We start from the raw sequence: 144,179 nt of genomic DNA on the forward strand, positions 1-144,179 counted from the left end.
GATACCCTAAAGATATCAACTGAACGTGTATATCATATCATTCAGCAATATTTGGGTATGAGAAAGCTCTGTGCAAAATGGATGCATCGCGAGCTCACTTTTGACCAAAAACAACGACGAATTGATGATTCGGAGCAATGTTTGAAGATGATCAAGTATTCTCGAAATTTGACCCCAGCGACTATTTCCTGTTCTCAGATCTCAAAAGAATGCTCGCTGGGGAGAAATTTTCGTCGAATGAAGAGGTGATCGCTAAAACTGAGGCCTATTTTGAAGCAAAGGACAAATCGTACTACAAAAATGGTGTCGAAAAGTTGGAGGGTCGCTATAATCAGAGTATCACCCTTGAAGGGAATTATGTTGAATAAAAAAAACTAATTTTGAGAAAAAATGTGTTTTACTATGATAAACCGGGGACTTTTCAATTGACCTGTTAATATCTGATGTTTCACTAATAATGTTATCAATATTATGTCGAAAATACTCCAGTAGGTTCGATTTTTCCTTGCTGTAGTTGGTTAGAAAGGATATCTAGCATATGTGGGATATCGGACGGAAAAAAATTAACCAAAAATTAAAGATCCCTTAATGAGAACTTAAGATGGACTTTTCATGAAGCTTTTTATTAATATCCTCATAAAAATTATGAACAATACGTGAGATATCGACGCGAACAGGTAGTTAACGGTAATTAAGTGGACCCAAGTCTGAACAGTATGACAGTTTTATCAATTGCCAATTCCACTGATATACTGCTATCTTGACGTCGAATCACATGAAAATGTTCACGTGTTAATAACATGTTTTATATAAAATGAATTTTCAAATTACTATAAACACAAATCGAGCTCAGATCACAAAAATGTTCTGAATGTGTTTATGTTCAATAATGGCATGTTTCTAATAAAATAATCAGATAGTGCCTGATCACTTAAATATAATAAACATAAATAAATTAATAAAACCAATAAACCATTTAGGTATTGTAAGAAAACACTATTTTCGTAATAACCATTTTAATTTTCATTTGTTAAAGACATAGTTCCACTCTCAAGAGTATTATCATTCCTCATTCGGTACTAGATATGGTATTGGTTGTATCAAAACTGGAGTAAGAGCCACAACCATCTTTTTCCAGAATCTGTTTTTCATTAGTCTGAAACAGTTACATTACTGCATTATTGCAACAGGTTTAAATATGAATTAGTCAGTTGTTAAGATATTGATCACCTTATGACTTTCTAATTCGCACAAAAATGGACAGAAGAACAAATTGATGAAGCCTACTATGCGAATCAGCCAAGGAAATCCGAAAAGTTCAACACCCTGGCCTCCTAACAGTGGTCCGAAGGAATAAGCCACTGCCACAGCTGCTTGTTGAAAGGCATACACCGGTCCATAATGGCAACATCCATTATCATCCACGAAATTGGCTAAGAGAGGTACTATTGAAGCATCTACTGCACCTAAAATGTATATATTGCCATTAAATATTAAGTAATATCTATTTCATTATTTTTATTTTAGGAGTATAAAATAGAAATCGCCCTTTTCAAATTTTAAAGCTTTATTAAACAAAATCAGTTAGCAGTGTTGGCTTTAGACGAAGAAAATTCAAGGATATTGACATCAATATAAAATGGAGAGTTTAGATCGGAACATTTCTACAGGAACTTCAAATTTCTACATAATTTTCCATAAATATAACAGATGGGGCAAAAACCATTTTACCATTTTAATTGCGCGCCTTCTTGGTTATGTGACGTTTAGCTCAGTTTCGCCTTAACCATTGTGTTGTATAGACATCCAAATTTTATTATGGATAAATATAAACCACAAGAGCGAGCAGGAATAATGACAATATCTATTGAAAACAATCTTTCCATTATTGCCACTCAGCGAAAATTGTGTCAAAACACATTGTGATATGATACAGAATTAAACAACAATTCGATAAATGGAAAGAAGTGATCCTGAGATATAATAATTCCACTTTTTTGGGACTTCATGAAATATGGGTATTCGCCATTGTATTGAATTACGAGCCAACAGAGGTTATATTAATTTTACGTCTATTTATGTGTTACTTACATTCTTATTATTAACCATTCATCAATATATGCGCTGGAAAACGTTTATAATATTCATATAACTTAATTTATAAGTTATTTAACCTACCGACCTATAAGTTTATTACCAATAATCTCGAAAGTTTTCGAGAAATTATACATAAAAAAACTAAATTATATAATAGAAAAAAGAAAAATTATTCCAGAACATCAGTTTGGCTTTCGCAATAAGCATGGGACTATAGAACAAGTGCATAGACTTGTAAACCAAATAAACGCTGACCTAAATGCCAAAAGATATTGTTCGGCTGCTTTCCTAGACATATCTCAGGTTTTTGACAAAGTATGGCATACGGGCTTACAGGTTAAACTAAAGAAACTTCTCCCTCATCCGGACTATCAGCTACTAAAATCGTATCTCACTGACAGACATTTTATTGTAAATCAAGGCGATGAACATACCGAATTAAATCCCATATATTCAGGAGTTCCGCAAGGTAGTGTACTGGGTCCAGTACTGTAACTTCTGTATACGGCTGATCTGCCCACCACAAAAATAACTACTGTGGCAACATATGCAGACGATACAGCAATCTTAGCATCCCATGAAGATCCAGTCACAGCATCAATAAACCTACAAACCCACCTGGAGCAAATACAATTATGGTTGAAGACATGGCGCATTAAAGCCAATGAATCAAAATCCACGCATATAACGTTTACCCTGCGTAGAAGAACATGTCCACCAGTAAATATCAATCATCGTCAACTCCCCCAAGCAGAGCATGTTAAATATCTTGGTATGCATTTAGATCGACGCCTAACCTGGAAGAAGCACATACTCTCTAAACGGAAACAACTAGGACTAAAATTATATCAAATGTATTGGCTCATTGGGCGCAAATCCAAGTTATCATTAGATAACAAGGTATTGCTGTATGGGGTTCAACTATGGGGTACCGCTAGCAAATCTAATATATCCATCATTCGGCGGTTCCAAAATAAGGTGTTGCGTGCCATTGTTGATGCTCCGTACTATATTTCAAATAAAGTGATACAACGCGATATTCCTCTAGAACCTATAACGAGTGTAATCCAACGTGTTTGTGTGAAGTACTTCGAAAGAGTGTCAGTGCATCCCAATGTACTCGCTAATCAGCTAAATATGCGACGTGATAGTGAAGTGCGTAGACTAAAACGTTTAACACCACCTGATCTGATTACTGGACATATGTAGAGTTTAGAATAAGCATTAGAATAAGACTAATTAATTAAGATAATATTTTATACAGAAGATTGCTTAATGAAGTGATTTTCTACATGCCATGTATATATAATATAAACAGAAGAAATACTTATTGCCAATAGGGCAGATTGTGGACTCACGAAGAGTAATAAAAAAAAATAAGTTATTTATAACTTTAATTTTAAAATTTAAAATACAAAAAAGTTCCTTCCCCATTTTATAATTAATTTTTTTTTTTGTTAAGTCAGAGTAGTGCAAACTGCATACTGTACATGAAAATCTTCTAAATTATAAAATTAATTATAATGTAAATGTGACATACCGACACCCAGTCCCAATCCAAAATGAGGTATTCCTAACTGAGACATGGTACTCGCCATCGGTAATGAGCAGCAAGACAAGCCTGTAAGTACCATGGCAATGATAGAAATACGCCATGGTCGGACAGGAAGTAACCCTAGAAACAACTGTTATTATCCAAACATAGTAATAATGACTTTCCATACCTGCGAAGTGAGAACCAATAAAATATCCAATACTGTCAGGAATAAACACAGCTCCTAATTGCCACTTGGATGGCGGAGGCGACATATGAGCCAGTAACCACATAGGCACGCACGGTTCTAAGATGGCCATGGACGACGTACTGACGCATATGGCTAATCCCGATAGAATTATAGCCTTGTCCTTTAGCAGAATCATCCAGCTACGGTAAGATGACTCGAGGGTATTCAGGGATTCTTCCTCTTCGGTCTCAATCGGTAGAGTTACCTGAAGAACTGATTAACTGGAATATTATTTTTTTGTAAATACAGAAGAAAATAACATAGTTGACTTTCTTAAGACTCCGTTTCAAATGGATCTGTCACATGAGAAATTTACTGTTATGGAAGTAAATACATAAAGAAATAAAGAAGAAAAAGCTCCTGGTTTTGACCTAATATATTAACTGGAAGAATCTTAAGAGAGATATCAGGAAACTGCATCAAATTCACAACATTCATATTTAATACCGTGCTAAGACTTAATTACTTTCCTAGTACTTGGAAAGTGTCTCAAAATGATTCTTAAACCTAGGAAAAAATCAGAAGATCTCTCTTCTTATAGTCCTATAAGCCTGTTACCTGTGATCTCTAAACAATTCGAAAAACTATTCATTAGGAGACTTGAAATAATCTCAGAGGAGAGAAAGACCATTCCTCATTCAAGACCATCAATTTGGCTTCCGTAATAAACACGAAACAATAGAACAAATACATAGAATAGTCAACCAAATTAAAAAAAAAACTTAAACGATAAAAAATATTACTCCGCTGTATTTCTCGATATTTCTCAGGCCTTCGACAAGGTGTGGCACACTGAACTGCATGTTAAATTGAAAAAGCTTTTGCCCCATACGCACTTTCAGCTGCTGAAATCGTACCTCACAGACAGACATTCTATGGTCAAACAAGGTGACGAATACACTGATTTACATCCAATAAATTCGAGTGTTTCACAGGGCAGTGTTCTTGGCCAATTGTTATATCTATTGTATACAGCTGACTTACCGACCTCAAGAAACACTACTGTTGCAACATATGCTCACGATACAGCGGTTTGATCACCATACGAGGATACAATACAAGCCACAAGAAACCTCGAACTTAATCTTAACAAAGTCGAATTGTGATTGAAAATGTTGCGTATCAAAGCAAATGAGATAAAATCCAGGTGTGTCACATTGACCCCTTGTAGAAGAACATGCCACTCAGTAAAATTAAATAATCATAAACTTCCGCAAGCAGACATTGTTAAATATCTGCAATTGGAATGCATTTGGATCGACGTTTGACATGGAAAAAACATATAGTGACAAAACGCAAACAGCTTGGGGTTAAACTAAACCAAATGTATTGGCTGATAGGGCCTAAATCTAAATTATCATTATATAAGATATTTGAACTTATGGTATTGAACTGTGGGGTACTATTAGCAAATCTAAATTAGATATCCTCAAGAGGTTCCATAATAATAGTGTTGCGAGTCATCGTCAACACCCCATATGACGTGTCCAACAAACTGATTCAGCGCGATATCCCCTTATAACCCATAACTAGTGTGATTCGGAGTATTAGTGCGAAATACTCTGAAAGACTATTAGTACATCCCAATGCACTCTCCAAAGAGTTAAATGTGCGTAATAACAGTGAAGTGCGTAGACTCAAACGCAAACTACCATACGAACTGATTAATGGAGTGCGACACATGGAGTGCGATTTAATAATCTCTACAATTAGCTAGAATAGTTATTAGAATAAGTTAGGAAGGACTTTAAAATTAGTTAGAATAGTGTCTAGAATAAGATGTAGATTATAAGTTGTACAGTAGATCACTTACTGAAGTGATTCTACATGTCAGGACGATTATATTATATAGTTGAAATCATATAATAATACTTATTGCCCACGGACAGATTGTCGACGTTCTAGAAGATTAATAAAAAAAATTTCGCAAATATATTGTTGTATCGAAACCTCAAACCAAAGACAAATATTGTTTTTTTGGTCAATTATTAAAAATGATTTTTTTATGGATCAAAATTACTTTAATCAAGTAATTTGTTCATAATTTTAATAAGTTCAAGTTATCCGTTCATATCAAGTTCACAAACAAAAAAAGTGTGTATCAATAAATATAGTATCACATTTAAATCATAAAATTAAGAAGAGAGAATTTGATATACAACAATTATATATATTGACACAGATTAAGTGTTTGCTAACCAAAGTTGCATCTGTCTGAACAATCACACACAGGAACTTCCAGTTCAACCTCGCAACAGTGTATCCTTTACAATTCTTGCAACATGCAAGAAAATTACTTTAAGACTTTGTTGATCATTATTTTCGCAACTTTTTTAATTCCAATTAACACGTTCATTGGATTTATGGCCGTTGCAAAACTATATAGCCCTAAGTATTCCTCTTCAATGTCGATATCTTCTCAGCAAATTAATTATTCACTTTGAAATAGTCGCAGTTGCTCTGCTATTCGTCATCAATCACACTACACATTACACCATAGAAAAAGCTTTTTTGTCTTTCAAACAATAACCAAAAGTTTTCATCCAATAAGCCAACAATGCATTAGCTTGTTGATGACAAAACTGACAATTAAGATATGACGGAGCAGCCATAAGTTTCTAAATGTGTTTAATTATTTAATAAAAGTGTTGACGACAACTTTCTTCCAAATCATACAAAAAAAGTGATGAATGTCAAAAATTACATATTGAGAATTCTATGTTTAACTAGCGCCTAAACACACTGAATAACTCAATGATACTAAATGGAAAACTGTTATTTTATGTAGAGAAAATTCAAAACTGAATTTAACACTTCGTTTTCCAGTTTTTTTTTACTTAAATTGATACTTCGAATTTTCAACTATATAATATTTTTATTGATAAAAGTTACTTAAAAAACTGAAAATTATGAAAATATTTTAATCAAATAAATGGCAGTTAAGAGTCTTAGTGTGTAACGTTAATATTTGATTACTGTTACCAACCGAGTGTTTACTAACGGGATTTCCATTAATTTTTAATATGATAGTATATGTGATAAAAACATTTTTAACAAAAAATTGGACCGACATCAAAAAATAAATAAGGACCTCACTAAAAAGTAAACAATAATCAAACTTACAGTTTTAATTTAAAAAAAAACATATTAAAATAAAATATGTCCATAATAATCGTTGTAATAACTAAATAAAAACAAACAGAAACTTTATTTAACCTATCTACTACACGTATTTTATATTCTAAAATATACACACAATTTAGCTTAACACCCAGCTAAACCTATTTATCTATTTACAATATTATTTTAACTACTACCAACTAATTACCTTGAAATCGGTGTCGAGCAACAAATTAAACAGATTTGTTTTGTTCGTGATTTAATTTTGTGTATATGTCACAAAATTATATTATTAATTTGGTATTCTTTGGGTATACTGTTCCGTCAACCTGTATACTGAATACAGCTTCAAACTGACTGACTTTTACACTTATTTCAGATAAAAATATGCCTTCGAAATTTGAGCGTTTCCCTCGATTACCAACCGCTCCCCCACCCCCCTCTTCCCCCCGTCAGATCCTGATTTCGTTCTAATGGGACCACCTCGGGAGTGCACTTTTTCGAATAAAAAGCGGTCTATAATTGATGAAGAAATCGGCGAATATACATTAATATATATGTAAATATATATATATATATATATATATATATATATATATATATATATATATATTATTATAATTAAAAAAAAAAAATATATATATATATATATATATATATAATTAAAAATATAAAAAATATATGTATAAAAAGCTTTTCTCTCTATATAGTTCTCATTACCGTGTATTATCAAAGTATAAATAACAGGTCATCTACAGCTGAAATAATTGACCAATTTTGCGAAACAGTTTACTATACATTAAAGGCTTAAATAAATCTCATAGAGTTTCAGATAATAAGTTTATATATATAAGTTATAACAAACGAGTCGAAGACGCAGATTCCTATGCCTCATTTATGTCTGTCAAATAAGGGCTTTTGCCACGATGTTGACCGTTTGGTCAGAAATATGATAATCACTATCAAAAAAATAAGGTTTAAAATCTTAAACAGCAAACTGTTGTGGACAAATTTAGTGAAAAATGAACTTCATTTAAGAAAAAAGAAGTATTTGTTTTTTTTTAATATGGGGCTATGCCGTGTTATAAAGCTTATTTATTGGGAAATAGAAGCTCTCTCAATGACAAAAAAGTACTGCCATTTATTGATTACAAGATTATTTTTGTTTATAGCAAATGTAATTAAAAAATATGCCGTCTCAAGCTAAAACATGTTCATTGTTTACAATATGCTCATGTATACACTCTATTTTTAATGCTATTATATACTTACTAATGCTAATGAGAACGAATGATGAAATAAACAAAAATGGAGCTGTTTTCCCAAAAAGCTGATAGGTAGTGCCACCCAACGGATAGCCTATAAGTACTCCAAGAGCTATCCCACCGAACGCCAAGGGCATCAATCGATTTCTTGCCTCTTTTGGTACGGACTTGGCCAATATACACATTCCACTCACTGCTATTGCTGCTGATGAGCTTCCATGTAAGGCTCGAGCCAACACCAACAATCCATAGGTATCGCCGTAAGCAAACACTGCAATAACAAAAAATGTTGTTGTCATATCTTTATAGATCACCAAAACAAACTTACATAGAGCTGCCAAAAGCATATTGCAAGAACCTAACAACAATGGTAAAGTATAATTATACGCTTCTATTAAATATCCAACCAAGGGGGTGAAAGCCAACTGAACGAAAGCCTTGGAGGCCAACAGTGCTCCCAGAGGACCGTTGTCATTCTCTAGAGCTTCGTACTTTCTCTGCAGAGGACTCAACGATTCGGGACCGAAGCTATTGACTTCTGACGTCGACTTAGTTATGATGGTGTTGGAGAAAAGATAATCAGGGATTATTGGCACTGAAATATAAAAATACTAATAGATTATCAAAGGTGTGTTACAACAGTGTATTTCTCAGAGCTTGCAACGTGTGGTGGAACATTATCATGCAAGAACACTTATACTCTCTAACCCTTGTTACTCGTTATTACTAGTTTTTTTGCAACAATATGTAGTTAATTTTGATGAATTGACATAGATAGACATGTGTAGCAACAGTTTCATTTGATTTTATTAGCTAACACTTTTGCTGACAGATTTGAAGACACTCATGGCCATAAATTCAGCTTCCCTGTGGATGTATATGTCTCTAACTACCAAACTGCCCGAAAATGAAAATATTCATGGTCTGAGTCTTGCAGCTTGTTGTCTTGAAAAATTTTGTGATCGTCCAGCGTATTAGCAGTCATTGACATTAAAAACACTAATTTTAAATTGTTGAAACCAGAACCAAAAATTGGGATACGACAAAGCAGCATCATTATAAGTTTCTAAAAACGTTGGATGAGCTTCGACAGCATATTTCTTCACATTAAAGAACAAAAGTAACGAATGTCCAAAATGCAATTCTGACTGCTCTATGATCAGCGGCAGTACGCGCTAAATAACTCAATAATACTAATTGAAAGACTGCTATTTTATGTACAGAAATGTTAAAACCATGTATTTTGGCAGCTAGGTTAGGTTGTTTAATAGTTGATTATATTGATACTTGACATAATACGATGAATACATTATAATACATATATATTATGTATTACTGTAATCAAAAATGGTAAGATGTTAAAATTATAGTGTCCATCCCGAATTATTTCCGAGGATTAAAACTGAATCGAAGAACGCTTGAGAGACGACCGTCTTCAACAACCGGCATAAATGCTTTGTATCTCTTTATATCATTTTAACTGTTAACTATGGAAATTAATCTGATGAAGACCCTTTTGCATTTTATTTCATCTTTACTATTTACTCTCGATATGTATTAAATGTATATATATATATATATATATATATATATATATATATATATATATATATATATATATATATATCAATGTATCACACAAAAACAACCATAGTCAATTCAAAATAGCAGTGTACCCACGTGACCTGTCAAAATGTCGCAATATTGTCTCAGCAAATCTGAGTTTTTATACATTTTGACTCTGACATATAACAAAATTATAATCTAAATAAAATAATGAACCAAAAATGTTATGTATTAAAATTTATCTATTATAGATCTAATTCATTTATTATCGAAGGACTTAAAATTACAATTAATTATACAGCTACACACAATAATTTATATGTTAGAGTTGTTTTATTATATATAAATTGAACTTTTTTCCTGTACTAGTGTACAGTTCTAGACACGTTTTCCTATGAAGTGGTATCCCCCGAAGGCCTAATCCACTTAATTAGCAATTGTATATCTGAGTGATGTATTTTACTTTCATTAGAAAACATTTTATGGGTTACGCTTCATTTTCGTTTCCTTGTAAAGTCATTGTGATTCCTTAGTTTATCCTGTTACTACCTATATACATCTTTCTTGATAAAACTAAATTTAATCACTGCATTCTCCTTAATGCATTTGCCATATCTGCAAAACAGTTAGTATTATTTCTCTCCTCATACATTTTAACCAAACGTTCATGTATATTCTGAACAATAACACACATGCTCGTAAAGCTTTTACACTTATAATATAGTTTCCAACACTTAATTTATATTAATTGTATACTTACATTTAGTTTCTTCCTCTTTCATCACCCTATCTTGGTAATTGTCAGCATTGAATCTTAGACCAACATTCATAAAGTTTAATTCAATCACTGTCATTTTCAGAAACACTAATCAAGTTAATAACTAAGCTGTTTAATTCCAATCTATAGAAAACTTGATCAAGATTCTGCCATTTGTCCATTTCGTTGTCATTCCTTAATTGCAGCCTTTGATCATATTGTGCATTGTACATAACAATAATGGATGGTTCCTCCGAGTTCTTTAAAATCTGAATTTGAAACTACTGCAAATACAAGTTATAGTTCATTCTCCATGGCAGTCACTCTTGGACTTGGAAGAAAATACTAATTCTGCACCAGGAATAAAACAGTTTCCAGCATGAAGAACTATATGTCTCTAATGAATTATTAGTAAACGTTATGACTAACAAAACCTAGTCGATAGTTATTCCAAAGTTTACCTTTTTCCATCAACTTTTGTTGTCTTTACACTATATTTATTATCATCTTACCATTAGCAACCCAATGTAACATTCTGAAATATTCATGTCTCATTTAAATACATAAATTGATATATTCTTCCTTGATTTTGCTATATGTTTTTAGAAATTGTATTCTTTTAAAAGCAATCTCTGGAAGTCCATTAAACCCCTTCATGGGATATCTTTACAACACTTAAATCCTATATTACTCAACAGTGCATGAAAGGATGTTCTACATCCCTCAAATGGCTGTAGATGTTTTGGCTTTTTATGGATACTTTCCAGATTAACAATTTTCTCTGAAATAATTTTTTTAAATTATGTTTCGATTGAGGAAACTACTTACTGTTTTTATACATTTCGTATATTTGATCTCTGATACAGCTAACATAAAGCTGATCTTGATTCGTCACCTGTTTCGCATAAATAGGGTTTCTTTTTGGTGTACTTAAGATTATATTGTTTTTAATTTTTTGAGATATGTCAGTGACCGTGCCCGTACTAGTATTCAGTGCGGCTGCAACGCGCAAAATTATATTTTCAATAATAATCGGCCCGTTTTGAAATTTATTAAAATTAAGCGTTAAAACAACATTTGCCAGTTTATAACCCGTAATTATAATATTTTGAAGAATTTTGGCGATGTTTGACAAACGGCAACTTTTGCAGGCTCTTTCTGTTACATGTTCGAACTTTAACAGCATTCTATCTCTTTTTAAATAGAATAAAATGAGAAAGAAAATCTGTAAAACCAATTTACAACTTTCGACAGGCACATGTTGATCACGTGTGTCACTACTGTGAATTTGAATAGACTATATAACCTCTAATTCACTTACCCACCACTGTTAACAACACATTATCCAACAAAAACAATATATAAACATTAACAAATGTTACCACTTTTTTACTTATTAAGCGTTCCATGATGGCCCGAACACGTCCTTTCCTGCTCCTCCTGCGAACTGGCCAAGCCGCAAGGACCCAAACCGATATGGCATCTGTTTTACAGCGCAAAGCAATCGGATAACGCGGCAAACCGTATAATAAAATTATTGCAGAACGCCCGTTAAATCCATTATCGAACCTTTATCAGTCCCTAACAGGCAGACGTTCTGCTTCGATTGATCATTCCACTTCAATAGGCCGAATTGCTCGATTGGAGGAAATATCTTCTGCTTCATATATGTAGGTTACGTGTCACATATTTTTTGTTAATATGTAATATATTATCCAGTGTTTTTCTTGAAATATGATAGGAATAAACAATGACACAGAACGCCTATACTGGTTATAACTGATGTTCTATAAAGAATGTGAATTTATTTTAAGGGCTTTGCTACATGTGGCCAAATTTTAACTACATAGTATCTGACACTTACTGTATCTATGCCAAGAGCCGAATAACACGCCTGTTCTCAGCTACTTGTTGTGATTGAAGGTCAGTTTGATAGACCTAAGTTAAAATCCTTTTTCCAAGGCTTCTAATTTTGCTAACAAAGTGATTTTCAAGTCATTTTTAATCTAGTTCGAAAAAGGATGAGGATTTCTACGTCAATTGTGGGCCGATTTTCGATATTCTTTTTTTATTCGAAAGAGTGCACTTCCGAGGTGGCCCCATTGGAACCAAATCAGTATCTGTTGGGGGGAAGAAGGGTAAATCGAGAGAAACGTTCAAATTTCAAAGGCACGTACAAAATTTTCATATATTTTTAATTTAAAATAATCAGATATTTGGATACAACGTTATTACTGAGTTGATTTGACGAAAAATCGGAAGTCGTTCAGTCCAAAAACCCACTTAATTTGCTTTTTAAGCACTAACTATAGCATATAAGACCTTGTAGAAATGGATATAATAAAATATTTCCGGCAGGACAATCACTTTTTGTTGTTGTTTAGTTAGAACATGTGTCAAATAACCTAGGCTAGGTAGTTGACCCCGGGGCCTGAGGCGTTCCTTATTTTCAATCATTGTTTCTTTATTCCTATTTTTTCTCATACGGCCTGCAACTTTACTTGGCCTACCCATTGTAATTTTAAATAAAATAACTGCGTAATATATTGAATAAATATTTAACACTAAAAAGAGAAAAATAAATATTTTTAACAAAAAAGTCGAACCGACTTCACTAGAACCTATCTGCCACACGTATTTTATATTCTACTATATACACACAATTTAGCTTAATACGTACGTAAACTTATTTATCTATTCACAATATTATTTTAACTACTGCCAACTGACACTTTGAAGTCGGTGCCAAGCCCGCGAGCCATAGTATCTGGTACTTCTGTATCTATACCAAAAATCGATTAACACACCAATTATCAGCTCCTTGTTTTGATCGAAGGTCAGTTTGATAGACCTACGTTAAAATCCTTTTTCCAAGGCTTCTAATGTTGCCTAACTAATAATGTTAAAGTCAATTATCGTTAAGGATTGTAGAAGCTATATTGAGCACAATTTATTGAAATACAATCGGGTCCTATATTAAGATCTACTCTCAATAGTTATGGGTCCATTAGTCCATGACTAATCTTGTCTTGAATGTCCGGTGGCGGCTGATTTTAGCTCCCAAGAAGTAATTATGTAATCTCACTAAAATAAAATATTTTCTGTTACTTACCAAAAAGCAAATCGCACTTAGCATTCACGAATTCTTGTAATAAATGATAAAAAAAAAACTGTGATGGAAGTGCGAGCCACGGAAGTCACGTGGACCAGTGGAATAACCTACCGTCGGTAAGATACTGACTCACGCTATCGCTGTCGCTACTATTTATCTGAGCCACACGATCCTGTTCTGCAAGCTCCTTCAAACCTATACAAAACCTATACATATATACCTACACCTATACATCCATGTCTATACAAGTTTCGATTGACTAAAACTGCACATGCGCACTTGTTCTAATCTAGCCTGAGAGTTTTCATAACTACACGTCCTGTTCTATATACGTCTTGTTGTTTACCACAGATGTAGTTAGAAATAATTTTAGGTTAATTTTGTATTTACATTTTGTTGAGGTAATATATATAATGTTTCATAGGCAAAATTAGCGGCAGATAATGCGAAAATAAGTGTATAAGGCATGAATTATTAGTAAAATATTATCATTTTATAACAGTAATTTTGTAGATTGTTATAGAACAAAGCATATATTTTTATGTTAAATATTATGGAAACAGAACTTATTTAAGATGATAGTGAAGGTAAGAATGAAATATGGTCATATTTGTATACCTTTTCCGTATATTTGTTATTATACTTTTTATCTTTCTGATTTGACAGATATTTTAAAAGATATTTCCAATAAATACAAATACGAATGAAAAACAAATATACTAAGAAGGAATGCTAGAGTGTCAGTTGAAAAACTATTAGATTCGTTAGATGATCTGGTAGATATGATAATTTGGAAAAGGATTTTTAATATTAAGGATTTAAATATCCTATAGCAATTTTCAGAAATGCTATATTCAATTTAAAACATTAAAAGTATTCATTCTTAAAATATAATTTCATCTAATTAGTTAAAAATAACTGACTATTAATCACTTCGTCGAGTTTTTGAGTGATAAATCTTTCACTAATTAGAATGATCTAATTTGGCACTCAGAATCAATATTATTCTGATAAAAACTCTAAATTTTATAAACGCGGAATAATTGTTGTCACACCAACAACACAATAATCAAAACATATGTTTCAAATAGTGTTTATATAAAATAATGTTTTTATTTAATAAAGTGTGCGATATTAACTGCTTTGAACGATATCAGTATTGAGAAACGTCCGTTATCTTATTCGCGCTACTATTCTGGTGAAAGAACTCTTGGGAAATATTATTGTAAAGTGTTATTCGATGGTGTAAACATATCATGTGGAGAACGCTTAGCTATAATGTTGTTACCAAACGATTTTACGTAAGTTTTCCGAAAATATATGTTTTTATCCATTTTTAACACTAAATTCACAATGTTAACATTTAAAGTCGATTAATATTTCATTGTTCAGATACTAAAACAAGGTAAGCCTTTTGAAAAAACTAAACAAATGTATTTGCAAGCTCATATATTAAGTGCTTGCATATACTATGACAATTTTTACACTTAAACAAAGCTATATTGAGAAAAATTTGTAGAATATATATTAATCCAAGTATGTTCCATCATTCTCTACAAAATTGTTTGAAATCTCTAAAATTTCTAAAAGTATTTAACGGACTTAAGTAGCAGATTTCTTGAAATTGGTCAACAAAAGTATTGAATATCGAAGAAATTGGTTAGTTCTTTATATTAATACTTTGTTTGTTATTTTTACGTAAAGTATTATTTTTTACAAAAGTACACACGTAAGTGATCACTATTTATTAATAACAACAATATTGAAATTTCAAAATAGAAAGAGTCAACCAAGAAAAATACCCAATTAGAAATCATAAGAAAGTATAAGTTACAAAACGATCTACAAAAAATGATAAGCAAAAATATTCATAAATATTTACGCAGAAATTATTCAGAGAGATGGACACATACAGAATTTTGATTTATTTCCAAAATTAAATACTGAATGCAGCGAAAAGGACCTGTAGCATCCAAAATAAAAAATCTGACCAAACAAACGGCATGGATAAATAAAAATAATAATAAACAAAGAACCCAACTGAACGAAAAGGCAACAGAAAACTGTGAAGAGAACATACATGAATAGCGAAGCAAGAGTAAAATGAATAATATAACACACTAATTAACTAGAAGCTATTTTACAAAATTTTAAAATCTCACTGAAGAGTAAGAAAGCTGACGATTAAAAAAATACTAGCGATATGGAAAGAATAAGAAAGAAAAGTGACGACAGATGAAAGATAAAAAGTGTGGAACTAATATTGCTTAAAACATAATAAAAATAATGTAAAATAAAGCATGGGAAGAAAATAAACTCCTCAGAATTAACAAGTAGTATTTATTGTTCCGATACATAAAAGGCAAACAAAACGGACTGTAATAATTACAGACAGATACTACAGACAGATAATATGTAGTGCAGATCTATAGATACTTATGAACAAATAATAAAAATGCGTCTAAAGTCAGCGATAGATAACACCCACATAATCTCAAAATGTATTTTTAAAGTCCAAGGCAAATAACAGAAAATGTACAATCAAAAAAAAACGTATTTTAAGTTAAATTGTGGTCTATAGAAAAAGCATTTGACAAAATAAGAACACAGATGATGTAATTAAAGATAACACAAAGCCAAGCACCTTCAGAACACAAGCATAACCAAAGGTGGAAATCTAATTCCAAGTTCGATCATTGTATTATAAAGAACAAAAGTAAAACAAAAATTATGTTGATGTGAGAGTGAAAAGAAATAAATATCCATATTGAAAACGTAAACAGAGAACAAGTAAGTTCACTGATCAGTGAATAGAAATTGTAATTAGAGGAAGCCAGGAAAAGCGAATTAATAAGAACTAGAAAAATATGAATTTATATTTGGTTATGAATAGTCATTTATTAATAAAAAAGAAATATTAAGTGAAACAAAATGGAAGTATATAAAACGATATATGACGCTTGACTGCGAGAAAAGAGATACCAAAAAAGGCAAAAAAGGAAAACCAAGAAGCGAAAATTAAACATAGTGGATAAAGATGAATAGAATAAGAAACATAGATATTAGAAAAGACCTCAACATAGAAGCATTAGGAGAGTATATGAAAACGATACAAATTTAGTTGGTGATAACACTTACAAAAGAGACAAGACAGGTTAAGACCAAGGAGAATCCAGGTATGAAACAAAAATATAGAGCAAAAACAAGAAAGAATGAGCCTATTTTATACATAGAACATGACACTGAATATAATACGTCTAATCATCTTGATGATACAAAAGGTTTTCAACCTCACCTACTGAATAACTCCGACTTAGTAGATGATTAGCACTTAGCACACCGATGAAAATGGAACCAGCTGCGAAACGCCAAATTAAAATACCTGGTTTTTAAAATATATTTACTATATAAAATAGATCTTAAGGCTTGTCTTTTTACCTTTGTTCTGCAATTCTAGCACTGTATAACTTTCTTATTAATTGCTACATTACATATGCTTAGTACGATCTTAATTTACAAATTAATTTATTGCTACTGTTCTGTTATACTTGCTTTAACAACCAAGCAAAGCGAGTACGAGTTTAATTCATCAGTATATATTTCCAACATAAAAATAAACCTAAAATGCGTGTTATCCAGTAGCTGTATTTCTTTCACTTTGCTGTGGTTTAGCAAACTTATTTCATGTTTAAAAGAGAAATCTTGGAACGTTTCGTGTGTCCATTTGATTTCGAGATTATCGTGTAGCTCTTCATTCGTTGACAAGCATTGGTAATGAATTGTAGAACATTGTTTTGGGGGTATAGGATTACTAATTGGTTCAATGTTTTAGTGCAACTCCACATTTGAATCTCAAAGGTCCATATTGGCTTTATTATTGACCGATAAACCAATCTCCTTGATTTTAGGTCAAGTTGAGAGTATCTTCCGACTAACCTGTACAGTTGCTTGACCTTAAGTCTAATGCATTCTGCTTTTTGTCTAAGATGATGTTTCCAATTCAATCCACCATCGAGATATATTCCGAAATATTTATCTGAACGGTATAACTGCGGGATCATATTTCTCCGATTATTTGTAATAGTTATATCAATAAAGCGTTGAAAAGAGAAGGTTTTGGAAAATATCGAGCCAAAACAACACATAGTACATGAGAATAAAGTTCTTTAACTTCGTGGTACACAAAGAATCTTAATCAATCTATCTATTAAACATATCCAATATTAAAAAAAAAGAACCGAAACTAAGCAACCAATATTTTAATAAAAACAAACCATTGATAACTTAATTTTTGGTACCAGTAAATATCATTATTACTTTCTAGGCTACAAAGAAAACCATTGCCATACGAAGAGAAGACCAAAGCGTCTGGGAACGTCGAGCACCATTCTCTCCCAGCCACGTTCGTAAACTAGTCAAGAATGGCGTCAAAGTTATCGTGCAGCCGTCTAATCGCCGAGCCTACCCCATGCAGAACTACCTCAACGCCGGTGCCATCATCCAAGAGGATATATCCGAAGCCAATGTGATATTCGGCGTAAAACAGGTGCCTATCGACCAGCTCATTCCCAACAAGACCTACTGCCTCTTTTCGCACACTATCAAAGCCCAGGAAACGAATATGCCCCTGCTTGATGCTATCCTGGAAAAGCGAATCAGGCTCATTGATTACGAGAAACTAATGGATGAAAAAGGTTTTTTAAGTTTTTTTTTATTAGCATTAATTTGTTGTTTGTAATAACATTAACTTGTAAATTGTTATTGCTCTTAATGCTATAAAATAAAAAATTATAAATAAAAAAGCATTTGCCCAAAATAACAGGTCAATAGAAAAGTCCCCGGCCTACCATAGTGAAACACATTTTTTTGGCAAAATTATTTTTTTTATTCAACATAATTCCCTCCGACTTTTCGATACTATTTTTGTAGCAGGATTTCTCTTTTGCTTCAAAATAGGCCTCAGTTTCGGCGATGACCTCTTCATTCGACGAAAATTTCTTCCCAGCGAGCATTCTTTAGAGATCTGAGAACAGGAAATAGTCGCTGGAGGCCAGATCTGGAGACTACGGTAGATGAGGAAGCAATTCGAAGCCCAACTCATGGATTTTTTGCCATTGTTTTGACTGACTTGTGACACTGTGCATTTTCTTGATGAAGAGCACTTTCTTTTTCTTAAATGCGGCCATTTTTCGGCGATTTCGTCCTTCAAACGGTCCAATAACGCTATGTAATAGTCGCTGTTGATAGTCGTTCCTTTTACAAGGTAGTTAATGAAAATTATTCCATGTGCATCCCAAAATGCAAACGCCACAACTTTGCCAGTTGACTGTTGCGTTTTCCCACGCTTTGGAGCGGGTTCATCGTGTGTAGTCCACTCGGATGACTATCGATTAGACTTCGGAGTGTGATGGAGCCATGTTCCATCGATTGTCACATATCGACGCAAAGACTAGGGTTTGTTACGCTTGATCATCTTCAAAGACCCAATCATCAACTCGTCGTTGTTGTGAGCTCACGCGGCACCCACTTTACACAGAGCTTTATCATACCCAAATATTCGTGAATGATATGATGTACATGTTCAGTTGATATCTTTAAAGTGTCTGCTAATTTATTTAATTTCAATTTAGGGTCATCAATCATTTTGTGGATTTTTTAAATGTTTTCGTCGGTAACAACCTCTTTTGGGCTTCCACTGCGTTCACCATCTTCGGTGCTCATTTCACTACGTCTAAACGTAGCATACGAATCCTTAAGGGTTGATTTTCCTGGGGCAGAGTCCGGAAACTCAAGCCAAGTCTTTGCTTCAACTGTATTTTCCCTTCAAAAAACAACACGCGAAATTCCTTTTTATCCATTTTTTCCACAATAACAAAAGTTGCTTCACTCAAAATGTTATAATTCACAAACTAATGATCCGACAGATGTCAAATTGTACACGCATCTTTTGAGAATTAAACTAAAGAAAAAACTAAAAAACATGTGGATTTAATTCTAGTAGTAGTATTCACATCTATGTGTCAGGCCGAGGACTTTTCAAGTAAGTTGTTTCATTTTTTATTGTTTTTTCAGGTCAGAGGGTTGTCGCATTCGGTAAAATGGCCGGAATAGCCGGAACTGTCAATATTTTGCACGGTCTCGGTTTGAGGCTTTTGGCACTAGGTCATCACACGCCCTTTATGCACATAGGTCCAGCTCACAACTACAGAAACTCAAGCATGGCTAGACAAGCTGTTCGAGATGCCGGTTACGAGATCGCATTAGGTTTGATGCCCAAGTCCGTCGGACCGTTAACATTTGTCTTCACTGGATCGGGAAACGTCTCTCAAGGTGAGGCCATACACTTAAGAATTGTTTATTAGATCTGGAAACTAATTAGAAGCACAAATAGAAAATACTTTTGAATTTGAATTGAATACCATTATTTTCAGTCTTATGAGTTAAATCCACTAAAATTCCAACATTTGTTGCAAAGTGAAATATCTATGAGTCCAAAGATTCAACGAGTGCGATCTAATATGCTCTTCTAAAATTAAAAAACATGCTAACGAGGAATCCCTCTGACTGTTAATGAGCCATTTAGTGAAGATAAAACCACCACATGCTTCAAAAGACACGTTATTCATTTTTTAATTTAAAACACAAATGTTGGTCAATTGATAATGGATATATTTTCAATAATACATAATTTATTGTATTTTGATTAAACTACTTTTTCTACAAAAAAGAACTCAAATGAATTCTAATATTTGAACGAAATTTGATTTGCATTAAATTTTTAAAAGAATCGAAATTTGATGAACGAAACATATTTCACGATAAAGATTTAAAAAAAAAGAGAAAATTAATAGATATAAACAGAGATTGTGTAGAAAATATAATCATATTTTAACTGAAAATCATTTTTAAAAATCAATATAAAATCATTTTCACGTTTACCTACTACATAACATCAATTTAGATTGCATGTTGCCTCGAATGGTCAATATACATTATTATATATCAACAAACACAAAATCTCTGTATAATCGCCGTAACAGAAACTGTGTAAAAGCAAAACAATAAAACCCAATTGCAATCAACCAAGAAATTCATACTTAACGTTTTGAACAAATACCCTGACATTCAGTATGTTGCATAGGTTCGCAGGAAGTGTTCCAGGAAATGCCTCATGAGTACGTGGGACCAGACATGCTTCGTAAAGCTGCGGAACATGGAAGTTTAAACAAAGTATACGGTTGTGAGGTTCGCAGGAGACACTACTTGGAGAGGGCCGACGGAGGAGGTATGAGATTACATTTGAAATAATTAACAGTGTATTCAAAGCATGGCAAAACTTTGACTAAGGATGTGGAAAAAATATAATGATTAAACATATTTTTTGAAATAAATATCGAAATTTTTGTTGCCCAATATTTTTTCAAAATATCTTTAATATTAAGAATGCTGGAAATATATCGATATTTTTGTTTACCCATATTTTTCGATCCTTTTTGGAAAAATATCGATATATCGTATATCAAATCAGGTATCTATTGTATCTCTAACTATCTCTATTGATATAATATTTCTCATTGTTATTATTTTATGAGCAGTGATTATATGTAAACTCATTGTTCAATGATTTACTTTCGTTAACTTGTATTCTGCATATCTGGGTTCAGTAATTTATATTGTCCCTTGTCTGTTGTAATTTTGTCTCCAACAACACCGTAGTATTATCAGTATATATATATATATATATATATATATATATATATATATATATATATATATATATATATATATATATATATATATATATGATAAACATATGTGATACTGATATCACATGTGTATGATAAAGAACTGGTTCCAAAACAATTCCTTTTTGTACACCTGCTTTAGCTTCTTTTATCATAAAGTAAACTTCCTCTTGTTTCATTCTAAAGATATACTTATTAAATTCCATTTTAGGAAAGGCGTTTTATTTCCTTCTACCATATTTACTTTTACTCTCGTTATTTGGCTGGCCTGTTTGGTTATATGGATTCCAAATATGGGGTACCGCTATCAAATCTAATATATCCATCATTCAACGGTTCCAAAGTGCTGCGTGCCATTGTTGATGCTCTCTACTATCTTTCAAATGAAGTGATACAACGCGATATTCCTCTAGAGCCTATAACGAGTGTACTTCAACGTTTTTGTGTGAAGTACTTCGAAGGAGTGTCAGTGCATCCCAATGTACTCGCTATCAGCTAAATATGCAACGTGATAGTGAAGTGCGTAGACTAAAACGATTAACACCATTTGATTTGATTATTGGACATATGTAGACTTTATAATAAGCTTTAGAATAAGACTAATTAATTAACTCTTAAATCTCGTAGTTATACATTTTCATTACAGGTAACGATGCTTATAACTGATTTCAAGTTTCTCAAGTCTTTTTAATTTTGTTTCAATTGTTTCTTCATGTTTGGCCATTTTTTTCTAAGATCGTAAGATATTATTTATTGCATCTAATTTAGTTTCTTCTGTCCTAATTAATTGTTATTTGCCTTTTACTGTATATGAATAACTATTTCCAGTTGTGTTATTTTATTGTATTAAGACAATTTTAGGCGAAGTAAGAAAATTCTCTAAAATGTTTTCCATTTGTTCTGTTTTAAAGCCGTTTCCCTTCGCTTTTGAAGTTCTTCTCACTAACACACAACCTCGATAGGTTACTGAATAAATTTCTTCACCATTTACACATTTACCCTTTGCAAAGTGAGATGGCCTACATCTGGCCTTTCTGCGTAGCGGTTAAATATTTACTCACTATTCCATGTGACAGAAAATAGCTACGAATTGACTAAACATTTTATTTGGAACATCGCGTTTTATTACTCGCCAGGCAAAAAAGAAGAGTTTTATGTGATGTATTGTGATTGGCGATGAAAAACGGGTCTACTATCATAATATCCAAGCGCAGAATATCATGGATTATGTTCGAATACTCAGATGTAGCATAACTTGGTTGGCACAGGGTGTCGTCATGCTGAAGAAATTGTATTTTAATGTTATAAATTGATTAAAATACATGCAAGCGCCTATTAAATATAATTTTAAGCTCAAGGAAATCCGAATGCCTAAGAACCTAATCGATTTGTCTGTATTATAGGATTTGATGCTGCAGAGTACGAAGAACACCCGGAACGATATATATCAACATTCAGCAAGAAGATAGCCCCATACGCTTCTGTGATAGTGAACGGTATTTATTGGGCGGTGAACAGCCCCAAACTGTTGACGATACCAGACGCAAAACACCTATTGAGACCTGCTCACACACCCTGGCTACCAACCTCCGTCGGTACTACTCCAATAATTGTAATCCAATAGTGAGTATTTCATATTGATCATTGATTTCCAGGAGCACCAGCTTTGCCACATCGTACTCTGGCCATCTGTGATATATCCGCGGACCCGGGTGGTTCCATCGAGTTCATGAACGAATGCACCACTATCGACACTCCCTTTTGCCTGTACGACGCGGACAGAAACAAAGACACGAAAAGCTTCAAAGGTCCCGGAGTTTTAGTGTGCAGTATCGACAACATGCCCACTCAGATACCGAGAGAAAGTACCGATTTCTTCGGGGACCTCCTATTGCCGTTCATTTACGACATCATCAACTCTAACGCGGAAGAGCCTCTGGAAAAACACAACTTCAATCCCGTTGTACTTGGGGTAAATTCCTTGATTGAATTTTTCGTTTACTCTAAAATTACATCATTGTTTTCAGGCTATTATAGCTAGTAATGGACAGTTGACCACAAATTACGAATATATAAAGGAATTGCGAAAAACACACAGGTAAAATAAATAACATTTCAAATTTTTATTTTATAATTTGCATTAAATGTTTTTAATTACTAAACGACATAATCAGAAAAAACATACTTTAAAATACAATTTACAATTTCTTTGAAGATATGAAAATTTTCTCACATTATCCACAAGGGTAAATTTTAAATAAGAACCTCTGTAATAATTAACACGTTAATATTTAAACTTTTTTTTGTAGAGCAACCAATTAGTAATTTATTATAAACATATTATTATTTATACGAGGGCGGCCCGATAAGTACTTAGCCTCACCGCACGCGCCGCTACTATTGCAAGAGAAATTTACTATTGTGTAGTAAATTCTCGTAGGTGGTTTCTGCCAAAATTTCACTCGAATCAGACTCATAGGTTTATTTTAACCGCATGTGGTTTCGAACATGTGCTGTGATTTTAGAAAAATGGAAAAATAGCACTATCGGTGACTGATTCGATTCTTGTTTTTGTGGGGAAATGGGACAGCTAAATCATCATCATTGGAACGCTTAGATGCTATATACTTTGACTCTTCTCCATCGCTGTAGACCCTTATAAATTCATTAAACAAGTTTCAACCTGATCGCACATCGGTTTTTGATGAGCGATACACAGAAAAAGGCTACCACAAAGATGATAAAAACTAGCGTTGAGAACTACCGACTGAAAACAGTTGAAACAGTCGATAGTCGTAAAAGAGTCAAAACAATCGATAGTCAAAAAACTAGCGACTGAAAATAGTAATTACTATTTTCATTCAAATGCACGGTTCGATTGCTTTAATCAATTCGTGATGTCAGACGAAGATGAACAAACTCTTTCCTGTATACATTGTGAGAGAGGAAAGGACGGAGATAATTGGTTGGACCAGTTAATTTTATATGTGTTTATATTTTCCAGTGGTAGTATAAACGAGACGGAGATGTACATATTACAGAATACTATTAACATGCAATTAATAATTTCATTTTAAACAAAGTAGAGTTACTTTTATAACTGAATATTCTGAATAATGAACAAATATAGGCAATACAATAAAACTTAAACAAAACCTAAAAACTAAACATGTACAATAACTATAAATACTACATAAAAATTAAGCATATACCTAATCATAGAAAAAAATTCATGACATAATTATAAATGATCGAAAAATAACAACTATAGCTTCATTAAATAAAGTAAATACTTTATTTATTATTGAACGTAAATATTTTTAACAAAAATCGAGAGAGTAATCGAAATATTATCTATTTTTGTAAAGGTCGCGGCTAGGACAATAGAGCCAGAACATTAAAAATCAGTCGAATGAAACTAGTAAAATCAAATATAGTAACTAAAAGTGCACGATCACGAGACAGTCGATACTAAATAGTAACAAAATCAGTCAAACCTAAAATAGAAAACAGTCACCGGTAAAAAGTAGTAAAATCAGTCGAACCAAAAAGAGCGGCTGAACCAGTCGATAGTAAAAAGTAGCCAATTACTAAATAGCCGATAGTCGATTTCAGTCGATAGTTCCGTACACTAATAAAAAGCCAGGATCGAAGCTGCGCGAGATAATTGAGACAATAGGCATCTCAAAAGACCGCGTTGGTCATATCCTGCATTAAATTTTGGCACGAGAAAGAGAAAGAGAGACCGAGTAGTGTTTAATGCTGTTTAACCGCAACCCGAAGTAGTTTCTGCATCGTTTCGTGACGGTTGACGAAACATGGATCCATTTGTACATATCAGAGACCAAGGAACAGTCGAAACTCCTGCTCCGAAGAAAACGAAGGCTGTCTATCGGCTGAAAAGGTGATGGCCACCGTTTTCTGGGATTCACAAGGTATGATCTACATCGAACACCTAGAGAAAGGCAAAAAGGTCACAGGGCTGTACTATATTTCTCCGCCACGATCACACACCGACTCACACCTCCGCACTCGCCACGACCAAATTGGTCGAGATGGGCTACGAACTGCCCCAATCACCGCATTCTCCAGATTTGGCCCCGTGCGACTCCTTTTTGTTTCTGAACTTGAGGAGGTCATCGCCGCCACGGAAGTCCGCTTTGCAGACCTCGAGAAAACGTATTTTTCAAACGGGTTAAAGAACATTGGAGCATCTCTCCGTCGAGTGTATCGAGCTAAATGAAAACTATGTTGAGAAATAAATCGCAACTTTTCCAAAATGTTCGTTTTTCTTTTATAGGCTAAATATTTATCGGACTACCCCCGTATGTATAAGTGCGACACCTAACACGTCAGACGTCTCTTCATCTATTATTTGAAACAGGCTCTTTACGCCCACTTTGATTACTTGAACCAATTACTTATCAGCTATAATCATGTATTTCAATACGAGAATTTTATTTCAATACCGTATTAACACTAAAAATCACATCCATTGTCTTGTTTCGAATCATAGTATGTAAACACAAGTAGTTTAAGATATTAATTTTTATCAATTGCGTAATCAACACAATATTTAACAATGATTATAATTTCCCAAGCAGTCGTCATAAATCGTCAGAGATCAGCAACATGGAGAAGAACGTGCTGGTACTGGGCGCCGGCCGGGTGGCATCGCCGCTGATCGAATATTTGCACAGGGACAAATCCATCGGCATCACGGTGGCTTGTGAAAACGTCGAACTCGGCGAGAACTTGGCCGGTACATATCCGGGAGTGGAAAGCCAATACCTCAACGCGACGGACCCCAACAACTCACTGGAGAGTATAATAGCGAAGGCCGACGTCGTCGTTTCCATATTACCCGCCGACTTGCACTCCAAGATAGCTAGATTGTGTATCAATCAAAGGAAACACATGGTTACGGCGAGTTACATGAGTCAAGAGGTAAATATATTTATAGTGTATCTTTAGTTGCCTAACTGAAAGTTACAAAGTGACAACATACTAGTTTTCGAAATTCGACCTTAATCATTTAAATTATTAATGTCTCTTTTGTAAGAGTAATAATCATTGTATATATTAGATACGTCAATCTATAAGACGTCGTTGTTTGCGAGTACGTACATACGTTGTGAGGTAAATATATTTATCGTGTATCTTTAGTTGCCTAAATGAAATTCGTCCCTAATCAATTAAATTAATAATATTTATTTTGCAAGAGTAATAATCATTGTATATATTAGATATCTCAATCTATAAGACGTCGTTGTTTACGAGTACGTACATACGTTGTTATTATTTTGTATTGTTTTTGTCTTAATTTCCTGTAATATATTTCAAATTAAATGTCCAAAGGTACAGGTGAATAATTGCACAAACAGTTCTTATTTGCATGTTTCCTACCATCAGTTTTAATTTTTTTTTATTTGATATATATTGAATGTATTTACTATCTGCAATATTTGGTTGGTGCTTTGTGTATTTACCTACTGAATCAGAGATAGACTCACATCACCACTTTTTAAATATTTAGAGAATATTAATATTTTAGGCCGATATATAAATATTTTTATTTTTTATGAATTCTGATAGTGGGCTCAGAAAACTGATTGGGTGTTAGTTGAGGAATGGCGATTTGTCTATTTTTTGTAATAACAGCAACCTAAAGCTTAAAGATGGAACTTGTGTTACCTTAATGAGTTGCTTCCGAGGAAGACTTTGAAATGATTATACCGTGCTGGACCCCGTGCTTTTTGGTGTGTGAGCTTCTGTGTTATTGTTACGATCATATTTGGAGTGGCCCCCTCAGAAAGTCAAGTAAATAAACGGAACCTACGTTGGCCTACATCATTAGTGACGAATTTGAAATCGACGTGGTTGGCCGACTCGGCCACACGTTGACAAGATTTATAAATTATGCACTGTTGCAGCACGAATGCGAAGTTATGTCGCATCCAACCTACTCGTCAAACATTGCACCTTCTGATTAGTATTCGACTCGATACAATGTGACTTGGATATACGAAATTGGAAGTACGAGAATGAATCGATAATTGGATCGCGGCGAAACCAAAAGTGTTCTTTCGAAATGATATCGCCCTGTAGCCAGAAAGTTGAAAAATTGGAGAAAATGATGAACAATATTTTTATAAATATGTACTGTACAGATTTTTCTCAATAACTGAATCAGACTCATGGGAGCACCTAATAATATCTAAAATATGTTGATCAATTCAACAAAGTTTAAAATTCAAGGATATTTAGTGTTAATAGCAAACAAGAACCAATATCTGATTAATTTCCTTAATCCAGTGAAAGAATTTACTGTTCCATATTTACTGAATCTTGTACTACAGATTCAATATCAAAGACTAGAAATAAAAAATTTGTTGAAGCAGTTAAACCACTACAAACGACAAAAGTACAAATTAACTAAAAACTAAAAAATATATTTCGCTCAAACAAATATTGAACGAATATTTGGATGGAATAAGTTAATAAATATTATTTTAATAGCAATATCCATGAATGTTAAAAATATATCCGTACCAGGTGTACCGGAAAGTCATTACCGGGTCTTTTAACATATGTCGCTAGGTTTATGTATGCAATGTTACGATTTGACACATGAAAATATTTTGTGAAAGTAACACTGTCATAGATTTATACGTTTTTTTTGGAATTTATTAAAAGAAAAAGCCGCTAAAAGTCATCGTTTGCTGGTAAAAACTTAGGATTTCGAAAAGTGAAAAGTTGTAATTTCGATGTGCAAGACAAAGAACGTTCTAGTAAACCGGAAAAGTTTGAAGATGCGAAACTTCAAGAGTTATTGGATGAAAGCCCAACCCAGCAGAGGCGTTAAATGTGGCCCAAGAAAAGATTAGTGACCGAGTACGAACAATGGGGAAAATCCAAAAGATGGGAAGATGGGTTGCCATTGGAAAATTGTCTGTGAAAAGCTACTTCAAAGGTGTGATCGGAAGTCATTTCAGCATCGAATAGCGATGGGTGGTGAATGATGAAAGTGAATTTATTTTGAAAATTTAATTAATTAGACATTGAAGTTATTTTACACTACGTTAACGCGCCGTCTCATAAAACAAAATCACTCAAGGAAGCATTGAAAACACTTGGATGGGACATATTATCGCACCCGCCGTACTATTCAGACCGTGCCCCGTCCAACTATCAATTTTTCGCATGAATGAGACACGCGCTTACAAAAAAGTTAGAATACAGCTCGATGAATGGTTTTGCTCAAAGGGCAAACAGTTATTTTGGGATAGCATCCTTAAATTACCTGAAAGGTGGGTAAGATGTATATACTCAAATAAAGTACACCTGGTACCCCATATATGAAGATAAAACACATAGAGACAAAATAATATGAACACCATCCAACATAGTACAACTTATTAATTGCAATATTGCTTTCGTAAATAACGTCAGCATGTATTTTTATCTCAGTTTACATCCTAAGTCTCTTGAGTTATATTTCAGTGTATTATACACATTGTTCTACGAGGATTGAAACAAGCCATCGGTAAACTTTGACCAAAACGTTGAATTGTATTACGTTGCACGAGCGACAATATCCATGATAGTGACAGTAGAAAACGTGGTAAAACATTATCGACGAAGAGGAATAATGGGCGAAATCTAACGAACATTAAAATGGATTGAGGTTATACAACAAATAACTACCATGACAAAACCTGGACTACCTACTACTAACTACCTAGACGCTTAATGATTAGAAGAATGTGTTATGGTCCGACGAATCATAGCATGCGTTGTTTCCTACAAACGGTGGTGTTTATATATGGAGAAACCTAAAAGGTTTCATTATAATTTGGATGGTGAGATCGTGATATTCAGCTGATCCTCTCATTCACATCATTACCCGATTAGTGCGAATGAATAACTCGACATCCTCAATGATGAAGTGACTAGGACTAGCATATTACTGTCAAAACTGCTATATTCCAAGATGATAATGCGCCGATACATACAGAAAAAATAGTTCAATCTTAGTTTAAGGAACACCAGAATATCATCAAACGTCATCTTCCGTTACTAGCGCCATCGCCAGACCTCAACATAATTGGACCGTTATCGCTATCTTAAATATTATACATTTTGGTAAAAAAAATGTGTATTGTATGCATTGATGTCCATATCATTTTGTACTTCTCCTGTATAACAGATAAATCAACACACAACATACTAAGTTACGTTTTTTTTATAGATCAGAAATCTCAACGAAGCTGCTTGTAACGCCGGAGTGACCATATTGAACGAAATCGGTTTGGACCCGGGCATCGATCATTTGCTGGCATTAGAATGTATGCAGGAAATACAAAGCTTGGGAGGACGGATTACATCGTTCGAATCATTTTGTGGAGGACTGCCGGCGCCTGAGTTTAGTGACAATCCTTTGAGATACAAATTCTCTTGGTCTCCACGAGGCGCTCTACTGAACACGGTTTCTTCAGCAAGGTAACATTTAATTAGAAATATCGATATGATAATGTTTGGTTAGCCGGAGAACATCTGGTTGCAAGAGTGCAAAAAACATAGTTAAAATTAGTGTTGGGAACTATCGACTAAAATCTACTATCGACTTTTAGTAATTGACTGCTTTTTACTATCGACTGTTTCAGTCGCTATTTTTGGTTCGACTGATTTTACTACTTTTTACCAGTGACGGTTTCGGTCGACTGTTTTCAGTCGCTATTTACGGACCGACTTATTTTGTTACTATTTACTATCGACTATTTTAGTCGTGTACTTTTAGTTATATTTTAGAATCTACTAGTTCGACTGAATTTTAACGTTCTGGCCTTGTCGTCCTAGCTGCGACCTTGACAAAAATGTACCCAATTTATGCTTACATAGAATGTAACATATATAATTGTATAATTTTTTTGGTAGTAAATAACAATACATTGTATATTAATAGTGTAGCATTTTGGAACGATATTTTTCAAGATTCTTAATATAATAGGGTAAAAAGATTAAAATTGTGAATGATAAATAATAAAACACTCTCTCGATTTTTGTTAAAAAATATTTCCGTTCAAAAAATAAATAAAGCATTTACTTTATTTAAAAAAGCTCTAGTAGTTATTGTGCGATCATTTTTAAGTATGTCACCATCTTCCGATATTTAGGTACCTGAGCAAAGGCCAGATTGTGGAAATCAGCGAAGGCGGCGAACTAATGAGGGCAACCAAGAGCCTGGATTTTCTTCCCGGCTTCAACCTGGAGGGCTTCCCCAACAGAGACAGCACCCACTACGCTAAACTGTACGGAATCGAAGACGCAAACACGGTCCTCCGAGGCACACTACGTTATAACGGTTTCTCCCAGTCAGCTAGGATCCTACAGTTTCTCGGTAAGGCCCTCATTTGAACTCATTGGTGCATTATATTAGTATTAATGTAAAAAATAATCAAGGGTTTTATCTAATCCATTATTACTCATCCAAAGTGTTAGTGACATAAAAATAATTGTTAATCACATGACAAAATATCTGCATCATATAGTTTTAATTATTGGATACTTTCACGGAGTGTGTACATTTTATTTTAATTAAAATTAACTAATATTATCTTCTACGCCATAGGCTTATCGTACAAAACATACTGCTAATTAGTATAGTATCTTTTTGGGTATTGTTCATAAACTATCGATCTTTTCGCTTAACCCATTTCTTCCCAGTGTTGGTGTACGCAACACGAAGTTTAACTTCACAAAATGCATTCAAAATAAACTTATTATACACAAGTCACCATGCATGTGTTAAAAGACATTCACAAGCTCTCTGAAAAATAATAAATAGTGAAAGTGTGAAAAAAATAAATCATTGAAAACATGTTTGTTTCAATATTTTTCAATAATTTATTTCAAGTATCAAAATATATATTTTTCAACTCTTATGTGTATATTTCTGAATGTTATATATGATGAATTCACATTCATTATTTTATTCCTTACCCTATTTTCGGATTATAGAACATAGAAATGGTTTTATATAAAAATACTAACCACTGAAGAAATTATAGCTATTATTAATGAACTAAAGACAGCAAAAGCCATTTATGCACTCATCATACATCCTGACGTAAACGAACTTACTGATGAAGAAGAAATAGAAGATGGACGTATGATGGACAGTAGAGTGGTGGGCATATTTGAAATTAATTTTACTATAGACGACAAGACAGTACCTGAAACTACACAATATACTTCTAAAAAAAACAAAACAGAAAAAGAAGAAACCTAGAACAAAAGGGCTGAAGTTTGGTCTAACTTATACTGAGACTCCTAAAAACTGTAAAGTCAAATGTGTCGAAAAAATAAAGAATAATTTTGGGAATCTTACACCATCACAAATGTTTGAACTTTTTTTAGACAAACTAATTCTGAAAAAAATGTATTGTTATCATTATATTCTCTGGCTATCACTCTCTCCCTCAAACAAAATTTTACTGGAGATTAGATGAAGATGAAGTTATCCCTCTTGTATGCAAAACATTGTCACGAAACAGATTTGATGAAACAAAGATGTACATCCATCTTTCTGGTAATGATAAGTTGGATAAATCTGATCAAGTTTTCCAAGCTAAGAATTTTTTTTAATGAATTTAGTAAAGGGTTTATGCACTTTGGTGTAATTTTCCATAAGATATCAATTGATGAAGAGATGGTGCCATATTTTGCTCAGCTGGAGGATATGTGTATCAGTTTGATCCTGGAGATGGTGGAGCTTTACTAAAACTAATGTAAACCTAGGTTTAGGTGAAAGGGTTGTAAAAAACTTGTTGAAAATTGTTCCTGATCCTGAAAATCATACCATACTTCTTTACGAGCTGGTACAATTAAAAAAAAGTGGCTTCCTGTCCACTTCAAACAACAAAAGAAGCCTTAGCGAAAAAATCAAAAGGAATCTTTGATTATAGATTTGATTCTAACAACAAAGTATTCACTGTTAGGTGGCATGACAATTCTGTTGTAACAGTCGTTACCAACTTTGGTACCTTTGATCCAATAATGAATGTAAAGAGATACAACCGGAAGGAAAAGAAGCACAACATAACCTCAACCAAATGTTACTCACCAGTATATCAAACTATATAATCCGAATTAGAGGCAAAAAAATGGTGGTGGTCACTATTCTCCAATAGAATTGACAGTGCTATTGTAAATGCCTGGAAAATGTACCAACTGGCAACAGAAAGAAATAATTTATATTAATTTATATTATATAATAATACACAGCATACATGCAACCAACCCCGCAAAAGGGAAAAGTGTGATTTAAATCAAACAGACACAGGATCACATTAGCTGCAATTTATTGCCCTCCAAGATACAACCAGAAGAAGGAAAATTGTTTGAATGTCCTAAATAAACTAAAAGAAAAATTTTATAATAGCTGCGGCTATTGTATAATAGTGAACTAGAACGCAGACAAGAAACCCAAGCTGTGTGATCTTGTATAGTTGTGTACTAAAATGTACTAAATAGTAAAATACTGAAAAATGCTATTAATTTTTATTTTATGAAAAACTAAGCCAAGGCCAAAGAATCTTCTTAGACAATTGCCCAATTTTAAGTTATTATAGAAACAAATTGTAGGTTAGTCTGCAACGACGAGTAATAATATAACAGGTCAATTGAAAAGTCCCCGACCTACCATAGTAAAACACATTTTTTGGCAAAATTAGTTTTTCTTATTCAACATAATTCCCTTCAAGGGCGATACACTGATTATAGCCACCCTTCAACTTTTCGATACCATTTTTGTAGTACGATTTGACATTTCCTTCAAAATAGGCCACAGTTTCGTCGATCACCTCTTCAATCGACGAAAATTTCGTCCCAGCGAGCACTCTTTTGAGATCTGAGAACAGGAAATAGTCGCTGGGAGGCAGATCTGGAGAATACGGTGGATCAGAAAGCAATTAGAAGCTCGTCGTTTTCACTGACTTGTGACACGGTGTATTGTCTTGGTGAAGTAGCACTTTATTTTTCTTCAAATAAGGCCGTATTTCCGCGATATCGTCCTGCAAACGGTTCAATAACCCTATGTAATAGTCGCTGTTGATGGTCCTTCCTCTTTCAAGGTAGTCAATGAAAATTATTCCATGCGCATCCCAAAATACAGACCCCATAACTTAACCATAACCTTGCCAGCCGACTGTTGCGTTTTCCCCCGTTTTGGAGTAGGTTCCTCGTGTGCAGTTCACTTGTCCACCACTGCAGTCCAGGATGACTATCGATTGGACTTCGGAGTTAAATGATGGAGCCATGTTTCATCCACTGTCACAAATCGACGCAAAAACTCGGGTTTATTACGCTTGATCTTCTTGAAACACTGCTCCGAAACATCAACTCGTCGTTGTTTTTGGTCAAAAGTGAACTCGCGCTGTACTCACTTTGCACAGAGCTTTCTCATATCCAAATATTCATGAATGATATGATGTACACGTTCAGTTGATATCTTTATAATGTCTGCTATTTCATTCAATTTCAATTTACGATCATTCAAAGTCATTTTGTAGATTTTTTAATGTTTTCGTCGGTAACAACCTCTTTTGGGCGTCCACTGCGTTCACCGTTTCCGGTGCTCATTTCACCACCTTTAAACTTAGCATACCAATCCTTGATGCTTGATTTTCCTGGTGCAGTGTCCGGAAACTCGGCATCAAGCCAAATTTTTGCTTCAACTGTATTTTTTCCCTTCAAAAAGCAATATTTTATCGACACCCGAAATTCCTTTTTATCTATTTTTTCACAATAACAGAAGTTGCTTCACTCAAAATGCTATAATTCACAAACTAATGATCCGACAGCTGTCAAATTTGTACATGAATCTTTTGAGGGTTAGGGCTAACTAAAACACATATGAATTTAATTTTAGTAGTGCCATCTATGTGTCAGGCCGGGGACTTTTCAACTGACCTGTTATTAATGATTAGCAAAAAATAATGATTCCAAAATAAAATATTATATGTTATTATCGATGCCCAGTATTACGTTTCTAAAAATGATGATCACATGAAATGAATGAATGATGAAAGAATGTTAATTCACGCCAATGTACTTGGCAATCAAGTTTTACTTCGTGATGGCAGTGAAGTACGTCGACTAAAACGTGTACTACGATTCAATATGATTAATAAACATATACAGATTTTAGAATAAGATAGTTCATACAAGAAACCACTTAATGAAGTGGTCGTCATATCAGTCATCATAAAAAATATAGCCCTTCCAATAATACAACGTCATCAACACCCTCGAATGTATTATCAAAGTAATTCATAAAAACGTAAAATCTCTCTTAAATTCAGAGTCTTTTTCTTTCTCATTTTACTAATTAGAATTACTCTAGTTAAAAAGAGACAGAATGATCATATAATCAAATCGATCTATAAAACTAATTTTGTGTTGGTACTGGTCGGCACCGTTGTCATATGTCTATGTAAATATAATAAAACAACTCTAAACTACAAACCATTGTGGCTATTTAATTAACCGTAGTTTAAGTCCTTCAATAAATATGCATTAGATGTACGGTAGTGTTAAAATAAAATATATTTTATAACGTCATTCTTAATTGGTTATTTTATTTACATTCGTATTTTTTGTCAGAGTCAAAATAAACGAAAACTTAAGTTTGGTGCGGCAACGTTGCATTATACATTTTGATGACATGATTTGGCTATTTTATTGGAAGGACGATACTTATTGCCCACTGAATGGATTGTTCCACCACTAAGGGCAATCCAAATTTTTAATATTGATATCATTTAAGTCAATAAACAAATTGAGAATAGTAAAGACCCTTGAAACACGTGGATTACTTTTTCAATAAGGGGCAATATGTATTTTCTTATAATTTCCGTTATATAATATAACCATCCTGACATGAAGAAGATCATTTCAGTAAGTAATCTGCTGTACAAACTTATAATCTAAATATTATTCTAGATACTGTTCTCATAATTATTCATTTTTACTGACGGACAAGTCTTTCTACAAAGGGTGAATGTCACATGGGTAGATTTTGTCTCATTTGCTTTGTTACGCCATGTTTTCAATCACAATTCGACTTTATTTAAATAAAGTTGGAGATTTCTTATGGCTGATATTGGATCCACGTGTGATGATAAAACCGTTGTATCGTCAGCATATGTTCCAACAATAGTATTTCTTGAGGTCGGTAGGTCAGTTGTATACAATAGATATAACAATGGACCAAGGACACTGCCCTGCGGAATACCTGAATATATTGGATGTAAATCAGTGTATTCGTCATTATGTTTCACAACAAAATGCCTGTCTGTAAGGTATGATTTTAGTAGTTGAAAGGGCGTATGGCACAAAAGCTTTTTTAATTTAATCTGCAGTCCAGTGTGCCACACCTTGTCGAAGGCCTGAGAAATATCGAGAAATGTTACTTGTTTATTACAGAAGCCAAATTGATGGTCTGGAATAATATTTCTCTCTTCTGTGATTCTTTTCAGTTTCTTAAGGTACAGCTTATCAAAAACTTTAGAGATCACAGGTAACATGCTTATGAGACGATAGCAGGAGGCGTCTTCTGATTTTTTCCCTGGTTTAAGAATCATAATGATTTAAGACACTTTCCAAGTGCTAGGAAAGTAATTAGGTCTTAACATGCGATTAAATATAAACGTAATTAATTTGATACACTTCTCTGAGAGCTCTCTCTCTCTCTCAAGATTCTTCCAGTGTTTAAGTCAAAACCAGGAGCTTCTTAGCACTGATTTTTTATTTATTGTTTGATGGCAGATCCATTTGAAACGAAGTGTTAAGAAAGTAAACTATGTCGTTTACTTCTGTTGATATTTCAGACGAGTAGTTTAAAAAACATAAATTACACCTTTATACAATTATTCTTAACTCTAACACTATTCTCGTTAGGTTTACTAGACGTAGAGCCGCATCCATCATTACACTCCCAGGGACCTGAAATCACCTGGAGACAATTGGTTTGCATCTTACTCGGACTGGAAGATACCAACATCTTCTACGACAATCTCAGAATAAAAATTACGGAACGAACAGGCAGCGACCATGCCGTTGATGTTCTGGAAGACTTGGGGCTCTTAGAGGACCAACCTGTAATAAAATGCGGCTCTCCCCTCGACACCCTTACCCATTACCTGTCGATCAGATTGGCCCTGGGCAAAAATGAAAGGGACCTGGTCATCTTGAGGCACGATATAGGCATTAACTGGCCCGACAATAGAAAAGAAACCCGCGGGGTAAATTTTGTAGTGTACGGCGATGTGGACGGACACTCTGCCATGGCTAAAACTGTTGGATATCCAGCTGCTATCGCCACCAAGATGATACTGGACGGTAACCAACTCTTTCTCTGTATTGCAAAGACACTAGTACAATAATTTTCCGCATTTTCAGGTGAAATTCAGGAGAGAGGTAGTATTTTACCATTCGCGCCGGAAATATACCGACCAATACTGCAAAGATTGCGAGCTGAAGGTTTAAACAGCACAGAAACATCCAAATTTTGTTAAAATTAAAAGAAGTCATTGTAGGTTTAATCTTGTATTCCTGGTTGTCTGTATATAATATATTTTAATAATAAATTTTATAACTCTTATTAAATATTTATTAAAAACTAAATATCTCATTAACTTAATAAAACACTCAATGCTTGTTTCTACTAATCTATAGTACTAATAAGATTGATTAATTTTGTGTATTAAATGTATATTATATTCATATAATGTATATTTTAAACTAATCTGTAATAAATTCAAATAAAGCTGTATGTTTTTGTTGTCAAAATTACAATAAATGATATGTACAATAATTTAAGACGCCGAAATATTAGTATATTATTATGTTATTATTATAATTATATTATTAGACTTTATTAACTTTGAAATATTACGTATAAATAATATAATCGATGTTGTTTTACTGCAGTTCTATTAATAGAAAAGTTTTAAAAACTTCACATATTACTGATCTAATAGGGTATATTCAGTTGCCTACATTTTAGTAATTTTACTTCTTAAATATTTACTTCTCATTAAAAAACTGAATATTCTGAAACAGTTTCTAATTAAATTAAATAAATGTTAGTTATCATTAAATTATTAGTGATATGGCCCATGTTCGATCGATTAATTGGTTCGCAAAGACGATAGCTACCTCTTAAAAAACCCAACGTGAGTTTTTCAGACTTTCTAAATTGATATCTAATTAAAAAAAAATGTTTAAATTGGCTGCTCGGAGTAAATAAAACGCAATATTATAAGCGGTCGATACAGACTAGTGATAAACTAGGCAAATGATAAGAAAATATTCGTATTTACCAATTAAGCAAAAGGGCATTCAAAATATAATCAGGAAGGGGCTTCTTTATATTAATTTTTATGGATTTCAAAGTCGTGCAAAACAACCGCTATTCGGTTTGGATCGACCGATTTTTTTTAGAATAAATTTGACATTATCAAGTGCACAGGCAATATGGCGGAATCATCCTAGCACGAACTTCGCCTGGTGATCTTCGATCGGGTCTTTGTGTTTGTTCTGTTCGTTCAGAGCGACTTTCTACACCCCAAAGTCGAAAGTACGGGCCCACGCTAACCTAAACTCGGGAATAGATCAACAATTTAGGGAGTTTTCTATTTTTAATATGATTATTACACATAGTCGGGCGATTTGCATAGTGCGATAGGCGTAGGCAGACGGAAAACAGTTGTACAGTGTCGTTATAGGTGCGGGGAACCATGGAGAACTCGTCGGAAACCACCAGCAACCCCATATCGCAAGGGTGTGGCACGGACGCCTTTATTAATGTGCAAATCAGTCCCACGACGGGGGGCGAGTTCTATATCAGTGTAGACGCTAACGGTACCGTGGAAAACCTCAAGAAACAAATCTCTAAAAGACTGAAAGTACCCAGGGACAGGATATGTCTGTTGTTCAGAGATAAGTGGGTTTAGAAGCTAATATACAGTTACACAGCTATAATTATAATTGTGTGTTGTTTTTCCAGACAATTACAAGAAGGAAATTTGTATCAGCATGGAATCACGGACGGATCTAAAATTACCTTGCTGCCAAACGTCGAAGCAGGTCTTATTGTAAGTCCCCTTGTACCATGAGTAATCATTTAGCTATAATTAATATTCCAACAGACTCAGAGGCCGGAGATTGGAATAATGCAGGCATTGGAGTCCCTAAATGATTCTCAAGTGAACGAGTTCTTATGTGGGAAAGCTCCTCTTAATCTCAGCATGCGTTTAGGTGATCATATGATGCTGATACAATTACAATTAAGTACAGTTGCCTCCACCAATAAGTATGTTGTTTGAACCAACCTAGTACACCGTTAATTGATACTCATATTTTGTTTGAAGGCCACCAAACTGTGCACCTCTTATCCAGTCACCAGGACCTCCCAGTTTGCAACAAGCCAGCAAAAACCTGCAGCATTCCCTACGTAAACTCTCAGCTGATATCTTCGCAGGACGACAGCGAAGCAAGGGCAAAGGTAAGAAGTGAGACTTTCAAGTATAATTTTTTTAAAGGCTTTTCTTGTATATAAAACATGTGGATATCGATTTAATACGACGATCGAGTTCCTGTTGAGGTGTGTCGTGATGTTGGGTTCAAATGTAGTGCAATCGCTATACTCTGACGTCATCGTGAAACGAAAATTTGTGAACAATGTTGCCACATATACCCATCAAAATATTCGGAAGTGTACTTTATGTTCACATCATAGGAAACATTCCGTTCAATTTTTTGTTATACATTTCAAACGTGTCAGAAAATCATCGCTTGGCCGTCACATTCTTATCTGGCCAATAACAAAAAGTTTTTTCTTCGCGAATAATTTTTCAGATCGTTTCGTCAAACTTAGTTTTATTTCAAACCAAGAACAATAGTGAAGAGAATGCGGGTAGTCTAATTTTGTTTTTTTTTGTATGAGTGATATATATTGGTATAACCCAAATTTATATGGGCAAAATCAATATAATTCAATACAATGCAATTGTGTAATGTTTCATAACCTAATACAACTTCCAAATTGTGCCAAAGAGCTGGATAGTCAATTATATAAAGTGATGTAAATTAATATATGCGCAAAACTATATGTAACTACCCTTATATAATTTTTTAGTGTCTATATAAAATGTTATTCTAATATTAGATAAATTTTTGAAGAAATATGTATATAGTACACAAGAAATATTGATTATTGGTTTTTTACAGTGTAATAAACGAACAATATGAGCTAATATAAAAATAATATTATACATTAGATATGGTAAATAAAGCATATGACAATTTTTTGAGAACAATCTGAAAGTTATGCACTTCCTTGAAAGATGTGGGTTGAACCTCATCCCAACTAGATTTTTTTTAATATTGTGCCATTGAATTTTAGCAGTTGTCAAGGGTCTCAGGTAGTTTTAACCAAAATCAAATGATTATTTTATAGTACAAAAGGTTGCATAACAGTAACATATATTAGATAATACATATTTTTAATAAATTATGTTTCTATTTCTGCTATGCGCTCCTACATATATTTATTGTTTTTTTTTTTTTGTTTAGTTTGAATTATAATAAGGGTTACACTCCGGCGTTTCGCCCACATTCCCCTGGATCCGCATTTGTAGCCCTATGCCGCAACATCTAGAGTTGGAAGCGTTGGGATACTGAGAGCTTGGGTTTTGTTACTTGTCTTTAGGTTGTTATTCCTAAAAAATAACTTATACTTAATTAAAAATATTGGTCTTACTAGCTCGTTCTTGCATTTGTATAACACTGCAGTGTACATTGTATATTCATACTGTTAATTGTCTGATTTATTTTGGTAACTATTCCTATATAAGAATGTTCAATTTAGAATCATGTCATGTTTGATCATTCAGTTGGAGATATAAAACTGTACCAATTAACCATATTATATATCAATTGAATTTTCCGTTGACTTACTGATCAAGACTCAACTTTTTTAAATCATAGGTTAATTGATTATTTAGTATCTTAACTTCTTTTTTCTTTGTTCCTCAGTTTATTCAATCTTGTGTTTCTTTGTTCCAGTTTGAATATTTTTTTTATTTTTTATAATCACCGCTCGTTTCAAATCATATTTTTAATCCGAGAATCGCTAGAACTATAAGATTTGTTGGCAGTACAAATAAGACTCCGTCTATAAATTATTATTAAAATTATCTACGTTACAACAACATAACCTTGAACTATTAGCGATTTTGTATCAATACCATATGTTGTTTTGCTAAAATGTCGATTTTTGCCCCGAATAAATTTCATTTACAGGAGTTTTTGGTGCACTTCTTTAATTTGAACAAATTTGTTGCAAATGCGGATTAACTACTTGTAAAATCATGTAGTAAGAGTAACAAAAGATCCTTCAAGAGTTTAACAGCTCTTAAAAACGATAACTAGATAACCTAGTTATAATTACCAAAGAAGATGTACTTGAAAAATTAACAACATAAGAAACAAAACTTAAAAATACACTGGGAGAAAACAAAAATTTGGAAGCCAAGCATTAGAGGACATAGACAAGTTCAGATATGTTAAAAGTTATGGAGGAAACGAGACAGAGATAAAAAACAAAATTGTAATGACATGGCTTTGAAAATAAAATTATATACAACACATTAATAACGCAGCTGATATGGTCAGGACGCGTAAGAAGCAGAGAGAAAAATGTTAACAAATAAAATATAAACTTGATTGAAACTAATTCATTTCGAAGAATTTGGGAAGTTGCCTTAGAAGTTGTAAATACCCCTTTTTTAAATGTATCATTAATTAATTCCATTTAAAAATTGCAATGAAAAGATAGAATTTTATTATAGTTATATGCTATAAGTTTTTATCCATGAATTTACATCCAACAATACTTATTCATTGTCTTCAAACTTTTCTCCTCGGTAACATCAAAGTCACCTGTTTAAGACTACCTTGAAAAGGAAGGACCATGAACAGCGACTATTACTATTATATAACGTTATTGGACCGTCTGAAGGACGAAATCGCCGAAAAACGGCCGCATTTGAAGAAAAAGAAAGTGCTGCCTCGCCAATACAATGCACCGTGTCAAAAATCGGGCTTCGAATTACTTCCTCATCCACCGTATTCTCCGGATCCGGCCCCCAGCGACTATTTTCTGTTCTCAGATCTCAAAAGAATGCTCGCTGGGAAGACATTTTCGTCGAATGCCAAGGGCAAATCGTACTACAAAAGTGGTGTCGAAAATAATCAGTGTATCACCCTTGAAGGGAATTATGTATGCCGGGGACTTTTCAATTAACCTGTTACAAAAGAACAAAACATTTACATTTTTCAACAAAGTTAAACAATTTCCTTACATAAAAGTAAATGTAATTACGTCTCAACAAATATGTTGTACCAATTTATCACGATAAAACTTCAAATTTAAAAAATACTTTGATATTAAATTATGGATCCAACAAATCTCAAAAAATGCCAGTCAAAATCTTGACTTTGTCAATAGAAAACTGAAGGTCCATTAACAATTACCGATTTAATAGACTGCCGCTAGTGAAGTTTAACGAATCCCGGATGGCATCAGAAACTATTTCATTCGTATAAAGCGATCGCATGAGCTGCGATTTAGGTGCAAGAGTTTACATTTGGACGATATTATTTTTAAGAAATAAATTCCCACATTGTTTATTTTTTTTAATTAATAAACAGTTTTTCAATACACCTTCAAATATATATAAATTTCTTTGCCATCTTTGGATTTAAATTTGAAAATTTCTTGCCACGCATTTTTTTAAATGAATTACTCCATTAACAGAATGTATTATTGAATGAAATACTAACATGTATTTGTTTCAGCTTTGGGAGGAAGTAGACGCGAGAACGTGTACTCCGGCACCTTCAGTGGAGCCCTCAGCCCCACGCTCCAGGATTCGCGCGGCCGGCCTCGACGAGACGTGGCCACCATCGTCCATATCCTCAACGACCTCCTTTGTTCCGTGCCGGAGCTGCGTCGCGCCCAGGGTAACAAGAGCAGGGAGGAGACGGTCCCCGGGTCCGAGGATGCGTCCCCCCAGGCCAGCTTTGCCTCCTCGACGCCATGTTGCTCTACGTCGACGGCCCGCTGTCCGTCCACCAGACTGCCCGACGACCAGGAACAGAACTCAGTGACCCGCAACAAACTCGATCAGTTACGTTTAGTGATGGGCGAGCGTCGGGAACGGCGGAGACAGCGGAAACAGAAGCCTTACTCACTCCCTCCGGCCGACTCGCTTTGTCGACACTCGGACACCGACACGGTCACGGCGTAAGCCGAAGATCTCCTTCGTTGTTCTCCCGACGGCAAAAATACGGTTCGATTTTGGGCACCCATTCTGCAATATTTTTGGTTTGGATTCAATGATCTCAGTACTCTCGACAATATCGGTTTTACACCCACCTGATACAAGTAACATATGATTTGATCCTTGTGCAATGTTGAAAGGGAGATGTAGTTGTGCTGAACGCGCGAAAGGAGGTGTCTCTTCCCGAAAAGGAAGAACCAAGACTGAACCATGCCCCGTGACAGTTTGTGTGTACTGATAAACATATTGTTTCGTTTTCTTCCTAGGACCTAGTTTAATATGTGATTCCCTTGAGGTATAACCTCAAAACTTTACCGAAGCCGTCGTTAATTTATGTGCAATTTTTCCCTCAAAAATACCCTCCTCCCGATTCAGAAGAGATATTTCGTTCCTTGATTCGCAGGGGAGGGAATGGCACGGCATGTGAAATTAATTTAGAGGCGTTAACAATCTTTGAGGATCCAAATACGGAAGTCTAATAGAAGTGAGATCAATTAAATAAATATATTATTCATAAACATCAATTTAAGTAAAAATAATTTTATTTCCAAATTGTAATAATAAAAATTATAGACTAGTAATTATATCAAATGATAAGTTTAAATCAGGTTTTTTTAATGTTTCAACTACAAGGAAGAGCTTAAATAATAATGGAGAACCATGTTCTCAAGTATTTGTGTGTCGTAATAGGATCGACTGGTTAAGTTGGATCAAGAATTCTAATTCTAAGGTAGGATTATAACAGAAATGTTAGTAACGCCCTAAATGTGGAATTAAATGATATCTTATATGAAAAAAAAAGTTCTACGTATCATCCGCAATACCTGGAAAATTAAGTTTCTATTCTGAGGGCAAGTCAAAGGAAATCTAAGATGGATTATCTACATGTGCAATTAGGATTTTTTCTCCAAAATGTATTTCTAATGTCCAAGTATGTGACACTTATTTTTTTTTATACTTAATTAAGAAATAACTGAAATAAAATACCACAATCGGCGTCAATTTTGTAACCTTTTCAATCTTCTTAAAGCTACGCTTTCTGAATATGGAACCTTAAGGAACATCGTCTCAATAATTGTATTATTTTAAGTTTTATAGTAATTGTTATTCAGAATTATATTTGTAATATAAAATATATGGAGTGAAATTTAAAAATAACTCAGTTAATATTCTTATTTAATAAGCCATTCAATACCAAATGGTATAATTGTCAGTGTCGTGCTTTCCATCCCTCTCTAACTGCCCCTCCCCTATGTCCGAACGCGCACCTTTGGGGTTGTACCTCCGTTCGCCAAGTGGGATTTAGTTAATAAATACTCTTAAATTTGTAAGTATGATATAGTTTAAAACTAAACCAGATAGCATGTAAGTTTGTTTTTAGTTTGTAATTGTGGAGCAAGCCTCCAGAGAGGGCGGTCGATAGGGCTCGAAATTTATAAATTTAACGTCATTTTAGAGAGAAAGATTTCTTTCGTTTCGAAAAAGATCGAACGTTCGTTGTGATCCGATTCCCATTACTTTTTTTGTTCATTGTTTTTAATTATTACGTTTAATATAGTATTTTTAAAAGTTTGGCTGGTGTCTTTCGTTCTGCTTTAATGATTACCCTTAATCGTTTAACAATCTGCTCGGTGGTCAGTAGATAAATTATGACCAAATGATATACTATAGTCTGTGTACATTAATCATGTAGTAGTCGACGCGACAGTACGGTTCCCTTACTACTGTAATATACGCGAGTTCGAATCCCATCAAGGAATGGATGTATTAGATGCTTGCAGATATTTTGATCAGTCTAATAATACAAAATATTAATATAAAGAACGTAACATAACTGTTAAATTCGGTGGTTTTGACATTTCTCTATATAAAGTAAAGGCTACAGGGAACTAAACAAGACGATTAGTTAGTTGAGCCCACATTCACTTAATTTTTTTTTTATAACATCTTTATTAGATAAGTTCAATACAGTCTTAATTATAAATTCATTTACAATCAATATATATATATATATATATATATATATATATATATATATATATATATATATATATATATATATATATATATATAGTTCGTATGGTTTGGTTCGCTTCAATCTTCTGATATACTGCGCGTTGTCTAGTAGTTGTATTGCTTCCACGTTAGTATGATTTAGTAATCTTCTTTCGTGTTTCAAGGCGAAATCTTGGATAACTTCGCAAATCCATTTGATTTCCAGGTCATCGTGCAGGTCTTCGTTGGTTACGTAGTGATAGGAATTGGTAGTTAATCGAAGAATTTTGTTTTGACAGCGTTGGATGACTAGTTGATTTGAATTTTTAGTGCAACCCCATAGGTCCAAATTGGCTTTATAATTGTATTATAGATCAACCTCTTTGATTTTAGATCAAGTTGAGAGTATCTTCCGACTAACCAGTATAGTTGTTTTTTTTTGGTTCTAATGTGTTTTGCTTTTTGTCTAACAAGATGTTTCCAGTTTAATCTACCGTCAAGATGGACGCCGAGGTATTTAGCTGACTTAAATAAAATGAAAAACATTTCAATTTACTTTAGATATGTTTGACGTGTCCAAAAATTGGCTATGGTCTCTCGTTGGAAAACAATTACCACAATTAACGGCGCGTATACATTTATTTTAGGAGAATTAATGAAATTGAAAGTTTAAACTTTTATCAATAGATACTTATTACATTTGTCAAATATACTAATTTACCTTTCTTCTTCACTAAATAACTGCGACTAATATAAATAAAATCTTTTAACTGAGGTATTGAAAACAAAATAAAATGTACGTCAAATATGGTATATTTCAGTATCGAAATAACAGCATCGTTATATTCAATTATGTATATTCACATATTATCGATGTATTTCATTTGCATTTGCTTTTTCATACTCCAATGTGTTCTAAATGTACCTTGAATGTCTGGAATCTACTTTTGTAATTTTATAATTTCCATTTACTAGCATTATGTATTAATGCCTATTCCAAACATGTACAATAATGTGTGCAACAAAATTAGTAGTTCTCATTCCATTTTCTTTTTAAATACACATGCTTAGACTTCATATTTTTTAATAATCACTAGGAACAATGACACAGGCAAAATAATATTGATTTATACAGATTTAACATACTCTGCGAAAGAATGTTAGATAACTAGTTTAATTTTACATTCTCTGCCATTATGTGAACTTTTAAAATTACAATTTTAATTATACATATATAGCAATTTGCCTTCTCAGCTTCGCCATAACTTTTCAAGTATCCAACGTCGAAAGAAGTGACCAAAGTTAGTTAAATTGACATTCCAAAAAAATCGCCAGGCTATGACTTAATGACAGGACAACTGTCGCAAATACTACCAAGAAACGGCATTATAAAACTCAATCGGATCAATAAAACCAACTTTATCAGCATTATGTATGTTTCTCCACTAAAGCATGTCCAAGACTGTTAGAGGATAACAATTTTCATGACCCCAAAACCTGCAAAATTACCAAGCTAAAAAGGTATCTTCAGTTATATACTTATTCATAAGCTACAGAAAATGTTATTGAATTATTGAAATCTGACCCTACAGCCAGAATGTTTAGAGTCAAACAAGAGGAATCTTGTTTTACAATATAAGAAGCTAAAGCAAGTTTACCACAGGTGTATTAAGAACAAATTATTTACCTATTTTACATAAATGGAAAATATCACGATGGCTACATTTGCTGATGACTACGATTCTCGTTCAACAGACAAGTGACAATATAAATTATTGACTCCAAACCTGGAAAATAAAAATTAACGAAAGTAAATCTGTGCCTGTGCAGTTCACGTATAATCAGATCTCACAAGCGCCAATAACACTAAATAATATTATGATGATCCACCTGCACGACTTCGATGGAAGGAACATGTAAAAAAGAACTAGATTTAAAATATAGGAAAATGTATTGGTTAATCTAAAGAAAATCACATTTATCAGTACACAATAAATTGCTATTATACAAGCAAGTACTGAAACCTATATGGACATACTGAGTTCAATTATGGGGATGTTCTGCAAAGAGTAACATAAACAAAATACAAATTTTCCAGAACAGAGTCCACAAAAGTATTGTAGGTTGAGAGATTACTTACACCGAGACCTTCAGATACCGACTGCCACTCAGTGAATCAAGGAAACATGAGGGACATAATACATGTTTATGTCACTATCGAAATAATATGACTCTTAGATAACACAATATTAGGACATACTCAAAAGAATCAAACCTTTGATCTTGTGTAGTGTGTTGGGTGCATTTAATAGAAAAACAGCAATGTTAACACATAAACTTTATTACACCGAGGCTATGATAGGGCCGATGGGTCCTCCTAATAGATCAATTGAAAAGTCTCCAGCCTGACACATAGATGGCGCTACTAGAATATGTTTTTAGTTAGTCCTACCCCGCACAAGATGCGTGTATAAATTTGACAGCTGTCGGATCATTAGTTTGTGAATTATAGCATTTTGAGTGAAGTAACTTTTGTTATTATGAAAAAAAAATTAATAAAAAGGAATTTCGCGTGTTGAAGTGTGTTGAAGCAAAAACTTGGCTTGATGCCGAGTTTCCGGACATTGCCCCAGCAAAAATAATCCGCAAGGATTGGTTGGTATGCTAAGTTTAGACGGAGTGAAATGAACACCGAAGACGGTGAAAGCAGTGGACACCCAAAAGAGGTTGTTACCGACGAAAACATTTAAAAAACCTACAAATTCATTTTGAATGGCCATAAATTAAAACTGAATGAAATAGCAGACACTAAAGATATCAACTGAACGTGTACATCATATTATTCACGAATATTTAGGATGAGAAAGCTCGGTGCAAAGTGGGTGTTGCGCGAGCTCACTTTTGATCAAAAACAACGAAGAGTTGATGATTCGGAGCAGTGTTTGAAGATGATCAAGCGTAATAAACCCGAGTTTTTACGTCGATATGTGACAATGGATGAAACATGATTTCACTTCGAAGTTCAAACGACAGTCATCTGAGTGAACTGCCCACGATGAACCCGCTCCAAATCGTGGGAAAACGCAACAGCCGGTTGGCAAGGTTATGGTGTCTGTATTTTGGGATGCGCATGGAATAATTTTCATTGACTACCTTGAAAAAGGAAAGGAAGGATCATCAACAGCGACTATTAATAGCGTTATAGAACCGATTGAAGGCCGAAATCGCTGAAAAACTGTCGCATTTGAAGAAAAAGAAAGTGTTGCTTCACCAAGACAATGCACCGTGTCACAAATCAGTTAAAAAGGATGGCAAAAATTCATGAATTGGGCTTCAAATTGCTTCCTCATCCACCGTATTCGCCAGATCTGACCCCCAGCGACTATTTCCTGTTCTCAGGTCCAAAAAGAATGCTCGCTGGGAAGAAATTTTCGTCGAATGAAGAAGTGATCGCCGAAACTGAGGCCTATTTTGAAACAAAGGACAAATCGTACTACAAAAATGGTATCGAAAAGTTGGAGAGTCGCTATTATAATCAGTGTAGCACCCTTCAAGGAAATTATGTTGAATAAAAAAAATAATTTTGCCAATAAAATGTGTTTTACTATGGTAGGCCGGGGACTTTTCAGTTGACCTGTTATATACTTAGATTTAAGTTAATGTAAGGAGAAATGTTAGGTTATTCGAAAACAACTAGTAACAATATAATAAAAATATTAAACGTAAGTCGTCAAGCTTAAATTTCGTATTGTAGTCAATCACTCAATAAGCATTCTGTTATTTTTTCTTTACAATATTTTACATAGGAAATTTTATCATTAACTATTTTACACAATATATGTACTATAAGTATATAAGTAAAATCATTTTAAACTAATTAGATTATTAATCTACAAATACATTTTTAAATCCTTAAAAGTATACAAAACAACTATTGGGAATCATTGTGCTATTCCTCAATATCACGCTAGCAAAAAGGGCTTTAAGGTGTAACGTTTGAAAAACACGACTGAAAACATTTGAACTAGAAGTGTCGGCCGCCAAGAAAAATATCAATATTAAAAAAAATTGTAACTATTAGGAAAAATATCGATATTTTTAAGAAAAAAATAAAAATATTGATAGATCAGACCAAATGATATTCTCTAAATATTTTACAAAGTAGCGATATTTTTTTGGATGTTTTAATTTCCTTTTTACCAACTAGAGTTTATCTGACCTGGACCTTACTGTTTAACGTGGGGTCCGAACCACGGATCTCATCATTACATTACATCGCCTACCAACTGACATGACGGATTATTTTCCTTGTCGGAATTTGCACTCTTGCCTGAGGTCAATCTAAATGTTAAACAATTACCAACATGAATTTACGACCATGCCAATATTCGATCCCGCGACTATATCAACAACAGTAGTGTCCTGTCGTCTTTACCATTACGCCAACCAAGTCTGCTAGCGATATTTTTAACGAGCCTTTAAAATCAAGTTCCGATTTTAAAGGATTATTAAAAAAAAAGATATAAGGTTTCGGCATCCCTGTTTTGAATTTCTCATAAAATAAGGATGCAAGATTACCTTACTTTTATAGTGTCAGTAATAAAACCTTCAAGTCCAGATAAAGCCTCGTTGGTAATAAGGAGACAATATATAAAAATATATAATAAAAATACAACAAAATCTTACTAGAAAGCGTTCTTTACTGTTAAACCAAACAAAAACTGCGCTTGTGTTAACTTCGTTTTATTTTAAAATTTTACGTACATCTATATATACATACATATTAAAATTCTAACAACCATATTGTAAACTCAGAAGATCTATAGTTTTTGTTATACTGTTGGTCGATACTAGCACGGATTTCATTCCTAGTTGAAATACCTTCGTCAAAATGATCTTAGCGTACTCCTGCATCACTGGTACAAAATCCGAAATGCGATCGAGTAGAGTGTTGACGACGTCGCCATTCTGGTTGTCCAGGCACGACAGCACCGCGGGCAACGCTTCTGACGCGGCATTGGGATTGTGCTTCAGCCACCTCACTATTAAAACGAGTGCCAGAGATCGCACGGCGCCATTAGGTGCCACCATCAGTCCGTAAAGCGTCTGAGCGACACTTTCAAGTAACTGTGGACGTTTGTTCGTGATGTGATCGATTTCTTGCAACGCGCCCAAGCTGTCCGACGATTGCAGGGCGATTTTAAGTTTCTGCCAATGTTGTGGATATGTTTCTGCGGTAGGTGGATTCACGGAACCGACTAATAAATCGGAAGGCATATCCTGATCGGTCATGGGTAAGGATACACTGGAAAGGAGAGGTCTGACTCCTGGCTGATTAAATTGAATATCGCTGCAACAGAGTATCGATTGTTAGGATCAGTGTACTATATTAATAAATATATTTCGGCTTACTTTAGGATAGAACCATGATCTTGAAGGAACTTTGAACCTCCTTTCACGTCGTGTACCATCCAGTTTTGAATGAAAATAACAATTCTCTTAACCAGAATAACCATTTCCGATCTTTGACTATGAAATTGCAGTAACAAAAAGTAGGAATCTAGCAGTTCACATAGAGTAGCGTTCTGCTGAAAGATGTAGGGTTGAAGTAGCTCCATTAGGCCTAAAACTTGTCCAAACAACAGGAAATGGCCCCTACTTTTAAGTACACCCCAGTCATACTGAGCACGACCTTTCAGGCTACCCGCCAACATGGGAAGCTGTCTAAGTACCAACAGAGGATGGGTTGCCGTCAGTTTCCGAGAGCACAGTTCCAAATCCTGACTTTTACGCTGCCAGTCTTTGGTTCTAGGCGTCGATGATAAAGCACTTAACAAACAGTGGGAAATCTTGTCAAGGGCACTGGAACAGCTCATCTTCGAAATATCTAAAGCAACGTCCGGTTTAAATTCGATTTCGTTTTGGCCACAGAACGGCAAGGACATATAAATCATGATCATCATTTCTCTACTCTTCAGATCAGAGTCAGAATTCTTGAACAAGTCCTTTATTATTACCGGGGCATGATCTCCGATACATCGAAGCAGGAGTTCCAGTCGTAACTCCATTTTTTGTTTCCAATTATTAGGGTGAAGTTTGGATTCCTCCAGAATAAATTGTACGACAGTTTTGACCTAAAACAGGATACAGTTCCGTACTAATTCTTCTTATACTGGTTAGGTGTTGTGTGACTTACCTGGGTTTCGTCTAACATCAGAACATCTTCAAAATGATGATGCTTAGGCACGGCCTTATCACGACCTTGCCAAAGTTTCGGACTCTTGATTAAAGCTGTAAGAAAATCCAGCACAGCTACTGGACAGGCCATGGTTGTTTCACCTGACAGTAGGTATATTAGCAAATTATGTAGACTCTTCCAGCTGGCTCTTTGAAGAAGCAGCGACATCAGCAACGGTCGAAAATGTAGCTGGTTTCTCGAAAATAGCAAATTGACCTTAAATGAAAAATAATTGAATAAATTATCACTTTTAACAATTATGTTTTTACATAACACAATTGGCTGCTTATATGTATTTTGATCAAAGGTATCTATTGTTGAACATGTGATGTATCAATAAACGATCTACCCTAGCAAATTCGATAATTTTGACATTTCTGTATATAAAATAATAATTTGCATTTTCTCATTTATTATTTTAGAAACGATGATTGTTGTCCCATCATATTCCAACTGTCGGTTTTGGTTTCAACGATTTAAAAATGGGGAATTTTATGTCAATTACAAATAACGACTCGGAGAGCCAAAAAAGCTTCAAGAAAATAAATTGTAATACTTATTATATGAAAACCCTATTTAAACTCTTTAAAAAAACTTCCAGACAATTTAGCAGTTCATCAACCGTTTACGGGCATTTACATGCGATGGAAAAGGTCAAAAAATATTGAAAATAGTTACCACACAAATTAATTGAAAATGCCATTTCGAATCGATTTAAGAGATACAAAAGAGAAGGGACTGTAGAGCATGGAAATGACTTGGGGAAGTTCATTCTATTAAAATCAGATAGAAATATGAGTATATTATATTAGATGAATTCTGAGATAATTTAGGCAATGGTAATTAGCTATAATATATATTTATCCATATCTAAAAGATATAAAAGTTACAATACGAGTGTTGAAGTATGGGTAAATAAGGTTTAAAAATAGAAGTGAGAATTTCAACAAGGATGGGAATGCAGTTGAGAGATCGGACAAGGCATTCAGTTAATATGCTAAATTTGGGGTGCGTATAGATATATTATTGTGTGATTGCAAAGATAAAAGGATGCTTGCGAACTAGACTGTAACTTTGGTTTGTTATTGTAATATTGTTTAATTTTGTTTCTTCCTGTCAAGATTATGTTAAAATTAACTATGTTTATAAAAAATTCTTCTCTGAAATTTTAATGAGTTTCAAGAGAAATTTTAGATAAATTTGTGGATTCAAGATAATTCTCTCTATTTATATTATATTCTTCACATATATGTATGGTGTGCAAGAAGTGGCAACGACGAAAATTTAAAATCTTGTGCGCATACCAGGATCCTCCAAAATTAGACTCTTGTAAACTGCCCGTAATTATTATGTTGAATAATAACTGTGAGAGATTTTATGATATTTAAACGTTAAAAGCATTGATGACTCTTACCTGGGTTTTATGCTTGTCCAAGTTAGCAATCTCCAGTTCTAAGGCTGATAACCAATCCACTAACACACCGGTTTTTTCTATTTCACTTTTATCTTCCAAGAGAACCTTCCCTAGTTTTTCTCCAAGATTGTCAAGAGATTCTAACACAGCCTCCGACTTGACACTGGTAATGAGTTCCTCTTTCTGCACTATATCCACCACATCCACCTTGGGCACGCGACTTGGGCTCTCCTTCTGACAGAGCATCAAGTAGTGTTTCAAAACACGTGCGGTACAATTATCCGCCGGTATCATCTTCATCAACTGAGTCACGAAACTCTGCTTCTCGCTGTCCATAGAATCCTTAGAAAAGATCAGCGAGAACAAGGCAGAGAACGAATTATATTGTAGGATCGGCGGAAGAATGCGATCCAAGGGGATGGACTTGATGTAGTTGAATAGCAATTTTCTGGTATCTTTCTTCAAATTAATATATTTAATCAGGTTCAAGATTATCTTGTTCTTGTCGCCCGCGTAGCGAGAACTGAACAACCAATTCAGGTGTTCAACGATCATCTGATCATTGTATGACACCTTCTCCTTCGGACCTATCACCGGTAACTGCTTCTTAACGTCCACATCAATATCGAAATCGACCTCGTCTACAGGGTCTACATGCATCTCGATTGCCTTCACGAAAAACTCTCCCCCGACGGCACCACGTTTGTTCTGCACTTCCACGAGCTGTATCATATAAGTTTTGTCCAACACCGAGTCGACTACTAGCTTGTGGTCCAACATGGTGGCCTTATCCAGGGTGTTTAGCAATTTAGTGATGGATCCAGTGGGTATCCCGAAGGACTGGATGAACAAAACCAACTTTGGTGCTTCTAAATTATCGATTGCGGCCTCAACAAGCGTTAATACGTTCGATCTGATCATTCGAAGCTTCATCCAGTCAGGAAGGTACGACGTTGTCTCGGAGGTATCTGGCGAATATGCCCTGGGTTGCTCCATTTTGGTCGGGAACCAGGTGTTCAGGAGAATTTTAAACGGCTCAAAATTGTCGAGAGGCCCGTAGGTGAGCAGCACGATGGCGGCATGAATCACCAGAGGCTGCATGGCGCATTGTTCTCCGGTACCCCAGGAGACGATCACGTATTCGTTGTTGTAACTCTGATGTATGCTGTAGGACTCCTCTGCGTGCTCTTTAGCTTTCAACGTATAGATGCAGAAGATCTGAAGCAGATTCTTCAACGTCAAGTTGTTGGTACCGGGCAGGACGTAGGAGGCCACACTATGCCTCTCAATAATTACCGATGAAAGATCGGTAATGAGATCGTTGAGATCTGAAAAAGACTCGTAACATTCCTGGGTAGCTAAGAAATTAATGTAACTGGACACGATAGTGGGATTGGTTTCGATTTGCAACGCTTGCCTCAGGAATTGGACCAATAGGGGCTTTATCAAGGCGAAGTGGGTGAAGTGACTGATGTACTGCGACAGCCAGTTGATGTAATTATCGGAAGAAATGTCCATTTCATCGCTGGGTGCTAGGATCATTCCTAAACCCTTTGTTGCCTGCGCCCTACTGGCTCCATGATCGGACGTGAGTCTTCTAAACAAGTACTCCAGAACTTCACAAGCAGTTTGAGGATCAGGTCCGTTTACCACCGTCCTAAGATGCGCCAACAGTTGACCGTGCTTGGTCAGTTTCTCGGTCGGCGCGGTAGACAGAAGATACTCGCAGAGGCACTGAACCGGCAAATGCGACAGTACGCCCTCCGAATTATGAACTAGTTCCGCCAGCCACGGCATATGAGCGGTACCTGCACAAAAATTATTCAACAATTACCTTCGTCTACACACAACAACATACGAAACTTACCACCCTGTCTCGACATGATGTCCAGAAGAAAATCCGGATGTCTGGATTTGCAGAGGAGATGTCCGAGACGATGGGAATTATTCAACGCCTGCAGCTGGTCCAATACGTGAGGAGGAGGACGACGAGGATCACCCTGAGGATTTAATTCCATCAACTGCGGTAGCAACAGGCTGGTCTGTTCGTTGATCTCCGCCTTAGTACTAGCTGCAGCAAGGTGAGATTCGAATTCCAAAATCGTTTGTTTCTCGATCACCAGGATCTGTTGCTCCTTAGTTTGAAAGTCTTCTTCCAGGGATATCATCGTAGGCGGTGGGAATGAGAAATAACTAAAACAGTTATATTTATTTTGAGACTATCCAAATTATTACTAGGTGCGTGAAGAAGCAATCCACGTGTTTTCATAATTCCATTTAGGTTAAGGATATATAAATATATACATACAAATATATTTTTACGAGTTTAAAATAAGTCGAAAGCAACGGAAGCAGCACTTAAAATTATATATGCAATTGTTTAATTTTAGTATCCATTAATTTGCAAATTAAGAATGCAAGCAATGAAAGCATAGATTATAACCAAGCCAAGAAAATCGTTAAAAGCTATTCAGGCATATAGTTGTGAAACTATTTCGACATTATCCTTATCTGTATATCCACATATTGGTCAACGGATCCAGATAAGATCCCAGATCTGCCGTATATCTACATCATCAGACATATTTCAACCAATTATATGCAAATTCAAGAAAATTTAGGACTAAATTCAGATCATTCAGCGATAATGCGAAATGTAATTGATGTCTGATTAATAGAAAAATCGATTGTATGAATTTTAGAGTAACGTTGCAGGAAGAAATTAACCTGGGAGATCGGATATAAATTGTAGAATAACCGGATTTTGAAGTGGAGATGTTGATCAAAGATATTCGGCACTCAGCGTGACAAAATACTTCAGAAATCAGAAAGAAACTAAACGGTAATAACTACCCTAAAGAAATTCTGGAATTCACATCAGATAAAATATAGCAAAATAAAACTGAGTTGAACAATTTTACGTCCCAACTAAGACATGAAATTACACAGTATATTGCGTATAGTCCACTGGCTTTTTCTATTCCTTTAAAAACAGCGTTTGTTTACATAATGCGCAGCCATTTTATCAGTCAATTCAGTAATGCCATTCTGTATATACTTATCAATCAATTAATTTTCACTGGTAAGTATTTTTGTGATTGTCCGTCCAAAGATTTTATTTGTATATTTGTGCATATATTGATATTTGTTAATTACGTATTGTAAATATTGTAATGATTATTTCTAATTGTCTAACCAAAAAAGTATCTTCCATGTCTCGTAGGATGTCAGCGGCAATATTTTCAAGAGATGTAAAAGATCACATTATTTTTACACTTAACACGTGGACAATTGCTGCATAATTTAGTCAATATACATTTTTACTCCTTTAATTCTTGTCACACATTTTATTATAGTACAATATGTCTTTTACAGGATATAAAATAACAGAACTTATAAAAACAACGTGTAAAAATTAACCTTGAAAATTGTGGAGAGTAAAAGCGAAGAATAGGAGACGTTGTTTAGCACTAGTATTGGTGCGAGAAAGAGAAGAAATTTAAAGACCAGACTACAATGCAAACGTTTAAAAAAAAGAACAGATAAAATCTCCACGGATTCTGCGGACACACTAAACACCAAAGTAAACACATGCATTTCTCAAGTATTTCAAATAAAAAGAAGAAAAGATATGCGGAAAACTAGCAAAAAATACAATGTAGTAAAATAAACGACAATGAAACATTTGAAGACAGTAAATCTAAAGTTAAAATTGGTAGATTTTAGATTATGTGCTAGAAGAAGCTGTGAAATTAAAAAAAATAGCTATCTTTATAGCAGAAAATTCAAATAGTAGAATGTGCTGGGTGAGCGTAAACAAAAGCAAGTTACATGCTAAAATTTCGTAACTGAATCGTAAGCTTCAACTGTTTTGGGTAGTCCAGTGACACTAAGCCGTAACACTTGTATGTGTGTAACAAATAGCAATATTGATTTAAGATTATCTTCATTATATAACGCCAAGATAATCAAACAATTTAATCTGTTTAAATAATTGATAATCCACGTTATAAATAATTCGATAATTATATTCCACTGTTATACTAAAATGGCCAATCTATGTTATACGCCAAGATGTTGTCGATCAACTCACGGACAACAAAAGAATGCGTTAAAAGCACGCTAACGATATACACATGGACTTTAGCTTAAATTATCAAACAAAATATATATATTTAAACGTTAAAACGCGAATTACTTTTTCACATATTTCGTAAAAAATATTATCATAAGGTTCATTACTTCGTTATACACATCTCCATAAACATTCTTAAAGTGGGGTATTTGTTCCACGCCAAATCTCCTATCGTGGCCGGGTTATGCGCGGCTAGGATCAACAGCATCAACCAAGCCTTCCAGTACAAGTTTGAAATGGCTAATTTCGGCGGGACGTATCCGTGGGGTAGCGTGATGTTCTCCGGATAGTTGTAACTGCACAAATTAAAGATCAAATCCAGAATCTCCACCTTGTCGACGAACAGAGGCGGTTCCAGCTCGTGAGGTAGGTTCGCCGCCCGCTTAATCAGCTGGTCGATGATATCAATCATGTCGTTGGGCGCAATCGGGTATTCTTTAGCGATGCCAATCAACAGAACCTGGAAAAGCGTGGTTTGGAGTAAAGGTACCTCGCTGACTAGTCTCTGGAACAGGTTCCTTTCATTTTCTCCAGGCCACGAATCCAACTTGTAGTAATTCTCGAACTGGTCCAAAAAGAACACCTACAACAAGTATTTCTATCGAGCTGGTAACATTTTAAATCTGATTCGTTTACCTTAAGCAAAGCGTGATTGAAATCGGACATGTTCGGCCGGTACAGCTTCAGAGCATAATCATGCAACCAAATAACACATTCGCGTTGAATATTGGCTACTTGCTTCTTAAACGATTCCAACACGGTGACGTCTCGTTTGCTCTGAGTGGCGGCATCGCGCACTTGAGGACTCACACACAGAAGCATGCACATACAACTGAGATCCACTAGAGCCAAAAACATTCTCTCCTTGAACTCGTTGTCTCTGATGGCGACGAACAAGTCCGGTCTCTCGCGTAACAAACAATGTACAAGGGTCGGTAAGTTAAAATCAGTCAGCTGTTGTCGTAACACCCTGTTGATTTCCTTTAAAAGACTCCGCAAAGATCGAAGGTAATCATCCTTATTCAGCAACAACTCCTATAACATCTGTGTTAGTTAAGTTTTCATGAAAAACCTCATACTTACCAGGCATATATTAGCTAAAGCATCCGCGGCCTGTTCGTCTTTAACCTGAAAAAGAGCCCCGACCACAATAAGATTATTCTGGTTCCTGGTGTTACTCAGTTCATTGTAAATAGTATATTTCAACAGGAGGCTAAGATTTTCAGGATAAGAAACCACCATTTCGCGAAGACAGTTGTTGAAATAGTTCACCATGGGTTTGTTCTTCAAACGCAACTTACTCAGTTGGCTGATGACCTCGTGGTCTCGCACAGAAATCGCGGAACAGTTAAAGCAAATGTAAGCCAGGAGTTCTTGAGCGGGTTTCATCAGCTTATGGTTATGTAGCCATGCTTCAACGCGAGATATGCCTATAATGCGAATTTCGTTTAAACCACAAGCTGTACTGAGAAAACGCACGAAATTTTTGCTGATGTTTTCGGGTTGCTGTCTCCTAGATAGCAGCTCCTTGATGGCTTCCAATACAATCTGTTCTACTTTTTGTTGAGAATAGATATATCTGGGCACAATTTTAGTACACCAGCCATCGACAATAATTTTGTGTTCGTTCACAACTGCAATAAAATGACATTATACAAAAATACAATATAAACTATAAAAGCGTGTACTTGTTGGTGCAGGACGGATCGTATTTTTTTATTGTCATAATAGGCTAGATGACTATGTTTGAAAACCTATTTTATGGCAAATCTACGTATTTACTTTACCTGGAATAAAAGTTAGTTCTACAGAAAGAATTAATGTGAAAGAAAAACTGATGTTTTAAACAGTAGAATTTTAAATTCGCCCTAAAACGTTACAAATCTTAGCGTTATGTAGTTGTTTTGGTCGCACTGAACGGTTTGTATGTACCTCAAATCAATCAATACCTTCCAATTCGAGGTATAGAACAACAGAACAGTAGTAATAAATTAATTTGTAAATTAACATTGTCAATTGAACAAATTGAACGAAGTATTGCTGCAAAAAGACCATCAATAGCAAGTAACAGACGCAAAGCCATACTCTGCAAGACAACGTTCAACCACCGCCAGCATCACCACCAGACAACGCACTTCATGATTATTTGACGCAATAGGGCTTCGCTGGCAGACGCTTTCGAAATGCAATTTCTTTCCATTTGGGTAAACAGGAGAATAGATTACTGCCAAACTTACAACAGGCGAGCCGTTCTTTCGACACGGTATCGCAATATTGGGGAAAAGTAGAAAACGATGGAAAATATTTTGAATAACATGTATAATACAAATTATCAATAAATAGCTTTTTAAAGTTAAAAAATCACCAAAGTATATGTAAGCGTCTAATGAGTAAATATTTTGGAAATCTACTAGACATTCCCGAAATGTTTAAATAATTATCCCGTTCTATAGAAGTGTAGAACACAATTGTGAAAAGAAGGTTGCCCTACGGCTCTACAACCCATCGAAATCTTAATATACAGGCTACTAAGGTTATATATCATAACAGAAACTTTCTCTAGTTTAAAGATAAAATATAAGTTCTTAATATAGTCTCTACTACAGCCTCTACTACGGTTCACTTTTTTATGTGATACCCCATGTAGATATCATTTTTAATCAATTGCAGTAAAAAAAGTCTATTAAGAGATGCTATGGATATTTTTCATTAAATTATATCATTTTATTAATTATCATTTGAAAAAATATCACCAGAGAATAAACGCAAACGTTCAAAAGGAAACTACGAATGTATGATAGATATGGTTTATAAAAAAAAGTTATTTTTTGCAAAAACACCTTAACAATTTTACCAGGAACGGCCAATAATGTTGGCTCTGTGTTGTGGAATAAAATAGTAATTATTATTTAATTTTTTAACAATGGATTTTAAATGACATAATGACACACATATCAGAAAAAACAGAAAAATCAAATTCTATATATGTGGATGACCTCAATGGTAATTTTCATTACAATTTTTACTTTTCTGTAAAACTAGGCTTATAATACCTTTGTTAGCATATAATGAAAGATGGGAGACTTTTAGGAACTTTAGTAGGAAGTATAATAAAATTTATAATTTAAATATATGTAGAAAATACGACCCATTTAATGCTTGTAAGGCACGCTCTTATTTCAAGTAATACTTACCGTCATCATCATCACCAGTATTTATAGTTAGAGGGCTGGAAGTATCTCGTGCTGCTGAAGTCCATGTCTCTGATTTCAGGAGTGATGATGGAGGTATTTTTGTGTGAAAAGCAGTAATGACATTGTCGACAAAAGGCTTGGCAAAGGGACTATCTATAATTACTCTATCAGCAACAGCATCTTCAACATATATCTAAAAATTATTAAAAAACATTAGTGAGTATTTCGTTACAAAATTTGATTGCTATTAACCTTCAAAAAAGCTTCAGGCCAATTTTCTTTATCAGCAAATGCAAAACATAACACATTTAAAAACAACTGATGTACATGACTATTCATCTTGTATAATCCCTTCATGCCTGCACTAATATCTCTCCTTAAAAGACTGACCATTGCATTCACAATATTTCCATTTGTAAATATATCCGGTTTCACACTAGCTATAGAACAAATTATAGACCAGGTGACCTTACATGGTTTCGATTTACTGGTTTTGAGCGACTTTATTAACCCCAAAATATAACCAACCTAAGAATCACAAACTAAAAAACCTTTAAAGAAAGTATAACAGCATTTTTCACTTACCAGTTTATCAATATGATCAGTTTGAAGATATGGTGTAATTTTATCAAACAATTCGGAAACTTCACATTCTATGGCTGAAGTTTCCCAAGGTTCTATACCCGAACTTGCCGTTATTCTATCTATGGGAAGCAAGCTTTGTCCAGACGATCCCCCAATTCCTGGTCTAGATACACCAGTAAGACCAACTTTCAGCTTTTTTGCATGGGGAAGGGTTAAACTTGATGAACTGGCTTCTCTTTTCAATTTATCGACAGGCGCTAAAAAAATTAATTATATAGATACACTTCCTAAATAATAGTTACAAAGTTAACTTACCACTACTCGTCGAGGGATGAGAACTTACCGATGATTTCGGTAGTGGTAAAGTTCTTTTAGGATCGTCGCGCGAAGATCCCGATTTTGCCCCCAAAGCTATAAAAGCATCCGGCATCTGTTGGGGTATTTTAGATTTAGGCCCCCGTGATCCTGTCAAAGACTTGCCCCTATCCATATTGAAACTCTTGAATTGTAAATCCAAATATCAAAAATACTTTTGGTTGATAAACATAATAGTATGGTTAGGTCACAATCGACAAATTGTCAGTGAAAAGTAATGGTCCTAACAATCGAAACATCCAAATGTCCCACAGAAAAGACACAAAAATTCAAATTGTTCCGTAGTTATTAAGAAAATATTTGATAAACATCAATAATAAAATTATATATAACTACCATAACCCATAATCTTTTTATACAGGGTATCACCCTTATTTAAAATTTATGGTTATTTCTAAATATCCTATTTATAATATAATTAATTATATATTTATATAGCTATCATAAATAGCTATTTGAAATAAAATTATAGTGTCTAGTTTATAATATTGAGTAAATAAAACAAACAGAATATCTAAAAACTATTCTTTTAATTTATGACATTTTTTATTAGTACACAAACAAAACAGAACTATTTATATATAAAGATAACGGGATCTTTCACAGATTTACCTAACTTGAAAAAGTGGTAACTATAAAACACTAACGAATGAATTCATACGATAATTAAAATCAGTTATCTACTAATTATTCGATAGTCCATTTCATTCCAAATCCTCCCAAACAAAAGAAGATGTCATCGACTGTTTCAAGTAGAAGTCAGTAAACCACTTGACATAACCCTGGAGAGGTTTGTTGCACAACAAAAAATGGTTTATAAAAGTATTCATTAAATTAACAGTTCTAGTCGAATAATATAAATTTAGTATTTTACTTCACATATTACATCGAAGTTAAATCAAAGCACAATGAGAACTCCGGTGGTACTTTTGGCCTGTGGATGTTTCAATCCAGCCACTAATATGCATTTAAGAATGTTCGGTACGTATTGGATTTTCTTGTTATTGATTCAAATTACTCATTGATGAGTTCACCTTTCTCCAGAAATAGCCCGGGATTTCCTTCATAGAATGGGACAATATGAAGTCATAGGCGGTATTATTTCGCCAGTTCATGATGGATATGGGAAAAAAGAACTGGAATCATCCACTCACAGGTTGAACATGGTGAAATTAGCGTTGCAAGGCAACGATTGGGTAAAATTATCTGATTGGGAGACAAAACAAGAGTCTTGGACCAGAACGAGACAAATTTTGCAGTATCATCAGGTTAGTTTCTACATTTGTTGTAACACATTGGATTAATTCTTTTAATTATAGAACCATATAAATGCTTATCTGTATGGATCTGATCACAATGTGGACATAAATGAGGAAGATTTAAAGTGGATGCCAGATAATATCAGGAAAAGATGCGTAAATAAAAGTGTTACTGTTAAACTATTATGTGGCGCTGACTTGTTAGAGTCTTTTGGTACACCTGGTCTATGGGCAGATGAAGATGTAAGTGGTCAGTTATTTGTATTCCATAAATGACGATAATGAATTTTTTAGATTGAAGCTATTGTCGGTCAACATGGTTTAGTCGTTATAACCAGAAGCAATATAAATCCAAGTGAATTTATTTATAATTCTGATATGCTTACGCGATACATGGTAATGACTGCCTAAAATTAATCTACACTTTTTGTCATAATCATTTTTTTTTCTAGTTTAACATAATCATCGTCACTGAATGGATACGCAATGAAATCAGTTCTACCAAGGTTAGAAGAGCTCTGCGCCGATCCGAATCAGTCAAATATATTATTCCAGATGCCGTTATTGATTACATACACAAATATTCATTGTATGGCTCTGAAAAAACGTAAGTATAAAAACAGGAAATTAGAAATAATGAAAAATCCCATTATTTTTATATCAGAAATTCCTTTCTATAATTACCTCATTATAAAAACATTTGTTATACAGTTTAAAATGTTATACAGGGTTATTATAAAATATAAAATGTATCTATTAATATTGTTGCTTATGATTAAATTGATATGTTAGGTGTATGAAAGAGTAATCCACATTATTTTTGAAAGATAATTTAATAAATTATTCATTATAAAAGGTAATAATATCCCATAATAATAAAATTTTGGTCTTGGAGACAAAGATTAATACATTTATTCACCAATAAGTAGAGAACATGTGTAAATGTGGTAATACTGCTTATGTGCAGTGCTCATTCTGTAAATATCACATATCAGATAAAGATAATAATTCTCCCTCCATTCCCCTTTAAATGAACCTGTTCGGGTAAATGTAATTTAATGATTTAACACATTAAACAATCTTTATTTTTTTCCCCACAAATCTGAACAGATAACGGGAGAGGTAATGGTTAAAAGAATTATTGTGAATATGTTTGGGATTAAAATTTTGAAAACATGTATCAATCTTTCTATTTTTATTAGTTGAATTTTGATCTTCCTGTATAACTAAAAAAGCCAACAGATAAAATTGTAAGTTTTCCGATATAACAACCGTTCTTGTAACCATGTTTCGGCGAAATCTCACTAGTCATCTTCAGGTCTTACTTTTATGTCTCATTATATGGATAAATTTTTTATCATATGAGTGATGATCATATCATAGCAATGAGCACGTATTTGTACTAGTAAATATATAGTTTAGGTAGAGTTCAGTATTATTTATTTATTCTTAAGTGTTGTTGATTGAACATATTATCATGCTGAAGAATAACACTGTTTTGTTATACTTAGCCGATACCGATCCCCGATTGTTGGTTTCATTAGGTTCATATAGCTCATAGTATACCACACTAACCTGATCCCACCAAATACAGAGCATTACCATGGAGCCATGTATATTAGGTTTTGTCGTTGATGTAGATGCATAATTAGGTGGTCCTCATGATTTTTTTCGCTTTCGGTCCATTTTTCATCACCAGTAACAATACGATGCAAAAAGCCTTTATGATTTCGCCGTTGAAAGAGCATTTCACACTTTCAATGATGAGACCAAACGGCTTTGAATGTATAGAGATCATCGTCGAGTAACTCCTTCAAATTTTCGTTTTTACGTTTTTTTGCCATCTGTGTCAAAATGACTACTTTTAAAACGTCAAAACCAATATTCACATGTTAAAAATCGATGGAACATGGTTGCCATAGTCTTCATACAGTATTCGATGACAGTCAGTCAGCTTTTTCGTAAAATTGAAGTAGAATGTAAAATTTCCCATAAATGCGATTCACTCGGTACAAATTCAGACATTTTCATCGCATTGCAAAATACTTTTTGTTTATACTTGAAAGTGAGTCTTCAACATGAACTTGGTTGCAAATGTATCGGATGCGATTTAATACAATATAATCTGTTGTAAATCCTTTAAAATGAACTTATAGGCTTGACATATAATTTATTAATGTAAAACCAAGATTACTTTTTCACGTACCGACTAGATCAAGATATCCTTGAAATAACAACGCACCATTTGTTAGTCTGACATTAAAAGAAATGTTTTTATTTACACGCCGACTTGGAATAACAGTAAGTACTTAGCGCCTAAAAACATATACGACGTAACATATCTAACCCCATCGCCATCTGACGTTCTTATGGACTCTCCGAGCCCCACCAATTGTCTCTACATATGCAACAACAACCTCTTCAACAGAAACTCCCGCTACGACAAAATGTCGATCGACACGACGGATTCGTTCCGTAGCCACACGCAAATCCCCGCGATTAAACATCCCGGCCAGGCGGTGAAGATAGTGACCGGCACCGACGGCGATCACAAGATCATCCGCTCCAGCGATGAGATGAAACAATCGGTAGGTTCCAAGACAGACGCGATGAAATCCTCGAAAAGTTGCTCGAATTTCGACGAGATCGATCCGAAATTGTCCAGGCGCGATCGAAACACGCAACAGGTCGCGCTCAAAGAGTGCAAAAGTTGCGATGAGAACCTCATCAAGTTCATCTTCACCAAGCACGGCATTCAGGTCATAAGCGACGTCGAAACTATAGTCTAACCCACAATATTTCACGAGTTGTTGCCGTTAATCGCGCGACTTTAATTAATATCTCTGTGATCCTGCGGCAAAAGTAATTACATTCTCGTCACAGAGTAATAGAGAGTAAACTCTATAAGGGTCTGTGGGAAAAGTTTCGCTATGTCCAATATCTAGATGGGTTATAATCGCCTATTCAAGAAATTTGATTGGTTAGTTTAAATCTCCATTATAGTAAAGACGTTTGATTGGTTCTTTGATAGAAGTTTGTCATGCAGGTGCGGCACATGACATCTCCAACGTCAGGTTTCATTGAACAATGAAATTTAAATAAAAAACAATTTACTTTCAGTCTTTTCTTGCGAAAATTCTATTTAATTATTTATTCTAAAAGTATATGTCACATTTTGTTATTATTTTTAATATTTTATCTGGAAGATCATCCGGTCATCTGGAAGGGCTTTAAAATAACTTCTTTTTACCTTGTCTTGCAATTTTTTTTTTAAGTATGGACCTGACAATATCGCGCGATAAGATAAAAGAGATACCTACCAAAAGAGGCCTACCAATAGTATAATAAAACAATTTTGTTGGAATCTGGAGCATGAGATATTACCTTGCCTCTATAAAATCAATCTGAACTTGTAGGTCAACTGAGTTACTCATAATTTAATGCAAACAAAAATTATAATGTATTTCTTTTTTCAAAAGGTACAATGTAACATTTTGTTTGTTCCTATAGGAACATCTGGAACTGAATATATAGAGTCAGGTTACAATTTCTCATCCCCTGGTAACACATCCTCTGGTAGTAATTATCTAGAGCCCTCTTTTTCATCGTCTTCTGAATTTCCTAAAGACGAATAAGATGATCCCAGTCATGCCAGTAACCATGCTGGGTAAGACCCGATGTCTTCTGGGAGGATCTCTAAGTTCGTCCGTCACTGGCCAGTCGGTAGGCTTAAGACTGAGGACTGTAGTTCGGAGCCCACGTTAAACTGTAGGTCCAGTCCAGATAAATTCTCGTTAATAAAAAGGAGACTTTAAAATATTAAAAAAAAACATTCTTGTTGAAAGATATATAGTCTATTCAAAGTTATTTTGTATATACGTCATCTAAATGTGTGACGTCAAAATGTCGTAATGTTGCGACATCAGCATCAACTCTGAGGTTTAGTTCAGTTTGGCTTTGACATACAACAAAATTCTAATATAAATAAAGTAATTGAACAAAAATACTATCAAATATAATTTATTTTAACATTATAGTACATCTAAAAACTACAGTTAATTATACAGCCACAATAGTTTATGGGTTAGAGTTATAACCCTTTATCACTATTGCTTTCAAGAATTTTGCATACGTCTGACAACCGGACGACTTTAATAGGCTCATTCGTTTATGCCTTCGAACTAATCAGACAGCATTGTGTCTCTTTTTAACTATAATAAAATGAGAAGGAAAATAAATAATGTCTGATTCTAAAACGAATTTACAAATTGCGGCAGGCAATACATTAAACATCTTGATAACGTATGTACAAAAAAAACTTTGAATAGACTATATATTCCTGCATTCGTGAGCTGTAATAGATAAAAAAAAATTCCAAACTACCTTGATTAAGTAGTCTGAAGATGATATATTTATTCGGATACTTACTAAACTTTTTCTTTAAAGAGATGAAGCCCCTCAAAGTAGTTAAGTACTAATAAATAATAAACGTTCCATAGAAACGAAATTAACCAGTCAAATGGCTAATCGCCTCTTAACAAAGCGATTAAAATAAGTAACAATAAGTTCCAAGTAGTAACAACTAGATATTGGGCGTCGCGAAGCTTTTCTCCAAAATTGCCTGTAAAGCGAAATCTCTATTTTCTCTGTGGTTCTAGTATAGTCGAAAATGAAAAAATAAGGCCTAAACGTAGATTAGTTACTGTCGGTAAGTATGCCCACTGTATTTCAACTAGTAGAACAGTTCGTAGATTTTTGATTTTTCTGGTTATCGGTGTTTTTTGATGTTAGTAGAAATGAATATTCAGAGTATTTAGATTGTTATAAGGCTTACCGATGAAACCGGTCGTATAACTGACAAATATTCTGAACTCATATCCTTTATCATCGTATTTAATTCTCCATCATTATTCACTCTAGAGGAGATCGAATTTATTTCAATACCATCAAGTCAGGCATTAGATATTGTCAAGCTAATTATGTATAAACAATTGGACAACACTTGTCATTTTTAAGTAGAGGAAAACAAACATGAATGGTTAGAACGCGAATAGTGTTTAATTACATTGCAATTATGTTTATTAACACTTTAAGATAATTAGTGAAGTTAACCAAATTATTTAACCAAATTATTTAAGTCTCTAAAGATTGCTAATATACCTTTTTTTCATTAAATAATTTAAAATAAAAGCTTATAGCTGAATAGAAAGTTGCTGTTGAATATAGTATATATCGAATTAAACACATATTTTCTTTACATTTGATTTTTTTTCACACCTATGAACTCTAAATTTACCTTGTACTCTGGATTTTTCTCTTGTAGCCTTACATTTTTTATAAACTCTTATCAAGTGAATATGTTTACACATCATGTTTTTTAATAAGTACTGTGAACAATAACACTAATATTTATAATATACAAGTTTAACATGTAGTCCTTCCAATGAAACAGCCAATACATGTCATCAAGATTTTTAATACAACGTTGCCGCTCCAAATTTAATTTGACTCCAAAATACTAATGTAAATAAAACAATCAAACAAAAAAATATTATAAAATATAATTTATTTTAACATTATAATATATCTAATGCATATTTATTGAAGGACTTAAACTACAGTTAATTAAACAGCTACAATAGTTTATAGGTTACAGTTGTTTTATTATATTTATATTTACATATATAAAGGTATAATACAAAGGTATTGACCAGTACCAAGACAAATCGAAATTTATGAACCGATTTGGTTACATGTTTGGATGCAGCAGATTTCATTCTGTCTCTTTTTAACTAGAATAATGCCATTTAGTAAAATGGCAAAGGAAAATGCTCCGAGTTTAAAAGGGATTTTACGTTTTTATAAACTGAATATGGCAATACATTCGATGGTGTTAATGACGTGCATTAACTGTTTTATTGGAAAAACTTTATACTAATTATTTATAATTATTATATAATTATTTACATTCTCTACCATTGTGTAAATTCTGAATATTATCATATTGGGTTGGAAATTGGGAAAATGGTTGTTGAAAGATGAAGATGTTGAAAGATGGTATGGTAGAATACATTATTAATTTTTATCCTATTTTAATTTTAGTTTACAATGAATTTTATACTAGTAATATATATAGTATACTTACAGATACTTACTGGGATTAATATAAAATGTCCCAGCTCTTATTAATTTTATCTATTGTCAATTATTAAACTGTTTTTTTTTCTGAATTTCATTAAATTTTCAGAACCATATGTAATAAAGTAATAATTAAGTAGAAACAATATAATTATCAAATAATAAACAGCCAAATGTACAGATGTAAAGATTTTCCAAGAACGCCAAATGTAAATATTTTCGAAATGCGCATGCTCAGAACGAACCATTCATATACTACATATTGTTTGTTTTCCTGTAATATGTATTTATCAACAAGTGTCAAACCTAATGCGCGACTTTTGAAAGCAAGAACAGGAAAAAATTCAACCGATTCGATTTAAAAGTCTGTGTTAAATGCATGTTTTTTTCCTTTTATGTTTCAGGCATCTCTAAAACGACCTGCATGCTTGTAGATCTCCTTCGTAACGGGCGCTTTGCCTGCCAACCCTTATAATGCTTAGGATTTGTACTTATCACGGATACATATATCTATGTGTGTGTGCTAGAAAGGTGTCTATAAAGTTTGCCCTGAACGATTTTGAACCTCCAGTCCGTAATATTTGCAAATGTTCTCGTCATTCATCGGACGGTGTAAAATGTCATGGATGGTTTCATGATAGATTCAATACTGTGGCGTCCACCTGTGGGTAAACCAGACATTCTTTTGTGGGGCATTCATTAAACGATTATGTATCCATAACATTTTACACGGTAAATAACAATAAATAAGCAGAGACAATCCACCTTGGCTTGGATCAAATATATCAAATAGCTTTGAAATGTGTTGCCTTTTGATTGAACAAAATAATAAATAAATAAACAAAAAGACACCTACACTATCAATTAGTTGTTATTACATACAAACAATGGCAGCTAGATATATGTTGTTTTTCTTGATTGAGTTGGCGGCTGGGCCTCTGTTCAAGCAGGGTAAGTTCACTTTTATAGTATTCTCATGATATGTTAGCTTCAGTCCCGTATTTAGTTTGATTTTTGTCGTGCATAGCTTCGAACAGAGGTTTCTAAAAAGATATTTTTATCATTTTGTTGCTAAATGTATAAGGGATTTTGTTATGTATTAACGTAGTTGAATTTTAGAGCATTTATTTTATATTTTTATATATTATCTAAATACTGTTGCCTCAATGATAAACTAAATAGTAAACCTAGTGTAGTTTATGATATTTAAACGTGTAATGGTCATCAACCTTTTTGAATAACTATCAAGTAGACGAGTATATCACGAATATTTGTACTGTATATTCAATAAATTGTATTAAAACTTACAACAGCTCCTGTTTTTTTTATACCTTGTTGACTTATAAGTATAAACCATTTTAAGCAAAATTAGTTTTTTTATTCAACATAATTCCCTTCAAGGGTGATACACTGATTATAGCGACCCTCCAACTTTTCGATACCATTTGTGTAGTACGGTTTGTTTGTTTGCTTCAAAATAGACCTCAGTTTCGGTGATCACCTCTTCATTCGATGCAAATTTCTTACCAGCGAGCATTTTTTTGAGATCTGAGAACAGAAAATAGTCACTGGGGGCCAGATCCGGAGAATACGGTGAACGAGGAAGCAATTCGAAGCCCGTTTTCACTGACTTGCGACACGGTGCATTGTCTTGGTGAAGCGGCACTATCTTTTTCTTCAAATGCTGCCGTTTTTCGGCGATTTCGTCCTTCAAGCCGCCCAATAACGCTATGTAATAGTCGTTGTTGATGGTACTTCTTTTTTCAAGGTAGTCAATGAAAATTAGCCCATGTGCATCCCAAAATACAGACGCCATAACCTTGCCAGTCGACTGTTGTGTTTTCCAACACTTTGGTTCATCGTGTGCAGTCCACGCGGATGATTGTCGATTGGACTTCGAAGTGAAATGATGCAATGGAAAATGAAAATGCAATGGAAAATGAAAATGGAGCAATGTTTTATCCATTGTCACATATCGACGCAAAAACTCGGATTTATTACGCTTGATCATCTTCAAACACTGCTCCGAATCATCAACTCGTTGTTGTTTTTGGCCAAAAAGTGGGCTCATGGGTCACCCACTTTGCACAGGTCTTTTTAGAGTGTGCTATTTCTATCAATTTCAATTATTACGGTTGTTCAAAATCATTTTGTGGATTTTTTTAATGTTTTCGTCCACATCTAAACTTAGCATACCAATCCTTGATGGTTGATTTTTCTGAGGCAGTGCCTGGAAACTCACCATCAAGCCAAATTTTTGCTTCAACTGTATTTTTCCCATCAAAAAGCAATATTTTATCAACACGCAAATTTCCTTTTTATCCATTTTTTTTCACAATAACAAAAGTTGCTTCACTCAAAATGCTATAATTCACAAACTAATGATCCGACAGCTGTCAAATTTATACATGCATGTTTTGACGGTTAGGGCTAACTAAAAAACCTATGGATTTAATTCTAGTAGCACCATCTATGTGTCAGACTGGGACTTTTCAATTGAACTGTTAGTACTCGCTTCGGTAGTACATATCGGAGTTGCCCAAATTATTAGGGACAGTACTCGTATTTATGTATTTTATAAATTATTATATTTGTCTGAATAAATTATGTTTTTTAAAGGGTTATTTTATTTTAAATAAATACTGGTATTATTATTATTGTTCTTACGAACTAACAACACGGTATATATGCGTTATTTGTCAATTGTGTGACTTCCCATCATAGAATATATATTAAGTATTAAGATAGTATAGTATATATTACTTAGTATTAAGTTATATATTACTCTATGGTTCTCATTCAGTCATTGTCGCTCGCGCTTTGCACTATTATTATTGTATTGTATAAATATATTATAATTTCGTTAGTTTTAACCGGCTTTTATGTCTAAAACAATACTTACACATACAATAGTACTTATATATTATAGCAGTTATTGTTGGAGTTTCCAGATCTGTAGTCAGTCGAATTAAAATTAAAATTGATAATAAAAAGAGCTTCTTGAGGCAAATCATATTGACAAACGTGACAGAAAAAGAATCACAGGTCGTATCGGTCGAAAAATCAGAAACATCTGCCTCGAAAATTCTGAGAAGAGCGTTACTCATTACTACTATAATAAACGACGAGGGTGTAAAGATTTCGGAAAGGACAATGCGGAGGCGGATGGTTGAAGTGAACATAATAGGATAGCTTAATTTACAGATGTGCTTTTCCGACGAATCAACCTTCTAAAATTTGAATGACAAAAGTTCTTTTGTAAGACGACACCCTGGTGAACAATTACCTCAGCCAAAGGTATGGTATGCCTACACATTGTAGAAGGGACAATGAAACAAGACCAATATAAGCGAATACTACGTATATCATTGAATGGTTCCCTGACGATTACAACTACATTTTTATATATAATTCGGTACCGTGTCGCAAAGCCAGAAGTATTACTACATTGTATGTCTTCTTTAGTTAAAAGAAGGCTTCTGTGTTAAGTACAATAATGAAATGTCACTAATGTCTAGGGACTTTGAGTTATGTAGTTGTCTTACATAGACGACAGTAAACAACCTATACATCCATGGCTATACAAGTTTCGATTGGCTAGAAATGCACATGCGCTGTATAAGGTATGAATTATTAGTAAAATATTATCATTCTATAACACTAATCACTAACACTATAATCACTTAGTAAATACATATGATTTCGAGGTCATTTTGCAGTTTTTCGTTGGTTTGGTTGCTAGCGTTGGATTACTAGTTGGTTTAAAAATTTTAATGCAACATCATATTTGCACCCCATAAGTCCAAATTGATAAGCCAATGTCTTTGATTTTAGGTCAAGTTGACAGTATACTCCCACTAACCAGTACAGTTGTTTTATTTTGGGTACGATCTACTCAACTTTTTTTTGTATAACATGATGTGTCCTTATACATTGTAATTAATTATTTTAACTATACACATTTATATTTTGTTTTTACCCACACTTTATTAAATACAAATAATCTCTCTGTATTTTAACATTTGTTGTAAATTGCAATGTAAAAAGAATGCTCGCTGGGAAGACATTTTCGTCGAATGAAGAGGTGATCGGCGAAACTGAGGCCCATTTTGAAACAAAGCACCAATCGTACTATAAAAATGATATCGAAAAGTTGGAGGGTCGCTATAATCAGTGTGTTAACCTTGAAGGGAATTATGTTGAATAAAAAAGACTAATTTTGCCAAAAAATGTGTTTTATTGTGGTAGGTCGGGGACTTTTCAATTGACCTGTTATCTCCCAATTTAAACCAACGGGAATATTTCGCGTCAAAGACAACATATTATTTGTAATCTAAATATTGAAATGTAAGAGCTCATAATAAATAAAAGGAAATTAGGCGAAGACTTTCTGAAAATAATTCTTCCAATTCAACAATCAAATGTCCGACCTAAGATGACTTATAAGAAGTTAAAAATTATGAATTAAATAGTAGAGACGTTGAGAGTACGATAAACAACGTATTAATTATTTATTATATTTGTTTGGGCAATTATGGGTGACCCATTACTTAAATAAATAGGTCTAATGTAAATGAAGCAAGAAATGCCATTTTGCTGTCACTAAAAGACAATTTAAAGCATCGGGTACTAACTAGATACATTTCATATTATGAAATGCTACAATTACAAATCAGACATTAGCCGACAGACATCAGTACAGACATCAGTGCCACTGGTGGCGCAGTGGTAAAGGCGATGGGACGGTCCTCCTACTGTTGCGATAGCCGCGGGTTCGAATCCTGCTGGGGCATGGTCGTAAATTTATGTTTGTGATTGTTTAAAATTTATGAATATTCTAGGCAAGAGTGCAAAATCCGACAAGGAAAATGATCCTAGTCACGCCAGTAACCAGGAGGCTGGGTAAGACCGGATGTCTTCTGGGATGATTTCTAAAGTTGGCCACTCGCCGGTCGGTAGGCTCAATGCTGAGTATCGTGGTTCGGAGCCCACGTTAGTTAAACTTTAGGCCCAGTCCACATAAACCCATAGTTGGTAAAAGGAGACTTTAAAATATATTTAACAAAAAATCAGACACTACCATTTTTTATTTACTTTTTACTTTAGCTGTTAACGCGAAGAAAAGAAATCTCTGAATTTCTGTAATTAAAATAAAAATGGCAAAATGTATTCTATAAAGATATTTACCATTCGTTAATTTTGCATGGATATATTCGCTTTAAAAACACGATAAAAGCAAAGATAAATAATTTTGTGTAACCCTGACTTTTCCATGGAACCTAGTTTAAAAATTGCCACTTTTCCCTCAGGTCCCTCAATAAAATAAAAAAATTTGAATTTTTAGAGATATTTTCTTATACTCCATATTGTACAGACATTTTTTCGTGTCATTATTTATATTTGTCTTTATCTAACTTTCTCTCTTGAATGCTGATTATTTTGTTAGAAAAAATATTTTTAGAAAACTTATGATGCATCATATTTAGGCATTTAAAATATTGATTACTTTTTCATCATCTAGTATTATTTTAAATATTACTAACTCTCCTAGTTTAGAATTTGGAAGATGCATTTAAAATGAAATAAAAAAAAATTAAGCAACTTTTGTTAACAAAATCTATTTTGGCACAATCATTATGTTAGGGAATTTTCTATTTTCCATCACAGTCACACCAGGGAGTACTGTTTCGGTCACAAAACAGCTGAACGTTCACTACAGTCACTGGAGACTCATCTATAATCAGTTCATTGTGCGAGACAATTTTGTATTTAACATCGTGCAATCCTGTTTGTCTGTCCCTTTTTCTAGTTGACTCTCTCTGATTAAAACACTTTATTGTATCGCGCTTCCGATGTTTTCCATGAATATGTCTATAGATGGAAATAACATAAAATAACAAAATATTACACAATTAGACCTAACATATTTCACAATGTTATCAAACTCACCTAAATGTATTAGTCATATTGGTGCTGATATTTTCTGGTCTGGTTATGTTTAAATGTGCATCTTTTAATCGAACATAGAATTCATCATCCTCCAAGCCCCAACCCCAATATCTATTTGACAATCCATCCACCAATTCATAATGTTCTCTATAATTTTTCATAAATATAACCTCAATAATTTAGACTGAAACGTGTTACCTATTAATTAATAAGATTCCTCCAATAAATTTTTGATAATGGTACCTTGGATGAAGCTCCGGGGCGGCTACATGATATGGTTGATTGGGATAATAATACTTCAGTTCATTATTCAAGGGTAATAAGTCTACATCATGCATAGCGATATAATCAAAGTTATCCTTTGTATAAATATAGCCCACATTAATTAGCGATGCTCTATTAAATCTATAGGTATCCACTTGATTAATAACAAATATATGATGGTCTATGTTCTGGGCCAACAAGAATTTGTGTATGTAAGGAGCAAAGAGTAACAACTCCTCGAATCGGTCTCTAAATGGAACAATAAGGGCTAATTTATGTTGAGATGACAGTTTTTTAGTCTGCGAACCAGTCATTTGGTACTTAAGTACTTCATAATTGTTATAACTGCATTGTTCTGCAACAAAATCACTAAGATATTGCCTATTGAAAATCGTAATAATCAGTAACCTTTTACTAATAGTTTATAGCTTAAAAATACCGTCATAAAAAACATAAAAGTAACAAAAATAATTAAAAAACTGTTAAAGGAACATAATACTCTTCCTCGTGAATTTCGCATAGTCAGATTTCATTCATGGTAAAAAATATTTAAAATATTATTTGAAATTATTTGTTTTTATTGATATAACCTCATTTTGTAATGTCATCTATAATCAATGACACAAAGGAACCAAATATATAGTGCTGCCAACATTTTAAGTAAGATCGTTAGGAATGTGTTAGAGAAGGATCGAGTATAGGTATGTGGTGGGGACGTAGACTTTGGCATGGCTTGGTGCGCAGGCGTGACGTTTCGATCGATGCATTAAAATCGCCGTTTTTTTTCGGTCAACGGCAAAAGTTGATCTGAACGTGTTTAAATAAAAACATGTTATTGCGTTCTCACCAATCTTTATATCAAATTAAATGTCAAGTGTCGAGTTGCATCCGAAAAAACATTAGAAAAAACTGTTTACCTTCTTGATCCAGTGTTCTGTTAGTGAATTTATTTAGTCAAATTACACAGAAGAGTAATATATCGCCCCATCATGCCTAAAGGAAAAAAGAAAACGAGATCTGGTAAGTGTAAAGTGCACAAACACCGTACATATGCCGTGAAGGTCGTAATGATTCTCGATAAGTGTCCCTGTCAGTTTTTTTTTCAATTTTTAGGAATAGTTTCAACCATGTGGCAGCATGTGGTTATCTCAATTGCACCTCACTTTTTCACTGTCCGCTTTGATTTGATCTCATAAAGCTTGGACAATTTCAGATTCTATAAAATTTTAAAAATCCCACTGGTATTGGTTCTTTGTCGAGTAGCTGTACTATTTTTACCTGTGCCAAAATGTTAATTACGCTATGATTCATCATTCATTTTCTAAGAATTGTTTATCAGTCACATTCCCATTTTTAATCACTCTGATTGACCCATATGGTGGTATCTTGCATAAGGTATAAATAACTTACTAGTAAAAGTAAAAGTTACATAAGATCAGATTACTTTTTAATCTGGGTTATCTAACGGCCTTGTCTGGTTGCAACAAGAAAAAAATATGTGCATTTTTGAATTATTTTCTTTGGACTTTCAGTAAATTGTTACATTAATTCGTAAATATAGAGGTGACGATTTCTCTTATTTTGGAATAGCAGACGTTGACCACCGTTTTGGCAACCGCCACATTCTTTGTGTTTATTTTTAAAAAACCGTTATTTTCGCATTATTTGTGTTTACCTTGAGATAGGTTGTCTTAATTGTCTAAAAAATTAATACAAAAAAAAATAAATTGACGGTCTGATGGTGCAACATTGTTTATCATTGATGCTTGTTTTTTTTATTGTTTTTTACGAATATTAATGCAATGTGTTCAAGTGCTTTTAACTATATGATATTCTTATTTTAATATATTTTTAGTTACTTATAAGTTGTTTTCTATAATATTAGATTGTGGTATCTTGTTTAAATCTTATATTTGAAAATTTATAAGAACAAGCGCGTTTTCAGAAGAACTTGAGCTGAGTTGTTGTTTGTGGAATGATTGAGATATGTAGTGCTTGATTTCTGGAGTGTCAGTTTCCCTATGAATTTGATTATTTCTGACAAACCATGGAGCGTTTAATATTCTCCTGAGGAGTTTATTTTGGAAAACTTGAAGCCGTTTGACCTGGTTGGGTGTAACAAACTTGAAGTAGACATTAGATCCGTAGAGGAGTACGGACCGAATTAACATCTTGTAAAATAAGCATTTGATGGAGATGGGAAGTCTGCTAGAAAGGCAGATCAGAGAAGATAGCAGGTTTGCTATCCCCGAACCTTTTTGGATTGCTTTCTGGATTTGGGAATGCCAATCGAACCGCCGGTCGAAGTGAAGACCTAGGTACGTGACGTTATCCAGCCATGGAATTATTGCGGCGTCGATCTTAAGTTGCGAGACGCGCAGTGCGTAACGCTTCTTATGGAAAATAATGGCCTAGGTTTCAGGGGGTTGATTTGCAACTTCCAGAATTTGAACCACTTGACCGGATGATCGAGCTGCCTCTGTAAACGTTCATGAATTGTAATTTCGAACCTGGCGGCCGTGAAGAAAGCAGTGTCGTCAGCGTAAAACGCGACGTCAATGTGCTCTTTTCTCGGCAGATCTGAAATAAAGAGGTTAAATAAGGCTGGGGCCAGCGGGAAACCTTGAGGTACGCCAGCATCGATTTGTTTACGACTGGAAAGTGATACCCTGATCTTGACCTGGAAAGATCTGTCCGAGAGATAGGACTTGATGAGAGCGGTTAGATCTTCTGGGAGGCCTAAACGCACGCACTTTGCGATCAGTCCGTCGTGCCAGACCTTGTCGAAGGCTTTGGTTAAGTCCAGAAGAACTGCTCCAAGCTTTTTACGTTGGTCAAGAGCATGATGGATGTGTGCGGCCAGACGGGTAGCCTGATGGATCTGGGATGATGTTGTTTTCCTTTGTGAAAGAGTTGAGAGCGTAGAGTATTACCCTCTCGGCAAGCTTCGAAATGGCGCTGAGAAGGCTGATAGGCCTGTAATCAGATGGAGATGATTTTGCTCCTTTCTTGGGTATAACCGCTATATGTGCGTGTTTCCAAGACACCGGGAAGTGTTGCAGCCTCATGATGGAGTTAATGATGTTTGCCGGTTCTGCGAGCTGCTTAGGCGGGAGCTTTTTTAACTGGGTAATCGATATTCCATCGAAACCTGGAGATTTTTTGGTTTGAAGTTTGCCGATCATAGTCTGTAGAGACTTTGGAGACACGAAATGGTTGAGAAGAAAGGCTGGGGTTACTGGTCTTTTGACGGAGTTGGATTCGTTGATGACAGTGTCAATGTCTTTAGCTTTAGTGTTCTGTGCGGGTGGGGAGGCATTTCATTTGAGCTTCGTAGGTCTCTGCAAGGAGCTCGACTTTTTCTTGGTCAGTCACTGCGAAATTTTCTGTAACCGCGGACTTCAGGGGGGGATGACATTGTGCGTCTTCCCCACGAGGCATTTGTAGAGACGCCAGAAGGAAGGGAGGCCATCCAGCCTTTGGTCCGCGAGAAATTAGTTCCATTTCATTGCTCGAGTTTGAGAGGGACCGGACGATGATCAAAGTCTAGTTCGTCAAGGACTCGAACTTCGGAATCACGATTTACGTCTTGAAGAATAAAGAAATCAAGGATTCTTGCTGCGCCTTGAGAGACTGTACTAGGGTGATGGGTGGGTTCATCTGGCAAGGCAAGACCGTAGCCCAGATCTGCACTTAGATCTACGATGGCGTTACCTGCGGGATTCGCTCTGGAACACCCCCAGATAGGGTGGTGGGCGTTGAAGTCGTCACCTATTATTTTTGAAAATTTTCCTTCGACGAGTGATCGGTATTCGGCATAGTTGAATGCAGAAGATTTTCTGTACAGGGATGTAATCACGAAGGGACGTTCTTGGATATCGATTTTAATGGAGGTTGTTTCGAAGTTGTTTAGTGATAACGATGGAAGGAGCTTGTGTTTGCTTCCTTTTCTGACGAGAATGGCGGTTCCACCGCCTCGGCCCGGAGTTCTATCGTTTCTGTAGACAAAAAAGTGTTCGAAAGAGAGACGATGCGAAGGTTTCAGGAAAGTTTCCTGGATGAGAACGATGTCGACGTCATAGAACGTCATGACGTGTTCCAATTCCGCTTGCTTTCCGCGTAAGCTGTTTGCATTCCATGTCATCAGTATAAGAGATTTCGGAACAGCCATTTCGAAGAATTAAAAGGCTGCTGGAAGTTGAAAAAACAGGTTTTTCCAAATCTTGCCGCTTAGGCGGCGACATTTGAAAAAAGACGAGCAAGTTGGTGAGCCATGGCGATCACTTGGAGGAAAGCCTCTGGGTCAGTAAATGCCTGCATTGAGGAGTTAAGGTCCTCAAGGAGTTAAGGTGTATTGGTTGGAGCAGGAGTTTGAGTTGGAGTAGGCTGGGTGGCGCTGGCTAATTTTTGAGCTAGCTTCCTGTCGCCTTGGTTACTCCATGCAGAACCTTGTGGAGGCCTGGATTCCGTCGGAACTTTTGATTTTCTTGGAGCAGGACGGCAGCTGCAACTGGTGAAGTTTGCGGTATGAATTTCACCGCAATTGCTGCACTTTGGAGGTGCTTCTGGGATTTTGGTACAGGATCTAGTGTCGTGATGCCCGGCACATTCGACGCACCGTGGGGGGGCTCGGCAATACGAGCTGGAGTGCCCTAAAAGGTGGCAGTTGAAGCACTGCACTGGCTGGCCGTTTCCCCTCTGGACCTCGACCTTCACTGTGATGACGCAGAGTTTGGTCATATATACGATCTGTCGCTCTTCGCGAGGGACAACTAACAATTGGTAGTTCTATCCCGGATTTTAATTTCTATCTTTGCACAAATTTGGGATGGAAGCCTTGATCAAAGAGAAGTTCACGTACCTCGTCAATGCAGAGTGATTCTGGGATGTTTCTTATTATTACCCGGAGTGCTCTCCTCTGGATGACAGAAGGAATGGTAAGGGTAATTCCTTTCCTCGAGCAGGGTAGTGAGTTTACGGTAATCGTCGCTTGTGGCGACGAATAAGAAAATGCCCTCCTTTTTGTTTCGGGTTATATTATCTATTGATTGTGCCTTAGTAATTCTAATGAGCTCCATGAACCTCTTCTTGTCACGGTGCACTATAGGCGGAATTTTTTCCTTTGGGGGAGTTTGAGAAACAGTCGCCGAAACGGTTGGCACTGTTTTTGCTGTAGAGGTTAGGATTTGTTTATTGGCCTGGCTACTTACCTGCGCAGGCTGGGTTGGTCTTGTGGTAACTTGTTTCGGTAGTGGCTGTGGGGCCGTCCTGGTGGTCGGCTTGTTTTGCACTGGTCTGGTGGCAAATTTTGTAATCGAAGGCTGTACGTTAGCCTTGGCTTTCGATTGGGTAGATTGAGTGGCCGGCTTGGCTACCGGATTGGGTTGTGATTTGGGAGCCTGTTTTTCCTTCTTGCCGGCCTTCGGCAGCTGGCTTTCCTGAGGTGGAGTGATGGGCCCTCTCTTCCTTTTTCCCACGAAGGTGAAACTGTCGTCTGGGTCTTCAGTTTGGTCTGACCGTTGTGCCGGTTTAGCTGGTGTCTGGGTCTGGGTTTCTGTGGCAGCGGGAGTCTTTCTTTCCATGGCATCTTTTTGATACTTCATGAAGTCTGTTATCGTAGCTGTGAGAGTTTTGATTTCTTCTTTGAGATCTTCGGAAGCCTTTTCACTCTTTTCCAGCTTTTCCGTCTGTTTGTTCAGGGCGTCTGTTTGTGCTTTCGCAAATATTTTAACTTCATCTATCTGTTTTCGCAGGTCCTCATTTTGTCTTCTTAAATCTATTATGAGCACTTCTCGGCTGTCTTCGAAAGATGGTCCTTTTGAGTTAGGAAAACTGGGATTATGCTCAGGAGGCGATGTTGGCTCTGACGTACATGACGCCATTGCCTTGTCTGTAAATGCGCCTTTTCGGCGTTTACAGACGCTTTTTTTTTGACGTAGGCATTGGTGGAAACGTGATAACGGATCGACCGTCTTAGAGAAAGTTTCGGGTAATTCTCGGAAGCGCAAGTAGGTTCGGCGGACCGGACACGACCGTTCTTTTCGAGAGCTAGCACGGAACTGACGTTGGCCACAGCACTTGTTTATATACAAACAATTTATTCGACAAATATTAGTCCTAGTCCTGTTTGGTTATGATCAGATTATGTAACAGGTCAATTGAAAAGTCCCGGACCTGACATATAGATGGCGCTACTAGAATGAAATCTGTAGCGACCGCTACGACCCTTTAGGCCACCACGCATTCACCTACAGCAAGTTCACAAGCTATAAAAGACCACCACGACGACGTCTCGATCTCTTTTCTTTTCTCCACCCCCTTGCAACAGTACCACAGTACCAACACCACAACGCTACCGTACTTACTTTACCTAACCTAATATCCTGTCAATTCTCCCGTCGACCTCATGTATCAATTATAATCGAAATAAACCAGTATTTCTTCAACCACTGTTTTTAGTTCTCGCGCAAATTTCTTCCAAAAATAGTAGTGAGTGTTCGGAGAAACAATCGCATCGACATCCACACATTTCGATCGACCGACCAGGTGAATATTCTTACAAATCCATATGTTTTTAGTTAGCCCTAACCCTCAAAATGGTTGTGAATTATAGCATTTTGAGTGAAGCAACTTTTGTTATTGTGGTAAAAAGGAATTTCACGTGTTGATAAAATATTGCTTTTTGAAGGGAAAAGATACAGTTGAAGCAAAAACTTGGCTTGACGCCGAGTTTCCGGACACTGTCCCAGAAAAATCAACCATCCAGGATTGGTATGCTAAGGTTAGACGTGGTGAAATGAGCACCGAAGATTTCAGTCAGAATTTAAATCTGACCTATGTGGTGGTTATGTCAATAATATATAGTCTATTCAAAGTTTTTTTATTAATGCATCATGGATATTTGTGACGCCGAAACGTTGCAATCTTGCCGCGTCAACCCTGAGTTTTAGTTCAGTTTGGCTTTGACATACAAAAAAATTCTAATATAAATAAAATAATTGAACAAAAATGTTATGAAATATAATTTATTTTAACATTATAGTAAATCTAATACATATATTACCGAAGGACTTAAAACTACAATTAAGACACAGCTATAATAGTTTATAGGTTAGATTTGTTTTGTTTACATTTAACTCTTTTCCACACCATCCATGAGATAGAGTTTCTAGACGCGTTTTTTATGTAGTGGTTACCCCCTGGAGGCCTAATCCACCTAATTAATAATTATATATCTGAGAAACGTATTTTACTTTCATTCGAGAGCATATTTACTTTTTTCGTCTAGTTCTTGTTCCCTTCAATGGTGTGTTTACTTGTCAAGTCATCTTGGTATCACTGTATATTTTGTTTCTTTTGCTACTATCTGTGTACACCATTCTTCATAAAATTAATCACTGAATTCTGTCTATTGCATTTACCATATCTACAAAACAGTTATTCTCTTCTCATACATTGTAACCTAATGCTTATGTTTAATTTTGAACAATTACAATCATATCTGTGCACACAAATCATTCACGCCCTACAATACCATTCTCGACAGTTATATTCAATTAATTATGTGCATACCTTTAGTTGCTTCCACTCTCATCACTCTGTCTCAGGAACTTCTAGCATTGCACATCATTATCACATATCCTGAAAATTTCCTTCAGTCAGTTATTCTTATTCACAGTACCTACACTAATATTTAGAGCGGCAGCAACCCGCTAAAAAACGTTTTAAATAAAATTCTAGGTACCAACGGAATTTATCAGCAAAAGAGGGCCTCTATTATCTCATTCCTTTTCGAAATAACCTATTAAAGCCGCAATTAATTTGTGACCCTGAATATCTATTGTTTTCGGCATTTTCAAACAAAGTAATATGATATATTATGGAGCGACTTAAAATTTATCATAATAAAGGGCTAAAATAATGTTTGCCGGTTTATAATCTGTAGTAATTATAACTAATATTTTGAATAATTTAGTGTACGTCTGACAACCAGACTGCGACCGGCTGTCAGATATATGAAAAATTCTTGAAAGCAATAGTGATAAGATATTTTAATTCTTACCTATAAGTTATTGTGGCTGTATAATTAATTGTAGTTTTTAGATATGCTATAATGTTAAAATAAATTATATCTGATAACACTTTTGTTCAATTATTTTATTTAGATTAGAATTTTTTTGTATGTCAAAGCCAAACTGAACTAAAACTCGGAGTTAATTCGGTAACATTATAATATTTCGACGTCACAAATATCCATGATGCATTACTAAAAAAAGTTTGAATATATTATATATTCTCTTGTATAATGTATTGTAAATATTTTGGATATCATTGTGATTCTGAAGATTCTAAATTGAGGGGAATTTGTATTCGGTATAACGTAGCGTCATAAATATAATTAAAAATAGCCTTACCGCGTACGTGGTAATAGAAACATCATTAGAACTATAGTACCACCGCGATGTTTAAAAGTTGATTTCTTTGTATATTTGAAATTATACGTATCGTTAGTTGACCGTCACACAATCTAGACTACCTTTCCATTACTAATAATTCCAGTTCACTTACTCTGTTACAAATTTCAAACGAGCTTGTGTGTTCTTTGAAATGTTGTATTTCTTGATATATAATTTATGTTCACATAAGCCTTCTAATTGATCTAAGAAAAATAATTAGATGGCTATTCGGTTTTTTTTATATTGACAGCTGACAATACCAGATTTTTTACTGAATATTTTAAGTTTTACTTAATGATAGATGTTTGATTTTCTTGGTTCTGTAATCTGGTATTGTATCAAATTACCTTGTAATATTTGGGTAAATAAAATATACAAATTGTAATTTTTAAAGTTCATTTCAATAATAGCCTTACAAACTTCAAAGCGTGTGCAACTACAATACTTCATCAAGTACTGTACTCTGCTTTTAGTTTATTTCACTTTACTTGACTTAATTTCAGTACATATATTGTTGTACGTAAGTATTGTTTGAAATGTTTGACACCTCTGCTTGTCATAACACACATACCAGGTTGTAAAAACTTGATAAAATCACATTGCTTAATCAATTATGTGTCACTTACTCTGATACTGATACTAAACCTCAAATATTATCAACAGTGTTATTCATTTCGATATTACGTTAATTAAAGTTTAGACATAATTAAAGGTATTTAAAATAGTAAATGCTTATATAGAATAGTCTTATCTGCTACCACATTTTTCTGCTTTGGAACGAAAATACGCAATCCAAAATTATTTGGAGTTTTTGCCTAGGTATAATTACATTGGGAATTATAATATAAAATAATAAAAATAATGTATAAATAAGATCTGTACCCATACAAAATGTCTAGTGCGACGAAAACAACTACGTCACGCCTACAGTTGCAGCGTTTAAGGCGCATTTTAAATTATTCTATTTTAAACGTTAATTTTTCTTCCAAAACCATTTTTTTGCAGACATAACTTCAATTCCGGGTAAAGTAAATATGTAGAGTTGTTGCAAAGTATTTTTTCAGAAATAGTCATCTAGCCTATTTGTGTTGTATCATGTTATTACTGGACAAATCATTTTCCAAAAGAAACTGCTCGTTACTGGACAAATCATTTTCCAAAAGAAACTGCTCGTTTCTATATTTCAACTGTACAACTTTTCTAAGCTTTTAATGAGAAGAATTAATATAAATTAAGAAAATCAGGACGACTTAGTCGAGGGATCAGATTTTAATGTACCATGAAATGTAATCCTCTCATTGAATATTTTATTTTCACCACAGATCGACATAGGATCGAGGGATCTGTCCAAACATCAGACGATGATTCATACCCCAACGATAACATGAGCGTGCTGAGTAATTATTCGGAGAATTGCAGCCTGGAAGAGGGCAACAACGAGACGGAAGATTTGGCACAAGAAAACCTCGAGGATAAACTGTTGGAGATAATCGACGGACTGTCGCAGAAGTCGTCCCAGGGCCGAATAAAGTGCTACAAAGCTTTGAGCGATGCCCTGATCAAAAAGTACATGCCCAGCTTCATCAAGGACAGGTAAGGGCGTGTCGTCGAGTTTAGACGGGGCGTTTTTCTGAACAAGTTTCGTTTCTAGGACTTTCACATTATGCGATTGCATCGAGAGGAGCTTGAAGAAGGGCGCCGCGGCCGAGAAATCGGCCGCCGCCGAATTGGTCGCCGTCATCTGCGTCCATTTGGGTACCGAAGATGGGGAGGAGGTTTGTCGGTCGGTAAAACCTCTGCTGCTAACGCTCGCTTGTGATAACTCGTCGGCACCATCGGTCCGTGCTGAGGTGAGTAGTTTTTTTAAATTGATATTCGTAATTTAGTTTGCTGTCATGGAGAAACTGTTATACTTATTGGGCTTTGGGGTTTATGTGGCTCAGTGAATTGGAGGTTGGACGAAAAAGATGTAAAATTCGATATGCCTCAAGATCGCTACAGGGCTTTATAGACTAGATGACAACTAGAGCATTACTCCCAGCAATGTCTCATATTAACGTTTCAAGATAAACCTTTTAACCTCTTCCATACGGACCGACATTGTTATGTAACAAGGTAATATTTGTCATACCTTTCTGGATATTGGATAGCTTGATAGCACAGTGGTTAATGTCTACGTCGCGATAGTCGCGAGTTGTCATTATATAAGTGATTCTTGTTAATTGTGTTCGTCCATATCCAAGAATCTAAAATTCTACAAGGAAAATCATCCCAGTTCATCAGGCTTTGTAAGATCGGATATCTCCTGGGATAGTCTCTAAGTTGGTCACTCGCCAGCCGGTTGAAAGTCGAGGAATGGTGTTCCGAGCCCACGCTAAGCTGTTACAAAAAAAAATCGTTGGTTGGTTTTTTTCTTATTCAAAGGCCGGCTCAAAGGCTGAGTTTAATAGCGTGCTCTAGAGTTGATTGCCATATGTATCAAAATAATTTCGCGTCCTAGTTTCATTGTGAAGGTGGTAACATAGCCCAACGGTTTGAGATTGTCCTAGTAAATCCTCTTTTTAATCTCCAGTAACTATGAACTGTAAAAAACCATGGTCTTGTTGACTAACCTCGATTCAGTCCTGTCCTGATATGAATTTGGCGTTGTTCTTGGTTCAGCAACCCTTCCAATTCCTACTTTTTTACTGTTCCAAGACGCTCTTTGTCTTCCACGGTGAAATCAAACTTGATTGACATTGTGCATTGGACGTAATATTAATATATTTAATATTATGCAATGACATTATGACTATTGCAAGCATAATAGATTCTCTTACATTTATTCCTGTTGCGAAGTCTCATGATGCTGGCAATAAGCGGTAATATCTAAATAATGAATTCTTTTATCTATTCAGGTCTCTTTTTGTAAATATATTTTATTAGAGTTTGAGAAATAATTGTACAAATAAGAGTATGTTTTTGAATTAAATAATTGAAAAGATAAAGGGATCTGAAATAGATTACTTAAAAGGCATGAGTGAGTGTATGTGTAAAGAATGTTTGAAATTGCTATTTGAAGGTTTTAGGGGTCTTTAGGAAATTTTGTTTATACCCCATATAAGTTTGTTTGTTTTTTAATTATCTGCAGAATGTACAAAAAGCAAAACTGAACGTATTAAATTGTTAATAAAATTATTAGCGATCTAATGATGTGCACAATTAGACATCAGTAAAGAAATTTATACACTTTAAAAAGAGAAAAAGTATTAATCTTGATCGCATCATCTGTTGATACACCAAATTTTACACCTATAAGTTACCACTATTCTTCTGCTAAAAACTATTTGTAACTAAAAAGTAAAAAGTTTCCGAACAGAGAAAGAGATTTATGTCTTCGTTTATTTCCCCTTGGTTAATCGTTTTTAAACTTAGTGTAAAGACAATGACTAACTAATTTCAACATATTTACATTAAAAATTCTGAAAACCCATGTCAATATTTATGTTCTCAGTAATTTTATTTTGACCCTCTTATTTAAAAATAAAATAAGTAATTTTACTCCAGACAGTAACAAGATGTTTGCAAAACATCGTCTAGGCAAAATGTGCATATGCATCCGAGCCTGTTTTTTTTTTAATGTAATCTGAGTGTTAGCGGACATGTCTGACAGTGCTGTTTCATCAATGTCATGTATTTTTCAGTGCTGCATAGCTTTAGGAAATATAGCCTTCCTCTCCGGCGGAGACGTAGGGGAAAACATCGGATTAATGCAACAGTTTGAAGCGATCTTTTCAGGAAGTTATCTGAAAGGTGATGGATCAGTGCCAAATACCACTCCGGAGATTGGAGCGATGCACGCTGCAGCCCTGAACGCTTGGACATTGTTATTTACCCTTATAGTACCGGGAAACATTGGCACAATGATAAACAATTCGAAAACTCTGCCGTAAGTGTTATATTTAAAGGAAAAGTTGTTCACGTTTTTTGCAATTGAAGATAATGCCACTTAACAAGCATTATATCGCCCCTTTTAACTGAGCTAAGATTACTAAATATCAAATTACGTTATGTATTTTGTTATTTATTATTTAAATATGATTAAAATACCTTGAAAGGCTTTCGTCTCGACTAAATCTTAGAAATTAAAATATTTTCAAACTCTACAAAATGAATTTATGAGTCACATAGAAATATGAATGTAATATTAAGCTTCTATGTGATTCAAATAACGCCTTAAGCTATCGACAGTTATTTTGCAACAACTCTTTGGTAACAGAACAAGTTAGAAATTTAACTGAATTTACCTGTCAAAGGGCTTAAATAAATCCAATAATACCTAGGCGAATTATAATCCATTGTTAGAGATATATCCTTTTACTGATGCATATTCAAACGCCGTCCTTTCTATCAATTAGGTTTTTTTTGTACTGGACCTACTGTCCACTACTCAACTTTAAATTTACCAGCTGGTGAGTGACCAACTTAGAAAAGTCCTGGCTTAAAACCTCAGATGTAAAAGGAAAGAAAAAGTTCTCTTGTCATCTCGAATAAGCTCTGTGAATATTTTAAACATATTTTAAAGCCTTTTGGCTATCTACTAAGTGACTTGTTCTTTTACTACCTTTTTAACTACCAATTGATAAATGACCAACTCGAAATATATCCCCAGTGTAATTAATCTAGTTGGATTGGCATGATGGAAATGATTGTTTCTTGTCAATTGTTAATAAGTATCAAACATTAGCAAAAAACTGCAATTTTATTTTGAAGGACCATACCAGTCATCATTTTAAAAATATCTTTCAATTGCAAAACAGACAAAAATAGAATCATACAATTCAAATGTAAAATATGAACTTTTCCAATTCACAAAAATTACGTTTTATCATACCAAATAATTCGATAACATATAACCATTCGATTTTGTTTTAGAACGCTGGAACACATATCCGAGTTGCTGCAATCAGCTCATTTAGAGGTCCGCATGGCCGCCGGAGAAGCTCTAGCCCTCATCTTCGAATCAGGTCGAGCGGAGAGCAACGACTTCGAGGGAGACTTTGCCGATGACGTTATCGAAACCCTCAGAGGCCTCGCCACCGATTACCACAAGTACCGATCCAAAAAGGACAGGAAACAACAACGCGCCACCTTCAGAGACATACTCCAGTTCATCGAGGAGGACACGACGTCGGAGATACAGGTGAAAATCGGCAAAGACGTGCTACTGTTGGATACCTGGGCCAAGAGAAAACAGTACGACGCCCTGTGCAATATTCTGGGACCCAGTATCAACAACCATCTGATCGAAAACGACCTGATCAAAGACATCTTCGAGATAGAGACGGCCATAGTTGAAAACAGAATTCCCGCTTACGCGCAGCATCAAATGGAGAGGCAGAGGAAGGTGAGTTTCGACATATTCAATAGTTTTGTCATACGATAAGAAATATAGGGTTCCGTAACGAATTTTTACATCCAGCTGGTGTAAAGTAGTTTATTATTTTTTCTGGAGTAAATTCACGAACAAAATTATTTTTTGCAATCCTAAAACATTTTGCAATTTTACATTTTCTGGACGGTTCACTCTTCATTCATTCACGTAAAAAACACATCATTTTTGTAAAAAAGTGTATTGATAAATAATATATTCTAAAATAAACAAAACTAAAATAGTAAAGGTCGAACAACGGTTGTTAAGAATAAGAGAAACTTGTTAATCATACAAACAGGCTACTACCACCTGCTAAAGAGTACATTATTTTATCTATTAATTTTGTAAAAATTCTTTTAATAGCATTTGAGAGATAATAACTTAAGTTAGAATCTGTTATTGAATAAAATGAATTTGTTACAATGATTTAGCCAGATAAATTGTATGGATTATAAAAGGCATGAGTCCATGTAGGTGTGATGAGAGTTTGAATTGTTATTGCGGATTTCCCGGAACTTTGGATACATACCCCATAGTTTGTTTATTTTTTATCTGCAAAATTAAAAAAAAGCAAAACTAGACCTATTAAATTGTTAACGAAATTTCTTGCGATGAAACTTACATACAGTTTATTGATTGGGATATATCCAAAAAAGTTCAAAATTAATGATGAAGGTAATGATGTGAAATATTAGAGGTCATTAAAGATTTCATCCATCTAACGATTGGAATTATATTAGAAGAACGGACGACTGTGCTCAGTAAAATGAAAAGGAATCATGGTGGCATCATCGTCTTATACGGCCAGTATTTAGCTGAAATATAATTACAATTATAGAACATCTCTTTGTACATCACATTTCCCATGTATAAGTTGCCATTATTCTTCAAGTTGAGAGAATAGGCCTTATTCTTAGTAGCTCTCACTCAGGGTGCTTATCAGGTTCACTCTTCATTCACAAACTCTCTCATCAAGTATTCTATTCCTTTTTGCAATCGTATTTGATAATTTTTATTTTATTGTTAGTTAATAAGATACCTGCTAGAACTTCTGGTGCATCACTTTGAGGAGTTATGGTGTACATGCGCATTTTGGAAGTTCTTTACGTTGGTAGTCTTGAAGATTTAAACAGCTATAATACATTTAAAGTCCTACTAGTATTTTACTGCTTTTCTAATTAGTGATGAAGAGTATTTATACAGATTGAACGCTCATTCAATAATTTGTATTAGTAGCGCACCTTCCAAATATAAGAGGTTTTTATTACTATTATATCGACATTGAACAGCTGTGCTTGTATAAAAATTTGTTGGAAATATTCTACATGTATGTGTTCATTCGTTAGTATTACTATTTTTAGAAATACAAAACGAATATATTGAACCATTTCTAGACAACCACAAAACTTTATTAAAATCGAATAACATCTTATATGTGTTTTTAATTTGTAGAGGATATTAAACGCTGCAAACTGCAAGGCTCGCACCATAACTAGAGGCAAGAACAGAGACAAGCGATCAGATTTTTGAGATTGACCACACCTGCATCATTGCGGTTAAATTAATTTGTATTTTTAGTACAATTTATTATATTTGTTTATTATTTTCTTTGTTCATCAAATCAAGTTCATTTTTAGTAAACATGTTGAAACAAATCTGTTTTACTCTTGTTTTAGTTGAAATTTTAGTCCAAGTGTTACACATATTGTTTTAATAAATATAGTTGTAAGTTATATAAACTTTGTCGCAGTTTCATTTAATACCATTTTTTCTTAAATAAATCTTATAGATTGCACAAGCGAACTAGTGGTATGTAGAGGCATTGATAATTTGTTTGTTAGATATTTTGATCAATATTTCGATAATAGTTCATTAAACAAAATCTGAGTTGGCTTGATTGGGACTTTAAATCTTATTGTGATGTTGATGTCTCCATTGTAAAAGAGTAACAGTTTAATAATAATAATTCATAATACTAGTAAAGATTATTACGCATCAAACAATTAAGAGCATTGGAATTATCTAAATTATCTTATATTTTTTAATACGATGAAGTTCCTATTAAATTGAATAAAATTCGTAAGCCCGATAATAGGAGAACCGGTATGAGTTGCCGGTACGGAGTCATGTATATTTTCCTAATTTGGATAGTAGTAGTACGATTTGGCCCCAGTTGATCATCCACAGATGAAACAGTTTTCATTGTTATAGATATAGCAAAAAGCAAATACCAGCTAAGGCAATTGTTTCAGCCATTTTATTAATTGCTAGACTAACCCAATGATAGCCATAATTGTGTATCACAGTATCTCATTTTACACTCATTTCATTTTCGAATTATTGCACCAGTAGTACCTACCTACGGTTTTGTCCTCTTCTATCTAGTAGCTTTTGGATTTTTTGTCTGTGTAGTCTGGCTGCGTATTTGCTGACGAACTTTTGGATTTATCCTTTGAACATTGAAGTTCCTTAGGTTCTGGTCTTCATTACGTATATATCAAAGTGGCGGTTTTTGGAATTTTTTTCAAGAATCCAATGTAGCTGTGTTAGAATCAATAGCTGTCAAGAATCCAATGTAGCTTTATTTTCAGCTCGGTTAAATTGTTTGAAATAAGGAATATTGAACGGAACGATTGCTGAATAACCAGCATTAAAACGGGGACAACGTTTTTGCAGGCGTAATAACTTCAGTATTTTACTCAGTATATTTCGTGCCTGACAGCGATTTATAATTATATACTCATAGATAAATAAATAATTTTAGAACATTTCATAAATATTTATATCTAGTGATATATTACGTAAATCACAGAATAGTTATATTTTATTACCGATTGACGTAAACCCCAATATAATCACAATGCATTATGCTTTTTCAGATAATTAGAGACGCATACAAAATATCGAAAATGATATTTAAATAAAAAAAGCATATTTATGTATTATTGAAAAATTTGTGTTGAAAATTTATATCGTTTTTTTTTAACGCAATTTTTTTATTACCTACTGTACCGTATAGTCAAGTTCAAGAGCTTAGTCACACAACATATAGATTTTCTTTATTTTGTTATCTAATGTTTGTTAATTAGGTGATAGTTTAAACAACAATGATATGCACTGCGATAAACAAAAACAGAATATATATTCCATTTTGCTGTATTCCATTGTGCGCCTGGCCTTATAGAGGATATGTATGGTAGTCTCCTATTTTCAAATTGCTTTTTGTGAACTTCGTCTATGTCTTTTTCGATGCGGTTCACTGCATCTTCTAGCCTAAATGTCTATTTAGCCACAGAAGCCTGTAAGGAATTCGTCCACCTCTCGTTCGAGAGATACGTTCAGACCATTGTAATCTGCGTCTTTGTATTTGTCTCTCAGTTGTTCACTTAATTTCTAATAGAATCTCGAAGCGATAAATAAATAAATAAATTTAAAAAAAACATACTTTTCAATATTTTCGAAGTTTAATCCTTTAAAAATATCTACTTAAGATAATTTTTCAAAATTTAAATTATTTTTGGAGATATATAGCTGTTTTATTTAACCTTGTGTAATTATATAATAAAGATAATAGAAAGATTTATAAATAATAAAGTACATAAATAAAAATATTGTTTACATAGGATTTTCATTCCATTATTTTAACATCGAAAGTTTCGATAGTTTCCATCATTAATTACTTGTTTAGTAGTTGGCAACGTTGCACTTTCACACGTTTCCAGTTTTATACAAAATTAGGTTTCGGGAGACCGAAAAAACGGTCACTTGCTTGATCGCATGTGTAAAAGGTAATAAAAATAAATTTAATAGCTTTTATTACAATTTATCGTAGTTAAAAGGTAAATCTTTCTATATTTATTTAGATTGGTCGCAGATTATCGTATGAAGAAATTTGTTTCTTGGAAGGAAAATAAAGTCCCAGGATGGCATCCACTAAATTTGTAAAGTAAGTTATTTTGATGATACTAACTAGACAATTAAAATTTTTTAATTTAAAATGCCCTCATTGAGTTACCTCTTTGGATCGTATTTGAAGTAATTCATTAAGAAAGAACAATCTCTTTTTTAACATCTTGTTTTTTAATCTAACAGTATTTCGAACCTTAAATTTAATAGAAGCAATATAGATGTAGTATTTAGGTTCGAATTTCATTTAAAGTTGTTTCAATACGACAGTGAAATGGTAATAGATCCGTTATCGAATTTAAGTTTAAATTGTATATAAGTATATGATTTTATTTAACATTAAAGGTTTATAATTTTTGTTTTAAACAAATAACCATTAGTTGTGATTTTGATTGATCAAAAAAGAAACATAAAAACTCCAGAAATGTTAGCATTTTGTAGACCACTTTACCATATTTGTGTTTACATTTGTTTGGCCTTTTGTTGATGAAAGAGATGAAAATACTAGTATTCTTTAAAAAGTTAACAGGTTTTAAGACACAAAATGTGTCTACAAAGTGTTCCTATAATTGTGACACAAAACAGACTTCACTTATAATGCCAAATCTCTGAGGTGACAGTGTTTATGCAGTTTAAATTCCCTTATTAATTTGTTTGAACAAGTCATCAAATATTTTAGAGGGAGGTTTCATTGAGATTTATTGAAGGTGCAAAGCAATAGAAACTTGTTGATCAATTAATTGTAAAACTATTTCATTAATCCAGTCAATAGTATGGAAAGCAAAAAACTTAGTGCTTGATAATTTTACTATTTAAAATCATCTTTCACTAATTGTTTTTGCTATAAATGTTTGGTTCTACTTTATAAGTAAATTAAGTAACATATTAACTTACATCTTGGTTTTATTTTTATTGCTATATTTCCATTTAAGGGTATTAAATACAATAAATGCATGAAAATAATCTAGAAAAAAAATCGTTTTACACGCCAGTCAGTGGTTATTTTTTTAAGGAGGACCTTATCTTTGTACATAATTTCTTTATTTAATTGGGATTTTTAACAACTATTTTAATGTTTCCAAAGTGTTATTATCGAGAATTTGAGATACTAAGGGGTAATATGAAATGACTAGTGTTGCGTAGTAGTGTTTGGCAATAAGAATAATTTCGTTTTTTGTAGAATTGTAGTAGATCTATTTATGTTGGTTCCAAACATCATAATACATGTGTTCCAAACATCATAATACATGTGTTTGTCACATATTTTCATCAATATATTTCGCTGAACAAAATACATGCAATCATCTAATAGTTGTATGTGTAGTGAAAATAAATGATCCACAAGAAAAAAATGCAAAATGTTTGCAATTTCAATTAGGCAGATAGTTTTTAGACATAACACAACCTATGCAGCAGAAACTAGGGATATACTATTTAATAGTTTTGGGATTTATGGAGTTTGGAACCGGATGATGAAAGTTATACAGAAAGAATATCGTTTACACAGAAATTTTAGATTGTTAAATTTCAAATATGCAATTTTTCGTTAAATTGTTACTAGATTCTTAAAAATATATGCAACCGCAACAAACAATAGCGTCATCAAAATTTAATTTATATTTCATTAAAATTATCTTTAATGTAATGCAATGTGAATTAATTACCATATACACGTAATTAGACGTCCCTAATTTAATATACGTTTCAATATATAATTATAATTATATAATATATTATATATAATTATTTCAATATGGATTTCCATAGTTTAATTAGACTACTTTACTGAAGACAAAAGAAAACAGTTGCAATTAGAATATTAAAATTAACAAAGTTTAACATTATGTGCAGCCCTAATAATAAGATATAAAATGATATAAAGCATTATACCCAAAAATGAAGCTAAATATACACAAATTAATATTTAAAAAATGAAACGAGACATGGGAACACAAAAGCAATTAATTTTGGAAAATCGTGGAAGCTATTCGATTGTTTGTAGGAGGTGCATATTTAAAAAAGATTCTTTGGATGTTTCGATACTACCCCTACATCACTATTTTTTTTTTGGTAGGTGTCAGCACTTATGCATAAAATTATGCAAATTGACGCAATATTTCCACGGAAGCCATTTTAAGTGTTATTTCACGCAGTTAACAGCAGATGATAAGGTAAGTTTTATAGGTTTTTAAGGGTCTGTTTAGATTAATTGGAGCCAGATTATCTTATTTTCTGAAATTATCTACTTGAAATTTGGATCGCCTCCCTTGAAATTTGTAAAGAAAGTAATTTTTAATTACCATTCTTTAAATTAAAATAGTTTTCCAATTCAGAAATATTGACGCTTGATTAATGATTAATATGAAAGATATGTTGCGGCTACTTTAATTTAGCTAAGATATTTACATTAAAAAAAGTAAAATGGTATATATGAAGTATTCAGTTCAAGAAACGCTCCGTAGTTATTTCATTCGATGTTTCCTAGTAGTAGTTTCGATAGACTTGCTTCGCTTGTTCCCACTCCAATTCATTGTTTTGTAGGTCTCAGCGTTCCTATGTGAAACATCCGCTAGTGGCATATCCTTTTGAACTTGTCAATGAAGATGGTTGTTTAGCAATATGTCTAACAGGTAATTATTATTCATTTAATTTGCTTGATTGAATTAATTTTTAATAATTTTAATAGTTTTTGTCATATTTTTTTATATAATTTGAGATGTAATTTAACCGTATTTTTATTTGTTTAGATTGGTCATACCTTGCTTTTGAAGATAGCATAAATGGAAAGGAAACTAGGTCCGACAATGCTGTCCCTTGAAATTTATAAAGTAAGTGATTATGATATTAATTTATACTATTAAAGACAGTTATTAAAATGGGGTTTCCTGCTTGTAAAGATAGTTTATAAAAGTATAACCTTTTTTCATAATGTTATTTCAAGTTTTATTATTATAATTTAGAAACAGTAGAAGATATTGTTTTAATTATATACCAATTTAAATTAAAATGAACAAATGGGTGTAATATATATATATATATATATATATATATATATATATATATATATATATATATATATATATATATATATATATATAATAATTAATTCAATATTCAAAGATGCTAATATATTAGTAAATTCATGTCTTGTTTTGTGATATTTTGTGAGAATATCGAATTTAGTTTTTTGTCTATCAGTCGAAGTGAGTTTAACATATTGAATTTGTTAAATAGTTAAAATCTCCATAATGTTTAATACAAACAAGAAATTTCTGCTTTGATTTATTGCTTGTCTACATTTTGAGGGCTCCACTAATATTCAGGTGAGATTATTGGTGAAGGATCAACAAACTTTTGGTTATTATTAAGGCAGGGTTTAAATTATTAAGTTATGTTTGATAGTTGGTGTTGTAGAGGGCTAATTTATCTTATAAGCTTATTTGACTGTTATGTTAAGTAATATATGAGTTCTTTCTAGGTAATAGATTTTAATAAAATTAGGTTTTATGCAATCTGATTTTGATTACCGAGACTAAACTTAATTTGTTGTACAAATGTCCTTTGTAATAAATCTGAAGTGGGAAAATTGTTGGTGTAAGGAATTCTATTTTTAAGTCACTTCTGTTTCACATGATTGTGATTTTAAAGAACATTACCTCGTGGATCTATAGTGTTGATGTTATTTGTTAAATTTGCTAATGCTAATTATGCAGCAAATTATTAATATATTAATCTGTCTCCTCCTATTTGGACCTGTCCGGTCATTTCCAATTAAATTAAGCATTGTCTGGTCTTCAATACATTTTCGAAATTAAAACTGTCTTATTCTGCTCTGTTCAATTTTATTTTCGCTTTCACTCTGGTCTTTTATAATAGTTTCCAATTTTTCATTTATGATCTTGATACATGCCCATTGCCTTTATTATGAGGCTGAAGTGATTATGAACGGTGGTGATGAGTGAGACATGATGATGAGGTCTAGATATAGGGAGTTTGGTTTACGTTTCGAATAAATCTAATTCCGCCATTGTCGTTTTGTATCGCCTTTCAAGTCGCCTTAACTTTCCTAAATAAAATCCAACAGATAGTATATTGCTAGAATTCTTTTGTAATAATATGTAATTCAATTTGTTCTTTTACCGTTGGTAGATTCCTGCACAACAATTTCATTCGATTTTAGCAACTCGTAATATACACCTTCGATGTTGATATGGATGACACCGCAAGTGGGTGTTGAACCAGTTCGAAATAGCATTTTGAATCAATTTGTGCGGTATTCAATTTTCCTTCTTAAGGATTTTTTCGTTTTTTTTGAGAGTGTCTAACTTTTTGTCCTATAAGTCTTGCATTTCCTTGTCTTCGAATTATTTTGGTACCCCAGATATTTTGATAGGTTTTTTATCACTTATATCACCACTTTATCGAAAATCACTATCACTTAAATCGTCGAAACAAAAATCGAATAGGAGTACGTCGGAGTAGCATCACCGTATGTTTCTAAAATTGTCTTCTGTATCAGAGTTCTTCAAATGAAATAAAAAAGAGTTATGTATGGGGAAAATGCAATTTTGTACGTTCCATGATAAGCGTTTGCTATGTGTCGTCAAAACGTCGCAATGTTGCCGTATCAACTGAGTTTTAGTTTAGTTTGGCGTTGGCATACAACAAAATTCTAATCTAAATAAAATAATTAAACAAAAACACTGTTATCAAATATCATTTATTTTAATATTATAGCGAATCTAATGCATATATTATCGAATGACTTAAAACTACAATTAAGTACACAGTTATAATAGTTTGTAGGTACTCGCCTTTAGTTGTTTTTTTACTTTCATCAGCTTGTCTTAGAAATTGGCAGCATTGAATCATATCATATTCATAAAATTTCATTCATGTGAATAACTAAGTTGTTAATTTCCAATCTATCTAACGTTTGTTCTCAATATTAATAACTTCAATTCGTCTAAACCGAAGGTATTATTAACCATTCCTGTTTCCAGCATGAAATATAATATATCTGCAATGAATTATTAATAAATGTTATGATTAATAAAACCTAATCAATTGTTATTTCAACGTTTACCTTTTTTCATCAATTTTTGTTGTCCTAACATTATTTTTATTATCATCTTGCCATGAGTGACCATTGGGTATATTGGTCCCATTCTAAAATGTCGATGTCATATCTTTTAGATTTGTTTGTTTTATATAAATTGAAATAATAATTCTTCCTTATTTTATTATGTGATTTTAAAAATTGTATTCTTTTAAAAGCAATATCTGGAAGTCATCTCGTTCATTATTACATTGAGCATCTTGATGACGTATGTACAAAATAACTTTGTATATACTATAGCTGGAAAACTGTTCTTATGCATTCTATTTGGAAAGTAACATTGCTTTTAATTTTTTTATATCTGTGTTGTTATTCAGGTATCATTATTTCGTCATCATTTTATTCAGGTTATATGTCATACACCTCTAATGATACTTTCAATTTACAGAAATAGATATCACTGATTAAAATGCATGCAAGTACCTAATACATACCACCATAATACATAAAAAAGTCACAGTTGTTCTTTTCACGTAACTCTTTTTATTGGAGCTCAAATTGCGTTGTATTTTATATATATTTCATTTGAAACTGCATATTTCTTAAATTAGTTTTTTCCTTACTACACTATTTTTTCTTTCATTATTAGGAAATTTACATTTTGTAGTGAAATGGGGACTAATGATTAAAATTTACTTTGTACTGTACTGGCCCTTGAGTAACATATTTATTCAATATACCAATGTCTGAGTTCTAAAATTATTTGTTTGATACGCACATAACATATTTGACATATAACTAGTGATCGCCCTGTGGTCGAAATTCCACTACAATGTATTAAATTAATCATGTTTCTCTCATAATAGACTAATTTAAAAAATATATGCTACCAAACATTTTTGCAGTATTTTCAATATAAGATCAGAAATATGTTTGACCCATAACATAACAAAATATATGCAAGCTATCTCAAGTACAAACACTAACTTTTTTTAAATTGCATGTAATCAAATCTAATTTCTAGTAACTCTCAATAATCAACAGTAATCAAAGTATTGAGTGAAAATTACCACGCTACTAAATATTATAACAAAGTATCATAAGTAATATTATTTTCAGAACTGCAACAACTTTAGAACATAAAATATAAGTATACATGATCTTTCTTTACTTTTATGTTGTGATCATAAGTATGGAATAATAAATGAAGTAATACATGTTTGTATTTTAAAACAGAATATATGAATAAAGCAATTTGTAAACTGATGTTTGGCTTTATACATGTATATAAAAGCATAATGAACACAGGTGATTTATTTTTTACAATTTGGAAATATATATTAAAGAACATACAAGAAAATAACACAAAATCTTAATAACATTGCTTAAAATTAAATAACTTAGCTCAATAATGTTTTAATCGCACAGTTTTTATGTTTTAATATCCTTTCAAATGTAAAAAATAAAATCACTTAATTTTGACGAACACTATCATTTATTTTGTTTTATTAACTTAAAAAAAACTGTTGGTCCCACCGAGATTCGATCTACGTTAATGTTGACGAGCTTAAACTCTTCACCTGCTCGACTACCCACTGGGTTTGTTTATATATTTTGTGTCACCGATCTGACGGCTATACCAGGTTGCTTGATTTGGGCCTTTTTGTTTTATTGAAATATATTTATTTGTAGCGCATATTACACAAAAATATTAGGCCTAAAATTATTTCTGGATATACGCCTCTAAGTGCCGTTTTGTACAAAAGCAAAATTTTCGCTAAGCCGATTAATATATAGATTTTTCTTTCTGTTGACACCTTAAGTCGCTTAAATTCCCCAGTCTAGTTCTTTTGAATAATGCAAGCTCATAAACTCTATTATAATATTCTCGAGGGAATAAATGTGAAAGTAGTCTATTAATATAAGTTTTAAACAATCTTATTATTTGTGTTGTGTAATTTTATTTCATACTTTTAAGCAATATTATTCCTTAATCACTTATTCGTATTGTCGTTATCATCAAAATCAGTATGATCATTTTGTTACATGTTACTGTGATCAAAGACTAAAAATAGTAAGACATGAAATAAATCTTCATTTTAATTCATTCAATTTGGTCGAAATTCACTTATATTAAATTTTATGGACATTATTCGAATTAACGAAATAACTAGAAATCAGATCATATATACAGATGCTATATCAGGGAATTAGAGTGATTGTGCAATGATATGAGTTAAACATGCTGATTAAAAGCGGAAAAGAAGTAATGTAAGGTGTATTATTGCTATACAAAAGAATTATTGGTCCGAAATTACACTCTCTTGATACTCAAATAATATTTGTTGTTGATGGTTTGGCTTGACGGGAGAAATTCATAATTTCATATAACATAGAAATTCAACTTCACGATCTTTACGACTTATTTTTGATTAAAACAATAATTGAAGATATATTTGTTACTCATTTTATTGAGAATCTTCTCTGGAAATTTTACATAATGACTTTCAGAAGCAGCATTTTTCTTTAGTATAAAAATGAAAATTATTTATTGATCTTGGGAAACAATATTAAAATAACAAATTTAACAGGTACCCTGTAACAAAGTAAACCGAGGTAAATTCTTCCATTTTACCTAAAATGTGCCATCTAGTTCTGCATAAGCATAATTAATTTTTAATATTCAGCGATTATCTGTCATCTTACCGCAATTCTATTTTGTATGTCTATAGGCCATGTTACATAGATCTATATTTTAGATATTTTCTCTAATAGATGATCATTCCGTTAAATCAATGGTATCTTCAAAATTTTTAAACTATTTTTTTCTTATGTTATAGGTTATTTGCGATGTCAAAAACTTGGTAAATGCTGAAAGGGGACTAAGGAGAGAATCCGAAGTTGTATCAGAAGATGACCTTATCATATATTATAACTTTATAATGTATTTAATAAATTCTTTTAGTGTTTTGTCTTTTATTCGAAAAAGGAAGAAACCTGGAACTGATGGGGCACCATTATGGAGGAAATTCTATTATATATTCAATGTCTACTGTTTTGGTCTTGTATCTGATATATAATCAAATGTTGATTTGAGTGAAATTTTTACGCTATACTAGTATGGTTTCTTGGTGCTGTGTAGAGAGTCGTCTGCATCAGGTGGTTCATTCTCTACTGGGTGTTAATTTGGTGGTGATGGCATAAGACAAATCAATATTAATTTGGTATGAAGTTTCTTAATGTTAAAGAGTTTCTTCAGATTATTTACCTCTGGTTTTTCTCTTCTCTGTTTGTTTTTGGTTTTAAACAGGTTCTTGATGTGTAGGGTAGGTCTACTGAGTTAATGTGGATTTGGTTTGGTCTTATAAGTTGAATTTGAATGATTTCTTCACGCTATGTAGTGAGGTGATTAATTCATTTTCTGCTGGTTTTAAAGTTTGACCTGGTATCTGAAGTCTACTCGATGTTTATGCACTCTAAATTTGCATGTTTGCATTGGATAGTATCTGATGTATATCACTCCGTTTCGGGAAATCTTTGTATAGGTTGCGTCATTTCGTGTTTGAAGTTAAATATAATTTGAGGCTTATAGGTCTGGTTTTGTGTATTACACTTGAGTTGAAATAATTGGGAATTCGTTGTCTCAGCACTACTGTTTTTTTCTGCTATGTGCTAGTTAGAACTAGGCTAGATGTAAGTCCTTTGTGAACCAACATGCTGTTCACCACAGGTCGAGTAGTACAAGAATGCAGTACAAATAAGGAGATATTGTAACTAATCGCTACCATTTTAAGGCTTATTATCTCAAGTATCAAATTGCTGTTACAAAGTATGAGGATATGGTAAAAATCTGCAAAGTACTAAACAACTAAATGTTGCAACTTTCAATAGGAAAATGGGGTTGCGAGTAGGAGCTATTTGTAATAATTGGTTAATGGTTTTAAAATCCCATGGAACTGTGGTACTCCAACAACAGTTGACTTGGTTTTTGTTCTACTATAAGAGGGGCTTGCGGAAGTTCAGGTGGAGAGTTGGGGGAGTTCTAAAGTGGGGAGGTGCTGTGTAGAGAGTCGTCTGCATCAGGTGGTTCATTCTATACTGGGTGTTAATTTGGTGATGATGGCATAAGACGAATTAATATTAATTTGATACGAAGTTTCTTAATGTTAAAGAGTTTCTTCAGATTATTTGTCTTTGGTTTTTCTCTTCTGTGTTTGTTTTTGGTTTTAAACAGGTTCTTGATGTGTAAGGTAAATCTGAGTTAATGTGGGTTTGGTTTGGTCTTATAAGTTGAATTTGAATGATTTCTTCACGCTATGTAGTGAGGTGATCAATTCATTTTCTGCTGCTTTTAAAGTTTGACCTGGTATCTGAAAGCTACTCGATGTTTATGCACTGTAAATTTGCATTTTATACTTGGATAGTATCTGATGTATATCACTCCGTTTCGGGAGATTTCTTTAGGTTGGGTCATTTTGTGTTTGAAGTTAAATATAATTTGAGGCTTATGGGTCTGAATTTGTGTATTACACTTGAGTTGAAATAATTGGGAATTCGTTGTCCCAGCACCAGTGTTTTTTTCTGCTACGTGCTAGTTAGAACCAGGCTAGATGTGAGTCCTTTGTGAACCAGCATACTGTTCACCTCAGGTCAAGTAGTACAAGAATGCAGCACAAATGAGAAGATATTGTAATTAATCGCTACCATACTAAGGCTTATTATCTCAAGTATCAAATTGCTGTTACAAAGTATAGGTTACCTTTTCTTCGTTTGTTAAAAGTATTTTCATTTTGCACTTAAACCATTACTTTTACGGTCGGTGCGTAAAAATGTTTCAGTTTCATCTCGCTGGACGTTACAAATGGGTTGTTTACATGTACTGCACGTTATCTTAGTCTTTCTATCCCGTGATCTGGCACAAAAGCTGCATCTTTGATTTACATAATATCTAGCAGGATTTTCCTTGATCGTAACATTGTTGTATGCAAGAAATAAATCTGTTGCAGATTTGGAAAGTTATTTAAAAGATACCGTACCTGTAACACCTAAAATACTCCGCTCGTCCACGGAAAAGATAAGAGAGTGGGGTTTTATCTGTGGATATTTGTCTTATGTTGAATATAAGTTATTGTTATTTTTCCATTTTTCGCCTCACAACTTTATAAAAATCATTTAGAGCTATCAGGTGATATCCGTCATTAGATGACAATGACTGTAAGAGATTTACATTTTCAGTAACTTGTCGTCTTGCTCAAATATATTTTGCGAGAATAATTGTGATTTTTACGTCACTGGTTTTTGGGGTTCAAGTGTGGTACCTACGTAAGGCATCTAGGACTCCCCTGCTCAAAACTTGAAATCGGTGAGCGTTAATAACGATTCGTATTAGAGTTAATTTTAATTCCTTTGAATGGTGGGCATTGCTTTTAATACTACTGTTGTAATTATGTTATAGATCTTTATATTCTTGTTTCTTAGACCATTTGCCACATGTTATTTTTTGTTCTCTAGATTAATGTTATAACCCAGAATATTATACCATTTTTGGGGGGACATTGAAACTTTACATACATAGTTGCATAATAGAATTTTCAAAGTGTAACCCTTAGTTATCGACTCTCACTCCCGAGGATCCTTCATTTATTTATTAACTTTTTTGCTAATTTTGCTGTTCTTTGACAAATCGCTCCAGTAAATTCCGCAAATGTTCGAAATCTTTAACTTGGGATGTAAAATTCATCAAAAATATGCAGTGAGGGGAAAAGTCATTGTTCACTTAAAAAGTCACAACTTACTGAAATGTCAAATGGCGATATTCTAGTCGAATATGCCTTTTTACGGAAAGTATTTGGTTTTAATTGATATTGATATTAAACTGGTTCTGGAGGTAAAATGGACAATACATTTTATTGTCAAAAATTCGATATCAACTGATCTAAATGAATATGATGTAATAATCGAAAGTGCCATTATGAAGCGTTGTTAATAATATGACAATTATAGTCCTGTGTAGTTTTGAGTCAATGTTGTTTTATAAGTGTGGATTTTACACTGTGTGCTCTGCTTTACACAAGTTTAGCTTTTTCAAAAGACTAGTCTTAGTTTTGATCTTTTTTGATTTTCTGGAAGTTGTCAATTATTCTTTGCTTGATCGTCGCCTCCACAACATTTATTCCCTCTTTTATATCTTTGAAGTCTGGGAATCGGTATCTGAACAGCCTTTACACATTCTTGTTCGGGTCATCTGCTTCAATTAGTACGACTTTACGTTACGTTTTACGACTACGTTTTTTTTTTCTGTGGTTGTATAAGTAAATAAGTTTACATGTAGTTGCTATTCGTTCATCTACAGTACATTTACTTACAAATATCTGCCATCCTTATTCATTCCATTTTCTACTCCAATAGAAGTACTTGATGTCCTATGCATCCTTTCCATATGTATGTTACAATAGGCGTAATTCTTCTATTATTGCCTGTAAGTGTTGATAAAATAGTTTTCATATAGATTTTAAACAATTTCTTCATAACAGTCCCTATCACTAGTATTGTATAAAGGACACCTGGTTTTTCAGCATTAACATCGTACATGTCAAGCTATTTAAGCTCGCTTACTCTATCTTGAGTGTGTTCTTTAATATTGGGAATTAAAAGCCTTGAGCGTGAAGGATGAAAATGTTATCCAGTGATTTCAGTTGGTTTAGCTGTTCAGGGTATAGAACAGCTATTGTTAGAGCTTTCGGAAGGAGTTGGCTTGAATATTGAGGTAAAGATTTGTATTAGTTTTATCGGGCAAAATTAATGATACCAGATACTTTATTACTAATGTAAAATATAGATGTTATTTATAATATTCAAAGTATAACATGACGTCTTTGGCATATCAAGTTTAACTTCATTCCATAACACTAGTGTATTCATCCGGCCTCCCCAATGTTTGCTAACTTAACAGGCGTACCGACAAGTCATTACCGTTTTTTTTTATAGAAAATACATAATTTTCAAGAAAATTTAAGATTTATTTATTCAAAGTATTGGTCGATAGATTCTATACATTTTGCCCATCTGCGATGTAATTTATGGATGCCATCCCAAAAAGACGGTTTGTCCTTTGAGTAAAACCACTCATAGAGCTATTTTCTAACTTCTTCGAAATTTGCGAAGTGCTACTTTTGAAAGTGCCTGTCCCATTGATGCGAAAAGTTGATAGTCGGACGGTGCAAGGGCAAATGTGTGTCTTTCATAGAAGTCCTTATCTCTATTGTCAAAAAATTGTGAGATCCTTTTGAGGTGAATATTTTACAACTAAAATGGTTTGCCATGAAGAGCTATGAGTGCTATGGCTACGTTTAATTAACAATAAATAATATTGCAAGCTCATTTCTGTAATATAAATGTAATCTACTTGTGCGATTTACTGTATTTGCGTGGTTACTTTATTAAATCCAACTCGTTGACTTTTCTATTCGAATTGACAAAAAATTGTAAGATCCTTTTGAGGTGAATATTTTACAACTAAAATGGTTTGCCATGAAGAGCTATGAGTGCTATGGCTACGTTTAACTAACAATATAATAATATTGGAAGTCAATATTGTAAGCTTATTTCTGTATTTTGAATATAATCTACCTGTGCTATATTGAAATGACAGACTTCCTTTTGCCTGCTCGATGTTGAATTAGTCTTACGTGTAATGGTAGTCGTTAACATTAAATATTTTCTTCTTGATATTCTTTTGCACACCTTCATTTCGTCTTCTATTTTTTTTTTATTGATATTGGTATGTGTCGAGTCAGATATTATGGGTCTAATGTAAATTGTTAGATTTCGTGACAATTTTAACATAAAACCTAAACAAGCTTGTTAATTTTGTTGATTCCAGTAAAGAATTTGTGCATGAGGAATTATGACCATTTATAATATGCATTTTTTCTTTGAAGCTACAGGTGTCTTTAGAGTGTTGTTTGTTATAGCGTAATAAATAATTCGCTCTTCGCCTATCTAGATATTGAAGCTAACTATAGTCTTTAATAGGGAGACACCTTTAGTCTTTAGTGTAGTTTTTTCTTGACTAACAGCCTGATCAACTGCAAGTTGTTATAGTGTTTCTTTCGTTGCTTGTTACTTTTCCATTACTTTTTTCTCTAGAACCAATTACTTTTTGTGATCAAGATTAACAAGTCAATGTTATTATTAGATTAATTATTGGTTTTCTTGGCATTAAGTATTGCATTTATATTCGATTGTATTTGCTTTGCTTCATTTTGGGTACCACCCACTGTGTACCTACGTACGTCTCATCACGCAAAGAGAGAAACTTTACTGTTGAGAAAATCCATAAGTTTTTATTACATAGAATTGACAAAACTGTCTTCTTTGTTGTTGTTGAGGTGTTGTTAAAGGTACACCTTACGTGTTATTAAGACTAACGTAATTGAGAGTGATTTCAATTTCAAAACTTCGCTTGTCATCTCAACGATTGGTGTAACAGCCTTCTTGGAGATTGTTTTTACGTTAATCTACGAGGGAATACTAGTGATTAAAGTCTCATTGTTAGTATTGGAAATATTTGTTTGGTTTGGCGAGGTCTTATTACCGGTAACTGCTCTTAGTCGGTCCGCTTTTGCAGCAGTTATTAAGATGTTCTTTGCGATTTGACTTTTGAGCTGATATATAACTTAGGCCACCATGATGAACCATGGGAATCTGTTTCCGCCTTTATTTTTTCTTCACTTTTCCACATGGTTTATTAAAGTGGATTAAAAAGAGTACATTCATATTTCTATTCTTATTATTATATTAACGATTTGTATTTGTTCTTTTTATCGGACAAAATGATTAATAGTGTAAATAAAATGTTATAAAAAATATCGATGTGTTATTTGTAAGATTCAAAGTATAACGTGCCGTCTTTGACATATCAAGCTCAACTTGGTTCCATAAGAGGAGATAGTTTCACCAGCCTAATTCATACCAGGCGTAGGCGTAGTTAGCGGGGATAAATTTTCTAGTCAACAAGGGAGCCGCCTGATCATTAAGAATACCTTGGACCGAGAGCAATTATTATTACTTTTATATTTTAAGGAACTATTGGTATTATATCTTATATTAATTTTATTTAAGTTTTTCGCTTGTGTTACAATTATAATTTCTTTGAATTTTAATTATAATTAATTTACTTGTTTTTGCGGTCGTGTATGCCGTGTATTTTAACAAATAACTTATTATTTGCCCAATATATCCGCTGATATGAATGATGCTCCTGTGGACAGACGATATGATTATGTTCAAGGTACCGCAATATATTATTGGTGATATACCAGGTGATAACCATGCATTTTTGCCCTCAAAGTAAATCAACTTTTTATCATCAGTCACTATTCTATGCAGAAATTACTTTCTATTATACCTTTCCTTTCATGGGATATACTGTTTATTAATAAATTTTTATTATAATATTTTTATAGAAATGTATTACAAACATTTATAGATTTAGACTACATAGTTCTCTTGAACGACTTATGGTAGTTTGTGTGTTAGCATTTGAATCCATGATTTTAGCCTTGTTCATCTCTCGACATGGTCAGCAGAATCACTCTCTCCTGGGGTTCTATTTCTTTTTTCACTCAGTTAAGCCTTCGATCAGTAACTTTTTTGCTGTCAAAGTGGTCCTTGTTCCTAATGAACTATCGGTCACAACTGATATCAACTCAAATTCATCAGCGTACTTTGAGATTGGCTCTCTGTATGCCGGGTAGTAGTTATTCCTTATATTCTACGCATCCCATCAGAGCCTCGTACGAGAACGCTAGAAGTTCGACTGTTAGTTGACCTATGACCGTGAAAATTCCTGATTTTAACAATTTTAGCAAGGCATTACCTTTGGTTCTCGAGAAATAAGATTCATTTCTCGGCTAGCTAGTCTGAAATAAGGTTCTAGGTGTCCCTGCAAGTCCTTTTCGTGTTTATTTTCGTCTGATGGATTATTTTAGAGGAATGCTTGGATTTATTCCCAAGTTACTAAATCTCTAACATTTATACATAACGAGTGTGTTATCAATTGGGTCGAAATATTTTATAAGTTTCTATTCTAGAAGTTGTGCTGTTCAACCTTTTTGACTTTTATTTTTTGTCGCGGTTTTATATTTATATTTATCATCTGGATATACTTGTAACTTCAAACGAGGTCACATAATACAGCTTCACATAGCTTTAAGTGCTAGAAGTATTGTACACATTTGGAATAACGTTTTTTTTTAATTTTAAATTTATTTAATTAAGACCGATTTAAATGAAAGATAATGTTATACAATGCTTCAGTGCTTCTAATTAATTAAAAAAAAGCTGAAAATCTACAAAAATATCGAACTTGTTTTACCAGTCAACTTTAGATGTGTTCATTAATTTAATATTTTATTGTTTCCCTTCGTGTAGATGTCCAACAGAAGGGACCAGTGGACTCTTCTAAACAAGATGCAGAGATCTTTCCAAATTTTTGATTGAAAATATATTTTCCGGATGTACCCGGCTGCAAATATGAATCAATTTTATGATTGAATGAATCGATTTCATGGCTAAGCCACAATTGACTTCTGACAGGCAGTCCATAAATTAGTTTGAAAATTTGTAGGTTTGATTATCGTCCTTCAAAGGCGCTCTTGGTGCTTTTTATACCGAGTGTACCGGTTTTATGTATGAATACTGCTGACGAACTGTGAGTGATTTTCGCAACATTTTCAAACAAAAGTGATGGACTCAGTTTTTATTTTGTTAAATTATTTCTATCAAACTACTATTGAAATTTGGTTGATGACCTGATGTTTGGAACACAAACTAACTAAATTAGTTTATACATATTTAAACATGCTTCTAGCTAGGGGTAGAATACTACACAATTTGATTGGAATTATTACTTTAACTCACTCAACCCGTCGATAGGTTGATTAACTGTTTACGTTGAGGGTGATGAACGGATAATGTATTAAACATCTCTAGAATGTGTATTCAGTTTATCAGTTTCTTTTGATTAGGGGATTTGTGGAGCCCCAAAGAGGGTGGCTAGCATTAAATTCACCTGCCGTGATAATTGATGGAGGAAGTTGTGAGGTGAGGAGGTTGGTGGTGGATAATTCGATGGAGATTTGTCGTATAGCTATGGCCTCGATCTTTGTGCTCAGTGGAAGGGGTTGGAAGTAAGTACAAGGGATAATAGATTATTATGGTCACACCACCAGAGGCACGAGGAGGCCTGATGGTTTTATCTTAGCCTTTTCTGACGTTAGACAAAAGTGAGTTTATGGGTGCGACTACCGAGTTTTAACTGGGCATATCTATGATAGGAGTCGTATAGGGTTCACTGATTGTGAGGTCATGATTTTAGGAGAGTGACAGACGCTAGGGTTGGTGGCTTGGCACTTTAAGGGATGAGAGCCGGCGGTTTTAATGGGCGAGGAAGTGCTGTTTGTGTTTTTGTTGTGATTGTGTGGGTTCAGTTGATTTGTTTAGGTCGTTAGGGGGTGTTTTAAGCGAGAATTGTATCGGTATAGCCGCTGTGAGTGCGACCATTTTTACAATGTTTTATTTCAAATGAGGCATTTGAACTTGTCACAAGGAAGTAGTGATATCGGGGTCTATTAGAGACTTTGGAAGGAGAGGAAATTGTTTTGGGATTGTCATTGGTTTCCGCGAGAGGCATGGGATGGGATCAACTATATCTCCACCGTAGCAAAGCCCGGGATGTGGCGGTAGCCCTAATTCAACAGGAGGGCGGGAGTTTCTCTGTTGGATTGATAGAAACTGATCATCTATTTAGTCACACATCCTTTCCACTCAATCCACTCTCAGGATTCAGGTTTTTATTGAAGTTATCTTGTCTTGTTTCGGGCGGTTAAGCTAAAGCTTTAAATAGTCAGACTTGCCTGTAGTAAATTAGTCCTCGCCTTGATTAGGGTTTGCGGAAAATATGTCCCTCCTTAGGTTAAATTTGAATTTGGTGATATATTGACATTTAATATTTTCAGCCTATTTCAATTATTTCATGTCCAATGTATTTTCGCCTATACTTGATCTGATAGTTTTATGTATTAAATGAGGCGAAACTTTGGCAAAACCTTGATCTCTATCCATTCTAACATAACCCTTACTGCAGATCTTTCTTAATTTGTTCATCTGGACTTTTTGACCTTGGGACGCATCGTCGCTTCCCCACCCAGAAGCCGACAGTTCTTCCAATCTTTCTGTGCCGCGTTCATACGCACACCTCTTCCCGATTTTGTACTGAACACCCCATTACAGTCCGGGTGTTTACAGTTATAACCCTGACTCGGACCAGAAATCGATAGGGAGCTAGACACCTCGTCAAATCGGCGCAAATTTAACATCCCGCGCCACAGAGGAAATAGTTCCTAGAAAATGTTCCAGCGGATGTCCAGGCGCATGAAAATAGCGAGCGGAAGAACATAAGTTCAACCACCCGCCAAAGATACGCACCACACAAGTGGAGGGTATGTCAGTTGCAAAACAAATGTGAACGACTCTCACCGCTGGGAAGTGGGGTTTGGTTAGGGGCTAGAGCTAAATGATCTTACTGGGGGTCAATATTGCGCGTCTAATTGCCCCTTAAGAGAGTCATTACCACAGAGAGTCTGTGATTACTCTAGAGGCTTCGTTAAAGATAATTACCAACAACTGTAATAGCTGGGCTTATGGCGTGGCTCGGGAGCTGGGTAGTATTACAAGGACTGGAGTAGGGTCGACCCCACATAAAGAAAGGATTGTAATAAAACTCCAATTTTCTCAAAAATTTCTATATATTTAAGATTCCTTCGCGGCGGTTTAACCTAAGAATTTCAGGATCTCAATTACGCTCAGTCAAAAGCAGGAAAGTCCGGACAATGCCTGTTATCGATCGTCGAAAGTTTCAACAGCGATACTATCGCATTAGTCAACATTAATATGTTGGGCGGTTGTATAATCTCCATTATTGTTTGAATTGTGGTATTAAAAAATGAGTATCATGTGTGTGTTTGTGGCTATAATTGTTCTCTAATGAATATATCAATATATGTGACCCGGCGAACCTCGTACCGCCTAATAGATAATGAATATTAATTAGCTGAACTAAATTTATGATTTTATGAAAGTAATACAATGAATATAAAATAAATATTAAATTCAGTACTTTATTATCATGATGTCACAGGAAATATAAAAGTAAAAGAATCAACCATATTAGTCGGTTTATTTCCTTTCATTGAAGCACCTTGTGATCTATGACATTTTTTGTTTTTTTTTTCAGGTGCAAGAACAGCTAGAGATGATATGGCCGTAAACACTTGAGGATTGGAGTTGTAATTTGTTAGTCGTCGTGGCGAAAGCAAGACGAATCGGAAACTGAATTATTTAAATCTCGTTTAAACTCAAAGGGCATATCCGTTGGGATTATCGGAATCGTCGCGTGAATCACATTACTCATCAGTTTTCCTTGGTTGGCTTAGATTTCGAAACATTGTGACAATATAGCCCGCTTTTAGTGGTAAATTGTGGGGTGGCAAAACAGGCACATCCAAGGAGTTTAAAAATTCAGTTGGACAGTTAGTGGCTTCGTATTCGTTTTTTTACAGAATCAATAGATTTGAATGATTGTAGAGTATGTGATTGTAGAGAATGATTGTAGTAAGTAATTCAAATCTTTAGCCGGCAAAATTGCTCGCTCACTTAACGATTTGTTGTTTTGGTAGTTACTAGTGATGTTCGGAAATACTTCGCTGATGAGCTGTTCTTTCGATGAGACGAGATTGCAAAAATTCTGAGGAAATGAAATCAACCCGCTCGATTCGTCGAAGGGAATACAACCATTACCGATAATCTGCAAGTCTTACGTTTGCTATCAGTTGAAGTGTTGAATGATTGAATTTCTTTTTCTTTCTACGATTCCTCGTTTTTAATCTAGTAGCCATTTCAGGGGCTGCCTCTCTTTGCTGTCTTATGTTTGAAAAGCACGGCTCCGTTGTGAAAGATTAGATCTTCTTGGTTGCGGCATTATTAATTTTAATGAATAATTATTAATAATAGATTAATCATAATGCTGATGACACTGAATAATTTTTAAAACACTCTGTTTTATGTATTAAAAAAATAGTAATCATATATACCATTAGCGCTTTTCGTGGAGGTGATAGGTTGATTATAATAATTATTAGATTGTCTCTGCATCTCCTTGCTATAGCAAGGAAATAATTTCAGTTCAATTGTTTCCAATATGAAAATATTCCGAAATAATATTCAGACAGATTTTCTTAAATCTTAGCTAAACAGCTTTACAACAATAAATAACGTTTCTGGCATACAGTACTGTTTTTAGCTCTGGATTATATCAGTGTGCGGAGTCGAACTTCTTGATTCAGACGCCACAAGTAAAAAATGCTGTAACAAATTTGGACTTAATCTTAAATATTTGCATTTATGTGAAGCAAATACTACTAAACCCTTTCAATTAGCCTTCATAAAATTACTTTTACCTATGTTACATACAGTTCGTAGTTTCGTAATTATAGACACGTCTCCGATGACTTTATTTTAAAAAATAAACTTCGTCAAAACCGACTAGAGTTTGCAAGTTACTCTATAATTACTTCATTTTCTTTATATAGTTGTTAAGGCAAGTATATTTTTGATTCCATGATTTCTAATAGATTCAAATCAAAAATTCAAACTGTCTTATGCCACAACATATTGATTTAAATGCTGAGACAGAATGTGTTTCGTTAAATCAATTAACCCTTTAGCAAAATTGATGCTACTTTAATAAACGTATTTTTGAATTGTTGATTGATTTTGCGATAATTTGTTTATGTCCTAGTCACATTTATCTTCATATTTTTGGTATTGTTTCATTTGAACGCATTTTAGACTTATACTTCGTGACAGGAAAACTATGTCCTGTAATTTGGCAATCGGTAGACTTGGGTACACTTCTTAGAACGAATATACATTAGGAACTAATTTTCATTATAATTTAATCACGAAAACGTAGAAGAGCGTTAAAAACGTCGTTTTTTTACTTCTGCATTGAGAAAATGACACTAGAAATAAAAAAACGCACCATAGATACAAAACGAACCAATCATAATGCCTTTGCGGCTCTATTAGTGCATAGCATAGTGACTACAACAATAAGTTCAAAGTAGTGAAATCTAGTACCAAGGGAGATCCTTACACTGAGCATATTCCTGAAACTTTTCAGGAATGGGATCCTTGATTCGAGAGGGGGGGTATTCAGGTACCTCATATACAATGGTGTGTAGTTTATGAGTTATGCAGGTTGTCTCTCAGGGAGGTACTTGTGCCAATGAGGTAATTTTATACAGGGTCGCTTTCTGAGAGATGGAGAGTTTGTTTTTTTTCAGCACAGTAGCGGAAACAGTAAGCTATCCACACTATTGCCTCTGCAGATGGCGTGTTGGGTTTGAAATGGCCACTGGAGTCACTCGATAGGATTTTTTGGATTTGAAGAGGATCCGTCGATGAAACACGATAGACTGACTTTTACTGGGGTAAATTTATAGTCGCCGTAAATTTTACTATTCGATTGCCCGGTTGAGTTGAGTTTGAAGTTGATTTTGAACAGTATCGGGACAATCCTATGGCGAAGAACACGTTGTCGTCTGTGTAAAATGCTGTATTTGGTTCGCAAGTCTACTTATTCGCTTTTCTCAAACATTGAAAGTCTAATTACTTTTGCGTTATAATGATGATACCTTATTTGGTATTGCATAAAATTTTTGCAGTTTGTTTACATTGACTGGCGTCTGCGCATGCTTCAAAACTGAATTGTTTTAGAATTGTAACATCCGTGGGACATATTGGTTACTATAACTGATACCTATCTTTTTAAATGTTTGTCAATTTAGGCCTTAGTGGAGTGCTTAGTTCTTGTTCTAAATACGAACAATATACACCTGAAGTATCCTATTTACTGCAAATTAAAACAGACACTCCGATGACTTTATTTGATGAGTTTTAAGTCTTTATTTTAGTAGGCTTATCAGTAGAGATTATAGGAATGTCCAAGCAACGTGCCTAGTCGCACGGTGAATATAGTATCTTAGAGCGTGTATATAAGGGTATATGACGTGAAGTGCTTATTGCCACATTACCACTGGGAAAGTATTTACAACTAGAAATGTCGAATGAGTACTAGTAGTACTAGTAATTAAAAAATTTGAAAAATACAGTGTCCTAAAAAAGTCTCAGATTTACTAAAATAAGCTTTAATTTATAATAAAAATTAAATTCATGTTAAAAACTTATTGATATAAAATAATAACTACTAAAATGACCTACTTTAAGTTGTTTTATCCTTAGCTATTTCAGATAAAGGCATGCATTCGCAAAATCTTTTGCCGTGGGTGCTGTGACTAGACAAACAAAGTAAGATCACGTCACTGGATACCGCATAATCTAACAATTCCCTATTGGAACACTGGGAAGAATGGCCATTCATAATTAGTAAATCTTTACGGGCTCCTTCTTTCGAAACCATTGGAAAAACATATGAGATGTAAAGTTGGTCGACTTCTTGCCTATAATAACTTTACCACGGGGCAGACCGTCTTCGAATTCTTGTGTTTTATTTTTTCCCTTAAATTTGCAACAAGGGGGTAAAAAATGCTCTATACGTTTACCGAAGTTTAGGTTATAACTGAAATTGGTTCCCCTTTTTCAGCACTCCTTCACCATCTTAGCTGTAATCCTTATTTATCATGGTTGGACATATTCTGTGTGTTATTAAACAGATTATTTTCTCTTAAAACCTTCCGTGGTTGAAGGTCCTTGAGCTTTACGTACTTCCAGCTCAGGATGTATTTTCATAAATGACAAGAGCCAGGCTTGTCCTGACATTTTTTCTCATTATTAATGATAAAGCAAATCGTTGCGGTTCCATATGTAGATAAATTAGTTTCTTGTTCAAAAGAAAGACAACCCTTCCGGCCAGGAGGATCTTTATTTAAATTCTGTGATTATTTTGTTCTCATTAAAGTTATAATATACAAAATAGAATGTTTATTATAATATATATAATATATAAATAATATGACAAAATATATTTAAAAAATTTGGAGAAATGATTTTTTATAGATGAAATTCTCTATGAGTGAAAAATGAAAATCTATATGAGTATTAATTCTCAACTGCCTTCTTCTGACTACTGTCCTCTTAGATATTTATTATTTATACTTAAAATGATAAAATAATCTATATAGGATTCGATCTGTTTCACTAATAAAATTCTTAGTGTAATACGGCGCACTACCATTTTGATGAGGCATATTACCCCGAAGAAAACAATTGATACTAAAATTCACAAACTTCCACGGTGGCAAAAGTTAGGCTGGAAGTCTTACTTGACTTGAATCAGTAATGCTGTTTAAATCGGATCAATAATGATTCGAAGACCACTTATCAAGTTTGACTCAATAAAATTTCTTGGAGTTTACGGATCTACGGCACTGTTCACTAAACTGTATCGATACAACAAAATTTCAACTAGAGGCATGTTTCATTGTATAAAAGGTAACAAGCGACATTTACTGCGCCGGCGTTAACCTTCAGTAAATTAAGTCATCATCTTATTGACTCTTTGGATATTATGCATTCTTAATAATTCTAATGTACCCTGTTTAGTAAGTAGATCTATTCTTTTTATATCAAATATTCCTATTTTTCGGGCATCCCGTACAATTCTGTCTGTTAAACTAGAATTCAGAGACATAGACAGATGCTGGCATCTTTTCGAGTCCAATATGTGTCTTCCAGGATAACACAAATCATTCCTTTCATTATTTTACCACTTATTTACACTACACATTTACACATTCTGTAATTTTGTTATATTTTGGTGTGTACTCTACTAATTCTTGTACTATGTTGCAACTCTCATATTTTTGGATGCTGGAAATTCCGATACTATTAATTCAATATTTATTTTGTGGTTTGACGGGGTTTGGGTGGAGATGGACTGGAAATATTTCATGATTCTTATGTTATTTTTTTCTTCGGGAAATTGACTATAATACGGCATACTTTCTTTTCAGTACTATGGGTGCTATGAAATTGTTTCTTGAGTGTTAAGGTATTTGATGCATGAAAATTTATAACATACTGTCAGGAGTTAATGTATAGGAGGATGTGTTGCCTCTTCTGAAACATAAAACCAAATAAAAAATATAAAGGATTAATAATTATAACCTAAACTGTTAAATGTACAGTTAGCTAGCTAGCATTGTCACGATGAAGAACAATCCCCGGCCTGTCTTGTTTGTTTTCTTTATTTCACCGAAGTCTTCTGGCAAACAAATGGTTGTGTACCAATAAGAATTTACTGTTCTAAGATCCTAAAAAAACCATATGGCCCTAGCCAATATACCCAACAGCGTACACTTCATTACTTGCCATAATAGTGTTATAAGCTGTGTGTGGTTGTTGTTTATTTAAATTAATTATTGTCCATTCATAAGCAATTGTTTTTTGGTAAGCAGTCGTGCATATGAACACAGTGTTTATACTGGTTGTATTTGTACTTTGTGCTGGTTTTAAAAAACACCCAAACCTTATTTATTTGGTTTCAGGTAATATAGGCTTTTATCCATTATTATTGCCGTCATAGTTTTGTTGTAGTTTTCTTCCAATTGGTCGTGTTTGCCTTTCATTATTTGCATTATTTCTTGCAGCTCTATCGCTTAAGGCATCAAACGCATTTGTTTTTTTATACAATCATTTAACAGTGTTACTGTCACTATTTTCTTTTCTACTTGAAACATTTGATTTTTTTTTGTTTTTTAGGGCTTTTCTATGATTTTTATTTACCACGATGACTGAATGTCAAGCTCACTAGCTGCTTTTTCAGCAGTCTGGAAACAGTTATCTAATTTAATAATGTCGCTCGTAACTGGCAATGTTTGTGGATTTATATATTATTTTCAAAAATTAGAAATCTTTCCAATTATGTTGAAAAAAAATTTGAAACTGTTTTAACTTCTTTATGGAAACATCGTACATAGTTACAGGTAGAATCGTCATTTTTTCCGCAAATGTCCTGAAGCTTGCACCGTTAACAAGGCAACTTCAAATGATTTTTAACATTCATTACAACTGTGTTTGTTATATGCGGCTTTTTATGGTTTTGAAAGTATTCTTCATTATATTGACAAATAATTGATTCATTATTGCCATTTTGGTTTGGTTGTTGTCTATTGTAATACTCTAATGTAGTTTTAAGCATTTTGGGTTGGTTGTTTAATTTGTTCAAATTGGCTATTGGCTATTACACCTTTAACGCCAATAGCAGACAGACAACTTTTGTCCTATGGGTGCTATTTTTTAACAACTTTCGAAGTCTCCTTTGCTAATATCAGAGCTTGGTGAGATGCTGTAGCATGTTTGATCTTTGATTTAAGTATAGAGAATGTCATGTTTAAAGCTCTCATGTAATTCTAATGTAAGCTCCCAGGTACTTCTTAGGCCAGCCGAATGTTTGGTACCCCGATAAATGCTATTCAAATGGTAATTTATAACCCTCCTAGATAATTTAAGTCAACAGTGGAACTGTGGAAATGCCATGAAGTAACTATTGTTTACTTGTCAATATGAAAATAAAATAATGTCTTGCACGGACATTTATACCTATACACTGTGCGTTTATTTGTATTATAACCTTACCTTCGTCAGTCCTTCATATTGTGCTCAAGTAAATAACCAGCGGTAAGGAACAGCGCTGATGGCTGTAAGGATTGTAAACCAGCGTTAGTACTTTACAAATGGCGGGTTTATTTGTTTTAAATACTGATTAAATGTATATATTCAGATATTCTCGAAGTAGCTTTTATTCATTCTTAATGGTTTCAGTTCTGGCATATTCAGTTACTCTGGTAGATGTTTGCAACAGTTTATGTTGTCTTAACCATCATTTATTGTTGATCCTCATTCTAGTGCTTCCGACAAAAGCGTTGCATTCAGGTTGCAGTGCAATAATCAGCCATAATTTTAATTTGATTTATTGATTTTCTTATCAGTTGCCATGACAATTGAGCTCTGATAAGTGGAAGGCTTTCTTGCTGTTTTTATAGTTGAAATTATGCTTGGTGGTTTACAATTTTTTAAGTCCTTAGCAAGGACACGACAACGAATTCACATCACGCAATAAGCTTTGATGTTGTAATTAATATGTGACAGAAATATGTTCGTTTTTCAATATTGGTATTGGAGAGATTCGCAAAAGTGTATAATCATCTGGTTCAACTAAGGAGTGTGTGATATATACGAGTATGATTTTGATCACTACTTAAAATTCCCTTAGTTCAATTAAGTCAAGATAAAATAAATATTTTAATATATTTCCCGTATCTGTGATAGAATAGATGTTATTAGAAACGACTATAAACATATACGAGGGGGAATCAAATATAAATGGTTATTTTGTAAAGTAAATGTTTTGATCAGTGGTATACACAAACTTTTAACATTTTTCAATGTAGTCACCTTCGCGCTTCGCAGTTGTCGTCAGTCAATTGCACACATATTCCTCTACTCTTTCGTTGCTTCAAATCTTGTGCTTTCAAGTAATCCTTTCAAGGTCGCAAAAAAATCACAATCTGACAAGTTATCGGGAAAATGGAAATCAAAAACAGTTGCAAGCGCTTTTCTGTCTGCGCCACAGCACTGGTCACAAGTGATAATATGCCTCAAAAAAACCCCTCCCCTACTAGCCTATACGCAGCTTTCACTGCATTGCAGCTATGGGAGAATGTTGGATATTTTGGATAACAATTTAGGTGTAGTGTTGTGGGTTCGATGTCCTGCACAAACTGTTTTGGTTTGTCATATGGGTAGACTTCGTCTTGCTGGAACAATTCAGGTTGATAAAGTTCTGGTTAAAAGTAATAATCTTGATGATTTTAATCATATAATTGATTATCGGACACATCTTCATTAATGGGATGAGTCCTTTTGTTATTTGTACATGTTTGTTCTGAAATTGAGGTTTTTTAGTAATCCAGAAGGGCAGAAATTTGATAAGTGCCTTGTCATGTTTAATTTAATTTTCGTTCTAACTTGGTTAGTAACGCATTCAGTACCATGGAATGGAGAATTTGTGAAAGGTCGGATAAATCCTTCATTTAATTTAGTACGGAATTGGTGCTGTAAACATTTGTAATGGGTGATTATTTTTATTGAAAGGTGGTAGGATGTTTTAGTGAATTAATTACGTCAAGGGACAGTATAAAAGAACTGTAATGTGTAAAATAGTATTTCTGGTATATGTGCAGTTTCCCATTAACGATTCATGTATGTTGAGAATTGGAATTTAAGATGATCGGAAATGGATTTTTCAAATCTCCTCAAATAAAGTGTTTGATAAGTAACGTTATCGATGTTTGATTTCAGTTTGATATCGCCATGAACTACTTTGTCTTTATAGTTATTAAACTATTATTCGTGCACCGCATTCAGATTTCGCAAATCTCTCGGAGATCTCTGAATAATGGGAAAAGACAATATTCGAGATATGATTTGAGTCGGTCAAAATGCGTTTCTATTAATTAGCGACTTCAAATATCCTTTATTTTAAACGAATACAATCCTTTATTTTTCATTGGACTTTTTAACGAACATTAGCTCTAGCGAGAAAGTCGAATAAAATTGGCAAAGATTCTCTTGATTATAGGTGGTTTATACACTAGAGAAAGCTAATTTGATGTCGTATAATTCTCTAAGGTCTTTCGTTCCTTTTGGTGATCATATTCTTCAAAGAATCTTTTGAATCTAAATCTGTCATACATATTCATTTTAATTTTCGTTATTAGATGTTTCGTTGGATGGTTGGTGCATTTAATTTAGTTTTTCATTCTAATTTATTCCAATTATTTATTTTAATTGGAAATTAAAAATTTTCATTTTCGTTGACACGTGCTAAAGAGTTCAGAATACTGAATTGCATCAGTAATTAAGACTGCGTTTTAATACTTAGTACGACCGTCTGTTTGAATATTATTTGAATTGAAAACCTCTCGTCTTGTTTATTGAGTTTCGGTGGATTATATTTTAATCTGGCACTTTTTTTACAATTTATAAAATTATATTAAAGGCAGGCAATTCATAACCACTAGATAACTAAATAATAATCTTTTATCTTATTGATTCATTAACAAATGATCATAGATTAAATGAGTAAAATGGTATATATGCCTGCCTTTTCCTCCATTGATAAAGTTTGGCACGCAGGTATGCCATGTGACAGTCCTATATGGACTGTCACTATGTATAATCAAGGATATGTAAAGAAAACATTATTTTGGTTAAGTAATATATTTAATCGGATAATTAGACAAAATATTTTTTGTAATGAAATGAAAATCAACTTTCGCACTATTTAAATGCCGAATTACTTTTCACCAAAATTCTTTGTGCATTGAACTTACCGTTAATCCTCCTTTGGTATTGGATATGTTTGACGAAATAAACCAAATATCTCTTTATGACTGTTTTAGCTGCGAGAATCTGAAACAATATGAGTTCGTTCAAATGTCAACAGTAATCTTGCTTCGAATATCCTGGTTGTTGACTCGGAACGACGGAAATCTTCACTTCTATTTGTACATATTCTAGGATTTGAATCACGATACAATTTTTATCACCACCTAATTTTATATTGTGTATATACGTACGTTATTATTAAAATGTCTGTGATACATGTGGTAATGATCACAAATTTGCTTCCTGTGTTTAATCCAGTCAGTTTAGGATTTTATGTTATAAACCCATTTTTTAAGAATCGCCGGGTACTTTTTTAGTATTTAACGATGATGCTTTTCCTCGCTATCTGTTCATCCAAGCACACAACGGTTCGTAGATCAAGAATACATTTTAGTTATTGCACTACCGACTTATATATACTGATGAAGTAATAACTTAGCCTCTAAATGTATTCAAAAGCTAAACGTGCTGTTCCCTACGTAAGGCCTCTTGAAAATGGCGTCCAAAACAATAAGCGCACCGTAGGCACGAAGGTGACCCAAACAGATCCCGTTGCAACTATTTGGCATAGTAATTAATACAAGTAATATGTTAGAAAATATTTCCTCAAAAATTTCCGATAAAGTTAAATCTCTATTTCATCGGTTAGTATAATTTTAATGTCAAGTAGCTTCAAATATTTTTATTTTAAATATTCAAAACTTCTGTATGAATGTTTTTTGTGTAAACTTCCATCGTTTGTTACATATTCGCTATTATATTCTTGAATATAAAATATTGACTGATCAAACTCTTATTAGCTGCAAGATTATAATTGGCAACGTGCGGACAGATTGCTTTAATAAAATTCCTACTTTTTCAAGTGTTTGCCCTTGAGAGTTTTTTTTATTGTCATTTCAAACGCAAGTGTAATTGAAAATTGATTTTTGTAGAAGGTAAAATAGTACCAGAATAAGTTAAATTGGTATAATCATTTGAGCCGAAACTGATCATAAAAAAGATTTTCCAGTGTATTTTTGCTCCGTAGAATATTTTACATTATTTGAATAGATGTTAGTGTCAGGTACCATATCCAACAGTCACATTTCGGAGACTTTCTGTCTCGACGAAAGAACATCTTGTTTTTGCCAGGGGCATCTTGCAAGTTGGTCTCGTCATAACTAAATACGTGAGAAGCAGGAGGGTCTTTCAGAATGTATAATATATTTTCAAAATACTCTTGTATGGTTTATCGCGAAACACTTGAGCGACATTTTGGTCTTTTCGGTAAGCTATAAACCCAATCTTTACCTGGCATATTATCTTTTAATCTTGTTATAGTGGGGCATCTGTTATAATGCTATCTAAATAGTTTTTGGCAAGGTTCTGTATACCGAGAATGCTTAATGGGAGTCCCCATTTTCCACACAAACTGGCAGATCTTACAAAAGTTTTTTCTCTTCGTTTTCGGAGAGGACGGTTTGTCCTCCGATTTTTTATTGCGTAAACCAGAAAATTTGTTTCTGAGGGTGCCAAATGATATTTTGATCTCAGTTGAAGCACGGCGTAATGACCACCCATCTTCAGTTACCTAACCTTAAGCTGCCTCTAATGGTGCTGGGACATAATTTGCATATCTTCATGTACCCAATGTCCTTTTCTATTGTTGTGGCAAGATTTATGTACTTAATAAGAATAACACAATCAATTCGTCCTTGAAAACCTTTTCATATCTTGTCGGATGAGATTGATCAATAAAATATTTTGATCTGACCTCAACAAATACATTTTATTACAACTTCACAATGTGTTATTCACTTCATAATGTGAAATGATTGAATTTTATTAACAAATAGTGATACATAATTGCTAAAGTATTCAATACTGGATCATAATTCAACTTAGCAATCAAAGTTTTTAAGTTATGAATGCTAGCAATAAATTTTAAATGCAATTTGTATAGGCAACCCAATTAACGAGTCGATATGCACATGTGTTAGTCGGCCATGTTTTCGCTACACAAACCTGTTTGCGAAAGACGAATCCAACCGGCGATTTAAATTTAGGCTTATGAAAATGCTTGGTGATCAATCTCATCCCCAGTTATCAATCTCACCCCAAACGATGGTTGGTGGAATCCAAATTATGATCTTGTGGGCGGTTTCAGTTAAAACTTAGCAATCAATACTATTATGATGTATAATATTTGACGAACATTCTTGATCCGTTAACTAAAGCGCCATTTACATTTAATTCAAATTAATAAAACAATACAATTAGCTTTCAACATTAATTTATGTAGGGGAAAACGACTATTAGCTAAATAGTTCAATAATTTAACCGCAATTCTATTCTATTATAGTTAACCTAAGAAGAGTATATAATTCATTCCATTATAGGTTTTAATATCTTCAAATCATTTTGAAGTGACTGTAAATGAATCTGTTTGATAGCTTTCGGTAGTAGTGCATATATCATGTAATAATGATAATGTATGGTGGTATGGTAAAGGTGTGGTAATGTTATCACCACGTCTGCTTTTATCCATTTTTTTTTTGATTAAATATTTCCATATATAATGTAAAATCCAAATGTAAGCTCCAGCAAACATATATTCATGATTTGATGGATTTGATCGATTAGATTCAAAAAATGATAATATTAGTTCATATAGTATGTTATGTATACTTGTTGAAATTCTTAACATCGGTAATAAACATTTTGTCTAGCTGATAAAATAATTTCAAGTTTGGCGATATCATGCATTTACTGAGAGAGATAACTCATAGATGACGGAGCAGCTTTAGTTTGTAGCGACCGCTATGACTCTTCGGGCCACCACAGATTCATCGAGTTAAGTCCAAAGATTGGAACCGCTGAAGGATTGGTACCACGTGGTTCGCGGCTATAAAAAACCCTCACGACTACTTCTCTATGTTTTCCCTATCCCTCTTAACAGTAGAACTTATTAGCAAACACTATTAGCGAGATATAGCTGACTCCTGTACAGAAAGCGAAATTTCTAGCAATTTCAAGCCAATTTGGATTGCTAGTTATTGTCAAGTCATATATAAAGGCTTGAACAATATATATTACGTCTAAAATATTTTGATGCGTGTATCTTGGGCATCCAATATGTGTCGGTTGTAAAATTACTCTGCACTCAACATCATTTGCACTCAACATCATTTGCAGTCGACTATAAATATCAGTCAAGTTATTATAAATCCTTAGTGTGTTTGCATATACAACTAGCAAGAATTTGGGTTAGTATTATTACATTCGTGTAGTATAATGGGAGAAATAATGAACTACGCTTGAATTAGCACAATTCAGTGGTATTTCTTACATATGCTTTTTTTTTGTATACTACACACCCTTTGTAATTCGTTTATTTTGCTATGTTCGCATAATACTACTATTTTTTTTTGGAGGTTCCATTTTTATTTTACAGTCTATTAGATATTTTACGTCATTACGGTTTTGTTAAGCGGTATTATAAGTTTTTCGCCATTTGAATTTATCGTCTTTTTCACTGTATGCGTAACGGTGGCGGCTTCATGTCCGTGAGCCTCTAGTTTGATTTTATCCCGACGTGTTGACGGTAATCCTCTAATAACGACTCTGTACCATTTAATCACTGTATCTGTCATCTCTTTATTTTGTTTCAACAGGATAAGATATTTATATTTCGATAATCAATTTCTTATCATTATTTGAGTTAGATCTGAACTGAAGTTGGTCAGTGGTTACTCCTTTTATCTCTTTCAGGAACATATTAAAATTGTCGATATCGCTTGCATTAATCGGATTCCTTTTTCTTGTCTCTTTTTCTAGCGAGGAATATGCCATTTCGGAGTTCCTCTTCCTTTTATCTTTCTTATTATTTACTTTTGTCCATTCGTCTACCTCTCGTTTTCGTCCGTTCTCGTCGGTGAGAAAATCTTCTGTATAATTTTCTTATTTTCTCGGTGTCCCCTCGGTTTAACTGCTGATTAGTTGTTGTTTTGGTGGATAAGTGAAATTGGATCCATTTTTTATGATATTTGTGTGGATTTTTTTGAGGAATTCTTGTTTTTCCTGTCCAGTTTTTAAATGGACAACCATTGGAACGTTCTTTGTTTCGCGGAACATACATACTCACTTCATTTTAGGTTGATCGTATCACCGTATTCCATACTTGGGAACTGTTTGAAACCGTCTATTGGAAATTGGCCCCAATAAAATACAAATTTATTTGTTATATATTATTTTTTCCATATTTTGAATTTGACTTTTTTGTATCATTCGGGCATACGATATATCTGGTTGACTTGCGCTGCCTTTGTTGCTCATGACATCCTTTTACCATGTTTTATTGTGATATTTTCTAGGATATGTTCTCCTGCACATTTTTCGAATCTAAATGTTTTTCGACGGTATGCTTTTGTGTGCCCATATGCTTGGCATCTTGTGCATTATGGAATTGTTATTTCGGTATGTGGTGGTGGTTCCACGTTTATTAATATTATTTTCTAATTTATTGTCACATATCGCTTTATGTTTGTTTTTATTTTGCTTTAGGGCCGACATAAAACAGTAACGCCTTCAGTACGGTTCCATGTACTACCGAATGTAATTTTGCTACGTTTAATTCAATGTTTCAAATCCGTTTAAAGTCATAAGTGGAGATCCATTCTTTATTGTTATGACTGCAGTCCTGAATTAATGTCGACATGTCTCTGGTTTAATAAACTTTTTATAACTTGAAATGTTATTATTTCCTGTCTTAATGTGTGCTGCTTTTCCTTGAAGTGTTTTTTAAAATGAATGGAAAATGACATTTGCTGGTGGCCTGTTGCCATACTATTAGCGCAGTCATACATTTTTAAAATTACATTTTTTATATATTTTTTTGTGTAAAATCTTTGCTCGCCATTAAATTCATAGTTTTATTGGGAATGTTTCGGATAGTTCAGATGGTTCCATTTGGGTTAATGTGTTTTTGACTGGTCAACATAAAAAATGATAAATTAATGGAAAGGAAATATTTTTCCATTATCTGTCCCAGTACTTGTATAATGTTGCTAATAAAAGGGAAAGTAAAATATATAATAAGCTAAATGATGAATTGTACTGGCAAGAAATTTCCGAATGTTATCTTTATTTTTATCCGTAGTGAGTACGAGGGGCATTACCGGATTTTTCTAATCGGCAATTTAATAATGAATGAGGACGCCGTAGATCTTTAGCTTTCGTGTTTCACCTATTTCGATGTGGTTCGTTTCTGTGGGGAATATGGTAGGCCGCTAACAGTATTCTTGTGTTCTGCGAACGCTTTTCAACAATCTTGTTTTATTAATTTTCCTTTTTAAAAATATTATTGTATATATATATATATATATATATATGTATATATATATATGCAATGTTTTATCCCTTGTAAGATTTGGAAAATATAATATAAGTAGTTGAAAAGTAAACTTCAAAATCGAAAGCAATAATGCTATCTCTACCACACACTACTGTACTAATTGGTACAGTCGTGGTACTAATTGGTCTCCAGGGGTATTCATACCGATGATACCGATCGTTAAAAATCACCTCGTTTTCATAAAATACCACCCCTACATGTTTTTTATTCACTTGATCGCATACCGAATACCTGATGTAGGCCGATAAAAATGTCATCCGAAATCTCTGGAGGTACCTATCCCAATTTTGGGGGCGGATCTTCAATTATTTAATTTTTCTTACAGATTTTACTTCACATGTACCCTTTTCGGAGTCTTTGGTTAGATGTTGCCCCGCAAACTTAATTTTTTCGTTAAATAATACTGCGTGTGTCTCAATTACGCGACATTTTTTACATCAATGCAAGTACGACTTTTTTGCGTAGGGAATAGGACCATTTTATTTATCTTTATAAGTATAGTATACAACAGCGTTGGTTGGTTGTGACACCGATATTACATTGAAATTTTAACATTTATCTTGAATATATTATTATTCAATGCTGTTACTTAATAAGACACCTTTTCTTCGTTTAATAATGTTGTAAATTCTATGCACAGTTGAATTATATTTTATATTCGCCAAACTTATGTGAAGTAGTAGTGGTATTTCAGTTTTAGTTTAGCTGATTGGCGTCGAGAGGAAGTTCCAGGGGAGCTTATAGCCTAGAATATTATGTTCCAGAATTTCGCCCTATATATTTTTAATACCAATGGCAATAACAACGATATAAACAAATAATGGAAATACAAATGTAATGATATAAATACATTAATAAAATAATGTCGAGCAATAAACAAAATAAGTTAATTTATATAAAATATTCCTGATACCAGTACCAGTCAGATAGTATGTAACATTATATTCTTCAGTTTTTTAGTCGATTCTAAGTCGTTACCTTGAGTGTATTTTCTATATTCAAGTAAGATATTCTTTATTGTGATAGTTGTGAGTTATTTTGGAGAGTCCCATCTTAGGATATTATGTTTGGGTCCTGTTCATGGGTGTATTAGGGCCTATGTCTTATGGGGACCTGTATAGAAAACCGTTCCTGTACTCCGACTTGGTCACATACTAGAAGTACTGTGCAAATGTTGGATAGCGGTCGAAAGGAGCTTGCGCGGCCATCCGCATCCTTGACCGGTACTGGGGATCCGAATCCTTGCGCCGTATCACAGTTATTTGATAAATTGTGTATATAGCGCAAAGGGAACAAAACTAAACTGGGGTTTCCGTAGCATACTCGTACTATGGTCGCCGAACATAGACCGTAGTGTACACTCTGCCACCACAGGCACTTGAGGGTGAAATTTGTTGAAATACGATAGTGTACAATGTCAAGAACCCTCTAAATCATTACTGCCGTACTTTTCTTCTTCTAGAGTTGATTTCTTACTCATGTAGTAAATCGAGTGAAGCTGAAAATGACATTTGAAAAACGTGAAAACCACACTTGCTTGCATCTGCGTACAGTTACAGTTCGCGGCCCTGTTTATATTTTTAGGCTTACTTTATTTTATTAGGTTTAAGATTTTCAAATCAAAACTGTTTTCAGTTTGGTCTGGCTTGTTACAATCTGATTCTGAATAAATTTGACTTAGATCCTCCGTCCTTATTCCATTCTCAAACGTTATGTCTCGACTTAAGCGGTATTAATTTTGTCAATGACCTTGTTTGACATACTTGGGACATATGCCATTCAATGGCTCATTTGAAATATGCTTGATATTCTGGCGCAGCATTCTTGGAAAATCTGGGTGGAAACGGTCGTTCCCTCTTTTATTTAGTTTACTTTGTATCAGAGTCGCTTTCAGTTTAAAAATGGTTTAGTTTGTATTCAAGCATATTTAATACACTATTCCAATGGAAATGGTTGTTAAAATAATTCCGAAATCACTAGGAGATGTAAATCCACTGCCGGTATTGTGAATTACGTCATTATAGGCAAGTTCAGCCTATTTTGTTATGAAAGCCAACAGTAAACTCTTGACACATTTATCTGATTAGTTGCAATAACGGTGTCTCTCCGCTTTTGAAGAATTTACCAGTTTTAACAATCATAATATTATCACTTACTCCCAACTCGTGCTTTAAATTATATATATCTTCTAGCCACTGTTTCATAGATTCGCCACTACTGTCGAGATCAAATTCTAACAACCTGAATGATATCACAGCGGGGAACGTACTGGAGAGACCACATACTGGAAGAACCAGATGAGGAGGGTTTCGATGTTGTACTTGATCACCGTCTTAATTTAGCTATTTTTTGGACGTCATTGTCATAGTCACAACTTATGTCACTAGGGCGACACTTACTTATTGCGTATGTTATTTCTCAATTTTTGAAATGTCAGGAATTCTATTATAAAGTTTCATCGTGGATACGAATACCACTTCTGATGTTGGAAATTAAAATAAAGTTTTCTATTAAGGTACAGAAGGAAGATATTTGGCGGCGGTAAACATTTTACAGTGAGTGTAAAAATGGGCACATATTGCAATAATATGTGAAATTTCCATTAGGAGTTATTTTATTGGTCATTTGCTTTATCAATGTCCCTTCGTTTGAACTGTTGTGTTCTGAATTGGGTCTCTGTAATACGTAAATTCCTTAGTTTAATATTATTTATTTTCATTTTGTAAACTGCTGTTAATGACGAACAGTTACGGATTTGTTAACTTTATATAGAAAGTAATTGTTTATTCTTTAACTATAACTTTTTTGGGCGTAACATCAAGCTGTTTACCTCTGACAAGACAATTTTATCTTATTAAGTGTCCAGTAAAGTCTTCTTATATAACAATACAAAACATTTCTGTTTGATTTAGTTGATTTCTTAGTCGAGCTTGTCTAGAGATTTTGAAATTGTGTTTCATGTATAACAAATATTCGATATTGTCAGTTTGAGCTAAATAGTAATCGGAATCTGTAGAGGTTTTATTTATCCATCTCTCCATATTTGGAACAATTTTGTTTATGATTTCATAGCGTCTTTCAACACGTCTCTACAACATTCACGCCGCTGGTCTTCTTGTTGGCACATAGTATTTTCACAAGTACATCAAGGCATGACCATGACTGCCAACTCTGATTTTGTTGTTAATTTTCAATTTTAAACTTGCCCTGTTCTCCTCAGTAATACTGTTTCTATCATTTTGGGAGCTAGAGGTAGTTTCGTCTGTTTCATCTTAGTATCAATTCGATTTCAGTAAGGTCGCTATAACCTTTTTTGTCGACTATGAACTAAGAGGACAGTACAAATACAAAGTTTATATATAATAATACATACTAAAAACATACATGGGGATTTAAAAGAATTAATAGTGTATGTGTATTTATAATGAACATGTATAAGTAAGATTGCATTGACTTTACATATTTTGGTATGGAGATTTTGTGAAGATAGCCAATCTCTTGCAGAAATCCCATGAGTCGTGTAATATTATCTGCATCTTATCAGCGCATTAAAGCTAGCTGAGACATATACAGTGCCCCAGTATGTGGCAGATCGACGTTCTGGTATGCCAATGTGAGAAGGGAGTTACCTTGTTATCTTATTATCCATTATAGTTATAGCTATTCAAAGAGAGTATCAGATGAAGGTTGATAGTAAATCGCCGACTAGGAAGTGTTTGAATTTATGTTCGAGAAAACATTCGAGGGAGTTTGTGAACTCGCTAAGGATGTAGATGACCTAAGGGGGGAAAGGAACCAAGCGGACAAAATTCATTATAAATGCTAAATAGGATGATCAGGGCTTGGGGAAAATATTATTTGGGTGTGGGAAACGAATATCTTTAGGTCCAAGAGTTGAGGGACAGTGACGACGAAGGGTAGAGTGTAGTCCTGCGAAAGAGAATGATACATTGATGGGTGGGTTGGAGGATTTGAATGTTGTAAGCGAAGGTTAGAATGTAATTTGGCTATGATCTTTTCAGATTGAGTTAAAATGCTCAGCTACAAGGATAAGGGATGGATCAATAGAGTTAGGGGAGCGATCTTTTTGTTTTACAACTCAGTTGCAATGCTGGAGAAGGTTTCCATGGGCTTTAATTCCATTTTCATCTAGCTTCTTTAGATGATACACGCACAGTCCTTATTTTCTGGATGGCTACTCCTGATTCATTCACAGGTGCGAGTTTTAGACTTAGTGGCATTTTGATGAGTTACTACAAGAGTTCTCTTGCGTTGAGTGACAAAATGAAATGATAGGCAGATGGGCTCAGTGGAATAGGAAGTGGAGGTGTACTAAAACTGCGGCTACTTGAAACGGCGCTTCCTCTTTCTAGGCGGGATTTTCTTTTAATATTCCTTCGATAATTTTCTATCAGTTTATGTGGTTTCTTCATTACTGGTCTGAGTGACCATTCTCAGTCCATTTACTCCAAATGAATTTCCTCATCCGTGTGGAAAGTCATTCACTGTGAGCGATTATACTGCGACAGTGATTCAGGATGGAATGGAGTTTTTCAGTGACAGGTTGGTCGTATGGGGAGGATAGGAATCTTAGTTCTTTGACAAGTCGTCTCTTTGTAGAAACGAGTATGGAAGCGTTTCTGATTTTATTCATTATTTCGGTCTCCAAACTTGTGCTAAGATTTGGTTAAATAAATTTATGGTGCTCTTTACTTCGAATAAAGCTTATATACTATCAAGTGGTCATGATTGTCGAACGGAGAGCAATCAGAAAAAGTATCATATCAGAGTCTATTAGATCGTGGAGGGGAGGAAATTGTTTTATATTCGTCATGTTTTCCCACCCTCATGAGAGTCACCGTGTTTCCACTACCACGGAGAATACGCGGTAGTTTATTTAGTAGATTTATATTTTGCCTAGGTAGTTATTAGCTCCTCATTTTAAGCCAAGGTCTCTCGGGATTGCTCGCGGGATAGAACTAACCACACACCTATTTTTTCGTTTTTCTATTAATATTAAATTGTAATATTGTAAATAAGAATGCGTATAGAATAGTAGAATTGTATTTAAGCATGTTCTGATGGCACTTGTTCGTCATTTTCCGGTACCTCGGATTTGACTGTTGTCATGGGGTATTTGTGTACACTGCAGTAGGGAGGTAATTTTAAGGGAGAGCTGTTGATCCTTTGATAATATTAAATGTACGCTTACTTGTATCTGTTCGATCTTAGTGACTTCTTTATGTTGTCATCCTGTTCAGGGTTCTCAATCTCGACAAGAAATGCACCTTCTCTCAGTGTCCTAACATTCTTAGGCTCGATACATAGTCACTATGTGTCCACTACTACGGAGCCCCATATGTGGGCACTATTACGGAAAATAGTAGGCGGAAAATACGCTGTAGTTGAGTTGATAAAGACTGTGAATATATTCAGCCACGCAACCTTACGGCTCAACCCAACCTTTGGATTTATATTTTGCCTCTGGTCTCATTTTAAGCCAAGGTCCGTCGGGATTGCTCGCGAGACATAACCAGTTAGTGTTTTGTAAATTAAAAACGGAGACGTGTATTTCTTATTGTTTGTGCTTTTGCTCGGTTGGCTTTGGTTCTCTCAGTTATGCGGTACCTTTTATTTTTCCATGTAATATTTGTTTATATTCCATTAGTATAGTTAGGTTACACATGGGTCTCGTTTCTTCGATTTTGTTCCTTCTCCAACACGACCGGCAGTGGGTTTCCGAGGCCCTGTGCGGTAATGTTTAACTAATTGTGGTGTGGTTTTATATTAAGTTGATTAACATATAGGGACAGCCCAAGACGGTACATTGAACTGGGGCTCCGGGATCATCACATCCGTACCTTCCTGACAAAACTGAGATAACTTGCTGGGGGCTGGCATAAATAAATTATATACATTTCTTTTATCATGTTGTACAGAGAAGTAAACTATTGACACTAATGAACAATGCACTGCACTAACACCTTATGGGTTGGTGGAGAAACAAGTCTTCCACACTATTTAAGTGATGGGGAGTCAATGGTTTCTCAAATGTTAAATTAATATTGATTGCTATCCCTTTAAACTATTAAATTAAACTATCTGCTAGTGTTTTATGAATTAAAAATATGGTCGCATTTCTTACTGTTGTTTCTTTTGGATTTATAATATGAAAACATTCAGCTTGGGTATTGTTGTTTTGTGTTTTTGCTCGGTTGTCTTTGGTTATCTCGTCAGTTTTGTGGTATATTATCTTTTCTGGGTAATATTTGTTTTGCTATAGCATATTAGACACATCCTCCTGCTTTCCTGCCGATTAGGTCCCCCAATAAATGGATAATGGTAGAGGGGCCTCTGGATTTCCGAGGCTCTGTGCTGTAACGTTTAACTTATCGTGGTGTAGTTTCATGTTAAGTTATGTTGATTAACATCTATCGAGAGTACAAAACAACAAAACGGACTGGGGCCTCGAGATAGTCACATCTGCATTCTTCAGATAAAATGAAATGAGATGATTAGCTCCTGGAGGCCTGACTGGATGGACTATGAATAAAATAGAAGCCTAAACTATTTTCTGTATTGTCTTACCCTCTCAATATCAACTATGTAATATAAAAATTATATAAGTGACTTATATCTCTTCCTGAATCTTAGTACTTAATTTAAATACTAACTATTAAATGTTTATCATGATTTTGATACATTAATATACATACATTAATGATTAATTGATTAATTATGATAACATACATTAATTATTCGCACTAATGTGCTATGCACTGCACTTCCACCCAACAACATTGTACTGATTTGCTCCATGATTTTACCCAACATGTCTTCAGATTTGTTGGTAGTGATTAGTCTTGTGGAGATAACTTTGTTTGCATGTTAGTTTGAATCCGATTTATATCTACTACTTATACATATCATATCTAAGTTGTATCTGTAGATTAAGTAAAGTAGATGTTGTGCTATTGGCCGTCGTACGTTTTTGTCTCTTAAGGGCGGAACGGTTTCCGTTTTTGTGGGAGATGTTGAACACATCCTCTACGATTGACATTTGGTAGATAGTGGCATAATACACTTTTTATCTAGAGAGGTGCTAAATATTTAATTTCATAACCACTCTTTTTGGGTTTGATATTTATATAAACCATTTGCAGGGGCTCTTTTGTTGAAATACGTTTAATATTATCAAGATTAGTCACTTTGTGGACGTGTTTATCTTCAGCTGTCTTGACTCTATTGACATCGATGCTTTAAAATGTTTACGAGTTAAACATTTGAATTTTAGTGGTTTTGCATTTAGTTTTTCTGAAAAAACTTAAGGAAGTCATGCATCTTGCATTGTATATGGCGTACCTTACTGTTTCTCAGTCGAGGTTTTTTGGGAATTGCTTTTGGTTGGTTTTGTTTTTCGTTTTTGTTTTCTCCAATTGAACTGTTTTATGTTAGTCCAAATTCAGTAGTTACTTATTTAAATTTGTTTCCATATATTCCCTTTTTTACGACTTCTTAATCGTTTTTTTTTTCATTTTTAATGCTCGTTCATTTTCATGACATTTGATGTGTTTTTGTTACCGGTAGCTGATTATCTCCGTGCGGTGCAGATGACTCAATTATTGATACGATAGAGGTGTGATGTCGGTTGGACATTATGAATAGCGCTGTTAATTGTTAGAGAGTACGATGTTACACATACGCATTTTAGTCAGATTATCTCTTTCATAATCGAACGAAATCCTAGAAGTTGATTTGCGAAAATAAAACGAGGCAAGCATTAATTTTTTTTTAAGTTGAAATACTTTTAAAGGCTGAGTGTGGGACTTTCTCTGCGTCCAACCAACTAACGTTCGATGATAAGATATATTAATGCAGGGCCCACCCTTCGTTATCACTCCACTCGGACACCCCCGAACCGCGTTTAGCATTACATTCAGGATGTCCGGTTGTCGCCTACCTTCCCTTTCTGTGCATCTCGTCCTTGCGTGTCAGTGTAGTGATCCTCCTGAGCATAGTCAGGACAGCCTACCGCCATCCATCATGATTCACGCGCACAGTCTCCCCGACGATCGATTTCACATGTGCTCACAGCCTCGTCCACCTCTCACACGAAAACAAGTTGTGCGAGGGAGTGTCCACTTCTTTGCAGTACCAACAGGTGCCCGTCGGCGATTTCTCTCTCTTTCTCAAGTAGGAACCAAACACGCCCTGACCAGTCAGTACCTGGGTAAGGTGGTAGTCCATAGGCACCTCCCATCCCATCCATCCCAGGCTAGTAACAAACTTACTTGCCCATCCTGTGTAATTATCCCAGCCCTCCTGCTACTTAGTCAAGAGCTCCCGCCTAGCCCGAGCTCTCGCATCTTTCCAGTTTCTAAAATCTACCACTCTCCTCAGCCACCAGCTGTATAGCTGGCATCCTTGCCAAAACCAATACCGCCTCGGTTGCGGTATTTTGGGAGTCTTCTGTCTATTCTATTTAGCAAACCATTGTACGATGCTAGACAAAGATTCACTTGGGAAAACTAAACTTTCACTAAAGCAAAATACCTTTTTGGTATTTTTTAGAGGTCTCAGTGTAATTAAGAGAAACACTTCTAGGACAATTAAGCTTTTGCCGTATCAAAATACAGATACATTTTTTTGGGTACCTTTTTAAGAGGTCGGACCGTGTTGCAGAGGAATATGTTATATATTATGCGAAGGTTGGAACTGAAATGAACAACATTTAAATAATTTACTTTTGTCTTTGCTATAGCTTTAAAACTATAACATTATTTGATTTTCAACAAATATATTTGTGGTGTTACAGTTCGTAAGTCCAATATTCATGGAGTTTGATTGTCACGCCTCCAGAGGCGCGGTTGTACTGGTTCTATATTTTATAATAATTGTATATCTATTGACGAACGGAGGTCAACTAGGTCGAGGTTGGATTCGGTGATGGTTATCGGCTGATATCAGGGGGCTTTTTATGGAAAGAAGGTGATTAGTTTTGACAAACCCGCTTAACTCTCGGCTTCAGGTGGGACTAACCGCTAGCGAGAGCTAGTTGTAGGAATCATTACCATTACCAAAGGCTCTTTTATTGAAATAAGTATAATAGTGTGAACATTTTCATTTCGTGGTGGTGGTTAACTACAGCTGTCTACATTGTATTGACGTCTGTGACTGCAACACTTTTTGACACTGAAATTTAAAGTTTATTATTAAAAAAAAATTAAAAATTTTGCTTGGAATATACGTTACTGTGTGTTTCTTTTGTCCAATTCTCTTATCAATGCTTTAACATGTTTATGGCCGAAAAAGCATTTGAATTTTAATCTTTTTAATGTCCTAAGAATCCCATGTCCATTTTCAATTGTGTTTTCTTTCATGCCTTCATCAGGTCGGGCTGGAACTCTTTTGTGTTAGTCGGAACTCAATAGTGACTGATTTAAACTTGTTTCGATACGTTCCCCTCTTTTTTACATTTTCGGAATTTATTTTGCTTTGTGATGGTCGTTCATTGTGATAACTTTTGAGGGATTTTTATGTTAACGGTAGCTGATTAGCAGCTCCGTGCAGTGCAGATGACTGAATTATTAATACGGTAGCGGCGTGTTGATGGTTGGACATTATGATAATAAAGTTGATAATTGCATAATTGGAGGCAAGCTTTCACTTAGGGAGAAATTAATAAAGATAAAGTCTGCACTTCAGGAGATTTAAGCTTTTACATATATATTATATACTATATTGCATTTTGCTTTTACATACTATATTGCAGAGAAATATGTCATGTACTATGCGAAGGTTAGAACTGAACATAACATGATCTAAATATTTGTCATGTCTTGGTTATAGCTTTAGAACTATAAAAATATTTAATTTGGAGCAACTAGGTGGGCGGAGCGCATTTGCACATGTAAGCACTCCCTTTTTTGAGCCCACTTCCATTTCCTCGGCGAAATGTATTCACTTACCAGCCAGCAGATTCTCTAGAATATATGGAGTTCGAAGGCTGCGATAGTGAGGTAGTATTACGAGTTGTTGTCGGCACTGTATGTTTATTGAGTACTGCTTCTGCTTCCAGTGAGCAGTGGATAGTAATAGAAGCGGGAGGTTTCTTTGCAAGTCAGCGTTGCCTTCGGGCAAAGTAAAAAATATTTCTTTATTGCTTCCTGATTCTGAATTGCGAATTTTATCTTAAGCTTTTCGCATGTCTTGTATAGTGCCAATTAACATTAGTACATAAGTTGTCACGTGAGTATGTCCTACCTGGTGATGCTTGTAGCAGCGCAGAGGGGTAGGGATATATGAACGGGGCAGAAGTGAGAAAATGATTTCCTTTTGAAGATCAGTATAATAATGTTTGTAGTTGTGGGTCTGCCGTCTCGCCACTTCGAACAGTTTAAGGTTCTCTATGATTTTTTCGTCAGTACCTAAAGAAAACTATTGGTTATAACACCACGACACTAATTAACTGTAGGATGAGGTTTTGCAGAAACCCAATGGTCGCAGAAGGACACGGTTTTTATCTTAGTGGAATATTTATTGTTGTTTGTAATGATAAGGAGTGACTCATCTCTTAGTTTCTTCACAGGGACAGAATCTTCATAAGTTCACCTACATGAATATTTTTAAATAGGTAGAAACAGGACCCTTGTGAACGAATGCCTTATATTGGAGTAATTAGCCGCTTGACAGGGACATTAGTCGAAGCATCGAATAATTGATAATAAAGTCCTTCTGGTTTTTCTCTATATTATAATAGCTTTTGATAGTCTCTAGATGTTGGTAAAGAAATATCAATTTATTTACAGTTCTACTAAATTCATCTTGGTGGGATTTCTAGGTAGGTGAAGTTCTCGTTTTTTGCCATACCCAGTTAGATTATAAAATGTCAATAATCTTATCGGAATTCGAACCATTCGGATCCAAAAATGTGTCTCGGTAAACGTTTGGTTTCAGTCCTTTTGCAGACGCGGCTTGTAATGTGCGTCTCCCGAGTGGTGACGCTGAAGGGAGAGTGGTCCCGCGCATGTTCTTTGAAGTCGTCAAACTTTCAGTGGAGGGTTTTATAATTTGACTTTCTTAAGAGCATATTTCGGAACGGATATAGGGAGTAGTAATGGAAATTGATTTGATTAGGATCGTTTTATAGTTCAATTTGATTACTATTAAGTATTAGTTTAAGGTTGTCTATATTGTAAAATATAACTGAATATAGATATAGTTATGTTTTATCTTTATTTTCTTTGCACGCCCCATTAGTCGCCTTTACATAGTGCATTCTCTTTGGGGTTTGGAATATTGCAAAACTCCTCCATTTTGGTTGTTGAACAAAAATAAGCTATAACAATAGCGGCGAATGGTATATTATAAATATTGTACATGTTTATAATATTATGTTAGTTTTGTAATTTAATTAATGTAGTTAAGTAATTTGTAATTTATAATTTTTAAGCTGCCTCTTCGTGATCCTACTTTTAAACCCAAGCTGGTTCCATTTGGTAAAATAATTCACATCTATTAATAGTAAAGATGATTAGTGCGAAATATGGAAAAGAATCTCTGTATAAATTACATTAGTCTATTATTTATAATTCTTTCACATATTTTACATAAAAGGCTGGTTATGGATATCGGTCCTATTTACCCGTTGATAGAGTGTCGTGATTTTCCAGGTTTAGAATATTTCCACGTTGATGGTAGTTGACATTTATTCCATATTATTAAGTTATCAATCTTGTTGGTAACAAATATTGTTGGTCGATACTGAGTTCTTTAATATCAGTTGTTTTTACGCCGTGAGGGCGTCTGGAACTGTCTCTGAATATTATCATTCTTGTTGTTCCGAGTATATTATATGGAAATGCTTGTCGAACGATTCAGGAATTTCTATAGGGTCGCAAGTGTATGCAATCTGAATTAAGAATTGTTATCCCAGGAGGTGAACTAGTTTTCAGATATTTCTCTAATCTCTAAGTAATCTCTATCCATGACTTGGTTTTAGACCGCCTTTCCATTTTCATAGCAATGATGTTTAACCTCTTATACTCCAGAAAATGTTGCGTTTAAACCTACTAAGTGTCCGCTTCCTATTCTTGATTGCCCTCTTACAGTTTTTGATTCCGCCATGGTAGATGAGGGTTTTTATAGTTGTATGTTACATTAGGGGATCATAAATCTACTACTTTAATAATGACCTTTATAACTACTTATGAATCTGTGTGATGTGAGAGAATCCTAACCTATTTTTTTTGTTGCTTGAAGATGATGGGAGATGTGAAGTGGTATTATGCTCCACATATCGGTAGACGCGACATTCAGTTGAAGAAAACGCAGCTATCGTTGAGGATATGAAGCCCATTAACATACACCATTTCCACTATAAGATTGCCTCTTTTTTCATTTTTTGTTTTCATGCGTGAATTCACCATATTTCTCGCCCTAAACACGAAAAATAACATGCGGATAAGAACAGCACATAGATTTCTTAATTAATATTCATTTAATTAGAAAATAATATTATTAAAATAATATTTATTATAAAAAAGAGAAAACATATGGTATACGTTTTAACTATAAAACGTTTTTTTACAATTACAATTTACACATATATCATTATATTATCTCATTATAGAGTGACAAGTAAGTAATAAAAGTCAAGTTATTTTGTAGTTTTCTTTTCATGGTTTCCATTGGAGTTTCTCGGCGAAACGACCAACAGAAATCAGCAAATATTGCTGCTGACCATTTTCCAATGCAGCTTGTTTCAGTTTGCATAATATATTTCACCGTACTCATCTAAGGCGGCTCCAAGATTCTCAGGGAATAAATCTAGATGCGAGTTCAAAAAATGAATTTCGAGTGACATGTTGCATCTGAAAGCTTTATAAGCAGAAAGAAGCTCTTTAATGATTTGTCGGTAGTAGTCAGATTTCGTATTCCCAAGAAAATTATGGCACACTTTCATAAAAGCCATCCAACCTCTCTTTTCTGCTTTGTTCAACTTTGATTCAAAAACTTCATCCGTCATAAGCTCGCGTATCTGTGGACCTAATAAACCGACATTTAAGTCAGCACAAATATTCCATAAGTACTGGGAATATTTAATTTTTTCGAGTAACATCACCAGGTTTCCATGATTTTCCTTCATATACGGGCATAGATGGGTATTTATTACAATTATAGAGTAACACTGCTTTCAAACTTATTTTTGAGGCGTCAATAGAAAGTCTGCATTCACTGGAATTTTCCGGAAAACTCAGTTCTTGAAGAAGCCCTGCAGCATCATTATAATATACCAAATTATCTTTTTTAGAAAGGCAACCTGTAAAATATTCTTGTCTTGTGTGAAAATATGAAACTCTTGTGCTTTTATCCAAGAAATTCCAATGTTTTAATCTTGATCCGAGTAATTGTGCTTTAGATTTTGAAAGCCCCAAGTCTCTAACAAGATCGTTTAAGTCACCTTGTTTAAGTAAATAAGATTCCTTTGATGGGCTTGAAGACCCAGATAAAGTGTATGAAGATGGAAATATACCAGTAGAAAGAAAACTTGGTTGAGACTGTAGATCAAAGATATTTTTAGTTTCCAATTCTTCGTTATTATTTGGTGGAACTGGAGGTTAAAGTGTCATCACCACGAGGAATCGGTTTCTTAGCAGATGATATTAATTATATCATGCAAAAATAACAATCATTTTCATGATTTTGCGGTTCACTCCAAATCATTGGCATTGGAAACGGCATGGATTTGTGACTTCCCTCAAGCCAGTCTTTCAACGTTGTTGAGCAACTATTGCAACATATATTTGGTAGCCAATTTTTTATCTTTCTCATCAATAGAAAATTCAAAATAGAGTTGAGAAGCTGTTTTAACAATATCTGTTATGGCATTTCGCTGTATTTTTAGAGTAAACTCACCACAAATGTAACAAAAACTGTCTGTAGAATTGTTACAAGTTCGTGGCGGCACTTCATAATCTAAAATTAAATAAAATGTATTTTAGGACAATTTTCAAATTTCTATTTTATATTTATAGAATCTGTTTATGGAAAAAAAAAACATTAACTACACATAAAATACTTCAAAAAGAATAGAGAATATGAACTTTAGCAAAACTTGCCAAAATATTTTATACAAAACGTAAACAAATAAAGACTAGCTTTCAAATAACTGTTGTAAAGTTACACCTAATACTACCATAAAAATCACATCCGACACTCTAATTATCTTCTCATGCAACTCCCCAAAACCTTTTTTCTATGTATAAACTCTGTTTATGATATTAAAGTTTAAAAAAAAATTGAAAAAACCTAAATTTTTCAAAAAAATAATGTCGTAAAATCTAGACGTGATGGAAAAAATCGCCCAACAGGAATAGATTCAGAGCATTAAAATCTTCATATTTATGACATCATTTCTTGAAGGAGGATTTCGTTGCAGACCAGTGTTATAAGCCAAGAAAACTGGTACCCTAATAGGATCAAAATAATTCAAGAAACAAAAAGATTTACGAGTTAGAGCCGTGGCATGAATAGCATTCTAAACAAAGCAAATGAAGCATTTTTCAAGCCGTAGAAATATTGGAGGCTACTGCCTCAATAGTGTAGTGGTTAGAGCGTTCAGCTCAAACGCGGAGGTCGCGAGTTCGATTCCGGACGAGGGCAATAACTTTTTGTTGTTTTTCAAGTTTGGTTAGAACATTTGTCAAATTACCTAGGCTAGATGGCGGACCCCGAGGCTTAAAGCGTCACCGTTGGGATGCAATCGGGAATATGTTCGGAAGATGATGGTGAGTATATTATACAGATTTTTATTTGAATACGTGTATATTTATGTAGGTAAGCTGATGATGTTTTACAATCTCAATTGTTCCATTTTGTACAAGGATTTTTCATCATGTGGTTTTTTCGCTGCGTTCTTAGGATTTAGGTCGCAAAAGCAATGTCATCCAGTGTCTTATACCTTTCAGCGCTACATATATTTGACCTTTTGCAAAATTGTTCTTACCTAAGTCAATCACGGCCCTTTTTAAAGTGGCGCCCTGGAGTTGATGTACCGTTACCGTCCAACTGAGGATTGGCGGCAGCATTGTCCTTTCGAGATCCCCATACCCTGTATTTACACTGAAGCTTGTTGACGCGGCGGCTATATCTAGTAATCCATCACTGTTTTTTAATTTTTTTATTTACTTTAGTACCAATAGTGTCGTAACCGAATTTTATATACACTGAATCGGTAACTCGCCTAACTCTAATTGAATACGGCGGGAGTAGACCACTTAAACACGATTGCCATTGCTCCGTTGGCTAGGCCCTCAATAACATAAATGTTATGTCTTAACATAATTCTAGACGCTATAACCAATTACAGTGTGTACATCAAGCGTTGCAAAGCGTTAATGCGGTTTGATTGAAGCAGTTTATTCGTTATTTTAGCGTTATAATAACCTACCAATTTGACAGTTATGAATAATCTAACTGCTGCACCGTCTGCAGATTCATCAACCTGTTCAATTCTTCGCCTTTCAAACTAATGCTAATTGATGGTGAGATGGTACATAGAGAATTGTCGCCATAAATCCATATCTGCCATTAATCATGGGATCTATTCAAAGCACCGATGGCCTTTGACTGGTGGTAACTGCATAATGTCACCAAACCAAAGAGTAAATTATTGTTTTTAAACTCCTGGATATATAGAAGTAATATATAGTAGGAAACAATCATTACTCCATCCACTACTAGCCATTTGATATAACGTCACTTACGTCTTTCCAGTTCCAATTGTTGTACACTCATTTTGCGATACGTCATCGTAGAACATTTTTCTGTAGGATGCGAAAGAACTGAATGAACCGTCCTACCAGGAATTTGCCGTGCTGCAACACCCGTTAAAGTTGCCACTTCTGCTTAGTTTGGTTTCACCATAGTATCCACAGTTGGAGCATAACATCGTCTGACATGTTTAACTATCAATTTTGGCAGAAACATTCAGGCTTATAATTCCACTTATAAAAACTTTATCAGGCATAGCGGTGTGAATGTTTCAACAGATAAATTTTGTAGCAGAGGCCTTAACTCTGTCGACGTAAGAAACAACCCTCTGCTGTTTAGCCCTCTTGAATTAGTTCACATTCATTGCAGAAAGGAATGTTTATAATGTGTTTATAATATAGTGTTTATAATGTAATAGTGAGTATGAAGAACCCTTGCCTGATTGCCTGATCTGATTCGCAATCGCGTAATTGTATGAATCTGTTGCTCTCATTTTCGTGATATCTCATTTCAAGATAACTGTCATCATTGGTCTAAAATGTATTTGATACGGTTTTGTAGTAAAAAACAAATTCATATAAACTTATTTCTGTGTCGTCCGGTCTATGTTAATAGCGATCAAATCACTGAATCGAAATAGTCTTTAACGTTTAAGAAAACAGTTTTTCGTGTGCAGATTTTTAAAGCTAAATAACAAAGAGGGTACACCGCTTCTGGAGCACTAACTAACCGTTGATCAAATAGCCACTGAAACGGAAAATAATTGTTTCCATACATCACTACTTTGGCGTTTAGATTTTTGAACTGTTCTTTGTTCACATCTCTGCAGTCGTTAGGTTCATATTTGCTAGTGTGCTTGGCTATATAGTAGGGCAACAACAGTAATAGTACGATAATGTTGTACTATAGTATTGTTTCCCAAACTTACAGAAGTACTGGATTATAATTATTAATCATAGTTTCATCTGTTTTTCTTTGTAGTTCACAAAAACGTCCGTTATTGCGAAGAGTGTCCAGATTCTAGACATTTTGCCGCGGTACCTATAGGTCTTTGAAACGACCGCCACCGACTTCCAAACCTTTATAGCATGTGGTTGGGCAGGTGGTCGCGGTACTCCATTTATTTGGGAATATGAGAACAACATACCAACTTTTAATCTGAATGATCGATGACATAAAAAAGATAGTATGTATTGGGTTCACTATTCTAGATCTTTTATTAGCGTTAAATGCTTTTCAAGGTATAGAAAAGCTCCGCGGTAATCAGCGGTATGTTGATTGTCATTAAAATCGAATCGCAATATCAAAGCCCATTAGGTGGTAAAGAAAGCCCCAATAAATCCTAGTTGGTGGCTACCTAGGACTCTATTTCTCTATTAAATACATTAGTGTATTATTTCTAATCCTCTTCAATATTTTACATACATGACTACTTAGGGTCGGTCAACACTCGTTGACAGAGTTTCTGGATTTTCCAGGTTTGTGAATCTAAACCACTATGGAATGTTTGTTAGTTAAGGCATTTAACGTATTAGGTTATAAATGTTTAATAAATGGCATATACTGCGTTCTTGAATATAGATTATTGTATGTCTCTGTTTTTCTATAATGTGATTCTGCGAGCACGCAAATGATAATTGGTTAAGTTTCGAAGCAAGCTGATATCTGTTAAGCCTTTATTTTTGATATAAATAAGGTTTTAAGAAAGAGCCAACTGAGGCGACAATCAAATATAGGCCACAAGAATTTGTGTTCAGGATTATTGATTATATTATATCCACCGATCGATAACGTGCTCACTCTAGGACAATTCCTTATCCTACAGAAGTGCACGCTGTTAGATTTGTTAGGAGAGAACGGCAATTCGTTTGTTTTTGACCTTAATGGAAAGGAATTAAGAAATGTCGTATAAATGTTTAATAAATGGCATATACTACCGATGTAGCGTGAGTTTTATTTGTGGATATGCATTCATTGAAGCTGAATTGTATGATTCGTAAGGAAGTGTTGAGAATTTTTAAAATGTTCCTTTCTTAAGTACACTCTTCGCCATATTCATGTTTGGGTTGCTTTGTGACTTAGAATTTGTCTTTTTTATTGAGCTCGTTTGGCAGATACATCTTAGAATACATCTACTGTAAGTTATATATAAAGGATCCCGTTTCATGGAGTGAAAAAGGTTTTGATTTAAGGTTATCACTGCCACTAAGAGGGTGAGATTGGACAGGGATGACCATCTATGAGGAGGGGCTGAGTAGGGGTTTTTGCATTTAGAGGTCCCTGTAACTTTGCACTAACTTCAAACTAGTAATTTTTGAGATTTTATCAGACTGTTATTTGTTTTTTATTTTATGTGCTGTTATTTGTTAACTACTTAATATTTTTCTAAAATACTTATGGAGTTTAATAATCATCTGTTCTCAATTTTTTTCCTGTTAATTTGTAAAAATTATTAAAATATGACGGAGAACAGAGTATCTCAGGGGGTGATACTATAGAGCTCTATAAATTCAGTAAATTATACTGGAAATCCAAACCCCTGTATGGTAATGAAGTAATATTGGGCCTTGTTGGTGCATATGCTCTTCGTATTCCAGGTCACGATATTTAGAGCTTGCGCGATAGATATTTCAAACAAAGAAAGGGAAGGGTTTCCCTCCCTGATGTCATGTGGCCCTCGCATTTGACAAAACGGTGACAACTCTTGAAGGTGGATCAAGAACGACTACCTGAATCAAGTAGTACTTCTACTTTTGCTTCCTACCTTTGAATAGACCGTAGATGTCTGTTGGTTCCATCAGACTCCGATAGAACCGTTCGTGGAGTATGCCTACCAGGGAAACCACGTTAAAAAAACGCGCCAAGTACACTACCTCATAGGTGGTGTGGAAATGTATACATATTCTATAGAATCTAACTCGTTCGACTTATAGAATCGTCATTTATACGACATATGAATATCATTTTAGATTTAGAAATATCTGAGAAATGGTAATTCTTAGGAAGAACTGTAACAACCATTTCTCAATATATTTTATTTTCTATAGCTTCTCTTAAGGCTTTGCTATATTTCGGGCAGCCTCCACTGTTTGTTCCGCGATCCTTGGATTCTCACAGGAGACTTCGAGATTTCGCCTCCATACATTTTGTTGCAATATCACCATCCTTTCTAGTGGCCATATATCGATCCATCTTCTTCACATTCATTTTGCAAAGGTCCGACCCTCCAATATTTCCTACATCT

General features: G+C 34.1%; 7 protein-coding genes and 4 long non-coding RNA genes across 14 annotated transcripts; 6 read left to right on the forward strand and 5 right to left on the reverse strand.

The window, feature by feature from the left end:
* Positions 1 to 999: 999 nt before the first annotated feature.
* On the reverse strand, positions 1,000 to 12,150 carry LOC143199830 (synaptic vesicular amine transporter). The gene is made up of 7 exons (XM_076409953.1): positions 11,911 to 12,150; positions 8,595 to 8,861; positions 8,274 to 8,537; positions 3,822 to 4,094; positions 3,638 to 3,772; positions 1,231 to 1,466; positions 1,000 to 1,156 (listed from the first exon to the last, which is right to left on the reverse strand). The coding sequence occupies exons 1-7, from the start codon at positions 11,996 to 11,998 to the stop codon at positions 1,070 to 1,072; spliced, it is 1,350 nt and encodes a 449-aa protein (XP_076266068.1). The 5' UTR covers positions 11,999 to 12,150; the 3' UTR covers positions 1,000 to 1,069.
* A 2,695-nt stretch (positions 12,151 to 14,845) lies between these two features.
* On the forward strand, positions 14,846 to 37,281 carry LKRSDH (Lysine ketoglutarate reductase/saccharopine dehydrogenase). 2 transcript variants are annotated; one of them, XM_076409954.1, is made up of 12 exons: positions 14,846 to 15,002; positions 18,026 to 18,395; positions 19,774 to 20,031; positions 20,843 to 20,986; positions 22,850 to 23,041; positions 23,102 to 23,418; positions 23,474 to 23,544; positions 26,048 to 26,393; positions 29,698 to 29,948; positions 30,623 to 30,846; positions 36,408 to 36,848; positions 36,909 to 37,281. In XM_076409954.1, exons 1-12 carry the CDS (start codon positions 14,958 to 14,960, stop codon positions 37,022 to 37,024), a joined length of 2,775 nt encoding a protein of 924 aa, XP_076266069.1. In that variant the 5' UTR covers positions 14,846 to 14,957; the 3' UTR covers positions 37,025 to 37,281. The 2 variants fall into 2 exon arrangements, with proteins under 2 accessions (XP_076266069.1, XP_076266070.1); XM_076409955.1 differs by having other exon boundaries at positions 14,847 to 15,002; positions 26,051 to 26,393.
* Positions 37,282 to 37,547: 266 nt separating this feature from the next.
* On the forward strand, positions 37,548 to 44,428 carry stx (ubiquitin-like domain-containing protein stuxnet). The gene is made up of 6 exons (XM_076409956.1): positions 37,548 to 37,684; positions 38,237 to 38,454; positions 38,518 to 38,605; positions 38,660 to 38,823; positions 38,882 to 39,015; positions 42,372 to 44,428. Exons 2-6 carry the CDS (start codon positions 38,249 to 38,251, stop codon positions 42,821 to 42,823), a joined length of 1,044 nt encoding a protein of 347 aa, XP_076266071.1. The 5' UTR covers positions 37,548 to 37,684; positions 38,237 to 38,248; the 3' UTR covers positions 42,824 to 44,428.
* A 5,150-nt stretch (positions 44,429 to 49,578) lies between these two features.
* On the reverse strand, positions 49,579 to 60,996 carry IntS1 (integrator complex subunit 1). The gene is made up of 12 exons (XM_076409957.1): positions 60,733 to 60,996; positions 60,418 to 60,674; positions 60,085 to 60,360; positions 59,833 to 60,025; positions 57,722 to 58,272; positions 57,275 to 57,673; positions 56,746 to 57,221; positions 54,371 to 54,696; positions 52,504 to 54,311; positions 51,048 to 51,305; positions 50,264 to 50,985; positions 49,579 to 50,201 (listed from the first exon to the last, which is right to left on the reverse strand). Exons 1-12 carry the CDS (start codon positions 60,905 to 60,907, stop codon positions 49,643 to 49,645), a joined length of 6,000 nt encoding a protein of 1,999 aa, XP_076266072.1. The 5' UTR covers positions 60,908 to 60,996; the 3' UTR covers positions 49,579 to 49,642.
* Positions 60,997 to 61,550: 554 nt separating this feature from the next.
* On the forward strand, positions 61,551 to 68,769 carry Nmnat (Nicotinamide mononucleotide adenylyltransferase). Of its 2 annotated transcripts, XM_076409959.1 has the most exons (7): positions 61,551 to 61,773; positions 61,837 to 62,060; positions 62,112 to 62,294; positions 62,346 to 62,447; positions 62,504 to 62,658; positions 64,354 to 64,639; positions 68,594 to 68,769. In XM_076409959.1, exons 1-7 carry the CDS (start codon positions 61,701 to 61,703, stop codon positions 68,621 to 68,623), a joined length of 1,053 nt encoding a protein of 350 aa, XP_076266074.1. In that variant the 5' UTR covers positions 61,551 to 61,700; the 3' UTR covers positions 68,624 to 68,769. The 2 variants fall into 2 exon arrangements, with proteins under 2 accessions (XP_076266074.1, XP_076266073.1); XM_076409958.1 differs by lacking the exon at positions 68,594 to 68,769 and having other exon boundaries at positions 64,354 to 64,885.
* A 2,317-nt stretch (positions 68,770 to 71,086) lies between these two features.
* LOC143199836 (uncharacterized) lies at positions 71,087 to 72,419 on the forward strand. The gene is made up of 2 exons (XR_013006548.1): positions 71,087 to 71,812; positions 72,024 to 72,419. It is a non-coding gene; the product is annotated as an uncharacterized LOC143199836 (long non-coding RNA).
* A 1,372-nt stretch (positions 72,420 to 73,791) lies between these two features.
* Positions 73,792 to 75,024, reverse strand: beta4GalT7 (beta-1,4-galactosyltransferase 7). The gene is made up of 4 exons (XM_076409965.1): positions 74,811 to 75,024; positions 74,337 to 74,757; positions 74,139 to 74,285; positions 73,792 to 74,060 (listed from the first exon to the last, which is right to left on the reverse strand). The coding sequence occupies exons 1-4, from the start codon at positions 74,920 to 74,922 to the stop codon at positions 73,841 to 73,843; spliced, it is 900 nt and encodes a 299-aa protein (XP_076266080.1). The 5' UTR covers positions 74,923 to 75,024; the 3' UTR covers positions 73,792 to 73,840.
* A 152-nt stretch (positions 75,025 to 75,176) lies between these two features.
* Positions 75,177 to 90,010, forward strand: Ifrd1 (Interferon-related developmental regulator 1). The gene is made up of 6 exons (XM_076409964.1): positions 75,177 to 75,422; positions 84,181 to 84,451; positions 84,510 to 84,708; positions 86,542 to 86,786; positions 87,773 to 88,244; positions 89,724 to 90,010. Exons 1-6 carry the CDS (start codon positions 75,392 to 75,394, stop codon positions 89,799 to 89,801), a joined length of 1,296 nt encoding a protein of 431 aa, XP_076266079.1. The 5' UTR covers positions 75,177 to 75,391; the 3' UTR covers positions 89,802 to 90,010.
* A 1,974-nt stretch (positions 90,011 to 91,984) lies between these two features.
* Positions 91,985 to 100,338, forward strand: LOC143199841 (uncharacterized). 2 transcript variants are annotated; one of them, XR_013006550.1, is made up of 6 exons: positions 91,985 to 92,059; positions 92,135 to 92,217; positions 94,252 to 94,348; positions 94,719 to 94,807; positions 94,925 to 95,005; positions 100,077 to 100,206. It is a non-coding gene; the product is annotated as an uncharacterized LOC143199841 (long non-coding RNA). The 2 variants fall into 2 exon arrangements; XR_013006549.1 differs by lacking the exons at positions 91,985 to 92,059; positions 92,135 to 92,217; positions 94,252 to 94,348 and having other exon boundaries at positions 94,693 to 94,807; positions 100,077 to 100,338.
* Positions 96,064 to 96,581, reverse strand: LOC143200185 (uncharacterized). The gene is made up of 2 exons (XR_013006658.1): positions 96,318 to 96,581; positions 96,064 to 96,243 (listed from the first exon to the last, which is right to left on the reverse strand). It is a non-coding gene; the product is annotated as an uncharacterized LOC143200185 (long non-coding RNA).
* LOC143200186 (uncharacterized) lies at positions 96,987 to 97,490 on the reverse strand. The gene is made up of 2 exons (XR_013006659.1): positions 97,264 to 97,490; positions 96,987 to 97,197 (listed from the first exon to the last, which is right to left on the reverse strand). It is a non-coding gene; the product is annotated as an uncharacterized LOC143200186 (long non-coding RNA).
* Positions 100,339 to 144,179: the final 43,841 nt, after the last annotated feature.

Source organism: Rhynchophorus ferrugineus, unplaced genomic scaffold, assembly GCF_030347505.1.
Source record: "Rhynchophorus ferrugineus isolate W39M unplaced genomic scaffold, kcgeb_rfMv2 rfM7, whole genome shotgun sequence".
NCBI lineage: Eukaryota > Metazoa > Arthropoda > Insecta > Coleoptera > Curculionidae > Rhynchophorus > Rhynchophorus ferrugineus.

Excerpts from the sequence above, each read along its gene's own strand:
- Ifrd1 (XM_076409964.1), top strand. The coding sequence starts at position 75,392 with ATGCCTAAAGGAAAAAAGAAAACGAGATCTG. Across the intron at positions 75,423-84,180 it reads AAAAAAGAAAACGAGATCTG|ATCGACATAGGATCGAGGGA; the intron begins GTAAGTGTAAAG and ends TTTTCACCACAG. Across the intron at positions 88,245-89,723 it reads AAATGGAGAGGCAGAGGAAG|AGGATATTAAACGCTGCAAA; the intron begins GTGAGTTTCGAC and ends TTTAATTTGTAG.
- LKRSDH (XM_076409954.1), top strand. The coding sequence starts at position 14,958 with ATGTGGAGAACGCTTAGCTATAATGTTGTTACCAAACGATTTTAC. Across the intron at positions 23,545-26,047 it reads GAATTGCGAAAAACACACAG|CAGTCGTCATAAATCGTCAG; the intron begins GTAAAATAAATA and ends TAATTTCCCAAG. Across the intron at positions 30,847-36,407 it reads TAGGATCCTACAGTTTCTCG|GTTTACTAGACGTAGAGCCG; the intron begins GTAAGGCCCTCA and ends TATTCTCGTTAG.
- LOC143199830 (XM_076409953.1), bottom strand. The coding sequence starts at position 11,998 with ATGGAACGCTTAATAAGTAAAAAAGTGGTAACATTTGTTAATGTTTAT. Across the intron at positions 8,862-11,910 it reads TGTGTTGTTAACAGTGGTGG|TGCCAATAATCCCTGATTAT; the intron begins GTAAGTGAATTA and ends TTTATATTTCAG. Across the intron at positions 3,773-3,821 it reads TATTGGTTCTCACTTCGCAG|GGTTACTTCCTGTCCGACCA; the intron begins GTATGGAAAGTC and ends AGTTGTTTCTAG.
- Nmnat (XM_076409958.1), top strand. The coding sequence starts at position 61,701 with ATGAGAACTCCGGTGGTACTTTTGGCCTGTGGATGTTTCAATCCAGCC. Across the intron at positions 61,774-61,836 it reads TATGCATTTAAGAATGTTCG|AAATAGCCCGGGATTTCCTT; the intron begins GTACGTATTGGA and ends ACCTTTCTCCAG. Across the intron at positions 62,659-64,353 it reads TTGTATGGCTCTGAAAAAAC|TAAGTACTTAGCGCCTAAAA; the intron begins GTAAGTATAAAA and ends TTGGAATAACAG.
- IntS1 (XM_076409957.1), bottom strand. The coding sequence starts at position 60,907 with ATGGATAGGGGCAAGTCTTTGACAGGATCACGGGGGCCTAAATCTAAA. Across the intron at positions 58,273-59,832 it reads TACTGGTGATGATGATGACG|TTGTGAACGAACACAAAATT; the intron begins GTAAGTATTACT and ends ATTTTATTGCAG. Across the intron at positions 50,986-51,047 it reads TGATGTTAGACGAAACCCAG|GTCAAAACTGTCGTACAATT; the intron begins GTAAGTCACACA and ends ATCCTGTTTTAG.
- stx (XM_076409956.1), top strand. The coding sequence starts at position 38,249 with ATGGAGAACTCGTCGGAAACCACCAGCAACCCCATATCGCAAGGGTGT. Across the intron at positions 38,606-38,659 it reads ACGTCGAAGCAGGTCTTATT|ACTCAGAGGCCGGAGATTGG; the intron begins GTAAGTCCCCTT and ends ATATTCCAACAG. Across the intron at positions 38,824-38,881 it reads ACAGTTGCCTCCACCAATAA|GCCACCAAACTGTGCACCTC; the intron begins GTATGTTGTTTG and ends TTTTGTTTGAAG.
- beta4GalT7 (XM_076409965.1), bottom strand. The coding sequence starts at position 74,922 with ATGCGAAATTCACGAGGAAGAGTATTATGTTCCTTTAACAGTTTTTTA. Across the intron at positions 74,286-74,336 it reads GGAATCTTATTAATTAATAG|AGAACATTATGAATTGGTGG; the intron begins GTAACACGTTTC and ends GAAAAATTATAG. Across the intron at positions 74,061-74,138 it reads AATATGACTAATACATTTAG|ACATATTCATGGAAAACATC; the intron begins GTGAGTTTGATA and ends TTCCATCTATAG.